This window comes from Candoia aspera, chromosome 4, assembly GCF_035149785.1.
Source record: "Candoia aspera isolate rCanAsp1 chromosome 4, rCanAsp1.hap2, whole genome shotgun sequence".
In the NCBI taxonomy this organism is placed as follows: Eukaryota; Metazoa; Chordata; class Lepidosauria; order Squamata; family Boidae; genus Candoia; species Candoia aspera.
Window position 1 is genome coordinate 76,884,132 of NC_086156.1, and position 120,392 is coordinate 77,004,523.

Genomic DNA, 120,392 nt, shown 5'->3' on the forward strand with positions numbered 1-120,392 from the left:
CAACAAGGAGAACAAGCCATAATGGCGGTGGAACGGGTCGCTAACAATATTTCAGGCTCTGGACAGACAGCGTGTATGCGCTATATCCTGAATGAGAGGAAGTGAGATCCCAATTTTCTTCTCTGCTGCCCTCACCACCCTCTGCACAGGCTTCTTATCTGAGGCACTACAGCCTCCAAACCAGATAGAAATACTGTTGGTCAATATGCTCTCTATAGCATCTCTACAGAAAGTAAGAAGGATGGGAGGTGGAAGATGTGCTTTCCTCATCTGGCACAAAAAATACAGACACTACTGTGCATCTTATTTTATTTTATTATTTTATTTTATTATTACTGTTTCATTCAGTAAAAGCTTGGAGGGGGAGGGGGAGGAGGAAAAAACCTATTCCTAGGGGCATCTGATTTCAACTGTTAAAATGCAATATTCCATTTTAAACACACTCATCACCTACAAATGCTAATTACTTCCTCAAGGGCTGGCCCTACTCTTTAGCAGATGATATGACCCACTTCCCATGCCACCATGGTGGCTAAAAGATAGATGAAAGCAGAAACTGGTACCTGAACAGCAGGTTTCAAAAGCTGTGATGCCAGCTGTAGGTTGAGAGCAACATTTGAATTCTGCTTCAGACAGCGAGATATTTTTGAAACCGTATATTGCCTTAATGCAGAGGAGGGAACAGAAGGTGACAGTATTCTCCTTAGACGCCATCACATTCTGGCACCTGCCGCACTGTTGCAAAGGTGCAAATAGAATCATACCCAGATGACATTGGTTTGGGGTCCCGCTAACCAGAGAGGCCTCCACATGACACTTGCGCTGCTGTGCTACCTGCCATTCACACATGCCATTGTAAAGAAAAGAATTTCTTGAAATACCAGGTGTAAGAAGCTAAACCAATCAGATGCTCCTTTCCGCTGGCCCAGCCAATGGGAAGAGTGATAGGCCTGACCCTTGTCACAGCACAGCAGAAGAACCCCCAAAGAGAACACTGGCACTTCTGCAGCACCCAATAGCTGACCAGCAGAGCTGTTTAAAGGCATCCTGTTGAGATGGCTCAAAGAGAGAATTGGAGCAAAAAGCCCTTTCAGCAGTATAAAGCAGGTGGAAGCTGACAGCAAAGTAGCAACAATGGGAAGGGAGACCCCCCCAGAAGATCTGACCCAGGGACCTCTCAGACCTCTTAACACCTCTGCACAGGTGGTTTTTGCCAGTGGCTTTTGCCTTCCTCTAGGGAAATAGTTTTGAGTGGGTCAACTACACCTTAACTTTTTTTCTGAACTGTCTGCTTAAAGGAAAATTTCATTCTAGGAAAGTAATCCATCTTCATCAGAAATCTGATTCATCAATTCTTAACTGCTGAACCCTGTCAATTCTTTAGAACAGCCTTTCTCAACTTTTTAACCCTGGAGGAACCCTTGGAATATTTTTCAGGCCTGCAGAACACTCTGCACATTCACACCCAGATATAGGCCAGAAGTTATAAAATTATTATATTCATTTCATGTGTAGGCCAATATACAGGTAGTCCTGCTTAACAACCATTCATTTAGTGATGGCTCAGACTTACAACAGTGCTGAAAAGCTGACTTATGACCAGCACGCACACTTACGACCATTGCAGTATCCCTGCGGTCACGTGATCATGATTTGGGTGCTTGGCAAACAGTTCACATTTACTACCATCTCAGTGTCCTGCAGTCATGTGATTGCCATTTTCAACCTTCCCAGCCAGCTTCCAGCAAGTAAAATCAATGGGCAACTGTGTGATTCACTTAACGACCACATGGTTCACTTAATGACCACAGATATTCACTTAACGGCCACTGCAAAAATATTGTAAACTTGGGTTGGATTTGCTTAATGACTGCTTCACTTAGCAACCAAAATTCCGGTCCCAATTGTGGTTATTAAGTGAGGACTACCTGAGCTGATGCTAGGGAAAGTGGAAGGCAAAAGGAAGAGGGGCCGACCAAGGGCAAGATGGACGGATTATATTCTAGAGGTGAATATCGTCCCTGGGGGAGCTGGGGGTGTTGACGACCGACAGGAAGCTCTGGCATGGGCTGGTCCATGAAGTCACGAAGAGTCGGAAGCTATAATAATGAGTAATGAATAAACAACACAAAACCTGTATATGCATTAACTGTGTTCTTAAACTAAAAATAAAATGAAACTTACTTCTTTCATGTGAAGTTGCCCAAATTTGAAATAATTCTTTAAATAAATTGTGATCTCCAAAGAACCCCAGTGACCTCCCATGGAAGCCTAGGGTTCCATGGAACCCCGGTTGAGAAACCCTGCTTTGGAAGTATCGCTTTAAGATGACTAACACTAACCTACACAAGCATTTGCTAAATGGAACTGGGGGGAGAAACCCAGATGTCAAATACTTTCACCTCTACAAATTTCATCATCCTGGCAATTCCTTCAATTTTAATTTCAGAATTTTGTTTTAAAGCATTAGGGTGTAATACTGTCTCCTGGGGGGCCACAGTACACATTGGACTCTCCCCACTGAGGTCAAAAGAGCTTCCACTTGGATTCCATGCCACATCTGAGACTGATATTGATAGCAGAAGAACCTAAGCTCTCTCCCACCCCAGTTCATCACATCTCCAGAAATGTAGATCGCACTGCAATCCATATGATAGAAATACTTACTTTTACAAACCAACCCAAGACACAAATGTTAGTAGGCCAATTGTCCATGCCAATGCTTTGAATTAATGGCATTTCTCTGCCCAGAAACGCTTGGAGCAATTCTGGATAAGAACATACTAACTGCATTCCTCTACCCTACTCAGCAATACATTTGACTTAACAAAACAATACTGGGTTCACAGACAATTCTATGCCAAACAATCCATATGATGGCTTACTGTGTTAATCTGGCTCACACAACATATTAAGGCAATTATTGGTTTCTCCCAACATACTGAATGCAAACTACCTAACCCTATTTTAGCTGGGCTAGCAAGTTGTATATCCCCAACCCCTGGGAATAGAAAAGCAACAGGGTTTAGGGTTTGTTCATTTAAGTGTTAAAGCATGAACATTTTAATATATTTTAAAGCTAGACAGACAGACAAGACCTAACCTAAAGCTTCCAATACATACCGGGCACTATATACGATGTGGTACAGCAGGAACATTCTAGCCAAATACATAGAAAAGAATAAAGACCTGCTGGGATCTGTCCAGGATGTCTGCTACTTCAGTATGATCCAGTGCTGGCTGTGGATGATTCTGTTTTATTACATTTTAATCTATCCTAGAATAAAAGTTCTCTGTGCAGCTTATAAAGTTATATGGGTATCTACTGCAGGAGAGAATGCAGGAGAGAAAACCATACCACTTAATTTCTGGCCATCTTAACTCATAGATATATATGTCCATCCAGAATCCAAAGTGGACAAGGCACATTGGATCCATCAAAACCATTTTGGTTTGAAAATACCCGTATCTAAATACAGTATACAATGCCAAAAATGCAGTCTCTAAATAGAATGTGGCCATAATGATAGCAAAAGAAACCAAGACCAATTTAAAGATTTTAAAGATTTTGTTAGATTAAAAAACGAATAGGAAGCTATTATCCTAGAAAGTGAAGGACCAGTCCCACCTCTGCTTACAAGAATGCCTCTTTGCCCAGATAGGCATTCTCAGGAAAGAAAACAGTAAGTGACAGCAATCCCTGAAAAATGTTGGAGAATGTTTATAAAATGTTTTCCCACCTCAGGACTGGAAGGTTTTTAAAACTAAGTTTTATGATACCCAGAATATCTACCTCACAGGGTGGTTGTTGTGGGGGGAAATGGAAGGAATGTCATGTACACCACCTTGAGCTCCTGATATTACTCTATTATAATAAATAAAATAAATCTATGTCTGTGTGTAGACAGATATATGTGCATGTGGGTATATATCTGGGTATTATATACATGTGTTCCTCCTAGATAGTGTATTGTCTGCTGTAGGCAATAGTAATCTCTGGAGGGTACCCAATAACAGAGAACTATCATGTTGATGGGAAGTATGCATTCCTTCAGAGGCATGGGTCCTAACATCAAAATAAAACACTCCGTATGCTCTAATGAATCTTTGCAAGCATCAATTCCATTTGCTTCTGAACGATCACTGTGAGGCTAGTATGAAGAAAAGACATGATATTAGATGCAAACGCCATATAATTTTCCCATTTTCAAACCATATTTTAATACTTTCCATTCAACCCTTTATCAGAGGGTAAACTAAGTTTGGAAAAATAATAATGATTATGTGTGAATTTGCATAGAATCATGGAGTTTGAAAGAATATTAGAGGTCTAGTCCAACCCCTTGCTCAGTGCAGGATTCACTAGAGCACCTCTGACACATGAACATCCAGACTCTGAAGATCTTCAAGGAAGAACTTCTCACTTCATGTAGCAGCCTGCTCTACTGGCTCACAGCTCATACACTCAGGAAGTTCTTCCTGCTCTCTAGCCTGAACCTAACTCCTTGTAGTTTCAATCCATGCTTCTTGTCCTGCCCTCTGGGGCAACAGAGAACAAGTTCACTCCTTCTTTTGTGTGACAGCCCTTCAGATATTTGAAAACTGCTATCATACCTCCCCACAGTCACCTCTTCTGTGGGTCGAGCATACCCAAATCCTTTAACCATTCCTGATGGGATTTAGACACCAGACCCCTCACCCCCTTGACAGCCATTCTTGGACTGGCTGAATTTGTCCCTGACCTTTTTTAAAACTGGGATGCCCAGAACAGAACACAGTATCCCAAGTGCAGTCTGAATAGGGCACAGTAGAGTGGAACCATTATTTCCCATGACATGGACTCTATGCTCCTGTTCAAGCACCCCAAGACAGCATCTGCCTTTTTAGGCAGCTGCATCACACTGGGAGCTCATGTTGAACTTGGGGTTGACAAGACACCCAGATCGTTTTCACACATACTACTGTCAAGTCTGACTCCTGTCCTACTCATGCCTTTTATTTTTTTTCTAGGCAGACAGAGAACCCCCTTTCTCTCTGTTAAATACCATCCATTTCATTTCAGCCCACTGCTCAAGCCTGACTGGATCTAGATTTTGCCATACATTGGGTAGGGCTATTAAAATTAATGAGTTTTTTGTTTGTCAAGCCCTATTCCAATAAGACTGCTGTAATTCTGGAACCAATCCATGGGTCTAGAATAAATAAATAATGGGAGTAAAGGAACATGTGAGGAAAGATGGGCCCAAGATGTAAGAAATAAAAAGCCTCTGGAAGGATGGGAAAACACATGATCTCTTAGTCATAATCTCTCTTTAAATTAAATAATGAGAGAGAGAAAAAAGAATAGCATTTTATTACTGCCTTCATTTTCCAAACAATAATAATTTATTTTCAAATTTGAAGCTTAGATTTATGACTGGAGGTTTTTTAAAAAAATGTAGTAACTCTAATAAAGTTTTAAAAGAAGATCACAGAAGAGTGTGCCAGTGTTGGAACCAGCTGTGTATTCTCTAAGGCTTCAATTAAACAGCCCCAGAATTACCTGTGAAAATGGAAGAAGGCTCCTTTTGCACCTCCCCATCACCCCGGATCAGGGACATTCAGTGGATTTTGATTTTACCGTAATTAGTGCATAAACGAAAAAATGTGAGAGTCATAGCCTAACACCACCCCCCTCAATTAGCCTCCAGTGCCCCTCCTTTCACCGTCCGGAGGAAGTTCCCGAATCGTCCTCCCTATAAATACCCCCAAAGGGTAACAGATTGATTCACAGCAACCTAGGCACCCGCTCGCCACTGGCCTCTCGCACCGCGCGGTCGTCGTTTTCTAGAAAGAGGGAGGAGAAAGTGGGCGAGACCAACAGCCGAAGCGGCCCCAAGGTTTTCCCGCAGGAGGATGAGTTCAACACAGAGTAAGTAGCGCTCGGGGCAGGTCCTCCCTCGTCGCGGCCGGGCGGGGCCCGAGGCGAGCGGGTAAGTTTCCGCGTGGTGGCGCCTGGCTCGGAAAGGGCGACTTTTCGGCGTCCTTTGGGGCAAGGGCTCCCCTGGAGGACTTGCCCGCCGCCCTTTAGGAGTCTTGCCTGCATTTGCAGTGGAGGACGAGTCCTGGCTTAGCTTCCCGGCCACTCGTCCTTGGCACTGACTAGGAATATTTAACAGGCTTCGTTTTCTAGCGCCCTGACGCCTACAGCTGTTTCTTCCAAACGAGCTGGGCGACTGAGTTTCAAAAAGCCCGCTGTAACTCTTGCAGGGACTCGCGCCAGGGGAAGCTAAAGGTGGAAATCCGTAGAGCTGCCACGTAATACAGAGACTCCCCTGACTCGGAAGGGTTGGGTAACGAAAGCGGCAGACCCGTACTCCGGATTGAGTTTCCTTGAGCTTGTTGCAGGTGTTGAAGTTATTCTGACGGACTCGGTTTCCCACCCGCTCGCGTTCAGATGCTTTATGATTTATTCTTGGCTCGCGCTATGGGGAGTTGAGCGGGACCTCTTCAGATTGAAACCACGCAGCTCCAGAGCCGCTTTCATGAATGAAAAGAGGTCAGGAATGGGGACTAGAGCTGATAAATCAATCACATGTAGGATAACTGTTCAGTGGTTTGAATCTTTTATGCACGAGTGCCAGCTTGATATTTCGGTGGTGCCCATGCGGTTCATAAGATAGTCCGTTTGGTGTTTTTTTTAACAATCAGTCTGTCCTCACCATTGTGTGTTCTCTTTTATCTTTCCAGGTGGTGGTCTTCTTCTGGTCAGTATTGCACTATGTTGGTTAACGTGCTTAGCTGCACCCGCGACGGAATTTTCTGGAGATCCTGGTTTGCAACACTTCGTTTGGAAAAATAAGCAGTTTGTCTCCAGGATAAAGAGTGATATCGTTGCACTGAATGAGCTTGTGGTAAGTAAATGCCAGGAAAAGAATGCTACATAGTTTGTGAGCCCAGTTTCTCAGATTGTTTGAAGGGATTCCTGGATAAGTTACACAGGCTTAGGAATTTGCTTTTGAGTCAGTCATGCACTGGATTGCTGTGTGCACAAGTTCTCCCCACGGGTGAATCTATGGATTCTTTAGGTAGTTTAATGAAAAAGTCTGCCAGCTACCTTGTCCAAGTCCTTCATTGCAGGGATGCAAAAAAAGTAAACATATAGCTGCAGGCTTGGTAGTTTCAGTTTGTCCTTTTCATATTAAGTTTTAACTAGATTTTCTAACCTGGAGCCTTGCATTTGGTTCTACATTTTCCAGATTTCCTAGCAGTGTGGTTATTGGCCATGGTAGCTTGGAAATTTAGGTGTTTCCTAAATTTCCTAGGTAATATAGCTAGATGAAATCCTATTTTTAAATTAATCTAAAATTCATAAAACATACCTGTTATTATATTGAAATGATACAGTGGAGTTTCAAAATAATGGAAAATGATGAATAGTGGAAGAGAACAAAGTCATCAGATTAAAACTATTGAGGTGATCAACTGAGTCTTTTGGTTTTCTTCCAGTGTTGGGTGAGCCTCCACTGAATTGTCATTTTACAGACAGAATTCCAAAAAGACTGTTTAAATCTCTACTTGCATAATTTTAAATAACGAGGGATTTGGGGAAGAATCTGGGTAACATAAGACTCTTATGAGATAAGGTAGCTCCTCAGATACTATGGCTTTAAACCAATGCTTCCCAAACTTTTTCCTTCATTACCCAAAAAAGCTTATCAGAAAGTCCTTTTAACCCAATAGAGGTAAAACTCTTTAAGGCAATTTAATGGGTTCATGTGTCTTTACCCAAAGAAAAACCACTTTTACCCAAATGTGGGTAATTTACCCAGGTTTGGGAAGCAGTGCTTTAAACAATTAGCACTTTAGATGGTGTGCTTTCAGTGTGCACTTAGATATAGTGGTATCCTGTTTAAAACATCTCCTGTAGATGTTTTTCTTAGGCTCCTGAGCAAAGGAATTAAAGTGTTGAACAGTGGCAGACCAGTTAGGATATGATTATAACCATGACTGTGCTACAGTGGAGAGTTTGCAGCTGGCATTCTATCCTTGGCTGCTAGAAGATGCTTCATGTTATAAAAGGACATGGGCCTCCAATGGAAATGTTGAATTTGGTCAACAACCTACCCATCCACCACAAACCCGTGTATTAGTAGGAGAGGGAAACCAGCAGTCCTGTGGATGTTGTTGAATTTCAACTCCCAGCAGCCTGTAATGAAGGAAACCTGGAGCTGAAGTTCAGCAATATCTGCAGAGCTACAAGTTGCCCATCCCTGTCTAGGGGGTTGCAATCATATCCAGAAAAGACTGTTTTCCTAGATAGTCAAATGATCTGCTAAAATGGCCTTTTGCAATGTGATGCCCTTCAGATGTGTTGGTGGCAGGGCTGGGAAAGCTGTGCTAATAGAATCATGGCCTTGGTGGGACTGGGATTCAGAGTATTAGTCATTTTCTTGTCTATTACTAATCACCATTAGCACATGGAGGACTAGAAGAGGCAAAACTCTGAGCCCTGTCACATAAAAACCACAGTGTTAAGCAGTAGTTACCCTGACCATTTTCTGGAATATTTTAGCCAGGTGGGAGTGGAAATACTAGCAAAAAATAGCCAGTTGAATATTCTATCCAAAAGGATGCTATTGTAGAAATCCAGAAAAATGACTCCGTGTTCAGAACATGTTTGTTTTAAAGAAAAAAATCCCATAAATTTAATCTTAAAGGATACATGTCAATCAACCAATGTCAGAGTGAAATGTAATCTGTAAATCACAGATTATCTTTTTGGGGTCATGATTATATTTGGAATGTTGGGAGCATGCTGTGAATATTCATAAGAAGGCTGTCATGGCAGATGGAGCTGGTCGTGAATATCTCGCTGTTTTTTCTAGCCTTCCAGGATGTTTCAGCTATTGTATACCATTAAGAAGGCACATTGTCAAACTTCATCCCAGGCAGCAGGCACCTACCATTTTTATTTTCTAAATGTCCATGGGGCTTAAGCTTGGTGGTGCAGAGAACTTAAAGGGCAAGAAGTTATTTGGAAGTTCCTTGATGCCTATGGGTGCCAAAATGTCTTCTGCAATAGTGACATAATTGAGAAAACAGTTACAGCCTAAAATCACTAGAACAATATACACAGACAACTTCAACATCCCATTGGGCTGAAATTTTCAGATAAACAAAATAGTTAGGACATTCCTTTTCTAATACTTCCCATAAATTATAGCTTATCTTTCCAAAGAGTCTTAATCTCATACAGCATTTCCCAGCACTGTGAACAGGGCCCAGCCCCTACTTAAACTACACGAATGCTTCTGTCTCATACTTTCCGGTTGTATGTAAGGTTGTGCCAACTTAGAATGTCAAAACTCAAAGGAGAAAATTGTCTGCAAACAAACCAGCAAAGTTCTGGCATTCTCAATGCCTTCCTCTTTGGGTGTGGGGAGGCAATAATTTGATTGGATCTGTCAAACAAATATGAAATATATTACAATTAAGGCTTATTAAACACAGAGGGAGAAAATCTAAGGAGTGGAATCTACTGCTTGACATTCCTTTGCAGCTCTTTAAATAGAATAAAAGTCTTTTAGTCTGCATTGTGTGGATAGTGGTTTATGTAAGAGTAGGGTATGCTGAGTAGGGTTATGAATTCAGTGCTAAAATTTAGCCTTGATTATAAGAAGAATCCTAAATCCTATCTTCACTGTAAATTGTGCCAACTTGCACTCAGTTTTAATGGGCAGAATCCAGATTTCATCATACTATACTTCAGGTAGTCTCAATTAAATCTATAGGGGGTTTTGAGGCCATTTCTCCATTGACTTCTGGTGTCTTTATAGCATCACCCAGATGTTGTTGAAGTGATATAAATTACTCTCATTACTGTTGTTTTGTTCTAGCAATGGTTGGATGACTCCAAAAGATGCTGCAAGTTGTTAGTGAAGAAATTACCTCAGTCACAGCTAACTTTAAGATCTATTGGTTTTAACTGTTCAGCTCTGAGTAAATATAGGTTCAACCCCATATTTTTAGTAGAGCATAATTTGTTTTGTTAATCATAAGAAGATGAAAAGATATAAAGAACAGTAAACTCCAATAACTGGGAGTGATATCCAACAGTCCTCACTGGCTTCTGAGATTTCCATAGGCATTACTCATGTACTTTAAAGCATCCCACTTAAAGGTTTAGAAACTCGGGATGTTTTGAATGGTGAGCCTCAAGATAAGCATTTGCTGTCTCAGAATGTAGCATCATTCTGCCTTTCTCAATACTTCTATTTGCAAGTCAGCTCTATCTCATTAAACCCTTTATAGTCAGATAAGTAAGTCAATGGGCATTCTTTTAATATGACATACGTTGTTCCAGTGCAGACACTAAATCTGAAGAGGGAATGGGTCCTGCAATCTTAAAATACAGAAGCTAACCTGCTTACTTCCAGGACTGGGGTTGACAAGGGACAGGTACCTTGCTTAGCTTCTCTCTGCTTCAGTGGATTTCAAAGTATTGTAAAAATAGGATTTGGGGGGAAGGATTTTGTAGAATACTGCTGGGGAACAAAGATATGAAAACACTCACATATGCTTGCTCCCTTTTGGAATTACAAACACCTCTTCAGTCTCTTTATTTTTTTTCTCTAGCGTAAAGCATTCAGCCTTGGCAATGATAGAGAACTGATGATGATGCAGAAAATCCTGGGCATTGAGCAAGTTGATGTTTCCCATTGCCCACAGGACCTCTGTGACATGGTTAGTAGCAACACCCATCTAATTATAGCATAAATTAGCTATATAGCATTCCCCTCAACCCAGGAAGTACTAGGGCAGCAGATAATTTTGTAAGGAATCATGGGAATATTTGGAATTTTGAAAGCATCTGTGGGTGTTCTCACAAATTGGCTGCCTATGTGCTGTATGTAAAATGGCTACTAAGACTGAGTATGGATACAAAATTTCCCTTCCTTATAAGCAAGCTGGTAAGGCTGCTTATCTCCTCTAGGGTCTCAGGATTGGTTTTTCCCAGACTGGCTTTACCTTTTTTCTAGTTGGTGGCGGTTCTCTCAGACAAAGCACTGGGCTCTAGCCACCAACTATTTTTAATTTCCTAAAAATGCCTTTGGGATCTCTTTGGTTAGCAGAGGCATTCTTGTAAGCAAAGATAATGCTAAAAGCTGGCACTTTGCTTTACCAGATGCCTCCTCCCCATTTTTCCTTTTTTGCTGAAGGAAAATAGACATGGTTACTGTAAAACAAAATGAGGTAAGACGGGGGGGTCTGGGCTGGTGCCTGGGGGATCTCTTCCTGTTTTAATGCGAACAATTTACAGGGTAACCCTGCCGTGGGTAAAAAGACTCTCTTGGAAGTTGTATTATCCATAATCAGATATCATAAAAGTACTGTAGACAGACCTAAGCAGAAATAAAGCAGTACCAGTTTTAAGCCAGCAACTGCACTTACCCCCACAAATCCCCACCCACCCACCCACCCACTCAGCAGCTCGTCTTTGTGAATGTGCTGCATAAGCTTTCGTTGCCTATCCTTTCAAGTTTTTTTCCGTATCCACCATAACAAGAATGTGCACCCCGTGTTGTAGGTCCATGTAATGTAGGCCATCTAAATCAGTATATTGATTTCATTGGGGATGGAATAATCGCATGTATTATCAGTGGCCTCTGTTTCCTCTACTGCTAATCAACTTAGATATAACCAACCTTCCTTTTAATGGTATTCCTGCCCACAAATGAACATATTATCAAGTGCAATATTTCACAATCTTCCTATAATTTGTTCCTCTTCCTTCAAGGAAGTACATTCAACTTCTTGATGAGTGCTTAGTTTAGATTTGGCCATTAGTAATTCTGGAGTCATGTTCAACTTTGAAATTTGTTATTCCTTAACAAGGTGAAATGGCATTGAACACTTAACCCTAACCAGTAATGAAAGAAGACAACTGTGCACATATTCTAATATTACTTTGCATCTGCCTTGTCAAATCCTAAAAGTTCTAAAATGTGTTCTGAGCTTTAGTCAGCTTTTTTAAAAAAGCCAGATCTTAGTTTCAAAATGTATATGTTTGACATATCCCTCCAATACAATAATCTTGGGATACCCAACATCTCCAGAGAAGAACGTTACAAAATAGGTAAATAAATATCACTGATAACAGTATTAAGATAAAGTTCCCCTGTCTGTTTTCTCAGCAAATATTTCATAAGAGTCTATAGACTGAAGTGTGGGTGCATGGAAATCTGGAGCACCCATATAGATAGGTTGTCTACATCTATTTTATTGTTTAATAATTAAAATGTATGTTTATTCAGAAACATATTTTTCTGCTGCCACCTTTTATGACTTTATTAATTTTTCCATCCTTAATCTATCAATTAGTATCTCCCAGGCCTGTCATTGGTTAAAATGGTAGGGAAATGGAGTTGCTCTTCATTTTTCTGTTTATTCTTCATTGCTTAATTTACATCAGCAGAAATCATTTTGTTCATATTTATCCAAATTAAGCCATTTCTAACATTTCAATCCTGGGGTAGTGTCACTGTCTCCTTACCTCTAATCATAATTGTAATGTATACAGCTATCAACTGTTGCACAGCAGAATCAGGTTTGTTTTCACAGTATGTATGCATTATACTGTGGAAATAACTTTATTAATTTCAATAATCCTGTCCACTTTCTGGAGAACGGAGTCTGACTTGTCTGTGAAAAGCTTCTGTGTTCCTCAACATAGCAGAACTTGTACAGCACCGCTGCAATCGAATTAATAATTTTACTGAAATTGGAGTAAGAAAGGAATGCATAATAACTTTCTTCCTTCCCCATTACATCTGTTTCATGCAGGAAGGATGCTTCAATCAGATACGGGCAGGCCTCCAAACCTACTCTGGCTATCTCTCATATGTTAGCCAAATCCTAACAACTTACACTGACCAAGTAGCTAATATTCAAGTGGATGTTTCCAACTTGTCCACCAACATTCAACAGCAGGTGAGAAGTTGCATAAATCCTCTTAGGTTGGGAAAGAAACAGAGCTAGATAGCGAGGAGAAACCACCCAGTTCTATGGGAGTGACAAGGTAAATGTATAGTATGGATGGGTGAATATACTATAATAATTTAGCAGGTCTCCTACCTGGAACTTAGCAATTCCCTGTTGGTGGATGTTGATGAACTAGGAAGGCAAGACTCCAAACACTGCTTTTATGAGGGCTGGGCAGTACTTTAGATTCAGTTTCCAAAGGATACTTTGGAGCATATGGAGCATGAATGTAGCACCTGTTGCAACACTTCTAAGGCTTTATCTTTTTCTGCGGTCCCACAGTAGCTGTGAAAGATAGCCACATGTTCCTGGGAAAGCCTGTGGCTCTTTCTGCTATTGGAGATAGGGGTTATTTTCATGTTCCAGAGCACTTCTTGAATACCAGATCTAAGGTGCTTTATAGCCCTGGTAGTTGCAAGATGCACACTACTCCATCCTCATAGAGAAGCCATGCCCCTGTAGCTTGGTGGGTGCTTTTGAAGGAATCTAAGAAGTGGACTACTGCTTCAGGACCTCAACTATGGCCAAAAGTGCTGTTTTTGCAGGATGGTTTTTAAATACTGGCCCCACTTCATCTTCAACAGTAATGGCCATGGAAGTTATTTTTGAACAATTGCATATCCAGTCTTGTGAAAGGAAGGGGACTTCTGCTTTGCCTTGGTCATATTGTAAGCATAAATTTCCAAGTAATAAATACTTGAAGTCATTCTTCTTTGTATTGTGCATAATCCTAGTGCCTAGTTTTTGCATACGTTTCTACTGTACTGAACTGTATCTTAGACAGTATGAGCATTTTTCCTGTTCACGTATTAATTTTAACATACACAATCGGCGGCCTGTGAGTTGTAGGCAATCTTCAGGAGTGCCATATAGAATTGTTGCTGCAGCTGTAGTAGGGCAGTGAGCATGGGTGTGTGCATGCATGAGGAAGTAAATGCATTTGTGTGCATTATTTTGCTTACATCAGCTCAAAATATATTTATGAGCATATCCCTTGACCCATTGCTGCTTGTGAAGCAAAGATGTTTCTCTCTGCTTTTCTGGAGGCACTGGGACCATGCTTTCCCATGCTGGGTTACACCCCATTTTCTCTTGCCATGGTGCACACAACCTTATTAAAATCAGGTTACATGTGGAGGGGACTTGAGGATGTGATGGTGACAACATTGGCTGCAATAGCATTGATCCAAGAGTAGCATGCAGGCCTATTTGGATACTGCCAGAATTAATATGCAAATGTCAATTAATGTGAGATTCCCCCCTTCCCCCAATCTTCTTTCCTCTTCAGATGGAAGAAAGCAGCCTGACCAGCGTTGTCTATCCACAGGCAGAAAATGAGCCTAAATTTGTGAAAATTCAAAGAGAAGTTGGAAGCTACCTGGTCCTCCGCAGTCTCCAGAAATTTATGGATAGAATTTTCCGGGCCCTGAGGCACTGTGGTTCATGAGAGGAATCTATGGAGAATTCTCCCCAAAGACTTTGAAGCTGAAATAATTCTGTCCACAAAAGGAAGCCCTAAGACTTGCTTTTACCTGACAGGACTGCTTTGACTGGTAGAATTCCAGCTTCTGTCTTTGTTTTTAATTTATTTTAAATTTTTATAAACCATTTTTTACTGAAAGTAGCGGACAATGAACTAATCCAAATAAATTCAGCTCTAAGTAAGGGAAATATTAGCTGGGTTTGTACAACATGCTAGATTAGACTAAAATGGGGTCAGGTTGCTTGAGAGTCAGCATGTTGTGAAAACCCAGCCATTGTCTTATATTGTGAACACTGCCATCCTGTTGAGTTGTAGTATGTTTTAAAACTGGCTGTTTTAAGTGTTTACAGAATAGCATTAACTTCAAATGACTATTGGTATGATATTGAGAGAAGAGCATCTTACATGTCATGGTAGTTTGGAGATGGGAAAACTTGCCTTCAGAATCTTTCACCACCTGAGAGGCTGCTACAGTTAAAACTTTAGTTGTTTACAAATGATAGCAATTAAGGTGTAAGAAAAATGGAAATATTTATTTTCAAATGTCTTAAATACTTTGTAATGTAACAGCTTTGGGCAAGATGGTTCAGAAATGTACTCTTCCTGGGATGGCAAGTTCCCAATTACCTCACGCCCCTCTTTCTCTCTCTGATGAAATATCACTGTGGTCAGTTTTTAATAGATTGTTAATGAGTTTCTTTTAATTTATTAGCTTATTTAATATTTATAGTGTCAGAGTTTTGAATCTTGAATCTGGACTTCAGTACTAGATATTTATTTAATATTTATACCAATGCTGTCAGATTAATAGAAAACAGTTGCTTAGGTTTCAGCCATTCTTACGTTTACAGTTTGCAGTGCTTATAGCCTTGTGTGGCATGTATGTTGAGGTACATACAGTGTTAAACTACTGTTTAATATTTAAACATAAGAGTACTAGTTGGTAGTAGCTAGACCAAACTACGGGACGAAACAAAAGGGAAGTTTCCAATTCCTGTCTTTATTAGTGTTCGGGGCAAATGGTACAGTCCAGGCATACAGTACATTTTTACAGATGGGAAATGTGCTACAGGCACGTGTAGCCTCCTCTTGGAAGAGGTTCAGTTCATAACTTCTACCAGCCTCTATCCTTAGCCATGCTATCAGGCATAAAGTAATAGTAGCATAAAAAGTTGAGTAGCCCCTAGGCTGCTTAGCCCTGCTTTATATACAATAATTCTGGTCCAAAATAAATTCCAGACAGAAGTACAGTAGTAAACAGCACTCCCTCTGCCAATGTCCTACACCATTTGCTAGACCAGTTTCTGCCATCACCAAGCCACCTATGTTAGGTCACCAGGCACCAGCATCTTCTCTGTAACGGCCTGGTGGTAGAGGCAGATGGACCAATTCTAACAAGGCCAAGTGGTTAAGATGATGCCGTTTCAAGCTTTAAAATTCAGAAGCCTACAGTGTTAATTTGCTGTAGAATCCTATGTGGCGGTGATTATTTAATAATCTATGGATCTTATTTTGTTACATTGGAATTAAGTTATAATTTAAATGATTTGAACACAAAGGGAAAGAGCCACTGGAGTTGCACTCCGTTCCTAACTACTTGAATTCTATTTTTCTTTATTTAAATGCAGTCATTTGCCGAACTTGATGCTGATTTCTATGGAATCCCATTGTCTTTTGTGTTCAGAATGGCTTTACATTTTGGGAGAGAGTTACAGTAGATTTCAATCCAGGCTAATTGTGCTTGTGTTCAAAGTTCACATAGAACTCTTGTTATTCAAGTTCTCCAGCTGCTGGTGTCTACTACAACAGAATGTATTTGAAATAATAATGCTTGAAAATTCTATAGTGTGAGTATCTTGAATCTTGTTCAAAGTAGCAGTTTCATCAAAGCCTTTGACAACTTTTATTTTCTGAATGCTGTTTTAATTTTGTGTTCAACTGTGGTATAGTCATTACATGCATATAGTTCCATCTGAGGTCAAATGTCAGTATTCCTATTGAATCTGTAAGTTGCTTTGAAGAGGCGAGAAATAAATTGTAAACAATTACATCTAAGCTGTAGCTATTTGTATGATGACACTAAATATGTTACATTTTGATCTATTTTTAAATAAATTTTCTATGATAGCAATCTCTTATTTTCATTTTTCTAAGCTTCTTCGAAAATGAATTTGATTTATGATGTGAGGAGTATATAAAACTAGTTGTAATTTTGAAAAAAATATAGATATTAATGTCCTCTATACTGGTCAACGTGATGTTAACGTTTATCAGTAGGTGACTAGCAAGTAGCAATTGAAGTTAGAGTACTGCTGGTTGCTTTTATGATGGGAATCTTCATGGGGAAGCATCTTTGGGTCCCTCTGACATCACCATTTTCACCCTCCTATCCCCATATACTTCAAAGCTGACCACTGCTTACCCTCATTGCCACTGATCTCAAAGTACAGAAAATATTGTGTAAGAAATGAATGGTGACTATTGTGAAGAGGAACAGAGAAAAGCTTCCAGTCACTCTCTTCTGGTCCGAGTTGTTCACACTATGTTTGGCATTTGGTGCTTTAAATTATTTTTATTTTTTTGCGGTGGGCATGTGGCTATTCCTCTGCTCTATCTAAAACAACCAAGAAATTACTTTCAGTGGCTAAATCTGTACAGGGCAGGGGGAATAGCCCAAGAGGCAGGGTAAGTCCAGGATCTCCACCAATATGGGAAGAGCCTACCCTAACACTCCTTAGAGGTCCGGTGTTTTCACTGAGATCATTTCCTATTGAATAAAGAAATAATGGAAATAAATCAGCCACCAAGCAAAGACAATGCTGTGAGGCCACATGGACCATGAACTGGTCCCGGAGTAGTACAAGTCCCAGGGATGGAGGTATTCAGTATAACTGGAATTCTTCAAAATACAAATACATGCACATGTTCCATTCTAATTAAAATAACCTTTTACTGAAATACAATGAAAAATTATATCTCAAATTACTACTGAAGACCATGAAACAAACTTCTATCATTTGCCAACCAGCAAGTAGATTGTGAGATTATAATCTATCATGTCTGGATGGCATATTGGAGAAGGCTGCCCACACGTTTTCTCCAGCCAATATAGTTTAAAAGCTATTCCAATTGTGCAGTATCTTAGCACCAAATTTATGAAAAAACTACCAATCCAGTAGGGATTAAAGGGTCTTTTATATCCAACAGAGAAGAATAAAAGCTATCAGGAAGAGAAAAGGAACTAAAAAAGTAGATGACGACAAAATAACAGATTCTAGTAAAATTGAATTGTATTAGTTTTAAAGGCACACTTGTTTAAAACTTACCAGGAGTAATACGAAACAACACATGTATAGCACGTTGATTCTTACGTGATTAGTCATGTGGCCAGAGCTTTATGTTCTTTTGGAGCTAAGGCAGGGGTGGATACAAGTGGGCATTGTATCCTGTCAGGAGGATGACTATCCCACTTGCAGGGAAGACATGACCCAACTTGTGCATTTGAGTTTACTTCCCCTCAAAAATGGGTTGACTCTTTTTGATAGAGCTTTCTAGCAATCAGTTTCCATATGCTCCTGAGCATAGTACAATTCAAAGTTGTGGTACTATTGTTTTTTTTTTCTTTTTGGGGGGAGGGGAGTTGCTTGGGAAGGTATTATATGCTATTATATAAGCTAGAAAAATCAAACCAGATAGTTGTACAGCAGCTCCCTGGTTTAAGAATGAGTTCCATTCCTAAGTCTCTCCTTAAGTCGAATTTGTATGTAAGTCGCAACAGTTATTTAGCATCAGTTAGTCAAATGTTTGTCTTAGTATATAGTATACTGTATATTTTACTTTTCTGTGCATATAAAACATTTAAGAAACATTTCCAAATACACTTAAACATCTTAAACATAATAATACACAAAATAGTATTGTCCATTTAACCCGAAACCTTGTATTTAACTCAATTTTTAGTATTGTTGTCTTTACGGCAGTCTGTTCTTAACTAGGAGTTGTTCGTAAACCAGGACATTCTTAAACCAGGGACCTGCTGTATAACAGAATAACCAATAATAATTGGCTAGATAAGGATCTTTTAGACTTGGAATTTATTAGGAAGTGGCAAAGCAACAAGGCGAAATGGAAGAGGGTCCCACTTTGTTCCAAGAGATTGATGGGCACATTGGGATTTTTTAAAAAAATCTACATGAAATGCACAGGAATGAAATGTTGACTCAAACCTTTAACAGCAGACAAAATTTTGGAGTAAACAAACAACAAAAAAATCACATTAACAGCTGAAGGATTATTAAGCACTACAAACTAATTGCCTTTCTAGTTATTGCTTCTCCCACAGATATGTAGTGCATGAATGGAAATGGTGGAATATAGGATTTACCTACACAAATTCCATGAATGGCACAACATTTACTCAGCCCGTAACCATGCTGGCAAGATTTGGACAAACATACAGTACGTACAGCAAACCAGGCCTACTTTTAAGAAGTGAGAAGGTGAAGGATGTGTCTACCCCTTTCAGATGCGGACATGTTTACAGCCCCATGCCTCTATGAAGAAAGAGGTTAAGAATAATTATTTTCCCCTGGTGGGGTGGATGATGATAGCAAGTCCTGCTAAAGCAGGACTGGGTGGGAGCCCTTTTTATAGCCTTCCCCCACAGCCCTTTCTGAGCGTAGTTGCTGCAGATTGGTCAGCTTCCCACCATTCTGAGATTAGAAATACATGAAAATGTCAAAGATTAAAAACAGACAGCAGTTTAGGGGGGACCACTCCAAAAAACCCTAAATCCAGGGGAAATAAGTAATTGTCCACAATTGATGTTGCCCCACCCAAATTGCATTATCTTCCTCTCCACTGCAGTCCTCCAAATTGTTCAGTGCAGCCTTTAGCCACTAGAGTTTGCCCACCCCGTCCTAAAGGAGGGCCAATGAAATATTGGCCAAAAATGGAGTGGAAAGTGAAACAGGAAGGGTTAAAGTATCCTTAAAGAGACCCATCTTTGGTAAGGGGTCCTTGAAGTCAAGAAACATTCAGGCTGGAATATCCAAGCCAGCAGCACAGGATCAGGGCTTTGTTGAGGCTTGTTGGTTCATATCTACAGGTTGAAGTTTCCAGGCATCTTGCCATGACATAAGGAGCCTTCACAAGAAAACTTTCCCAAATTGCTACATTTCTTTGGAAGAGCTTCCTGTTTGTTTTCTTGCAGGGTTGCAAGACTAAAGATACAAACAGAAGGAGAGGTTTCTTTCTTTAAAAGGCTGTGGCTGCAAAAAGATTAGCCTGGGAATAAGTAGAGCAAGAGAAGACTAAAATGCAAAGTAGGGATTGGAACAGATATCCTTTTTACCTGTTCCCTGGGTTTATGGGTGCTTTGAGTGTTTTTTAAAAACACAGCAGTTTGAGTAATATTGGAAAAAAACACAAGGCAAATTTCTTCATATTTCAATTTGCTGTGCTCACCAGTTAATGACTGCATATCAGTCAACCAAATATATATTTTTAAAAAACTATGTAGGCCCAGGAAGCAGCCATTTTGTATTTTCCAACTCCACCAAAGACAGCTTTCCCAGTTTTATCCCATCAAGTAATATCTGTGAGAAAGAGATATGCTAGTAAAGGAATGAATAGTGGACAGTAGTGCCTAGATCAGTATTTTTCAACTTTAAGATGTATGGACTTCAATTTCCAGAATTCCCCAGCCAGATTTACTCACATGCAAATGAGCCCTACTCTGATGTGCTATAGCACCTCCATGGCCCAGGGCTGGGCCCAGCAGTGACAGTGCAAATATATACAGTGCTAGAGCAGGTGCTTTGTTACCAGCTTCCTCTTTGATTATTTTATTTATCTAATAGGATGTGAGTAAGCAGCTGTACTGTGACACAGCACAGTACTGTCACAGCCACCATTTTGGTAATGGCACGGCTCCTACAGCAGCCATTCTCTTAGCACCTGCCACATGCTTTTAACATTCCAAAGGGAGGTCCAAATGTTGCTTTCCTTCATCTAGGCCAGTGTTTACAACCTTGGCAACTTTAAGAAGTGTGCACTTCAACTCCCAGAATTCTGCTGCTGGCTGGGGAATTCTGGGAGTTGAATCCACACATCTTAAAGTTGCCAAGGTTGAAAAACACTGATATGTCTCTCTCTCTCTCTCCCTCTCTCTCTCCACACACACACATACACACACACACACCCCTCAAGTCAAGGAGGCATCTCTCTCCTGCCTCCCTTTCTCTCCACCCACCCCCAAAAAAGAAGTTTATGGGACTGGGTTTGGCTAAAAGATAGAGACTGGCCTAAATTTGTCCAGCAAGCTTAATCACCCTGCTTTCCCTCCCTTTTTTCTCTCAATGGGAGCTCCCAATGATGTCTTTACTTTTTAAAAAAAGTTCCTTAATGTGAAGCCTTTAAAAACATTACAGGCCTTTATTACATGAGCCTCTCTGTCCACACATAACCCTCTTGGATTTTCCCACTGCATTTTTCTTCTTTTCTCTTACCAAAAAAAAAAAGTAAAAACAGACTCCTGGAAATCCTTAGCACAGTGGTTCTCAAACTGGGGTATCAGCACTCCCTAAAATATAAATGGATTTGTGCAAACCAAGTCTGGCTTTAGTCTAGTGAAATGTTTGTCAACCTTGGCCACTTTCAGACGTGTGGACTTCAACTCCCAGAATTCCCCAGCCAGCATGCCTGGCTGGGGAATTCTGGGAATTGAAGTTCACACGTCTGAAAGTGGCCAAGGCTGAGAAACACTGGTCTAAGGCCAAGTAGGCACTAGCCTTGGGGCCAAAGCTTCCAAATCCTTCTAAATATATAAATCTTTGTATCAGCAGGAGGTGGCACCATCAGTCATGTGGCCCAGGGGCGCCATATACACTCAAGCCAGCAGTGGTTCAGCCCTGCACCCCATCAATAAAGCTCATGATTTCATTGAGAATCAGTTTGGACAAGAAAGAAATTTACCCCTTAGTTTGAATCACTATATTTTTTATTTATGTCCCTTGGGGTTCTCAAACTATATGGGACTGCAGCTGCCTGTTACAAACTTGCATGGGAAAGTCCAGAACAACTTTTCACATACACAAACACATATATGAAATTAAATGCTAGGAAATAATTTCCATATTCTGTTGACTGCTGCCACATCTGGGCTGCAGTCTGAAATCCAGACTACAGCTAGATAGCAGTAAAGAGACAGAGAACTCAGAACTTGTGCTGCCATCTAATGGTCCCCCGAAGTTTTGTGGCCGATATGTGTTGGCCGTGTTCTATTGTGTCCTCAATATTCCTTATTGTAGAGCCTTTTCATTTTAAGGAGAAATTATATATGTTCTTTCAGGGCTTTTAAAGTAGTTGCATTTTTCCTTTTCTTGCATCCTAAATCATTGCTTTATCAAATATTGCTTTTTAACCTTCTTTACAAAAGAGTGAAAATAGATTTTCATTCACAATTATCTTGTTTTAAAAAGCTGGGCTTTTTAAAAAAGCCTTATTTTTTTTTAAAAAACTGTCTTTTTACACAGCTCTTTAAAATACTCCTAATTACTTTCTGAAACTTTGTTCTCTCCTGGACCAAACAAATTGCCCTACTATAATGACTCCACCCCCACTTCAATTAGGAACTTCATCAGGAGATTCCATTGCATCATTTTCATCACTTGTTAATAATTCATTGTATGTTTATGTGCTTCTGATGTAATGAAATATATAGCCATTGACTAGAAATAACAAATTGTGTTGCTTAATGGTCTTATTGTGCAAAAGGATTGCTGAGACTGTCTGTAAATGATTAACAAGGAGGAAAAGTCAAGCCAGCACATTTTCTAGTTTATTTGAATGGACTGTTTATTAATTTTGCTGTTTATACCATGACTTCCTCATGGGCCCAAAGACAGCATGTGTCATGAGTAAGGATGGCGAGCAGGGGGCTCCCATCCAGACTGTTAAGCGCATGCGTAGCACTGAGGAATTGGGCAGCCATTCAAAGAGACACAGATCGGAACCGCCTTAACCTTTGGGGTTTATATGGCTGGGGTTTTCCCACGCTTCTTCAGTTTGTTAGGATTCCTGTTATGTACAAGCAATAAAACATTAGAGACCAGTTCCTTGTCTCAGCATGTGTCCTGGCAGTTAGAACAGCATGGACGACAATTTTATCCTCTGAATAATTCTGCAATAATTTAAGCTGAAAAAGAAACGACTGACCTAAAAAATGAACAGGCAGCTTTGTGGCTAAGTTTGGTTTAAATCTGAGTCTCTGGGTTGAGTCAAGGTAGCAATACTTAGCTGACCTTGGCTAAACTAGTAAAAGCTAAGCAGGGTTAGAACTTGGATAGGAGTCCACTAGGAAATTGTAGAGCTGTGGGCTAGACTGGGAAGTCAGAAGCAAAAAATCCAGGAAGACAGCAATGACAGACCACTGCTATTTTGTTAACAGGGACAAGTACATGAATGTAGTTTCATGTAGTGGCAAGAAAAATTGGATTTCACCAGTTTTATCCACAGTATAACCATCCATATTAATTAAGCTGTCCAACATAGTGCCTGCCAATAGCACTGGGAGAAAACATTCTTCATTGTAAGCCACAGAGTCCATTTTGGCAGGGATGATGGGAGTTGTAATCTACCACAGCTGGAGAGTCCCAAGCTGGTAGTGCTAGATTAGGCACAGCAGGCAACTGAGTACTGTATAACACAACTTCTCCATCTCCATTGTTCTCATCCTGTTACTTCTTTTAGTAACATACATGTATGCTTGCCATAAAATGAACCATTGTAACAGCCATAGGCTTATTTGGATTCTTTTCACTTCCTTGCCAAGCTACAGCTTGTTGCTGACATAGTCTGCTAGGTTAATTCTTCGAAATTTTCCTCATTTCCTCCTTTTTTGCAGGTTCTGATGGTGCCTGCAGAAGCCTCACTTCCTAGCTGAACTTGCTTTCACAAGATGGGGGGGGGGGCACATGAGCCAACTCATGACAAGTTGAGACTGGAAGAGTTGCAATATGATCAGTCAGAACAACTCTTAGCAAGATAATTGTGTCACTTGAAAGCTTGCCCACAACTGCACACACGGTGTATCCATTCAGTTTGGGGTTAAGGGTGGGGGCTAAGAATGGAGAAGTCAATAGGGATGCATTGGGAGCATGCATTTCTGGAATGTTTTCTGCTCATCTGTCTCCTGCTGGTTTAAAGACCACATTTGGTTCTGTTTTGTTCAATTGTTGGAAAGTTAGGATGCAGTAAGTTCTGAGCCCCTTAATTTATTTCCAACATTCTGTTGGATTGGAAGAATCAATAACAAGCACATAACACATGACTTCTGGAACTCTTTCCAACCATTTACCAGCAGTGGCCATAGGGAGTGTTCACAGTTTCTAACAAAGTAGGGTGTTGTGTCTGTAAAGGGAAGGATCTAAGGAGAATGGATGCATGCATGTGTATTGTATGTGTGTGTGTGTGTTTCTTCTCTCTCACCTTTCTCCCATTATGTTACAGTTCATCTGTGCTTGTACGTGTACACAATATATATTTGAAATACATATGAAAAATGTATGCCCTGATGAAATACATCCTAGAATATTGGAAATGCTGGCTGAAGAGCTATCAATTATCTCTGAGGAATCCTGGAGAATTGGGGAAGTGCCAAAGGACTGGAAAAGAGTAAATGTAGTGTTGTTTTCAAGAAGGAAAAAGAGGATCCTATAATTATAATCCAGTAAGCCTAACATTCCCAGAAAGATGTCAGAGCAGGTAATAAAGCAGGCCATTTGTAAGCATGTTGAAGACAATGCTGTGATTGTTAAAAACCAACATGGCTTTGTCAAAAATAGATCACGTGAGATGAAGTTTCATCTCTCTCAATGATAGGTTAAGGGGAATGCTGTGGTTGCAATCTATCCTGATTTCAGCAAAGCATTTGACCACATGACATTGTGGTTTGGGTGGCACTGCAGTAAGATGGGTCCATAACATGCTGGCTTGGGAATTCTGGGAGTTGAAGTCCACACATCTTCCAGTGGCCAAGTTTGAGAAACACTGCCTAACATAATTGATGAACTCTCTGTTACAGTATGCAGGTAAATAACTATGGTAATTGGGACCAGAATTTCTGTCGCTAAGCGATGCAATCATAAAATGCGACATCACATGACCACATTGCTTAGCGACAGCACTCCTGGTTGCCATTGTTAAGTGAGGATTGTGGGTCGTTAAGCAGTCCCAGGTGGCTCACAAGCAAGCCGGAAGGCAGGTAAGGCATGGTGCAAGCTGTGACACAAGGGCAGCAGGGCTAGGGGTGGCTGCTGCTGGGCAGGGGAGGGTGTGAGTGACTTGCAACCTTCCCTGCCAGCTTCCCCATTCACTTTGCTTGTGGGAAGTCAGCAGGAAAGCTTGCAAATGGTGATCATGTGACTGTGGGATGCTGCAACTGTCATAAGTGCAAGCAAGTTGCCAAGTGTCCAGATTGCAATCACATGACTGCAGGTGTGCTGGGACAGCTGGAACTTCGAGAACTGGTCATAAGTACCATTTGTTCAGTGCCGTTGCAACTTCGAATTGTTGTTGAATGAGTGGTCGTTAAACGAGAATTACCTGCATAATTAATGTTCATGAAATGTCTAGGCCTCAAACGTATCCCCCCATTTTTGCAAGCCTAAGGTCCTAAGTTACAAACCAGTGGCAATTTGAAATTTGTTTGAGATGAGACCACAAGGCACAAAATGTGAAATAAAGTGTGTTGCGGAACATCAAATGAAGCAGTCTGCTGTATAAACTTCTTGTCCAACTTTCCAAAATAGCTAGGTTTTTTTTTACTGCAATGTCTTAAAACAAATAAACAAGTAGAGAAGGATTAATGGTTCCAGTTCCTAAATTACCAGTTTCTCAGCTGGTAGAAAAAAGGCATATTGGGAAATAAAAGGGCTGGTTTTGCTTCAAAGTAACCAATAACATGGAGGCCATCACTTTCTGAATAATTAATTTCACTGCGGTTTCCATTGAAGTGTTTTTCTAAAGCTGACTCAAATCTTTTCTTCCTGTAACTAAAAACTATTATTCGTATCCTGCACTCTGAAACAAGAAAAGGCTGGTCTCAATTTCTTCTACATGACTTCCTTCTAGGTATTCAAAGAGTACTATCATATCTTCCCATCATCTTTTCTCAAGACTAACCAGACTTAGCTCCTTCAATCTTAGTTTCTTAGTTGTCTGATTGACCTCATTGCCCTTCTCTGAAACTCTTCCAATTTCTCTGAATCCTTCTTAATATGTGATGCCCAGAACCGGACACAATATTTGAAGGGGGTCCAACCAAAGCAGAATGAAATGATTACTTCCCGTGATTTGAAAATCATTCTTCTGTCGAGGCAGCCAAAAATTGTATTTGCCTTTATACAGATGAAGAATTAGAAATGTCAGAGATAAATTGATTTGTTTGAAAAATGGAAAGAGATGGAAAGTATTTACGAAATAACTAAATTAAGAGTAAAGCCTTTTCACCCTTAATTCTTGCTGACCTCATGGCCCTGCCCAGGTAGCTTTCTTGGTAACAAAAAGGAAGTAGTTTGCCGCTGCCTTCTTCTAGAATATTTTTTTAAGTTCCCAGTTTAACCTGTAGCCCAGGAATTCCCCAATGAAATCCCATCCATGCTAACAGTCCTGACTTTGCTTGACTTCCAAATGTGGACAAGTTCAGCCGGGTACCTATTAAGATACAATTAGAAAACCATTTGAAAGTTCACCAGTTACTATAAAAAACAAAACAAAACAAAAAATAAAATAAAATAGCACACAGAATGGAAGAAATATATACAAAAGAAGAAAGATGAGGAATCAAATACATTCCAGAAAGGTTGAAACACAATGCATTTTCAGCTTGTTTTTTTCTTAGGAAGATAATTACTGGCCTATTCTACAAGTTTTATATATTAATTTTTGAGAATGAATGTGAAGAGCTTTGAATACTCAAAAAAGCTGTCATGATCACCGTTGCGATGCTTGTGACATCGCAACGGCTCACATAACAATACAGGGAAATGGGTACCGGGCGGATTAAGGGAAAAGGCAACTAGCTAACAAGAGAGAGCAACAGGTGCTGGCAACAAAGTATCGACTCTAGCCAGAGGTGTGGAAGACAGAGATACAATGTTGCAAAGAAGGTAATTGACAAGACCAGACCACGAGGCGCGCCCGAGCTGTCAAAAAGATTACGAACCTGATCACCCGGCAATGAACCATCACTGGCCGGGAAAACAGTCAAGGAAATGCCTGAGGCACAGGAGGGGCCCCACGACCCCTCACCTACTGGCAATGGAACCAACGGGGCTCGGGGCGCACCTGGAGTAAGAAGGGGTGGAGTGCTGACCGGCACGGGCTATTTAAATCCCGTTCTGGCGCGCTCCACTCACTCTCAGCTTTTCTAAGGGCATGCATTCTATACTCAAATAAAACCAGAACCTAAGCCTCCACTAGTGTCTGTGGTTTTACTGGGTAGCAGGCAGAGCCTGACATAAAGCTGAGAGTCACCAAACCAAAATCACCAAGCTCCACCGAACGAAAATTTTTCTGCGGGAGAGACCAACTGGCGAAAACCGGAACCGGGGACAGCGATGGAGCCAGCACTTTGCACCAGAGGCGTGAAGGATGGTGTCATGACCTCGTTGCAAGGCACAAAGAGCCTCACAACGTAGATCATGATCATTAAGAAATAGAGGAAGGAGATAATTAAACCAGGGATTAACACAAGCACCCGAAAGCACCCACGCCCACGGACCCATAGACAGCTGAAAAGAAGGACGTCGGAAGAACGGAGATAAGCCGCACCTGGTGCCCTGGAGGACACAACCAAATCCGGGGGACAAAGGGAGACACCGGGAAAACGCCCAGGCAGCCATCAAGGGTCCCATCAAGAGGGATCGGGACAATGCAGGGTGGAGGAGCCCGGGGCACTACAAGAGGGTATAAAAGGGGCACCTCCACACCACCACCCCCGTTCCCGTTTTTCGTTCTGTCAGCCATCATTCCAATAAACCAGAAATCCTTAATACCCATTAAGTGAGTCTGTGTCTTATTGCGAAGCGAGACTGACCCTGACATAAAAACGGGAACCCCAAAAAAATTTTTTACCTAGCACCCATCCAACAAGCTTGTGAGGGACCCAGCTAGGTATGGAAACCCACAAAGCAAGGCAGCGCAACCCTTCGGCACCCGGCGACGAAGCCCCGCTCCCTTTGGGCGGGATGCAGCTGAGGTCCGGGCGATGTAACGCCCCGGTAAGTATGGGACCCAGCTGGGGGGAAGCGGTGGGGGAGGGACCCACCCCGGCGCCCCGGAGCCCGCAGGCCACCAGGGGCAAGGTGAGGGGGCCCTCTCCAGGCTCGCAGGCAACCCCAGAGGAAGCGCAAGACGAACCGCCACCCAGGGCGCACGGAGGTGAGGGCGCGCCTGGCACCGCAGAGGGACCAAAGGAAGGTCCGTCCTCCACAACGGCCAACGGCGAGGGCAAGCGGAATGGCGAGCACCCCAGCGGGAGTCCGCGGACGGCAGCGAGGCTCGACGCGTTGGAGGAAGGGATTCAGGCGATGCGGGCAATGCTACAACAGCTGACGGCAGCGCAGGGACCCTGCGGCGGAAACAGCGCAGAGGCACCCCCGGATGAGCGGCGGCGGGGCGAGCGTGGCGGCGGCGACGGCAGAACCCGGCCCAAGGAGCCCACCCGACGACCGGAGGCGCACCGGGACGAGAGACGGAGCGGATACCCAGCGGACGGTGGCGACTACGGCGGAGCCCGACCCCAGGAGCCCACCCACCGATCGGAGGCGCGCCCGGATGTGAGATGGCGGGACAACCTCGGCGGCGGCGGTGGCAGCGGAGCTCGGTCCCAGGAACCCACCCGACGACTGGAGACGCACCAGGACGAGAGGCGGAGGGACGACCCGGCGTACGGCGGCGGCGACAGCGGAGCCTGGATCCAGGAGCCCAACTGAGGGAGAACGCCCTGTCCTCCCCCCCAGACGACGGGTCAACGGACTTGCAAGGAGACCCAGAGAGAGACACAAACACCGCAAGAAGACTGGAGACAATCCGACCCGCATCAGCCCCCGCAGAGCCCGCTGCATGGCACAGAGGGCACCGGGAGCCAAACCAGAACAGCTGCCAAGGACTTTGGCATAAAGTTTGACGGGGACCCCTCTAAACTCTCCTTTTTCCTGACAAATGCGAGGTACTACCTCGAGGAATGGGGTCCCTGTTTCAGAACTGAAAGGGGCAAAGTCAATGCCCTGGCCATAAAGCTGAAAGGTCGGGCCACCGATTGGTATGTCCAGTTGTGCCAATCAGGGGCCCGGGCACTGCAGGACAGCACGGAATTCCTGCAGGCGCTGGAGCGGCACTTCAGGGACCCCCTGGAGCAAGAAAAAGTGAAAAGGGCACTGAAAACACTCAGACAAAGCCAGCGCTCCGTGGCAGAGTATGTGTCATGTTCGCCGTTTCAATGTCTTTGATACATCGTAACATTTCGCATGTCATTAGCAGGATGCGTGTTTCATCTTTCTCGGGAGGATGGGAGTACTTATCTTTTGGCTTTGCTCTGGAATGTATTTGCATTATCTACTGCGCTCAAGGTTACTTTCCCAGGCTAGCAACTCTGACGATTGCTTGCACCTGTGCCGGGCGGGGCTGTTACGAGGGAGGCGGGATACGTTTGTACCAAGGGTTTAAGTTTGTATTTGGCGCGCTTTTGCTCATTCTCAGCTTTCTCTGTATTTGCCTTTAGTTCCTTAATAAATCAGATTTCATATAGCAGCCTCTTGTGAGTCTGAGTATTTGGGCTAGGGCAATCATTACATAAAGCTGAGAATCTAAGATCCTAACTCCGCTGGCCCCTGTCCAGGAAAAGACAAGTTGTCTAACCCTGTGAGGGAGAGCGCCAGCGATGACCGAACCCGACATCGTGATGATGGAAGAAGGGGAACCGGACTCGACCGTGAGGCGGCCCGACCGACCGTCCCAGGGGGGGGAGCTGTCAGCCATCCTAGAAGAGGCGAGCTCCGAGTCGGAGGGTGAAGCCGAGGGTCTGAAAACCGCCCCGGAGACTACCGTAAATTCTCCGGGCGAGCTGGTCACCTGGGATGAGACCCAAGGGGATGCCACGGTGGCGGGGGGCCCATCCTGGAGGCAGAGATACCCATTATCCCCCAACGTGGTGCAGGTGCAGCCCACGGAGGGCTCCCCCACCCCGGATCGGATCCGAGTGCTGGAGTAAAAAATGGACTCGTTAGAAGCTATACTGAAACAGCTGAGCTTAGATGTGACCTCATTGCGGGAAGTCCGGGAAGAATCAAGCCAGCGGTATTCAACCCCTTCGTCCCATGTGCAGTCCCCGGAGCAGCGACGGCCAGTGCGGAGGCGCGAAGGGGACCAGTCGGTCCAGATGGAAATCGCGGCATCGCCAGGGCGACCGCCCCGGGGCCCCACGCCGCCGCGAGCCAGGGAAGTACAAACCCCTGCAGCACCGGCGGCGGGGCGCAGCCCGGCGGGAGGCGGGATGAGAGACTTCCCGGTCAAGTTTGATGGGGACCCGACCAAACTCTCATTTTTCCTGACGAATGCTAAAGCCTACATGGAGGAATGGGGGTCGCTCTTCCAGTCGGAAAAGGCAAAGATCATCACCATTGCCACCAAACTGAAGGGGAAGGCGGCAGACTGGTATGTCCAGATGTGCCAGTCGGAAGCGCCTGAACTGGAAAAATTCGATGAGTTCCTCTGGGCATTGAAACAACACTTCGAGGATCCTTTGGCGAAAGAGAGGGCAAAGCGAGCCCTGAAGGAACTGAAGCAGGGGTTCAGATCCGTGGCGGATTATGCTTTGGAGTTTAAAGCGCTGGCTGGGAAGGTGGATGACTGGTCCCAAGCCACCATTATCGAGCTATTCAAGGATGGCCTGAATACAGAGGTGCTGCGCTGGTCCTTGGGGAGGGACGACCCATATACGCTGTACGAATGGATCCTGCTGGCAGGGAGGGCTGAACATGCCCATGAGATCTTCGCCCATCGAAAGACCGCCAAATCGGGGCGGGAGGTGAAGCCCAGCCGCCCATCGAGCACCGGGGGGAAACCAGGACAACGACCCTGGGACGAGGAGCGAGAGAAGCGGTATGCAAAAGGCCTGTGCCTAAGATGTGGTAAAGAGGGGCATCGAGTGGCGGCGTGCCCGAAGGCAAAGGGAGAGGAACGGCTCGGAAAACCACCGGCGAAGTCCCCTGCCTTGCCGAAGAAGCAGAAAGCCGCGGTGGCTGAAACCGAGGGAGACGATGCGATGTTCTACGAGGATGAGGGTGAGCCCGAAATCCTGCAGCCGGCGGGAAACGCCAGCCACCTGCTTTAAAGGGCGCCGCAGGGCAGGTGGTGGAAGAAGGGCGCGAGCCTTCATCGGTGAGTGGTAGCTACTGCATTCTCACGGTGAAATTGAAGTTGGGCTCCCAATCCAAGACTGTAGAAGTATGGGCCATGATTGATTCGGGGTGTTCCCGGTGTCTAATGCACCCCGATGTGGTAGCGGCTTTGGAGCTACCTACTTTCCCTTTACAGCGACCCATCGCCTTTACACAGCTGGATGGGTCCATAGCAGGGGGCAAACCGGTCACCCATTTCACAGGGCGGGTAGCCTTGCAGCTGGGCAGCCATCGGGAAGGTTTGTCTTTCGTCGTGGCTCCAGTAGGGGGTCCCTTGGTGGTGTTGGGGGTGCCCTGGTTGGTGCAGCAAAACCCCCAAATAAACTGGGTTTACCGGACTATCACGTTTAGGGATGGGTTCTACCAAGCGACTGAGGGGAAGGGTGCCCCAGAGGAGATGGTGGGGGTTGCGGCAGCTGCGACTCCGCATTGCCCGGCCCCTCCTCTGGAAGGCTTGCCGGCAGATTACAGGATGTTTGCTGATGTGTTCGGCGAAAAGGAAGCCGACCAGTTGCCCCCCCATAGAAAGACGGACTGTGCCATCGAACTGCTTCCCAACACCCAATTGCCCAAGCCAAAGATTTATTCCATGACACAAAAGGAGTTGACTTTGTTGAGAGACTTTGTGGACAAAAATTTGGCGCGCGGATTCATCGAGCCGGCGAATTCACCGGTGGGGGCGCCGGTTCTCTTTCGCCCAAAAAAGGATGGGACATTGAGACTTTGTACCGATTTCCGCGGATTAAATGCCGTCTCAATTTCCAACAAATATCCCTTGCCATTGATCAAGGACATGTTGTCACATCTGGCTAAGGGAAAGATCTTCTCTAAACTTGATTTAAGAGAAGCATACTATCGTGTACGAATCAAGGAGGGGGATGAGTGGAAAACTGCATTCAATTGCCCGTTGGGAGCCTTCCAGTATAAGGTGTTACCTTTTGGTTTGGCTGGGGCCCCTGGGGTATTTATGCAATTGATCAATGAAGTACTGCACGAACATCTGTTTAAAGGGGTATTGGTGTATTTGGATGATGTATTGATTTATACTGAAACCATGGAAGAGCATGTGGCTCTGGTAAAAAGAGTACTGAGTAAACTCAGATCAGCAGAATTGTATGCCAAACTGTCTAAATGTGCATTTCACCAGACCCAAATTGACTACTTGGGGTATAGAATTTCAGATAAAGGCATAGAAATGGACCCTGCCAAGGTGCAGGCTATCATGGACTGGGAAAGTCCTCGCACCCGCAGGCAACTTCAAAGTTTCCTGGGGTTCAGCAACTACTACAGATTATTCATAAGGGGGTTCGCTGAAATTGCCTTGCCACTAACCGAACTGCTTCGAACCAAGGGTGTGGGAGATACCCGGAGAGTAAAGAATCCAGGGGCGCTGTTGCGCTGGACGCCTGCTTGTCAAACGGCGTTTGAGCGGCTAAAAGCAGCTTTTGTCAAAGAGCCCATTTTACAACATCCTGATCCCTCAAAACCTTTTATGGTGCAGGCGGATGCCTCCGATTATTCCATTGGGGCATTGTTGATGCAACAAGACGGAACAGGGTGCCTCAAGCCATGTGCCTACTTGTCCCGTAAGTTCTCCAAGACTGAGAGACGTTGGCATGTATGGGAAAAGGAGGCATTTGCAGTAAAAGCCGCATTAGAAGCCTGGCGGCATCTGTTAGAGGGGGCGAATCATCCCTTTGAAGTATGGACTGATCATAAAAACTTGGAGGCTCTTAGTACCCCTCGAAAACTGAGCCCCAAACAGGTCCGGTGGGCTCAATTTTTCAATCGATTCAATTTTCAATTGAAATTTATTCCGGGGAAAAAGAATTTCTTGGCTGATGCGTTGTCCAGGCAACCTCAGGACTCCGGGGCAGCGCCAGAAGTGGTCAGCACCCTGTGGACAGCGCCCCAATTGGGTATGCAGGCTGTGACACGTAGCCAAACACGCGCGCAGCAGCCACCCCTGCGGACGCCGCCCAGCCGAGCGCTTTGTCAATTCCCTCCCAGTTGCAACAAAAGTTTCTAAAAGAACTGAAAACGGATACTTGGTTGCTTGCGAATAAAAACAATGTTACTTTTGACCGGGGCTTCGCTTGGAAATCTAATCGCCTCTATGTCCCTGAAAGCCTCAGAAAAGACGTGTTACTACGTTCACACGATGACAAACTGGCAGGTCACTTCGGGTTTGTAAAAACCTTGCACCTGGTTCGGAGACAGTTTTGGTGGCCCACATTACGTAAAGATGTCAAAGACTACATTGCCTCCTGCACTGTTTGTCCCATGTCTAAACGCAAGGTGGGCAAGCCCCAGGGACTGCTGCAGCCGGTGGCTGCCCCTTCTTGCCCCTGGGATGAAATCTCCATGGACTTTATTGTTGAATTACCACCCAGTCAACGCAAAACTGTCATTTGGGTGGTCAAAGACTATTTCTCAAAACAAGCCCACTTCATCCCTTGCGTGTCCATTCCGTCAGCACGTCAATTGGCCCGCCTGTTTCTAGTACACGTGTACAGGCTACACGGATGTCCTTCCCGCTTAATTTCGGACAGGGGCACACAATTTACCTCACAATTTTGGTGGGCGTTCCTCAAATTGTTGGGAACGAAGCAAGCCCTGTCCACGGCTTGGCACCCCCAGACGGATGGGGCCACAGAGGCTTTAAATTCTACTCTGGAGCAGTACCTTCGAGCTTTTGTGAATTGGGTAGACCTCCTCCCTTTTGCCGAAGTGGCTTACAACAATGCAGTGCATCAAAGCACCGGCCAAACCCCATTTCGGGTGGCCCAAGGCAAAGACTTTGTACCTATCCCTGATCTACCGCAGCCTTCGGGCGGATCGGCCACTCCGGGTGATTGGGCGTCGCAACTGGCAGACTCCTGGCCAATGATTCAAAAGGCACTAGCTGAGGCACAATTGGATTACAAACAGTATGCTGATCGGAAGCGTGCTCCTCAGCCGGCGTTTCAAGTAGGGGACTCGGTTTACCTTTCCACCAAGTTCATAAAGTCCTCACAACCTTCCAAGAAGCTGGCTCCTAAATTTGTGGGTCCTTTCCCAATTACCGCTCAAATTAACCCTGTGACTTTTAAACTTGACTTGCCTCATAACCTCAAACGCTTACACCCTATTTTTCATTGCAGTTTGCTCAAACCGACTATTCCTTCTGACCGCTGGCATCGCCAACCTCCACCTCCAACCCCCATCATGATTGACGGTCAGCAACACTTTGAAGTTAAAGAAATTTTGGACTCTAGACGCCTTCGCAATACTCTGCAATACCTAGTTCGTTGGAAACATTTCCCTCATCCAGAGTGGGTCGCTGCACCAGATGTGGCTTCCCCTGTCCTAGTGGCCCGCTTCCACTCGGCTTATCCCACCAAGCCGGGTCCCTAGGGGTATTTTTAGGGGGGCGGTATGTCATGTTCGCCGTTTCAATGTCTTTGATACATCGTAACGTTTCGCATGTCATTAGCAGGATGCGTGTTTCATCTTTCTCGGGAGGATGGGAGTACTTATCTTTTGGCTTTGCTCTGGAATGTATTTGCATTATCTACTGCGCTCAAGGTTACTTTCCCAGGCTAGCAACTCTGACGATTGCTTGCACCTGTGCCGGGCGGGGCTGTTACGAGGGAGGCGGGATACGTTTGTACCAAGGGTTTAAGTTTGTATTTGGCGCACTTTTGCTCATTCTCAGCTTTCTCTGTATTTGCCTTTAGTTCCTTAATAAATCAGATTTCATATAGCAGCCTCTTGTGAGTCTGAGTATTTGGGCTAGGGCAATCATTACAGTATGCCATGGAGTTTCAAGCCCTAGCCGGAAAAGTGGACACCTGGTCTCAATCGACTCTGATTGAGAAATTCAAACACGGACTCAACTTAAACGTTCTCCGGTGGGCACTCTGCCGCGACAACCCCAACTCCCTGACGGAATGGATCCGGCTGGCGGGGGAAGCAGAGGACACCCACGACACGTTCCTCCACGCCAAGAGGGAAACGCAGCAGGCGGAGGCAGCGAGACCCCCACGCACAGCTGCAAGGCAGGGGAAGGTGAGACCCCAACCATGGAAGGAGGAACGGGACCGGCGCTTCGCTAAAGGGCAGTGCTTCACGTGCAGAAAGGAAGACCACAAAGCAGCAGCATGCCCCAAATCGACACCCAGAGAGAGCCCAAGGAGGGCACAAACCACACCAACCCCAGCGCCTAGAAAGCGACCAGCAGCGAAGGGGGAGTACCGACGCAGACACTTCCCCTACAGCTCAGAGGAGGAGGGAAGCAACCCCGACGAGCCGATGGGAAACGACAGCCACCTGGCCTAAGGGGCGCCGAAGGACAGGCGGAGGACAGTGACAGGCGCAATGACAAAGGGGTGAGTGAGGAATGCCCCACCCTCTACATCCGCGTCACCCTCACCCATGGGGATAAAACCGAAAAGGTCTGGGCACTAATTGACTCAGGCTGCTCTAAAAGCCTAATGCACCCAGACCTGGCAGCCGCACTCAACCTCCGCTGCTATCCACTTCAGCACCAATTGGTGTTCACGCAGCTCGATGGATCTGCAGCAGGAGGGGACCCGGTCACCCAATACACCAGAGAAACCACGCTAAGGCTCGGCAGCCACGAGGAAAAATTGGCTTTCATCGTGGCACCGGTGGGGCAACCCCTACTCATACTGGGGATCCCATGGCTCGTGCAGCAAAACCCAGTCATTAATTGGAGAACCAGAGAGATTAAGTTTGCTGACGGGTGTTACCAAGCACCTTCAGGGAACAGGGTCCCCCGAGCGGCCATGGGGGGGGCAATGACGACTGCGGAGCACCGAGAGACGGCACTGCCAGAGGGACTGCCAACCAAATATGCGGATTTCGCCGACGTTTTCGGCGAGAAAGAGGCGGACAAACTCCCCCCCCACAGGAAAATGGACTGTACCATTGAACTGAACCCAAACCCAAAATATATGCCATGACCCAGCGGGAGCTGGCAGCATTAAGGGACTTTGTGGACAAAAACTTGGCGAGAGGTTTTATCGAGCCTGCAAACTCTCCAGTAGGAGCGCCAGTCCTCTTTCGTGAGAAAAAGGATGGGTCACTGCGGCTCTGTACAGATTACCGCGGATTAAACGCAGCAAGCATTTCAAATAAATACCCCCTACCCTTAATAAAGGACATCTTGTCCCACCTGGCAAAGGGTAGGGTATTCTCTAAACTGGACATAAGGGAAGCCTATTACCACATACTGATACGGGAGGGGGATGAGTGGAAAACTGCTTTCAACTGCCCATTGGGGGCGTTTCAATATAAGGTGCTCCCATTCAGACTGGCAGGAGCACCGGGGGTATTTATGCAGTTAATTAATGAGGTCCTGCGTGACCACCTTTTTAAGGGGGTTTTGGTTTACCTCGACGATGTATTGATCTACACGGAAACGGAACGTGAGCACAAACGCTTGGTAAAAGAAGTGCTCAAGAAACTCCGCAAGGCAGAGCTGTTTGTAAAGCTCTCCAAGTGCGAGTTTCATAAGAAACAAATTGACTATCTAGCGTACAGGATTTCAGCTAAAGGAATAGAAATGGACCCAAGCAAGGTTCAAGCCATACTGGCGTGGGAGCGCCCATGCACGAGGAGGCAACTTCAAAGCCTCCTTGGATTCACTAATTTCTACAGGGGGTTCACGCCAAGGCTGGCAGAGACTATTTTGCCCCTAACTAACCTGCTTAAGACTAAGGGCTTGGGGGACACGCGCAAATCAAGAAACCCGGGGGCGCTACTAAACTGGACAGCTGATTGTCAAACAGCATTCGAGAGACTAAAAAACCTCTTTACAGCTGAGCCAGTGCTACAACACCCCGACCCCACCAAGCCTTTTGTGGTGCAGGCAGATGCCTCCGACTTTTCCATCGGAGCCATCCTGCTCCAAAGGGACTCCGACAACCACCTAAAACCCTGCGCCTACCTTTCCCGCAAATTCTCCGAAACAGAGCGGAGATGGCATGTATGGGAAAAGGAGGCGTTTGCAGTAAAGACAGCTCTGGAAACATGGAGGCACCTGCTGGAAGGGGCCACTTGCCCCTTCGAGGTTTGAACAGACCACAAGAACCTGGAGGCACTCAGCACGCCAAAACGGCTCAGCCCGAAGCAGGTGCGCTGGGCTCAGTTCTTCAGCCGGTTCAATTTCACACTGAAATTCATACCGGGCAAGAAGAACTTCTTGGCAGATGCCCTCTCCCGACGGCCACAGGACGACACGCAAGCCTCCAACATCGTGGGGACAGTATGGACCGAGAAACAGCTGGGCTGCCCAGCTGTCACGCACAGCCAGACAAGGAATCAGCGCACGCCAGCACGAATGACAGGGAACGATCGGAACCGCCGATCAATTTCACCAAACTGGCAACAAAGACTCACACAAGCACTACAAACAGATACATGGTTGCAAAACAACCGACACCATGTATCTTTCAAGGACAGCATCGCCTGGAAAGAGAAAGCCTTGTACATGCCAGAATCACTGTGGGGGGAAATCTTACACAGATCGCACGATGACAAAACTGCGGGACATTTTGGGTTTGTAAAAACCCTGCACCTAACGAGGAGGCAATTTTGGTGGCCTAACCTCAGAAAAGACGTAAAAGACTACGTAGCCAACTGCCCCACACGTGCCACCACCAAACGGAAAGGGGGGAAACCCCAAGGACTGCTACAGGCAGTAGCCGGCCCCTCCCGCCCATGGGAAGAAATTTCCATGGATTTCATTGTGGACCTCCCACCCAGCCAAAGAAAAACAGTGATATGGGTGGTAAAAGACTATTTCTCAAAGCAGGCACACTTCATCCCGTGCGCAACTATCCCCTCCGCACAACAACTGGCACGCCTGTTCCTAACACACATATACAGGATCCACGGCGCCCCCTACAGGTTGGTGACTGACAAAGGCACACAGTTCACGTCAAAGTTTTGGCGGGAATTTTTAAAACTAATCGGAACCAAGCAAGCACTGTCCACTGCATGGCATCCACACATGGACGGATCTACAGAGATCCTAAACTCAACACTTGAACAGTTCCTGAGGGCATTCATAAATTACCAACAGGACAACTGGGTAGACCTACTACCTTTTGCAGAGGTAGCCTATAATAACGCGGTACACCAGAGCACTGGCCACACCCCATTTAAGGTGGTCTATGGAAGGGACTTTGTACCGATACCAGAATTGCCGCAACCTGAAACCCCGCCCTGCTCACCCGACGACTGGGCGGCACAGCTGGCAACAACCTGGCCAATCATCCAAACGGCCCTAGCAGACGCACAAACCACGTACAAAAAATATGCAGACAACCACAGGGCAGAGGCACCGAACTACAAAGTGGGAGATAGGGTCTACCTCTCCACTAAGTTCATAAAGATCTCACAACCCTCGAAGAAACTGGCACTGAAATTCATTGGACCCTTCAAAATCACACAGGTAATCGACCCAGTTACTTTCAAACTGGAACTGCCCTACAACTTGAGACGGGTCCACCCAGTATTTCACTGTGCACTACTGAAACCAACAAGCACATCCAAATGGCATATGGAAGAACCTCCGCCCCCACCCGTAATGATAGACAACCAACAACATTTTGAAGTAAAAGAGATACTGGATTCAAGAAAGCAAAGAGGTAAGCTGCAATACCTCGTTAAATGGAAACATTTCCCACACCCAGAGTGGGTCCAGGCACAATATGTCATGGCAAGACAACTAGCTAAATGGTTCCACGAGGCATACCCAGAGAAACCAGCACCATAAGAACATCTTTGGGGGGCAGCATGTCATGACCTCGTTGCAAGGCACAAAGAGCCTCACAACGTAGATCATGATCATTAAGAAATAGAGGAAGGAGATAATTAAACCAGGGATTAACACAAGCACCCGAAAGCACCCACACCCACAGACCCATAGACAGCTGAAAAGAAGGACGTCGGAAGAACGGAGATAAGCCGCACCTGGTGCCCTGGAGGACACAACCGAATCTGGGGGACAAAGGGAGACACCGGGAAAACGCCCAGGCAGCCATCAAGGGTCCCATCAAGAGGGATCGGGACAATGCATGGTGGAGGAGCCCGGGGCACTACAAGAGGGTATAAAAGGGGCACCTCCACACCACCACCCCCGTTCCCGTTTTTCGTTCTGTCAGCCATCATTCCAATAAACCAGAAATCCTTAATACCCATTAAGTGAGTCTGTGTCTTATTGCGAAGCGAGACTGACCCTGACAGATGGCCCGCAAGAGGCAGAGGCGACCCGACAGCGGCTGGAGACAGCGTACCTGAAAGGGGACACGGACACCCTCCCTGCCCACACCGCACCCCAGTTCCAGACCTGGAGCTCCAACCCAGACGGGAGAACCCCGACAGAAGACGAAGTCGGGGACCAGCAACTCGCTTGGGCCGGTGGAGCAGGACCCTGGACGGGAACACCCTACTCCACCTGGAGGCTCCGCTACCCCCAAATGCTCGAGCAGGATGGCGCAAGACTACGTACCGGACAGCATCTGGCAGCACTGACGTCGGACGACCAGGGCACGCCAGACAGGGTCACGGCCCTGGAAGCCAGAGTACGATACCTTGAGCACCTGCTCCTGTCCCTGACATCAGCAGACAAGGACACGACCCTGAAAGCCAAGGTACGAGACCTGGAACATATGCTCCAGTCCCTAGCAACAATCGTCAGCGAGTGCTCCAAGACTGAGGCAGCACAGGGGGTAAGAGGGGATCGGGGCAACATACCCACCCCGCCAACAACCCCGAGTGGAAGGGGCCAAGCACGAGACTCTGTTGCAGGGATTCACAGCCCCAGGCCAGTGGGAGCCATCCCTCACCACCCACAGGTAGGGGACCCGCAAATTGGGAGGTTCGCCAAAGACTTCCCCGTACAATTTGACGGGAACCCTATGAAACTGTCCTTCTTTCTAACAAATGCGAGGGACTACATGGCCCAATACGGCCATTGCTTCAACACAGAAGCCGCTAAAATCTCAGCGGTGGCCACCAAGCTCCAAGACAGGGCTGCAGACTGGTACGTGCAGATGTCCGAGTCCGGAGCCCCAGCCTTGGCCGATTTCCATGACTTCCTTGCCGAGTTGAAGCATTACTTTGAGGACCCCCTGGCGAAAGAAAGGGCCAAGTGCACACTTCAAGCGCTACGCCAGGGAAGAAAACCGGTGGCCGACTACGCCCTCGAGTTCAAGGTCCTTGCAGGCAAAATCACGGAATGGTCTGAGGCTACCCTGATCGACATGTTCAAGCGTGGCCTCAACCGGGAGGTGCTTCAATGGGCACTCTACAGGGACGACCCAGCCTCCCTTCACGGGTGGATTTGCCTAGCCGGAAAAGTGGAGCACACTCAGCGCACGTTCCTGCTTGCAACCGCAGATGACAAAATCCTGCCCAGCACAAGAGGACCAGTCCCACAGTCGGGCCCAATCTGGCACGCAGACCAACAACGGAGGCTTGCCCACAGGCAGTGTACCAGGTGCGGGAAAACGGGCCACCGAGCGGTGGACTGTTTCACGAACAGAACAACGGATCGCCCACCCAGACCCACACTGAAGATGCCGCACAAGCCATCCAACCCCCCCAGATGGCTGACAGGAGTGTTAGCAACCCCAGACGAGGACGTGGACGCCTACCTCGCAGGGGACGCGATTGACACCCAAGAACATCCGGCAGAAAACACTCCCCACCTGCTCTAAGCAGCACCGCTGGGCAGGTGGTGAAGAAGGGGCGCAACAACCCCAGGGTGAGTGATGATTGCTCCATCCTGGCAGGGACAATTAAACTCTCTTATGGCCCTAGAGCCATTATGGTCGAAGCTCTGGTGGATTCTGGGTGCTCCAGAAATCTGATCCACCTGGACATTGTCGCCACACTAAAATTGCCTTGTTTCCCCCTCCCTAAACCACTGGCGTTCCATCAACTAGACAGGTTTACAGGGGCGGGGAGACTGGCCACCCAGAGGACCGGAATGGTCACCCTGACAATGGGCACCCACAAGGAATCAATAAACTTTGTGGTGACCCAGATAGGGAAACCCATAATAGTGCTGGGGATCCCCTGGCTAGCACGCAACAACCCACACATAGACTGGAGGACACGCTCCATCAAGTTCAAAGACGGGGTCTACCAGGCACCGACACCGGACAAGCCATCTGCTCCGACGGTGGGGAGGGCAGAAGTCGTTGACCACACCCATGACCCCCACCCCCCCAGAAGGACTGCCGGAGCAATATGCAGACTTTGCAGATGTCTTCGGAGAAGAGGAGGCAGACCAATTACCCCCCCACCGCAAGACGGACTGCACAATTGAACTGCTCCCAGACGTCCCATTACCCAAGCCCAAGATCTACCCCATGACCCAGAGAGAATTAGCGGCGCTGCAGGAATTCTTGGATAAAAACCTCTCCAGGGGCTTCATAGAACCAGCAAACTTGCCGGTTGGAGCACCCATCCTATTTCGGGAAAAGAAGGACGGCACCCTGAGACTATGCACCGATTACCGTGGATTAAATTCCGCTTCCCTATCCAACAAATACCCCCTACCCCTCGTAAAGGACATGCTAGCACACCTGTCAAAGGGAAGGGTGTTTTCCAAACTCGACCTCCGCGAGGCGTATTACAGAATCTGCATCAGGGAGGGGGACGAGTGGAAAACGGCATTCAACTGCCCCTTGGGCTCCTTCCAATACAAGGTACTGCCATTTGGTCTTGCGGGGGCCCCGGGGGTCTTCATGCAACTCATCAACGAGGTACTGCATGAACACCTATTCAAGGGCATACTGGTTTACCTGGATGATGTCCTCATCTACACGAGGACGCAGAGGGAACATGAGAGGTTGGTGAGGCAAGTCCTCACTAAGCTATGGAAAGCCAAACTCTACGCTAAGCTGTCCAAGTGCGAATTCCACAAATCGCGCTTGGACTACCTAGGGTACAGAATCTCTGACAAAGGCGTAGAAATGGACCCCGTGAAGGTCCAGGCAGTTTTGAGCTGGGAACGCCCACGCACCAGGTGCCAGCTTCAAAGCTTCCTCGGGTTCGCGAATTTCTATAGGTCCTTCGCGAGGGGGTTCGCGGAAATCGCCCTACCCTTAACCAATTTGCTCAAGACCAAGGGCGTCGGGGAGACGCGCAAGGTTAAAAACCCGGGGGCCGTATTTAATTGGACTCCTGCCTGTCAAACCACGTTTGACAGGCTAAAAGTGCTGTTCACAGCGGAGCCAATCCTAGCTCACCCGGGCCCCGAACGACCATTTGTGGTGCAGGTGGACGCCTCTGACTTCTCAATAGGCGCCATCCTGCTGCAAAAGGATTCTGCGGGAATCCTGAAACCATGCGCCTACCTCTTGAAATTCTCGGAGACAGAGAGGCGCTGGCACATATGGGAAAAGGAAGTGTTTGCGGTTAAAGCAGCGCTGGAGGCTTGGCATCACCTTTTGGAAGGGACAACTTGCCCGTTTGAGGTCTGGACAGACCACCGCAACCTCGAGGCACTCCGTACGCCCCGGCGCCTCAGTCCCAAGCAAATACGATGGGCTCAGTTCTTCAGCCGGTTCAACTTCCAGCTGAAGTTCATACCAGGCAAAAAGAACTTCCTGGCAGACGCACTCTCCCGACTGCCCCAGGATGCGGAGCCTATCTCCGACATTGTAGGGATGGTGCTTTCCGATTCCCAGCTGGGTATGGCAGCGGTCACCCGGGGTCGTGCTCGGGGACAGCCTGCTCCCCCCTCACAAACAACTACAACACAACTCGCCCCTAGACGCAGGCAACCTCCAATACCAGGGGGGCTACGGGCAGATTTCATAACGGCATTGAAATCTGACCCCTGGCTCCTCGCCAACCCCAACAAGGTCACCATGGACCAGGACCTCGCATGGGTGGAGGGAAGGCTATATGTACCCGACTCACAACGTCAGGCGATCCTCAACAGATCGCATGACAGCAAACAGGCTGGTCACTTCGGGTTCCTGAAAACCCTACACCTGACTCGGAGACAGTTTTGGTGGCCCTCACTGAGGAAGGACGTCAAGACGTATGTGGCATCCTGCCCAGTGTGTGCTATGGCCAAGCGGCCGGCTGGCAAACCCCAGGGGCTGCTGCAACCCGTAGCTGAACCCTCACGCCCTTGGGATGAAATCTCAATGGACTTCATAGTCGACTTACTGCCCAGCCAAAAGAAAACGGTCATTTGGGTGGTAAAAGACTACTTTTCAAAACAAGCGCATTTCATCCCCTGCGCCTCGATCCCGTCAGCCCAACAGCTGGTGAAACTGTTCCTAGTCCACGTGTACCGCCTACAAGGATGCCCCTCCCACTTGGTGACCGATAGGGGCACACAATTTACCTCGAGGTTTTGGCGGGCTGTTTTGAAACTGATAGGTACCCAGCAAGCCCTGTCAACCTCCTGGCATCCCCAGACGGACAGATCCACAGAGATCCTTAATGCCACACTGGAGCAATTCCTCTGCTCCTACATAAACTATCACCAAGACGACTGGGTAGACCTCCTCCCGTTTGCAGAGGTCGCATACAACAACGCAATACACCAAAGCACCGGAAAAACCCCCTTTGGGGTGGTGTCGGGTCAGGAGTTCGTCCCCATCCCTGAACTACCTCAGCCTCCATCCCCAACAGTGGCCGCCTGTGATTGGGGTGAGAAAATCACAGATTCCTGGCCGGTCATCAAGGACGCGCTTAAAGAGGCACAAACAGCGTACAAATCACAAGCGGACAAACACCGGCGCCAGCAACCAACATTTCAGGTGGGGACATGGTCTATCTATCCACTAGATTCATAAAATCGCTGCAACTGTCGAAGAAGCTGGCCCCCAAGTTTATTGGACCATTCCAGGTGACACAAATAGTGAACCCAGTCACGGTGCGCTTGGACCTGCCCCATAATCTAAAGAGACTGCAGCCAGTATTTCACTGCAGCTTACTCAAGCCGGCAAGTGATCCCTCCCGGTGGCACCCCTGCCCCCCCGCCACCAGTGATGATAGACGGGCAGCAACACTTCGAAGTAAAGGAGGTGCTTGACTCCCGCAAGCGGCGGGGCTCCCTCCAATACCTCGTAAAGTGGAAACACTTTCCACACCCTGAGTGGGTCGCTGCCCGTGACGTCCAGGCTCCCGACCTGATCCGCACCTTCCACACCGCCTACCTCTCCAAACCCGCGGCTTAACCTTCCCGAAGGGGGGCAGTATGTGATGATCACCGTTGCGATGCTTATGACATCGCAACGGCTCACATAACAATACAGGGAAATGGGTACCGGGGCGGATTAAGGGAAAAGGCAACTAGCTAACAAAAGAGAGCAACAGGTGCTGGCAACAAAGTATCGACTCTAGCCGGAGGTGTGGAAGACAGAGATACAATGTTGCAAAGAAGGTAATTGACAAGACCAGACCACGAGGCCCGCCCGAGCTGTCAAAAAGATTACGAACCTGATCGCCCGGCAATGAACCATCACCGGCCGGGAAAACAGTCAAGGAAACGCCCGAGGCACAGGAGGGGCCCCACGACTCCTCACCTACCGGCAACGGAACCAACGGGGCTCGGGGCGCACCCAGAGTAAGGAGGGGTGGAGCGCTGACCGGCGCGGGCTATTTAAATCCCGTTCCAGCGCGCTCCACTCACTCTCAGCTTTTCTAAGGGCATGCATTCTATACTCAAATAAAATCAGAACCTAAGCCTACACTAGTGTCTGTGGTTTTACTGGGTAGCAGGCAGAGCCTGACAAAAGCACTATATCACTGAAGTTACTTTTTGGTGCTGTTGTCCCTAGCTGCTACCCTTTGCTTCTCCTTTTTTGCCTGTTCTTAAGATTTTGATTGTGTACTGCTGTACAATTTAAACATACTATATGAAAATATTGCCACATTTTAATTCAGTGAATAAATTAGGTCCATCGTTCATTCAACAGTTAGGAAGAACTTTATCCAATTCACCATTAAGATGCAACTTCACCCAATTACCATTCAGCCCTAGGGGTTGAATAATAAAATTGCTCTGCTTAGCAATGGAAGATGTTTTGATTTATGGTTGGGCTGATTGTTGTATATACTCAGTCCTCTCTCTCTCTTTTTGTGATTTTATGGATTTACATGCTTTGTACTTTGAATCTGGGTTATGGAGATGGGAATTGTATGTCACTCAGTCTGTTCTGATTGGAGTGGTTTATTAGCTCTGTACAATCAATCAATGCAAGCCTTCAAGGTTATTACAGGCAGCAGCCTTCACCAACTATCTGTCTGCTAAAGGTGGGGCAGAATGCTTCTATGGAGCATGCTACTATATAGGAAAGAGGGGGAGTATTTGGAAGATTGGCGTAGGTTCATACTTACCAAGCCTTAAAGAGTGGCTCTGCAAATGTGCATGTTCCACATGACAAAGACCTGAATCATATCCTAAACATCTCACCACCTTTGATTTACAACCACAATTGTCAGCCACCTATTGCCTCTTGACTTTCCTCTGGTTGCAGTGCTGTGTAATGTATAGCCCTTCCATTCAACTCCAGGAAGTTGCTATGAATTAGAGGGCCAGTCATCTAATTTTTAAGCACTTCGTTTGCAAGAAATTGGAAGGAGGAAGAAACAAGTAAGCATTTTCCAGTACAATGCAACCGCTGTCTTGAGTCAGCCTGAGAATATTCCATATGCACAGCTCCAGTCCCAAAGCCAGCAACGATGTTCTGCAGAGTGTTTCAAGCCCAACCGCTGCTTCCTCATGCAGCTGAACAGGAAGGAAACGCAACTCATGGCCCAAGAGCAATGTGTTCTCCCTAGACCCAAAACTAACCAGGTCAAAGGATATCCCTTATATCAAGTTCAAACCGCAATTCCTGTCAGCAGTGTTCTTCTTCAGGGATTGGCCAACTTTTTCATGTGAATTGGCCACTGCCTGGTTGTCGCCTGCCTGCCTGCTGCAGCAAACATGACGATGATCTCATGCACCAGTCAAGTGGTCTACAGTCTGACTGAAAACCCCACAAACTCTTATGTAATGCCTATGTAAGAAGAGTATCCCATTCACGTCTTAGGAACTGCACTGAAGAGGGGCTGTGGGCAGGAGTGAGAACCACCCACTTGTATGCCTGTTCAAGAGTTGTGATGACACCCAGAATGTTCTTGAACAGGCAGACACAGAAAATAAACTCAGACACTACTGTTACAATAATCGTGTCTCCTTTGGGGAGTCAGAATTCTGGGATATTGCTAAGATTTTTATGTTAAGAGGTGGTAGGAAAACAGAATGCATAATCCACAAGTTTATTCGGACCAACCAAAATGCCACATAAGTGTCTGTGTGCAGGCTTAGAAATGCCATAGAATTCCACATCAGACTAGATAGTAGAGACTTCTGGTGGGGACATGGCGGACTGAACAGCCATGTCCGCAGGCTCCTTGGACAGAATTGACAATGTGGCAGGTTTTGTTGCGGCTCAAGCAGGTTTTTCATGGACAAAGAAAACTCAGACTCATCCCATGTGTCCTGAACGGTGACTTGCAGCCAGAGAATCGCAAACAGCATTTGTGCTAATCTGGTAAGAGCCGCTGGGAGGCTGGGACGTCACCATTCCAAGCCGTGCTTAAAGGGACACTAAGACCAGCCACCCCATTTCTCAATCACCCAATTTCTTTCTTTTTAAGTTTATGTACCCTAAGAGAAGCTTTTTACAGCAAGGAGAAGAGAGCTTCCTTGGTACTTATCATTATTTTTGGGATTAATTAAAACAATTTTTTTTTAAGTTTTGGATTTTGCTTTCCATCCAAATATTAAGGAGGGTTGAGAATACCTTATCTCCCTGTTATTATTTTTGCATTAAATTTAAAGATTTTACTATTTTCCTACATGTTGAATCTGCTCTTCTGAATTTTTAGCTTTCTGATGCTATTTTCCCTGGGGAACTGCCTGTTATCGTACTTCTACTTACGTAAACATCTTTTGGAAATTTTCCGTTAACTCCTACTTTCGCTAGTTAAGTACCTAGGGGGCGCCATAATCTACTGCCTGAGACATGGAGGATTTCAAGCAGACTTTGACAATTTCCATTGTGAGCTTAAACAGATTCTTTTTGATTCCTGTTAAATTATTATGCAAGATATTCAGGACATTGTGGAGAACATCAGTTTTAAAATGTATCATCTGGTTGGGGGGATGTCGTGGAAGAAATTGAAGAGCTTAATGACAATAGAAATATTTCTACTAACAGCAAGACTGAGGCTTCTGTTGAAATGCCAGATGACAATTGGGTAGTCGATTTGAAGAAATTAAAGGGTCAGAATGAATTGCAAGTCATAAGTGAGATTGACTTTCTGATGGAATGTTATGGAAAAGGAGGGGTTGTTATCTATGGGAGGTTTTCTGCTGAGAAGTCAGAGTCTTTAAAGTTGGGCTGTTTGATTTCTTTATGAAAAATGCTTTGTGTCTATTGTGGAGATATGTAAATGCTCTGGTTTATTTTGAAGTGGGGTTGGGTTTAAGAATAATTATCTGGATTGCTTTTAAGGCTTGTTTGACTTCCTTTCTCTTTAATGATCTGGATTAAGTTTAACAAGATATAGTAATAAATGCTTGGTTTTAGGCTTAATATGATTATTATAATAGTTGTATTATTAACTATAATGACAATTTATATGCTTTTTAGTTTGATCTCTATTATGTTGTTGTTTATTCGTTTAGTCGCTTCCGACTCTTCGTGACTTCATGGACCAGCCCACGCCAGAGCTTCCTGTCGGTCGTTAACACCCCCAGCTCCCCCAGGGACGAGTCCATCACCTCTAGAATACCATCCATCCATCTTGCCCTTGGTCGGCCCCTCTTCCTTTTGCCTTCCACTCTCCCTAGCATCAGCATCTTCTCCAGGGTGTCCTGTCTTCTCATTATGTGGCCAAAGTATTTCAGTTTTGCCTTTAATATCATTCCCTCAAGTGAGCAGTCTGGCTTGATTTCCTGGAGGATGGACTGGTTTGATCTTCTTGCAGTCCAAGGCACTCTCAGAATTTTCCTCCAACACCACAGTTCAAAAGCATCGATCTTCCTTCGCTCAGCCTTCCTTATGGTCCAGCTCTCGCAGCCATATGTTACTACAGGGAACACCATTGCTTTAACTATGCGGGCCTTTGTTGTCAGTGTGATGTCTCTGCTCTTAACTATTTTATCGAGATTTGTCATTGCTCTTCTTCCAAGGATTAAGCGTCTTCTGATTTCCTGGCTGCAGTCAGCATCTGCAGTAATCTTTGCACCTAGGAATACAAAGTCTTTCACTGCTTCTACATTTTCTCCCTCTATTTGCCAGTTATCAATCAAGCTGGTTGCCATAATCTTGGTTTTTTTGAGGTTTAGCTGCAAACCAGCTTTTGCACTTTCTTCTTTCACCTTCATCATAAGGCTCCTCAGTTCCTCTTCACTTTCAGCCATCAAAGTGGTATCATCTGCATATCTGAGATTGTTAATGTTTCTTCCAGAGATTTTAACTCCAGCCTTGGATTCCTCAAGGCCAGCTTGTCGCATGATGTGTTCTGCATACAAGTTGAATAGGTAGGGTGAGAGTATACAGCCCTGCCGTACTCCTTTCCCAATCTTAAACCAGTCTGTTGTTCCATGGTCTGTTCTTACTGTTGCTACTTGGTCGTTATACAGATTCTTCAGGAGGCATACAAGATGACTTGGTATCCCCATACCACTAAGAACTTGCCACAATTTGTTATGGTCCACACAGTCAAAGGCTTTAGAATAGTCAATAAAACAGAAATAGATGTTTTTCTGAAACTCCCTGGCTCTTTCCATTATCCAGCGGATATTGGCAATTTGGTCTCTAGTTCCTCTGCCTTTTCTAAACCCAGCTTGTACATCTGGCAATTCTCGCTCCATGAACTGCTGAAGTCTACCTTGCAGGATCTTGAGCATTACCTTACTGGCATGTGAAATGAGTGCCACTGTTCGATAGTTTGAACATTCTTTAGTGTTTCCCTTTTTTGGTATGGGGATGTAAGTTGATTTTTTCCAGTCTGATGGCCATTCTTGTGTTTTCCAAATTTGCTGGCATATAGCATGCATTACCTTGACAGCATCATCTTGCAAGATTTTGAACAGTTCAGCTGGGATGCCGTCGTCTCCTGTTGCCTTGGTATTAGCAATGCTTCTTAAGGCCCACTCAACCTCACTCTTCAGGATGTCTGGCTCTAGCTCACCGACCACACCGTCAAAGCTATCCCCGATATTGTTATCCTTCCTATACAGGTTTTCTGTATATTCTTGCCACCTTTTCTTGATCTCTTGTTCTTCTGTTAGGTCCTTGCCATCTTTGTTTTTGATCATACCCATTTTTGCCTGGAATTTACCTCCAATGTTTCTAATTTTCTGGAAGAGGTCTCTTGTCCTTCCTATTCTATTGTCTTCTTCCACTTCCGCGCATTGCTTGTTTAAAAATAATTCCTTATCTCTTCTGGCTAACCTCTGGAATTTTGCATTTAATTGGGCATATCTCCCCCTATCACTGTTGCCTTTTGCTTTCCTTCTTTCTTGGGCTACTTCTAGTGTCTCAGCAGACAGCCATTTTGCCTTCTTGGTTTTCTCTTTCTTTGGGATGTATTTTGTTGCCGCCTCCTGAACAATGCTGCCAACTTCTGTCCAGAGTTCTTCCGGGACCCTATCTACTAAGTCCAGTCCCTTAAATCGATTCTTCACCTCCACTGCATATTCCTTAGGAATATTAGTGAGCTCATATCTAGCTGATCTGTGGGTCTTCCCTAATCTCTTTAGTCTGATCCTAAATTGTGCAAGAAGAAGTTCGTGATCTGAACTACAGTCAGCTCCAGGCCTTGTTTTTACCGACTGTACAGATGTCCGCCACCTTTGGCTGCAAAGGATGATCTCTATTATAGCAGACAGAAAAGTATAGAATGGTAGCAGGAAGGAAATAAATAAATCTGATGTGGGGGGGAGTTGATTAGGTGGTTTATATTTTTTCTTTTAATATATGGGGAGAGAGCAATTGTATCTAGTGACTTTTACAATGTGCTAATAGAATGATTTATAGAAATAATGTGATTTTGGTTTAATATAGAGTAAGGGATCGATTATGAAAAAATGTATATCCTTGCTGTTAAGTCAGAAGTCACCTCTTTATGTAACCCTTAATTTTTTTTTCTTTTTGTGTTTTCAGTTTCAGTTTTTTCTTTTTGTAGTTTTTTTTTTCTTTTTTGTAGTTTTTATCTTTGTTCTAAATCTAATAAAAACTCTTAGCCAAAAAAAAAAAAAGATTAGATGGTAGAAAAAGCCAAGAATGAAGCAGAGGAGTAAAAAAAACTAAGCTAGGTGTTACGACCATCAGATCTAAACTTTAAAGTCAACATCAAAATGGAGATTGCAACTTAATACATTCATCACTAGTAAGATTTTGGAGCTATCAGATTATACCTAGTCTTCTGCAAAAAAAGGAAAAATAACAGTTGAGTACTAGCTCACTCTGAAAGCACAAACACTGGCTGCTATCTCAGATCATCATTGGGTGAAGCAGACAGGCTCTAGGCAGTCAGCATTGGGAGTTTGAAATTTTTCTCAAGCCAGACCAGAAATCCAAAACTGGTAATTTAACACTGAAGTACCATCATTGCAAGCTTTGTACCATTTTAAATCAGAAAAGCAAATCTGTTGATATGTGTTTAAATTCTATTCAAGAAAAGAAAGTGATATGCTGCGAATTGTGTCATTTGCATATATGCTCTTATTTTGAATCAAGTATTCTGTTTGGTAAGGGACGCGGTGGCGCTGCGGGTCAAACCGCTGAGCTGTCGATCGGAAGGTCGGTGGTTCGAAACCGCGCGGCGGGGTGAGCTCCCGTTGCTCGTCCCAGCTCCTGCTCACCTAGCAGTTCGAAAACATGCAAATGTGAGTAGATCAATAGGTACCGCTTCGGCGGGAAGGTAACGGCGTTCCGAGTCGTCATGCTGGCCACATGACCCGGAAGTGTCTATGACAACGCCGGCTCTAAGGCTTAGAAACGGAGATGAGCACCGCCCCCTAGAGTCGGATTCGACTGGACTTTACGTCAAGGGAAACCTTTACCTTTTATTCTGTTTGGTAAATCTTATGAGATGGCATGTAGTTGTGCTCCTTGTTCAAGCCTTCAAAAATATTTTTTTTTCAGAGTCTATTCTTAAGCTATTATGTTGAACCAATCATCAAACCCTGTACCTATGACCACCAAGTAAGGAAAGTTAGCAGCTTTGTGTTTAACATAATTCTATTTGTCAATTTCTGGGAAAAAATGCAGAAAGAGGTTATTCTTTAGCATTATAAAACAATTCAGCTTTGAAAAGCTATCAAAACATGGAAGTTGGCATATAGAAAAGAAAGGAAAGATAGCCTACTAAATTCAGGCTTTCCTTGAAGATAATCTATATTATTGATTTTTTAAAAATAACTTTTGATAAAGATCTGTCAACTTTTTTTTTTAAATGTGCAACTGTTTTTTTGAAACCACTGGTAAATTGTCAACTTAAAAAATTACTTCAACAATATCTTGTTCCAGTCATGTTGATTGAGAATGCAGCTCCTTTCAGGCATTTGAGAATAAATAAGAGGAAAATTTGCTTGTAAAATAAGGCAAATCAAAAGAATTTTAATTTTATTTTACAAATATTGATGAACACCTTCCTTAAGACAGCTGTCACTGATGCTGTGGAGGGATGATGCTATTTGAAAGCAGAAAAAAAACCAATCCTTGGAATAGCAACCATGGCAAGTTCCTGGTTCCCGGTGAAGGATTCTGGATGTGCACTGTAAGCTAACTTGGTTATCTGCTTCATCAGCTTCTCTCATAGCTGAAGCTCCTGTTTCTGTGAAGCAGCTTTGAAAAGAGAGTTTTCTCCACTGTTTCCTGTCTCTGCGATTTTGCCTCTAGGATTGATGCTTGCCCCTTGTAGAGTGATGGGAGGATCATAAGGCAGCAATGGCTTTGGCAGCCACTCGACGGCCCAGAGGCAAGCTGAGGTCTGTGATGGCCAGTACGATTTTAGGGCTGGACATGGTTGAGGCTTTCACCAATTCTGAGACCTGTCCAGGAGTAACAAATAAATCAACTGACCAAGGGAATACAATTACAACAAGTAACACTAGCAAAAAGCCTCCTCCAAGTAGCCCACTTACCTCCTTGAAGAACCGATCTGCAAAAAACCTGAAGCACTTATCTATAAATAATGTTTACTTTCCAAGTCATGCTCTATAAATGTATGTATGTATACTGATTAATGTGTTCCCTGCATTTGTAAATATTTATCACCTTGGACCAGTATCACAGAAAAACATACTGTATTTAAGTATTAGTAGTAAAAATAAGGTGTTACTTATTGAAAGTATTAAAGCAAAAAGCAAAAAGAAATGATATTATGTAGGTGATTAAAAGAAGATGGTATGAATTCCCTGATCTGGGTTTCTTCCTTTTTCTTGCTTCCTGGATAGCCAGAGTTTTATATGCCCCATATCTCATATCATTCAGAGTTTTATGGTTGGTAAAGAAAAAGGTGGAAATTATAGATGTAAGAGGGAAGAAGTGGTAGGTGAGTTGGTTTTACCAATGAGACCTATTTCTAATCATGAAGATGACGAGAGCATCTATCCAGCAAAGCTCCTTGTCCTGGCAGTTGACAAAAGCTAGGACCAGCATTCTGCATCTGCATCTATCTATCTTTCTAAAAGACATCTGATATGAAAACTTTAACGGACCAAAGTCAAGATAGATAGCAATCATCAATTATCTATGGGCCAATTCTGGCAATGACCTTGTCATGTGGAAAATTGTGACTTGAAATGAAAATGGCAACCAGCATGACTACATTTCAGATGTATATAGCATAACTGGAGAAATGTTAAAATAGGGGTGTGGATTACTTATGGTTTGGCCGTGTAAGTCATCCAGCACAGGGGCAAAGACTGCATTTGTGCCCGACAATTGGAAAAATGCCATTATTATACAAAAGAAAAACTATGAATGTAAAAACCAAGTGTGGGATTAGTTTGTTAAGTTTGCCTGGTGAGGTGTTTGGCAGAATTCTGATTGAAAAAGTGCACAGATGACAATGAGTAAAATTTGAGAAGTGCAGTGTGGCTTTATGACAGGCAGATGTTGTGTAAACCAAATGTTTGCTTGCTGAAAAAATGTACAAATATGATAAAGAAACGTTATTGTACATTTGTTGATTTAGAGAAAGTGTATGACTAAGTGAATAGACTTGAATTTTGCACCGCTCTACACAAATGTGGCATTGAATGTTGCTTGCTAAATGTCTAAGAGTAGTGTATATTCACCCGAGCTAGATTTGATCAGCTTGATACAATGATCAGATACGGGAGATTTAACAGCATCCCTTATAATGAACACATTTGTGTATGTGGAGCGCCTGAAATAGAGGACACAGCACATATATTATTCAATTGTAATTTATACAAGAAGGAGAGAGATCTGCAACTTGGCCCATACATTAAACGAACAACCCCCTGGGAATCACATATTAGAACAACTTATTTTATGTGTGGCCAAGACCCCAAAATAACATATAATACAGCTCTGTATTTAAGCAAATCAATACGCTTGAGATCTACATATGTGGGGTTGATCGGGGTAAACTGTAGGGGTGACACGGAAATATGATGTGTATTTTCACTTTTATGTATACTTATCTGCTGTATTTTTATTTACTCTTCATTTAACTTGTCTTTTTATATTAATTTTATATAGACTTTTATTAACATTCAGTGTTTAATCTTGTATCCTGATAATGGCCTAAGGGCTAATCAATAAACTTTGATTGACTGATAATGGAAATAAATCATGTGTGAAAATAAATGGAATACTAGGGGATGGTTCAGTATTAAGCAGGGAGTAAGACAATGATGTGCGATGGCGCTCAGGTTGTTTAATATATTTATGAATAAATTTATATGGAATGCTTGTGGTGACATTAGAGGTGTGTTGGGGACATAAATGCATACATACTTTCATATACAGTTGATGCTGTGTTGTTGGCTTGGAACAGCAAATTTGTGGCAAATATCTGATAGATTGTATGATGCAACAAAGAGTATGGATTTGAAAATTTAATGTACTGAAGACCAAGGTAGTTATGTTTGACAAAGAAAATGGAGTGAAGAATTCAAGTTGTACATGAATGGGGAAAAATAAAGCAAGCAGAATATTTACTAAAGATGGAAAACTGAAGAATTTTAAGACATGTAAATACTTGCCAGAACAAGTGAATATAGCTATATATATATATAAGAGTGTGTTTCTGCCTATCTTATTATATGGAAGTAAAAGTTGGGTATGTCAAGAGAAATATAAAAGTTGGATACGCTTGAAATGGGGGTGTTAAAGACATGATGGTAAAACAAAAAAAAATGGTCAGGTCAAGAATGAATGGGGACTAAATACAAAAATGAATGACTAGTATGAAAGATCTTGAGGTGGTCTGGTCATATAATAAAAGAATAAATGAGGAACAAATTACAGAACAAATATAAGAAAGAAGAGTAAATGGACAGAGAATAAAGGGAAGACTGATAAAATTAGTTTGTATAGAGTTGATGAGATCCTCAAAACAAGAGAGAAGAAGGTTAAAGAATAAAAAGTAATATATGAAGTGGTGTAGGAATGTGGTGGAAGCTAAGATGATTTGCAAGGATAGAAAGATAATGAAAATGGTGGTGGTATACACTAGTTTTAGTTATGTTTCCTTTTCTTTTTCTCAATTCATGCTTCTAATTTGTTTGGCTTAATATATCACGCTTCTTTAGTGCACTCTGCATAACTCTGCCTATCCAAAAGAGAATAGCTGATGGGTGGTCAGAGTCCTGAGCCCCTTTTACATTCTGTTGAGTTGAAAGAATAAAAATGAATAAACTTCTATGAAGCATTTTTCTCAAAATAAAGAACTGATTGCATTGCTCTCTTAATAGCTTTCCTACAAATATGGAGATACGGAGCTTGCTTGTTTGTTTGCTTACATTTTTTAAGATTCAGGAAATATTTATAAATATTTATTTATAATATTTATATCCTGCATTTTTTAGTAATAATGAAAGTTCTCTTTTTATAATTTCTGAACCAAAAGGTAAAAAAATATTTCGGTATTGACAGTCCAACTGTAATAATAAACTCCACTGTTTAAAATATTCTTTTCATGTTGCTACTTATACATACCAAAAAATAAATTAAATTTGTAGTAATTTTACTTTACAGTCTGATTGTTTCATCAAATTGCACAGGGGATTGATTTAGGCTGAATATGTGTACTATTCAATTTCTAAGATCACCATTCTTCCATGAAAACTGAAAGTTTACATAGATAAAATATGCTACTCATTTTTTTCTTGCATCTTCAAATATCTACAAAATTAATCAATCTAGGAAAGTATACGTACACATGTAAAAACAAGATACCAACAGCATTCTTTCCATTACATTTGCTTACATCTAAAGATCATGAATTTTATGCTGCAACCCACAGCATTTTTATTCAAGAAATAATTCGTACTCTATGCAATGGGCCTAATTTCAGGTAAACACAAATGATCTCCACTTAAACCATTCTCACTGCTTTCAATACTATTATTTTTTGCCAACTGACTCCCTCTAGTGTCAGAAAAATCAAACAACACAGAAAAGAGACATCCTAGGGACAATTTGCAAGATATTACTGGAGATTTGCAAATCAGAGTTGGCTGATGCTTTTGCAGCCCACATCCTCAACAAAGACGAAATCCAGGAGGAAGCACTTTGGAAGTGACACTTTAAGCTAGGATTCAGAAACACAAAAAGTTATTGGGCAAATGTTGGAAGTGACTCCACTTGAAAAAACACTCCATCCTCACCAGGAGACTGTGATTTGGATGGCAGTAGCAGGGAATCTGAATGGTGATTACTGAAAAAGCTAATGGGAGGTGGGAGGCTATTTATTAAGGTCATGCTAGAGAGGGCAGCTCCCAGGTAACAGCGTTAAGAAGCCACACTCAAGAGGAAAGCCTGAAGAACAATGGATATCTTGCCTAACAGAAAAATGAAAATGGCTCACCATCGTGAAAGGCATAAACTGTAAGATGCTGCCACGGCTTCCCTGTTCCAAGCAATCCACACATTCTTCCATGAACCACTGCACAAACTGGGTATGTGTTCCAGCTGTCTTGGCTCCCAAGATGGAGGAGATCAACAAGAAGAGGTTGGCTGGGGAGTAGAATGCATATGGGAAAAAAATTAGTAATTGTCCTTGGGTGGCATACAAATTTGGTGAATGAATGAATGAATTATAGCCTAAGTCTGGGGAGGGACAGAAGAATAGCAAAAAAGATCTCAATTATTTCCTAGCTTTTGGCACAGCAGCAGATAATCCTAGGAGGCATCAAGGTAAGGGCAAATGTTCAGCCTCCCTTGAGTCAAGCTTGATTTTTTGTGACTACAAAGAAATATTCACATTTTTTTCTTGGCACTAATACAGGTTTGCCACTGCCTCCTTACATATTTTTAACCATTCCAGTTCTGCTCAGCTTTTTTAAGATCAGCCAAGGTTGACTAGGAGTTGCCACCTTAGTATTGGTAGTCCCATATTGGTTTCAAGAAAATTACAACTGTGTAAGGCCATGACAGTGAATTCGCTGCAGATCTGAGATTTAAAATAGCTTTCTTGGATCACAGTTCAATCTCACAGAACATAAGCTCATGCACATTGATTCAAAAATAAGTCAGTGAAATGTGTTTCTTAGCAAGTCTGCTTACAAGCACAGTCTTAGCTACTTGACATCCACTACATTGAAGAGTTTATTTTATTTACTTATTTGGCATGAGTCTTACTTTAAAGTCCTTAGATACCAACACAAGATGTTAGGCACTGGGATTTTTCCTATTAGGAGACAAGCTTTTACATTTTTTTTCTGAAGTAATAACATGCAAAAAGAACAGATCAATAGAATCCATCTCTGTTTATTGTGGGAAAATATTCATCCCTAATTTTTGTTAGTTTGAAGGATGGTAGACTCGACACTGAGGCATAATTTTTTTATTGGAAAAAGCAAGACAACAGCTATTATTTGGTTTCACTCTTTGTACTTGAGCTTTTAAAAATGCCATTCTGGTGCATCTAAAGCTAAAAATTTCATTAAATTAAAAGTTTTATAATTGTGTTGACAATACCCCCACTTCCCCACCCCATTTGAAACTTGCTCTCTCATATTCCTTCACTCACAAATGCCTCTCACTCCAAATACTGATTGGTTTGTATTACTGGTTGTTAAATATCTGGTGGTATTTAACACTGCCAAATAACACTTTCCTTTTAATATTATTCAAATGTATGATCTGTGTTAATCACTCACTCACTCATTTATTTATTAAATTAATACACCACCTATCTCACTGTGGAAGTGACTCTTGGTGGTTACTAAATTTAACCTTTGAGATATGAGCTTTCTCTAATGCTTCCAGAATTCAAATAGTATTGCATATGAATAAAATGCATACTTGCATCTCAACCCAGAAGAGACTTGGTAATACTTTGATTTGCATTTAGTTGTTGCTGTAACCAGAAAGCTGTACTAGCTCTGTATTTCCACATGTCCTATAACAAGAGTGAGTGGATGGCTGTATTAGGGTAAGTTGATAATTTTTAGTTATTAGGGTAAGTTGATAATTTTTATTAACACCCCAAGGCCCATTTGGAGGACACAGCATGCAGTATAGCAGCTCCTTGTCCTTTACTTCTAGGTGCAAAGAATTCTGCTGACCAGCAGCATGGCTTGCTATGTGATTTGGAAAACTATGTAAAGTACTGAATTCCACCTCAATAAATATGAAGAAGGTGCCACAAAATTCTTTGCTGCGCTATTGCAGGGGATCAACTAGGTTATTGTTCTGGAAACCGTTTCTTCGTTTACAATTCCAGACTGAAATGGAACCTTTCAAAACTCTGCTTCATATAACCATTTTATAGTTTCTTTAGATATCACACAGATTTCACTATTGTGCATGTAATGTTTTCACATTTCTGATCTTGGACTGAAATAAAATAGTTGACCGTCTCTCTGGCTGAGGTCCTAGTCATCCCTTTGTCTGGCAAGTCCCTGCACAATACGGGCTGCTGGCCAAGGTAGTCTTCTGGCCGCCTTGGGGAATCTTCTTCCCAGTACTTAGTAAGGGCTGAGGAGCTTACCAAGAACTCGGTTGAGGGGATCGCGCATGCTGACTGTGTGGAGCTGCGAGGCAGAGAGTGAGGTGCTCATTGTGCGGTCTGCTGAAAGAAGAGAAAATATCCCATTTCCATAACCAGCAACTCACCTATGAAGACAGACTGAACGAGGCAGACTTTTCTAACAAATCATGGCTAGTCAATGTGATGCCTATGTGCTTCCGCAGGCCTACCAGCACTCTGCCAACCTGACCTTTTCAGATGCTTTTTATGATAATAATTAAGTACACTTAATACAGTGTTTTTTTAAAGAAGTGCTAGCATCTAGCATCATCTTTATTTATAAAAAAAACTTCTAAGCCCCATTAACGCTCATAAACATTCTTAGGAGAAAAAAAATGACAGAGGGCTGCAGCCCAGGGTTTTGCTTATAAATGTGTCCACAAAAAAGATACAAGTAACTTACAGTGGTAAAGAGCATACTGAATGGAATAGCACATGGCAGGAACCCATTTCACAAATTTGCCTTCTAGTTAGTAGGTTTTTGTAACCTACAAATAAAAGGCAACCATTTTGTGGTAGGGCCTATTACATTCTTTCATGTGCCCACCAATCTAGAAGATTTGCCTAAACAGAACTTCCTGCCACTTCCCCTTTTGTGGCAACCCCTTCCCCTTTTGTGGCAATCAGTCACAGAGATTTGGGTGACCAAAACAGGGTGACAGTGGGTTTCTGCTTTGTCACTATTGAACAAATCAATTTAATTAAGTAGGATGTCATTCTGAATATCTGATATTACTATTCCACTCAGTTTTAGCAGCAGTATTAAATACTTCACAGTATTTAAATCATACTGGAACCTTCAGAAGTAAACTCTACCATCAGGAAAGCTTGTAGAGCAGGCTTCATAACAATGGAGATGACAACACTGGTAAATCTTGTGGGATTATCAGAAGAATTACAGAGAAGCTGGTACATGAAACAGTTTAAACACTTAAACACATTATATGAATCAGCCTTTGCCAAACAGTTGCCTTCTAGATATGCCAGATTACAACTCTCAGGCTCAACAGCTGACTAGGAATTATGGGAATTGTAGCCCAGCAGTTTTGGAGGGCACTAGCTTGGGAAAGACCAATATAAATGCTAAGTATTATCATTGTTATAATTGATAACAATCATACTACTACTAGTACTAATAGTAGTACAAATACTACTATTGTTATGGCTGCCATATGTTAGTAGAGTGAGTCTAGACAAGGCTACAACTGGCTTTTCTGCTACTCCCTTCTGTTTCCTCCTCTTAGAGAAAAACAATGTATACTGCTTCTGATCACAGATAATTTTGAAGTGGGTCACAATTAAGTGAAGGTGAACCATTTCCAATTAGGCTAGTTTCCTTGGAAGATTGGCTTCAGAGAGTAGGCCTAACTGGCCTTCTTCCTTTCTCATTCCAATTCTGTCATGACTGCCCCCACCCCTGCCTTTTATTTACTCTTGGTTATACAGCTGTCTCTCTTTTCTTTTCTTTTTGCCTGCTGTCTTGCTTTTTCCTATTAAACTATCTTGTCCATCTATCGCAACAGAAGAGAAAGAGGAACCTCAAACCACTTCTGTGAAAGAAAGAATTAGAGATTAAAAACTCCCAAGTTGCAACCTTAGAAAGGAAAAAGTGAAATGACAAGAAAGGATAATGAAATAAGAGGAAATCTCAAATACTATGACAACCACAAAAATTGGGTAAGAATCCAAGGTGATGAGCAATCACATTCTCCATCTTTTTGAAGTTCTGACTAATGATATCTGTGTCTTGCTGTCATAGCAATTTTTCATTTGATCATCTTCTCCCATGTCTGGGTTGATAGCTGAGATAGTAGAGGAAAGCAGCCTTTCTTCTTTCTTCTGACGGTCCAATAAATAACATATTTATGTCTTAACGCTATGAAATGTCATTAAACACTTTCCACCAGTGCAGCCTGCCAGAAAGCCATCCCGACTCTTTCTCAGAACATCAGGTACAACTGTAACGGATTTTGATACACGGTCATGGGTTCAATATGTCATGCAGCAATGATCAGAACGAAACTAGAGAGCAACAGCAGGGAAAAGGCTTTTCATTATTTATTTCTAGCTTTTAAATAATTTGTTTCAAATTGTCACCTTTCAAAAACAAAGCATGGCAGGACCATGGCGACTAGGCCTCCAAAATGCATTTTATTCATTGAGGCAATACAGGTACAGGTAGTCCTCAGTTAAAAACCATTCGTTCAGTGACTGTTCAAAGTTACGCCCAATCCTTGAAATTGCAGCCATCACAGCATCCTGCAGTTACGTGATCACCATTTGCGACCTTCCCTGCTGGCTTCCAACAAGCATAGTCAATGGGGAAGCTGGCAGGAGGTCACAAATGCCAATCACATGACTTTGTACCTAATGACTGCATGGGATTCACTTAACAACTGCAACTGGAACTGCTGTAGTAAGTTGGTGCAGTCACGTGATGTCAGGTTTTATGACTGCATCACTTAGCAGTGGAGTTCCCTGCCCCAATTACCGTTGTTAAGCAAGGACTACCTATATTCACAGTTGGATATCTAACACCCATCAATACTCAAGAACAAGCTAGCAGCTTGTGCCATTAAATGTTTCTGAGCTGTTATGTCGAATATGGTACCATGATGGAGATAGCTTCACTGTAATCCAACCTAGGTCCAGCATCTCCTCCAGAGACTAATCCTCCTATGTCCCAGTGCCTCTCAAGCAAATCCAGACCAAGGTAATCTGGATATGCAATCAGATTGAACAGACCTAAGTAATCAGCGTGGTAAGGTGGTTAAGGTGTTTGACTGACACTAGGGAGACCCAAGTTCAAAGTCATCCTCAGACACAGAAGCTCACTGGGTGACTTTCAATCAGTTCCTCTCTCTCAGTCCAACCTACCTAACAGGGTTGTTGTTGCTATGGGAAAAGTGGGAGGGGGAGCACTATATATACAGCCTTGCATTACTGAAGGAAAGGTGGAATCTAAATCTATCAATAAACAAAAGTTCATAAGCAAACCTATGCTACTATGCCTAGACCAGCAATTATTGCAAACAGTGGGATATAAATGTAGGTTTTTTTTAAACAAATGGGTTTCGTTAATAAATACTCCATCAGTGTCTTCTTCAAAACTATGTGGACTGTGTATCCCCAAAGAGGTATTAACTACCTCTGAGATTTTTATCTCCAAACCAGATATGGTAGATTTCAACATCCAGGATGTGCAAAGATCTGGGAAATACACTGCAGTGCTCTCTCTAAGCAATGGGGGGAAAAAAAAAGACAAGCACGCTGAATGAGTTTTACTCAGACAAATTCCAGGAAAGTTTCCTCACCGTGATTCTACTTACTGGGGCTGGACAGGATGCTGGTGTCATCCTCATTGGAGCTGAGTAGGCGCATGAGTTTTGATGGCTGAGTATCATCCAGGGGAAAGAGACTGATGTAATCCTGGAAGAGGAGGACCCCCAAGATCAAACTGGGGTTACTGTTAACAAAATGCAAACCAAAGCAGGCATTCTGGGTTTCATCCTCTCCTTCAAGTATGTACTTGTAGTTCAAGCTCAGAGCCCATGTTAAGCAGGCTAATTAAGGATGATTCACACACTCTATTTCAATACTTCCTTCTTTCAGAAAGGATAAAGAGAAGTGACTAGAAAGCCACTAAAAGTATAAGAAAGAAAGAAGTGCATGGCAGGTAATAAGCTGAGTTGAGGCCCACAGGCCTCTGATTCAAAGACTACTTCTGCCCTAATACTTCTTCTGCAAATCTATGAACATAATACAGACTTACTTTGTAGGACTGGGAAAAGTAAAAATTGATCTAAAGCATAATGGTAATTACAACCCCTAGTTGTTACTAAACTACAACTCATAGTAGCCCCAGCCAGCATAGTGATGTAGTTCAACATCTGACAAGCCATAGCTCATATATCAGGAGCGAGGACTCTAACAGTACAATTACAAGGGCTGTACAATACTTAGGGTTTGATTCTAAAAAGATACTTTGGAATGTGTGGGGACATAAATGAAGCACCTCTCTGTAACTCCATAAAATAAGTGCATCATTTCATGGAATCATATAGCAGCTACAGAGGGCAGCTGCATGAACCTGGAAAAAAAATCACACCTGCTTTTAAGAGCTGCAGAGAGGTGCTATGTTTATGCTCTTACACATTCCAAATCTCATTTTCCAAATTATTTCTAAAGCACTGTACAGTCCTAGAAAATACAAATATAAATACTTTCAAAATAAGTCCCACTGAAGGAGACTTACTGAAGGTAACTTTAAATTACAAACAATGCAAGATACACTTAAGGAATCATCTCATCATAGATTACAATGGCAATCTATAAGCTTTACTGCAAAGACATATCTAACTAAGAATTAAGACAGCTCAGGATCTCAAAACTAATTAAGGCCAATGTAAAGTACAGAGAAACCACATGCAAAAATGGTCTTACAGGTGGTGGTACCTTAAACCTTATCCTCAAACTTTAAAAACTAACCCCCATATTTATCAATTTATTAATTCTAATATTTAGAAATCAGAGCCATTGATATAAAAATTGTGTTACATGCTTACATTTTTTAGCCCCCATCAATAACTGGGCAGCTTAAGTTGAAGCTTCCAAGCTATCTTCAAATGCAATCCAACTTAAATCACTGTAGTAGTAAAACCTATGTGAAACTAGTACATAGCTAGTACATGAATAACTGAAGCAAGGTCTGAATGCTTAGAGACACTGCTAGCATACCAACTTAAGCATTTTCTGGTTGCCCAAGCCCACAGGCCAGACCACCTCCACCCAGATTAGGTCACATATTACTAAGCGAATCAGCCAGTTTCCCAATCTACATAATCTCCATCTTAAATTTCACCTTGTCCACTTTTATCCATTCTCATCTTTGCTCCAGACAAATCTATTCAAAATTCTACAGCCCCTCTGGATATTATAGAAGAAAACCAGGTAGAACTTTATATAACTCACATATTACAGTTCAGACCTCTGCTTAACTTTCAATAAAAGTTTTATGCAGTATGGGAGATGCAGAATCCAAAGTACATCCCCAAATACCTCATTTGAAACCAGCTCTCCAAGAACATTAACAGTTAATGTTAGCAGTGCAGCAATAGTTTTGGAAATTGCTAATATTTTAAACCCAAGTATGAAAAGAACTGACTGGAATTTGATGTATTATTTTGGCATCATGAAAGGTAGATGTCCTCAGTTTACATACATTTTTGAATGCAAATAAGAAAATACAATGTCAGAAATGGCCTTAGATGTGGCTGTGTATATTCTGTGACACTGCAAACACAACATTGTATGTGGCTTCTCAAAATGCATTGTTCTAAAAAAAAAAATGTTGGCTTTTGTTTTTTTAAAAGGCACTAAGCTTCTAGCTTATATGGCTTGAGAAGAAGAAAAAATAGACAGCATTTCTATGATCAGAATTAATAATGACCAGTCTTCCACTTAACAAAAGCAGAAATAAACCAAATTGTTTGTTTCAATCAAGATGTATACATCGGTGCAATTTCATTCTACCTTTCATCATGAACACAGGAACCGGACAAGCATTTCATACTCATACCTGGCATTATGAAGGTTTTCAAAACCATCCGCTATTTTTATGTGTTTCAGTTAAAGAGGCCTGCAACACCAAGTTACCATTCACAAGCACACTGCGCTCTTTACAAAAGATTCTTGCCCCCATTCACAGCCATTCGTTCTTATCACCTTTCCAAATTCACCAGCTTCATTCCCCCTGGCCAATCTCCAAACTGTTCGCTTTTTTCCCAACATCTCAGCGTATGTCCAGCGTACCTCTATGTCTTCTCGGTGCCTCTTTCGCTGCCAGGCAGATACTTGCCCCTTATTGTGGGAAGAGTAAGAACTGGAAGCACACCACACAGATAACCTGGTGGGGGGACAAAAAGGAAGTCAGCTTCAAGGCCGGGTTACACTAACTTCTCACATTTTTTACAAGGTCTGGGAAATCCACTGGTAACCTCAAACTGTATTAGGAGATCATAGAATCCTACATCATACTTAGAGTGTCTCCATCAGTAAATAAACAGGCTCCATTACTATCCTAGGCCCAAACCCCAATAATTCACAGTAAAGAAAACTGACAGACCCACCATGGAAAAGTGTGCACCAGGAGAGAAAGATCTACTGATGGTTCATTCACAGAAACTGAGTGTAGAGCAGCTTTGGTATCCTCCAAACGTACCAGGACTTGCAGGTTGGGAAAGAATGAGTAGGCATTAGGAGCCTGGGCAATCTGAAATGAGTTACTAAATGGCGCCCTTTTCACTACAGGTGGGTTCTCTTTTGTTAGTGTGTGTGAGAATCCAGCTCTGAAGACAAGATGGTATCCTTTGATCCCAAGGCATCTTAGCCCCATTTCTAGCAGGGTCTGGCAGCCAGGCTTAAAGACAGAGGGATTCTTGTATACTGTATGTTAATCCCAAGCTTTGCACATATAAATGTACAATTCTTAACAGGACATAAATTTACATTAAACTCTTATCATACTGCATCACTATCACGTTTTTGACTGTCGCTATTTCCCATTCCTTTACACTCAGCAGAATGCATTCACTACCTCTGTACTCTCATGATTTGGAAAAATATTGTATGAACAAACATTTTGCAAACATTGAGGGAAGAGACTATGCAGAATTTCCAGGTAGGAAGGAGGTGACCCTTCAGTACAATATTTGTTCCATTTCCAAAATAACAAAGCAAGGCACAAAACACTTTAATTGACATTAAGTTTCAGCTTGCAGGTATCTGGGTTTTTTAGTGTAGTTCATGGGGATGTGTCACTTACTTGGCAAGGGCCTTGCCTGGTGGGTCCATCAGCATATGCCACTTGGAAGAGTCTGTAAGCAAATTGGGCAAGATTTGTCCCAAGAGAGTGAGTGTCAGCTGCTGCATGTCTAAACAAAAAATAGAATAGAGCAACTCCACAGCCCGCATTGCATGCTCTTTCCGTGTCTCTTTCAGGAGCTCCTGAAAAACAAAGGCAACAAAAGCAACGATGCAAAGGGGGAAAAGGAGTAAACTTTGCCCTTATTTTCAACTGAATTACAGCACTCAAATTTGCTCAGTGTTTCCAACAGCTGAAAACCCTAATCTAGGTTACGTATTTCATGGATTCAATATGCTAATATCAACACTTCTGAAAGAAAGAACATTAAGAGCTGTGCTGATCAGACCAAAGGCCTGTATTATCCAGTATTCTGTTCCCACAATGCCATTTAAAAACCCCAGAGAAACCCGTATCTGTCAGGTTTCTCTGACTAATAGTAGAACAAGCGGCACAGGTAGGCATTGAAGAACACAGATTTATGGCAAGTTTACTGCAAGAGCTAACTAAGCTATTAGGAAAGATTTCCTATGATTGCTATGCATTAAATGCAAGCTGTATTTATAGTGAAATAAAAGTTCAAAGTCTTGCAACTAGCTCTCACAATTAGCAAGGCAGAGTGCAACAGCGGTCTCCCACCAATGTTCCCAAGCAACTGGTCCTGAGATAAGTATGGCCACTGGTACTGGAGACAATTCATTGCCATCACAAATAGTAACGACCAATAGCCTGATACTCCAATAGTTTAGTATACTTCTTTTTCAATCTTCCAAACTGTTGACCTTCACTTATATTTCTCATTTTTTTTCCATACCTTGACAAGATTGTTGCAGAACCAGTAGACACCACCCATGTGCAGTAGAGTATCGAAGATATGAATAGAATGGCTGTCTACCCAGCCTTTCTCCAGGACCTTGGAGAAAACACCCATCAGCACTTCTTTTATAGGTTTCTTGGCAGGAAGAAGATTCCAGTAGGGCATGGTGTCAACCCCTGTGGCCGGGAATTTAATCTGTGCAGCTGTCTGCTGAACAACATCAGCACACATGTGCTCAAGGATTGAACTCATGATCACCACTCTGGATGAGGAAGGATGAGGATAAATTCTCAGTTATTAAACTTGTTTTCTTTTTATGGTTTGCTTGGAAGTAGGGAAAAAAAGACTTTTAAAACACTAAGGATTGGGACAATCATATCAGATGTAGCTGAGGAATGGAATATAGATCATCCAAAGGATGTCCTGCTTAACTTTTCATAAACTGCCCTATTCCACAGTCCACAGTCTTCAAACTTCAAGCAACCCAATGTATAAACAATGGACTAACATTTGGGATGCAGAATTCACTGCTATATAAGATAGCTTATTACACTGAAATTACAAACGTATCAATAAATAGAAGATGCAGATGGGGCACAAAGCAGAACAGTACAAAATCAATCTCTTGCAGTACATATGCAGCCTTCACCCCATATTTTAAAGCAACCTTCCCCACAGTGCAGCTTCCAAATGAATTTGAATACAATGACTATAATTCCCAGCCACAGGCCATGCTGGCTGGGAATCATGAGAACTGTGCTCCAACACAATGTCGGAAAAGGTGTTTTAAATGCAGTGTACCATGCTTTCCTCTCAAAGAGACTACAGATCTGCTGCTTACCTTTCACTGTAGAACTGCAGGGTATTCTCACCATATAGGGGGTTCCCCAACTGTCGAATCATCTGCAGTGACTTCTCTCGTTCATCCAAGCCCAGCATTCGGACGTGAGCCACAAGCCAAGCCACTGCACATACTGCCATGCTGCACACCTTTCCCTTGATATTATCTGTGATTTTCTGGGATGGGAGGAAAAGGAGTCATGAAGGGAGCTGAGAATTCTAACACAGAATAGAAATTGTTCATGTTATGGAACAGGGAGGCGGAGACTTAAACTGGGACAGCAGTATTCCTTCTTGTAGAGTCATGTACATGAGATGGGCAGCTATATACATTGAACAAATAAACAAATAAAGCTTGGGTGTAGGTCTGAAATGAGGCTTTTGGTTTCTAGAGTTATTTTGTCAGAAATGTGGCAGCATACAGTCCTATAATCAGTGTCAGATTAAAGTGCTTGGGAATACACGTGTGCACATAAGGCCTTTTTTCACATCTTATACCCAGCTGTTCAAAAATACTTCTTTGTGTTTAGTATGAATATCCACAAGGGAATCATAAGCATGTTCTGATGAATATGGTTTCTTCTGTTTATTTTATTTTATTTATCGAACTTTATCACCATCCATCTCCCTCCCAAGGAGAGAGACTGGGCAGTTTACAATAAAAATGTATTTATTTATTTATAATTGGAGATTTTAATTACAATAGTAAAAGCAAATACAAACTAAACTCAGAAAGAGGAATAATAGAAAGAATAAAAAGTGCAAAGAAAGAAAAAGAAGAAAGTAAAATAAAGAAAAAGAAAAGAAATATATAAAGAAATGGCTTTCGATCTTCATCACAAGTATTAACAAACTAAATAACTGCTCACCCCCTATAAGGTTACAAATAAATATCTCTTCTTCCCATAACCCATATGGAAATCCATAAATTATCAACTTTTCAGTCCTGGTGACAGCAAAAAGTCTGTAAAGGGTTACCAGAGCTTTATAGAAACTTATCTTATTTTAACCTTGGTCAAACAAACCAACTTTCTATTCTTTCCTTTTACTTCTGACAATCTTGATCTTCAATTCATTCAGATGTTGTCATAGGATTTGGTCACCCTCAATTTTCCTTTTTCCCATGCCAAAGACTTCAAGGCTTTAGCAAACCTCTTTTGTAAATCCAGTAAAAAGTCATTATCCAGGTTATGGATAATCTCATTATCTCATTTGTATTTCCACTTTGATTTTCAAAGCTTTAACCAACTTCTTTTGTATATCCTGTAGAAAGTCCTTATCTGGGTTATTCTCTTGGCTTGTCATATGTGTTTCCACTTTAGCTGCCTTTTCTGTTTTATAATCCACACTTTTTAAAAAAAAAAATCCAGTATTTCTGGTTCTAATATTTCTGTATCAGGCAAAATTTGTTTCACATCTGTCATTCCTTCATTAACATCTTTTGGACATAGTCTATCCATAGAAGCAGACATCATTGCTGACATTACCAACACTGTAGCTACTAATTTCTGGTCCCATTCTTTGAAAATCTCCTGGAGTATTTCAAATGTTGTAACGTTTGGTGTCATTTTGTAAATCCCCGTACTAACTGAAAACCAAAGGCAAGTTTACATTTTTTTTTCCCTTTTCCTTTTCTGCCTGGAATCTTTAGTCCCCTCTAGTGTTCAACTTCTGAAATCATAAAGTCTCAAATATCAGTTATGATTTAAGATAGACAAAACAATTTGGTTCCCACGAAAAGCTGATTGTTTAATTATAATCAATATTCCAAATTCATCTGGACCCTTACTTTGTTTATAACTTTCTTAGATCAAAGTCTTATTTAGGTTTTTGCCGTTTATTTCCAATTCTTTAAATTCTGGTTCATTTTTCTTTGGTTCAAGAATGAAGGTAAATTCAACAGGGGGCTTTTCAAACTTATCATTCCAAAGGTCTCTAATACAGGCAATTTCTGAAAATGATTAGAAACTGAGGTTGGCAAACCCAGCGTCCTTTAAAAGGCTCTGCCGCAGGTGTGAGCATGATGGCTTGATCTCTTTGCCTCCCAGCACTCAAACCTACAGGAGACTGCTGTTCTGTGGTCTCCTCATGAGGAGCTGCCATCCAGCACATATGTGGGTAATCTCCCGTCTTCTCCTTGCCCAGAGAGGTTTTGAAGAACCGGTCTGCTCACCGATTCTTCGGTCTTTGCTGCAGTCATCATCTCCACTCTTTCAGAGATGTATTTAGTTCGTCATGCCTCCCCCAGAAGTCCCTGAATATGCTTTCTTCACATTCTCCAGGTCATCCAATCCTACTGATTCTATCCATTCTACCAGCATACAGAAAGAATATATCAACATACCACAAAATCAGGAAGATTATGTGATGTCACTACTGTTGGACTGTATCATTTCAGGCTCCCAGCAAGAGAATCCATGTTTGGAAATTTTCTCCATTTATATTTTTAAAACTTTCCATGTTACCCAGGTAACAAGCATATGGAGGATAATGCTAAGCTAGACAAATTTTCCCTGCCATACCAGATGCTTTTTTTCCAATGAAAGATCAGCCCAATTCTAGTAAACCCAGGGTTCTTCTGATTCAGTATTTCGCTTCAACTGTTTCTAGTTTTTAAAGGTCCTAGAGCTGCACATATGTGTACTGATGCAATCTCTGAGCAAGGCAGATACCTGGACTGATTCAAAGGTGAGAACCCCATTCTCCCAGGCATTCAGGATCTCCAAGATGGCAGCAGAGATGCTTAGACACGCTTCTTGCCATTTCATCTGCCTTCTCAGTTGTAGGGATATAGAAGGAGGCAAAAAAGTAAAAGAAAGATAAGAACTTTCCCAAGGCATTATTCTCCCTTATCCAGCACCCCACTTTGTCTCAGAATTCTTGAAGGGAAAATAGAAGTGGCTTGTTGGCAGAAACCAAGCTAAAGTGATTACATGTTTGCTGGCAACACTGGGCTAAACTGGATGCCAAGTTCAATATCCTCAACTTTCAATTTTTTAAAAACCAGTTTTCTAGCTTATTGTTATAAAAATATATTAGTAATACCTAATGAACACTGAAAACTGAACAAAGTTTCTAAGTATCACAAGAGAATTCACAGTAGACTCTTTTCATGAATTCTTTCTATATATAGTTGGAGATTTTCAGATATTCTGGGTACAATGCTTAAATCGTATTTCTTCAGCCTGTCATGTTTTCTACCTTAAGGACTAGAATTTTGCTTAAAGAAATTGCAGTTTAGGAATACAAGAACTATGGCACAAAGGGAAAACAACAAACAGCCCTTCAGTGAAAGGCCTGTCTTTTTTCTTGTATGTTATTTAATTTTCAGCCTGTCTTTTCAAAGACTAGGAGTTCCTCAGTAAAAATATCACACTGATATAAATACTTACACCAACTTCATTTCTGAAGAATTGTTCAGCAAAGCAACTAGCGATTCCACTTTGGTGGAATCGGGTCGGAAGCAAGGGTGGTCCGGGTTGAGAATTTTCCCTTCTTCTGGCATGCAGGTCTGCATCCAGGTCTCAAAGAAAGGCACTTCTCCCGGAGGGCCAGCTTCTGACAGGATCACCTGAAAGCAGCCAGCCAAGAAATAATGTAGCAGGAAATCTTAGGCAAGGACAATAGCACCCTCTAGCGAGTAGCTGGACAACCACAGGATAATCCTGGAAATATGTTTGTGGTGTGCTACTGCACTGTACAAATAGCACACTGGAGGGAAAGGAAAATTTTTCTCACCCCAGAAATGAAGAGGCTTTAAGACACACACACACAAAAGAAGTCTATTCCTCAAATTAACATAATTTGTGGGAGCAATTTAGAGCTAAACACACGCAGTAATTAAACTATCTGTCAATATGTAAGTCTGTATCATTTCATTGCTGCAGACTCTATTGCTTTTTAATGGCTTTTATGTTTACAATTGCTATTATTAGTATACACAGCAAATTTCCTTCAGCAGTCTGTTTGGAGATGTGACTCACTAACAGCAAACAAAAAAATATACAATTTCTAGTGCACGAAGTACAAGACGTGCTTGGTGAAAAGAACGGTCCGCAGTTACTAACGATGGAACTTTTTATCATTGCCTGGTATTGTATACCATTACATATAAAGAACTTGGGGAAAACAATAGTTTGGGAGAGAGAGGGAGAGAAGGCATTACTATCTGATTTACAAAAGCTTTCCTGTTTTGTTTGCTTCAAGGCCACTCTCAATCATCAGAGGTAAGTGACCACTGCAAACTTCTGTTTTATTATCTCCTTCACAATTTTACAGACATAAGTAGAGATAATTTCATTTCCGATCTCCAGAGGGCAGCAGAGAGGAGAAGCAAATGTCAGAAGGAAGATTTCAAGCTAGTACTACAGTACTTTGATTACACTGTTTCCCATGTTCAAGGACATGCAGGTGAAACTTCTTGGCAATGCTTCATTTTGCAGCTTTAAATGAAAGTTCTCTTCCAATCCTCCAGCCCAACGGCTCATCAGCATCACAGACCTCCATAGTTTGTAAAAATGTCCTTTTTAAAATGGTCAGATGCAGGGAAAGAAAACAGCTCAGTTTCAGTGCTAACAGTTTGTGTTCATGTGATCCCCATTAAACTAAGCGGCTGGTATAGAACAGTGGGTAAGAGGACCAGCCACGAATCTTGCCTCTTGTTTGGATCTCACCTCCGTCTTAAATGCAATCAGCAGGGCATAAGCTAGTCCCATTCTTTTCTCCCAGTCTCAGCCTTCCAAATTACAACACTGATTTTATAGCTGTTTTAAAAAAAAATTGCTCCCTTTTGGATTTTCTGCCTGAAATATCTTTACCCCTGAATATTATCAGAGCTTCATGTGGGTCCTACTGACATCTATCACCCCTACTGAGTGAATACATAACACCAAACTCTGGTGCTTATTTCATTTTTTTGATATACTAAGTCAGCCAACATGTGACATATCAATATGAAAAAGTAACCACCTCCTTAGATTCAGTAACAGGGTATACCACCTGAAATAACTGTAACCTAGTTTCTTGGTGATCAGTCTTTCACCCCACTGTGTAGGAATTTTGCCCCTTATTCATGAAGGAATATCTGCTTCAACTGATAAGTCTTTGAGGTTTTCCTGGCATCAGCTACTGGTTTCAAGTCCCGCCACAACATTTCTATGAAGTTCAGGACTGAATTCTGACTTGACCATTCCAAAACACTGAATTTATTATTTTTCACCCATTCTCTTGGCTTGCATGGTTGCATGATTGCCATCGCTGTCTTGCTGCATGACTCCCTTGCACTTCAGCATCAGAGAGATGGCTTGATATTCTCCTATAGGATTCCAATACAAGGAAGAATTCATGCTTTGTTTAATGATGGCAAGTTATCCAAGTCCTGAAGCAGCAGAGCATCCCCAAGTCATGACATTACCATCTCCATGTCTGATAGGTGGTATGAGATTTTTACGGTGGAAGGCAACATTTGGACATGCAACCCAAGAAGTTCCACTTTCAGTTCATCTGCCCACTGAACATTCCTTTAGAAATCTGGAGGGTTACCCATCCAAGCTTTATAGCGAATTTGAGACAAATATCTGGGTTCTTCTTAGTGAGCAATGGCTTCTACCTTGCTACTCTTTCATGAACCCCACTTTTACCTAGATGACAGAATCATGAATACTGACTGTATCCAAGGTGCTGGAGGTCTGGATGTGGTTCTTTGTGATTTCCTGAACATAATTTTGACAACATGGCCACTCTGGAGAAGATTCACTATTGTCCCAAGTCTTCTTCAATTCAAGGCTGTCTGACTGTGGATTGGTTGAACTCCAGAACTTTAGAAATGGTTGTATAACTTTTTCTAGACTGATAGGCATCAACGCTACACTCTAGGTATTACTGAGTTCTTAAAAAAAAAAAAATTGTAATCCAGCCTTCTGGTATTCTGGTATTCTCCAGATGTTTTGGGAATACAAACTCAAAAAACCCAGCCAGCATACGTAATATTAAAGTGAAAAGTGTAGGAAAGAAAGAGTGGCAAAGAAAAGGCACTCTGTACATGTCCAGAGATGAACGTCCGAGCATGAGCTGAGTTCTTTTCTCTCACCACTTTCTCTCCTCTCTTATGTAATACAAAAGCCAGAGGGTGCCTACCTCAGAGCCATAGGTCTGGGCAACGTGACAAAGCATAAGGAATGAGATGTCGAAGAGAAGTGCTCGGACTGAGGCCGCCTTAGCTAGATTTCAGATGGGGAGGGAAGGGATAAAATTCAAAGCAATTAGCTTGTCATATATAAAGCAAAATCTTGCTGTATGATGTGCTAGAAGTGCTTTGTAGCTCTCATCACACTCATTTACTAGCACCGTTAATGGGGTAAGCCAACTCACTTGTTTTCATTCATTTGAATACATCACATCTCACCAACATGGTCCTCCAGATAAATGGGAATTCAATTTCCAAAAATTTTAGTCACTACAGCTAATACTCTGTGCATTACTTCATTTATTCATTCATCTATAGCAAAACACTGGCATTTTGTACCCAATTCTCCCCAAACGAAAAGGATGCTGAAACACAGGGCACCAAACGTTTTGGAAAACAAACAGTTCAATACTTCCTTCTCTCCCTTCCTCCAGGCTTAACATTTTTTTTCATGAAAGACACACATAAGTAATAAAGAAAACTGGAGTCTTTTGCTCTAATTTCTGCACGGAGATAACCCCAAAGCCAGCATTAACTTATATCAGTTATAATTTTCTACAGCATGATGCTGAGTGACAAAGAGGTGCTATTAAAAGACCGGTGGAAAGCCTGCTCAGTTCCCTTTTTCTGGGTTCTGAAATTTTATCAGCATCTCCAGAATGGTTTATGATTAAAGCACATCCAACTTCTAAAACAGCCTTCCCCAAGCTGTGTTGGATTTCCATTCCCATAATCCTTGGCTGGAGGATTATAGGAACTGAAATTCAATTCATCTGAAGGGCCCTAGTCTGAAGAAAGCTGCAGTATTCAAACAAATGGAGAACAAAAAAAATCTTTCAACAACCAAGAACTCCTCTCCTCATTTGTCCAGTGGAAGGTCAGAAAGCTTTTGCGTGTGTAATCACATGCAAACATATTCAGACTCCTTATCTTGGGCTGAGTGGGATTCAAACATCACTCCATCCAAAGGACTTGAGCCACTTGGGTGCACAAAGCTAAGATACCCCCCAGGGGGAGGGGTGGAGGAGGAGGGAAGGAAGCAGACACACAGCTGCAAGTTAACCCTTTTTCTCTAGAGTTGAGCGCCCCACCCAATGTGCACAAAGTCACTATTCTTGGGATTGGAGGAATGGCTGGTGCACGCGGTAGCCAAAAAGACAAAGAGACCCCAGTCATAACTTGAATGTCCCCCTTGTTGCATCAGGAATGCTGTGCTGGGCCAGCCTACGCTGCCAGGCACCATGCTCACTTTCAACTCTTCCCTGACCGAGGCCCCATCTGTGGAAGCCCATTCTGGTTAACCCATTAAAGTCTGGACTTTCAGGGATAGCCTCAGCAGATGCTTGATGGCAAAAAAAAAAAAAAGCCAAAAGCCAAAAGGAAAGAGGAACTTACAGCTTTCTCCACTGATATGTTTGGTAAATTCATTGAGCCTGAAATGTGTAAAGAATGAAAATATGAGATAAATTACTATTTTTAAAACTGTTTTTTGACATATTAAAAAAGCTAATCCCTTTAATGTGCAAAATAATTTTAAAAAATCAAGTAAATCACAATTATTTCCATTTCCCAAATGAGGCAAAAGCAGAGTCAAAATACAGGAATTCTGAATCCACAGCCTTAGGTAGGCCATGACTGTAGGCGTTATTTTGCTGTAGTTCTGGCTTGGAGAAAAGGTCCTATATGAGAAGATCACCCCTTGGCCTCTTCCTGGAACCAGTCTTCACCAATACTGGAGGTGACCAAAGAGGCAGGTGGTGCAAGACTACAGCTCTGCTCAATCCAGTAACTCTCCAGACCTTTCATGTGCCCTACACCGGATAAGAAATGTCTACTAGCCCTAGAGCTTACATAAACAATACTTATTTCCAAAAAGGAAAGGAAGAGAAAATAGGCTGCTTTTCATCCCAACAAGGATTTAAGCATTTTGGAGGCTCGGATGTCAGATTCCCACCACAGCTTCCAAGCTGAAAGATTGGTTTATTTACTCTCTTTTCTTTAATCTTCGTTTTTCTCACGTAGCCTTTTTCTACCCAAGTGTGATTCACTCATTGCTTCCAGCTGCTGCCATAACAGGAGAAACATAGCTATTACAAGCAAAATATTCAACATTCAGTGCCACAGTATTCCCATATCTTTCATTTGCAAATTTGATTCCGGAAATGAAATCCAAACATATTCATACCATACTAGAGCAGCTGACAGCATCACTTTAGCGGATTGCAGCATTAGCCTCATGGCATCCCTGCATAGTCAGTGTATAGGCAGGTTATCGTGCAAATCGCCAGGCCTTGCTCACAAACTTTCAACTACACATGGATGTCGAGTTGTGCACTCAATAGCCTATTCAACAACTGCATGTTAACATTTTTTTGTGGAACTCATGGCCTCCTTGAAAGAGTGCTTATAAGAAGAGCAGAAGGAATCTACTGAACACTATGGAACAGAGCATTAAATAAATTGGATTGAGCTAGTTTTATATTAACACTTGATGGATATATCTTTAGTTTCTTCAAACGTCACTCATTTATTTACTGTTCAGTAAATTCTTTTCTGATTATATTAGCACTGTTGTATTTTTGGTTGTAATTTATCCTATCTTCTGGTTGTTTTAATTCACCAAATAAACAAACAAACATACATACATACACACACATCTCTAAGGCAAAAAGGAAGCAGATAACCTAGTAATAAAAGTTTACTCAAGAGTTGATTGCTGTTGCAGTGATTTAAGTACAGCTAAGTAGCACAAGCTGTGCTTGAGCAGAGGCCTGGTGCTTATTGGACAGAAGCTTCTACTAAGGGACTAATAGGCACTGAAACAATACCTAAATTCACCTTTGCCTTGTTGGCACTGGTGCACAGATCCTGCCATTCTTAAATTGATTAGAGGTGTTACAACTTGGAGTTCTAGGGTTATATACAGAAAACCCTCAGAACCCTTCCAAACATTGCCATAATTTTTAATCAGAAAGGAGAGGAAAAATATAAAACATACAGACAGTAAATTATTAACTGCATTTCACTGATTGAATGTTAATACTTTTAAATAAAAAGAAATCACATTTGCTTTAATAACCCTGCTTGTTTTTTAATGTGTGGTTCCTGGCACGCCACTCAAAAGCTGAATGCGCCCCTTACCCTGGAAGTAAGTTGGATACCCCTGGCTCAGAAACTGTTCCTGCTTCGGGCCAACACCCTTAACAGACCCTGTGAACTTTGACCTCCAGAGACTATTCCCCCAGTTTGACTTCTGGACTGTGTTAAATTATCCCACTTGTTTTCTGCTTGTGCCATGAATGAAAAACTGGTATCTGGGTCTTGAGCCGTTAGCTGACTATAATTAGCTCTTAAACTACTCTGAGACAGAACAGCAGAATACACGCTGTTACAGCTAGCTTTCAGCATAATGTCTAATACACCTAAATCCTGTAGAAAGAACAGAGTAGATTTATTCATAACAGGCTTGTGTGACAGAAACAGACCACTGCATGGCTTCCTCTGCTCCATATCCTAGCTGCAATATCAAAAACAAATCTATCATCTATAGTAGAAATGCTTGCTTTTAATAGAAGAAGCAAAGATCCAGGTGTATTCCTAAACAGCCACTTGGAGGAAGCTTAACAGCCCTGTAAGTGGCAACAGAAGAGCCCCTTCACTGAGGCAAAGACACAAATTGGCTTACAAAAAAAGACAGAAACCTCAGCTTGAACAAGAGGAAAGGAGAGGAAAAGGAGACATAACAGTTGCTCTATCTTCTCTGGCAAGAATGGGGGAAGCAAATAAATTCTACATTTATTTAGTGCCTTCTGCATTATTCACATGGTGAGAGAAAGTTTAAGAACTCTTTAGAAGCATCTGGAATCCTGCAATAGTATGACCTACAATGTTATCTGAGCTTCATCTATGACCTATTAGTAGATAAGAGAGACTTGGTTATACAGACAACACACCAAAGAGTATGCTGTGTCATGTCTTTATGGAATACATTGAGCCAATATTCACTGACTTCTTGGAAAATATATGTGAAGTTTTAGATTTATTAACTGGTGGCACCTCCACTAATAGCAATCACTTTAAGCAAGCATTTCCTGTACCTTTTGATCATATCAGGTTGGAAGTATTTTGGCCCATTCCTCTTTACAGAACTGCTTCAACTCCTTGGTATGTTTGGCTGGCTTGCATGACATGGTCTTTGCAGATCATGCCAAACATTTCAAATCAGTAAAATTCAGGGCTTTGATCTGGCCATTCCAAAATGTGAAATTGCTTCTGCTTCAGCCATTCGGTTATAGATTTCCTTGTGTGTAGGATCACTGCTGGGCTGCATGACCTACATTCATTTAAGCTTCAGCTCACAGATGGATTGGATACTCTGGTAGAATTTGCTGATACAATCTAGAATCCATTGTTCCCTCAATAATTGAGTGTATACCCCCCTCTGAGACTGCAAACCAGCCCCAAACCATGATATTCCTATGCTTCACAGCTGAGATGAGGTTCTTTTGTTGAAATGCAGCATTTGGGTTTCTCCCAACATAACATTGTTCATGTTATGTCCAAATGTTCAACCTAATGTCCAAAAGTTCAACTTTCACCTCATCTGACATCAATCAGGTGATCTTTAGCAAACTTGAGGCAGGCAGCAATGTGCTTTCTGGAGAACAGTGATTCCCTTTTTGGTATCCTCGTATATATACCACTCTCATTCAGTGTTTTCCTAATTGTGGATTCAAGAAGGGCCTGCAGATCCTTTGCTATTACCCTGGGGCTGTTCACAATCTCCCACAGTATTGTACACTTTGCTCTTGGGGTTTTATAGTACAGTATGACCATTCATAGGAAGAGTAACAATGATGCTGCATTTTTTTTATCTGTATGATGGTGGACTGATGAAGGCTGAAGACTCTGGCAATAGTTCTGAAGCTCTATCCAGCCTCTTGAGCACTGACAACCTTTTTCCAAAGATCCATAGAGATCTCTTCGGCATGGCTGACTTCCACAAACCTGTGTCATGAAGAGCAGACTGTGATGGTATTAATTCTGTTTTTTAATAAGAGAGGGCTCCTCAAGCTCACATTTGATTGTCATCTCACTGATTGGAAATCTAATTCAACTTACTTCCTTAAGAAAGCTGATTATTTAAGGATTTCACATACTTTGCCCAACAAAGACAGGACACAGTAAACTGTTTTAGGTGTTGTTTAACCAGAATACGTTTATCTATTAATAGGTCTTAGATGGAGCTCTGATCATATTGTAGGTCACAGTGTAATCTTCAAGGATTACAGATAGTCCTATAGTTCTTTTGCTCACCACTTCAAGGTAGGGAACTAAGCAGGAGTGGGCAAGAAGCAATCCCATTTTTGCAGCCCCAAAATATCCTGTACCACTGAATAACAGCAGCCCTTTTTTACTCTGTGATTTGTGGGGGGGAAAAACACCCTTAGGTGAAATACAACCTTAACTTTCTAATCAATGAATTAAGCCAATTAAGCCCCACTTTAAAAGGGGGGAGGGAAGTAAACAGAAAATTCTGTCCCTTTCCCCTTCAGTAATGTTGCTGTTCTACCACTATGACCCTTAGCTGCTCTCACAAATTATTTTTGAAAGTGCAGTCCCGAGTCACAAAAAGGTTACCACCTGCTCCCTGGATCAACTTACTCAAGCAAAATGATGTAGTCATGTTGCAATTTCCATAGCCAACTCCACTTCATAGATTACCATTGCCTGGAGCAAAGAACCTCACCAAATTATGGTATTACACCACACTTTTCAGTTTATCAGAGGATGGGAATATAACAAACAACTCTGGCTTTCAATAACTAATCTAGTGCACTCACTTGATAAATTTCCGAGCAAAGGATTTCAGCTTTCCTGTAGCTGCTGCAGCTGCCAACAGTAGGTCCAAGCTCTTCCCTGAAAGCATATGGCCCAAGACCCCCAGCAGCCCTTCTGGGGATTTTGAGTGATCTGAATCCATTGTCTGGTGTAAACAGAAATAAAATAAGGATGATGGATCTGAGGAAGGCTCCTTATTAGAAGCACAAAACATAGCGATTTGACTAAAAGAAAGATCAGCTCCCAGCTCCTTAACGAGATGACCCTAGATATGTGTAACCACACAGGAAGCAAGCACTAGAAGCTGATATCCAGCCCAGAGTCTTTTTCTTCTCTAGAAAAATTTCCTCTGGTGCTGGGAAGTCTGGGGGCCAATTTTACCTTACCTTTGCCTACCCTTGTAGTGAATCAGCTTTAGTATCTGGTTTTGCCTTTACTTCCTTCATATTTAAAATCTGATAGCCACATTTAGAGGCATTTGGCTAAAAGGGCATTTAGGTCTGCAGTTTATGTGGTTTAATCTTATATTTCACTTGTATATTATATCACAAACAGTTCCTATACTTAGTTCTGAACTGAGTAAAGAGATATTAAGTGGTGAATTTATTTATTTATATTTTGAATTTAGTCACCGCCCATCTCACTCAAAGAGTGTATGCTGGCTAGACAGAATTACTAAAGTTTTCTCAACAGTGGAAACAGCATTAGGATAGAATTTGATTCTGGCTTCATTTATACCATCACATTGGGGAATTTTATTTCATTTGCCTGAACTGCTCACAATACTAAGCCATAATGTGCTTGGTGGGAGAACCAGGCCACTCTGGCTTTTCCAACAACCACCAATCCCAGCTTGGTATTAACACACCAGAATTATAAACTACAACTTCAAATTGGCTTATAAACTGCAGGTAATCTGTGCCAACTATGCTTTGGCATGTTTGTTGAATAGATAAAATGAAGTTAAATCTACTGCTTCACTTCCAGAGACGGCTCAGAAGTTTATGTGTTTAGAGCTAGCCTTACGATAAATACAGAACAAAGAAGAGCCCTTTACTATCAGTTTCGACAACAATCATAAGCTAAGCAAGCACGGATTCCTCACATTAATTGAAATACGCAAACCTTGAATGTAAATTTACATATTTTTGTAAACAACCTTTGTGGATTGTTGAGTCATAATTAATCAGTTTGTGGCAATATGTATTAAACACCAACAAAATCCTATTACACCAACAAACAGATGCTGATATCTTAAGAGAAAAACAATGTCCCGCGGTAAGTGAAGCAATTCCTTTAGTTGAGGAAACACTGGTTCAGACTTCCTTTAAGCTATTAGGCCTACTGTTAATCACAGACAAGTCACATAACAATCTGAAAATAACCCTATAATTTTTTTAAAAAAATTGTCCTAAACTTCTTGAAATACAGTCAAAGAATTGCACATCCTAGCTATGTTTACTCAGAAACACATCTGTGTTTAAAAGACTTTACCCCTTAGCAAACATGCATAGGATCAGCACCAAAACAGCACCTACTTTTAAGATATTGGTAACAGTGGGCTCCGCTCGCAAGATGAGGCCTGGGTTGGGCTGAATGTTAGCATTTTCAGTAGATTTTAAACGTGGTGCATGCTCTCGATCAGCAGTCCTGGTTGGGAAAGGAAGAAAGACATCCAAGGTTGCAGTTAAAAATATTAAGACCTCCTCAGTGAAAATAGATTATAATGTCAACCCTTGCTTCCCTCTGCTCATACCACACATGCATTTTTGTGGTGAACACTCATGACAGCAAATTTTTAATTTCCTTAAAACTTGACTATTGTGGTTAGGTTAGACAGTTTATCTTTCTCAAAAACTATAGTCTCAAAAACAAAACAAAAAAAGATTTCTTGTCCTCATGGGATCAATTTCTTATGACAAATGGGAAGATTTTCCACTTCAGTTTGGCTTCATTGTTTTTACTAATGAAAACACAAAATGATTCTGGAGAGCTAACAGTAGTGCTTCCCATTATATGAGAGTGCAGCGCTTTCGAGCTATAGACCACAAACAGGGTACAAACTCGTGCCTTCTAGATATTTTGGATTTCAGCTCCCTTAGTTCTAATGAACATAGTCAATGCCAAGAGATTCTGAGAGTCATAGTCCAAAACAGCTGGAGGGTAGCAGGCCAAAAAATTGTTGCTCTAGATTCTGAAAAATACAGGGTTTTGTTTTTTTTAAGGAACAGCTTGTTTTCCCTGCAATAGCTGTATGGTTTTCAAGTATTACAGAAGTGGGCTATTTTTTATTGCTTATAATTTTAATACATGTAAATGTTACTGGCTTTATAAGTATGATGCATTTGACATCTTTCAAAACTCAACTCACTTACTAATCCATAGTAATACTATTCTAAATTTAATACCTTTGTGGTTAGCCTCAATAGTGTTTCTACATATTTATAAAATGAAACACGAATCATATGACAGATTTAGGATGAGATGTTGGGCAGAAAGGTGTTTTGTTTCAACTTAAGGTGTGCAGTTTCATATAATAAACGCCTTCACAGTCTCAAAAGCATGAAGGAAAATGTTGCTGGATTAAAACAATGCAATCTGCTTTCAAGATATTTTTTCCCCCCGAAGGAGAAATATTCAAAGGGATTTCTTTGAAATACTAATATTGGTGTGATGATCGAGGACATGACAATACGCAAACATTCTTTTACACTTATGCACCTACATGAGCAAAATTTCTCACATCTTCTTAAATGGTTGAAAGTATTTCCCCTTGGGAGTTAAGAAATTCAGGGGAAATATATGATTCCTGGGAGGCTGAAGGATAACCTTGGGCTATGGTAAGGCAGACAAGAACTTACTCTCCACTTCTGCTCCAATTCATGACTGAAACCTAACAAAGGGTTAGAGCGAGGGCTGAGGAAGGGCAGCCTCTATGCTGCTAATGGCTATCACTGTTGATCTTTTTGCTCGCACTTGGCTCTTGCTCTTTTCATGCAAAGTAGACAAGCATACCGTTTTGTTATGAGATTGTCCATGTTGGCTTCAGAGAGCAGACCCTGCTTGCTGCATTCCTGGAGGAGGAAGCTTATGCAGTCACAGCTGGAACAACAGAAGAAACTCATGTACAAATCTCTGAAGGAACATGGCAACAGGCAAAGGTGAATGTTATCCGGCTGGATCTTAAGAGGACAGAGAGAAAATGCTTAATGGCAAGTAGCATAAGGAAGAGATGATGTTAGGATTTCTTGGACAAAAGACTCAGGAATTTACAGGTGTAAAAAGAATCCTTATTTAAAATGTCAACTTTGTGTGTGTGCCTTTGAGTCACCAAATTATTTCTGCGGTTTCTCATCATTTTAAATCACTTTTACTTTTGCAGGAAGTCACCTTGAAGAACAGGAACATCATTGTTTTAAAGAAACTAATGAGGAAGCTTCTTGTCTTCATGGTTATAGGAAGAAGTACAAAACCAGCAGGTAAACAATCACTTTTAAAAGTTCCAACACCTGGGAAGGATCTTGGTCATTTATGCTATTGACATCTGCATGATATACATTCTATTATGTATTCTAGAAATGTGCAAAACTCAGTGTTTCAAAACCACACTGAACCACTTCCTGGGGACTGCTGTGGGGGGTTCAGGGGGGGAGAGGGAGTTCCCAAAAGTAAATTCTTCAAACTAGAAATGATTTTGAAATATTCCAGATATTTATTTCTAGAAATTGCTTAACTGCCTCCTGAATTGGTGAGTTTTGCTCATCCTTATGAATTTTCTTAAGGAAGTAGCTCAATGTGCTCTAGACAAGGTTACAAGAAGGGCGACTTGCACCCTTCAATCAAGGTTTAAAAGCCATTTGCAAGCATTCTTGGTAAGAATTAACTATCCTCTTTCCAATAGCTTGCCTTGTGAGGAAGAAGAAAACAAAGGTGCTGGAAGAGAGTTGAGAGAATAATGTCCCCACCTACTTTCAGTTCTAGCTTCACCACTGCTTGCTTTAGGCCTCCCTATCAGTGATTTACAACAGTTTATTTCTTTGGGAATGCAGTTCTCAGCAGAAAGTACGCTGCCCACCCATGTCTAAAGAAGCAGGTTCACAGATAAGGAATCCAGTTTTATCTCTGAAGGCTTGAATAAGGCACAGATCTCTTTTTATCAGGAGAGGCTAATGCCTCTGCTGAAATTGTAATCCATCCAGGATGGTGACAGTCTGGCCACAGTTATCTATTTGCTACCAACAGCGAGGAATACTTCTTTAACTGAGGGAAGATGCCAGCAGCCTTGAAAAAGGCAGTGGTGCACCTTCTCAAGTGGCCTTCTCCCAACCCAGTCATGCCAGACAATTATCATCCTGTCTCCAACCTCCCCTTCTGCTGGGAGGTTGTTCATAAAATGATGGAGTGGCAGTTAGAGGTGAAATGAATTATTTGGATCCCTTCCAGTCAGGATTCAGACTTCGGCATGAGACAGAAACTACGTTGGTTGCTCTTGTGGATAACTTGTAGCAGGTCTTGGATAGGGGAGCACAACCCTCTTAGTTATACTAGATCTGTCAGAGGTTTCTGATACCATAAATTCTGGTATCCTTCCGGGTGAGGTGCAAAGTTTGGGAGTAGGAGGCATTGTTCTGCAGTGTTCCACTCCTTCCTGAGCAAGTGGTTCCAGTTGGTAGACTGCCCAATCTCCTCACCCCATCTACATGAAATCACTGGGGAAAGTTATCTGGTGGCATCAGGTGAGGTATCATCAATATGCTAATAATATCTTGTATATTTCCACCCTGGCCCAAGTAGGTGATGCAGCAGAAGTGCCTGGAGGCTGTTAAGGTCTGGATGGGGCTCAGGCTCAAACCTAGCAAGATGGAAGGGCTGCTGACTCAGAAGCCATCCAGTTCCATGGCAATTCCATCTCTGACTCTAGATGGTGTTGTTCTCCCCTGACAGAATAGGACTGCAATCTGAGTTTGCTCTTGGACTCACGAGTCCTCCTAAGAGTCCAGGTGAAAGCTGCAGCCAGAAGGGCCTTTATCTAGCTTCAACCTTTCTTGGAATGGGAGGCACTAGCAACAGTCACTAGATTACTGCAACTTGCTCCACATGGGGCCACCCATAAAGACCATTTAGAAGCTACAATTGGTACAATATGCAGTGGCCCACCTAGTAACTGTACAGAGCTGTTATAGTCATGTAATACCTCTGCTGTAAAATCTGCATTAATCCAGGAAAATCTCTAGTGGATCTATTGTTTTTTTAGTTCACCACAAAACCCTTTCTGGTTTGGAAATTCTTTCATTTTTCTTCCCTGTTCCCTTATGTATGTCTGAGGCAATGACCTGGAAGAATGTGCAGAAGATATACACCAGCACAGCCACTTTATTAGAACTCAAACAAGAATTTGAATTAGCTTTTATTAAGTAACTTAAAATGGGTAGAGTGACTTCTTTAATATATCTATAGACTGTGAATCTTTGCCTTTCCTGGCATTAAATATATATTCATAAACACTCTCTCTGACATATGGAGATTTTCATGAGGTTAGGAGTCCCTCAGATCTGTCCTTTCACCTACAACACCCAAATCCCTCTCTCCTTAGTTACTCCTCCCTTCAGAATATCAACTGAGGGGAGATGCCGTGTGTTAACATGTTGTGACTGACACTTCTAATAGCCAATCACATACCATTAGGCATAGCTTGATGCTATAGCACACTACTCTATGCATCACTCTGAGAGAGTCCAAATTGCAACGCATTGTAAAGTTGCAGTGGTATTTGCCTGTTCAGGTAAACGCAGCCACTTCACAATGTATCACTCTAAAGACTGTCTGAAAGTGACATTTCTAGACAGCAGCTGGCCAGAGAGTGAGTGTGCAGGCACTTCTGCTGCTGGGGAAGAAGTGTATAGCAGGGAACATCTGGGTGCGTAGCAGATCCTCCTCTGATCTCAGGCATTTGCCATCATTAACTGAATCCCACCGGTCGTTAGCCAAGGACCCTCCCCAATCCAAGCCATTACAGACTTGGTCCCTCCCAACCCCAAGCCTCAGTTCTTCCAAGGTAACAGACTGCCTCCCCTTCAACTCCCCTCAACTGCCTATTTTCCCCCACCCCATCTCTGCCCTTTTGGCTGCCCTGTACCCTGCCTTGTGGGGGGCAAACAGCCCCAGAACTGTGCGGCTGTGGGGCTGCTTGCCACGCAGCAGCTCAGGGGCTTCTTGGTGCTCAAGCCGCAGTGCAAAGCTGCAGCCACCCCAGGAAGCCCCAGCTGCCCCACTCAGTCCCAGCCATGGCCACCTCGCCACCCTGCACACCGAGAGCCCTGCTGCCTTGCGCTCCACCACCCCAGGCGGCCTTCGCCATCTTCTTGCTCCTGCTGCTGATGAGGCATGCCCAGCCTGGCCTTTTGCGTGGCAGCTGCTGGTCACGAGGCCATCTCCCCCAGGTCTCGCAAGGAAACCACCATGCGTGATCTGGGGAAGAAAGCCTTGTGCAGTCAGCAGCTGCCTCACAAAGGGGGAGGCTGGGCATGCTTGGTCAGCTGCAAGAATAAGACGACGGCGAAGGTCAGCTAGGGTGGCAGGGGCCACAGAGTTCAGGGGGCCAAAAGGGCATAGATTGGGGGGGAGATAGGTGGGGGGGGAGTTGAAGAGCCCCTGCAGTTTTAAGTGTGGGTGTGCTGCCAAGTGCCCAAATTTTGAACACGTGAATGCGGGGGTGCTGCAACGGCCATAACTTCGGGGACTGGTCGTAAGTCCCTTCGTTTAGCGCCACCGTAACTTCAAACAGTTGTGAGGACTACTTATATATTAGCCTCTTTCCAGCCCTCTGGCATCTTTCCCCTCTGTAAAACAGAATTCATTGTATTTTGGAAAGGTTGTAAAAATTCATCCTCAAAGCATCCTCAAAGCATTTAGATGAGTAGCTCATCTGGTCCAGGCATCTTTCCTGTTTTAGTCTTTTTTATAGCTTCACAAGCTTATTCCCTTATTGTTATAGATCCATTCATAATCTGCTCCTCTCACATGAACCTGCCCTCACAAAGGCTCTTCACAGGGTGCCCCAACTACCTGAAAAGAAGTGGCAAATGACTACAGGGCCTTCTCTGTGGTAATGCCTTCTTTAAGAGCCAAGGAGAGAAATTTGCCACTAATGTGTTTTAGTGACAAGACCTACCTTATTTTCTATAGCCTCTCAACTATGATAATATTGGTTTCATGCAGTAAATATTGCTGTGCTGTTCTGTTTGTTGCTTTACATCTTTGTCTGTATTTTGATCTACTCCTGGAACGAAGGACCAGATATAAAATTGGCTCTTTCTAGCCCTGGCTGACTAATGCTAAGTGTGGGAGCAGACTAGCTAGGAAAAATTTTAAGAGCAACGTTATCAAGGAAAAGTACACGAAAGCACACAATCCTGATCAGGCTTAAACAAGTTATGTGAACTCCGAAAACCACACTCTTCCACATATTCCATTCTGATCCTCTTAGGAGTGACCAAAAGTGTCATGTTGCACCAGGCGGTCACATGTAATCAGCAAATATAGAAAACCCTGTACATTCATTGTTGACTAACAATAAACCCATAGAGGACTTCACAGATAACACCCAGCATGGTAGATGGAGTCTAAAACAGTTTACCTTTGCTTTATCATGTTCAATTGCTTTCTGTTCTCCCAGGTGGCTTACACAGAGCTAATGTCAAGCTAACTTCACAAAGCCTCCTGTGCATAGTTAGGCTGAGATATGATGATACAACCAAGCCAACTCAGTCAGCTTCCTGGCCAAGAAGGACACACAACTCTTGTCAGCTCAGTCTTCCAAACACTATGCTTATGTCCAACTTTCATCAACCTAATGCCTTCCAAATGCATATACTGCAAAATCTGTCACTGCATACCAAATTACCAGTTTGTGACTGTTACATTATATAAACAAGGCACATTTGTATTGTGTACTTGCTTTAGATACAGTACAGGTAGCCCTCATGTACCGACTGCCTTGTTTAGTGACCATTCAAAGTTATGATGGTGTAAAAAAAAAGACAGCTTTGCAACCAATCCTCGCATTTATGATCATCACAGTGTCCCACGGTCACATGATCACCATTCAGGCACTTCGCAACTAGCACGCATTTACAACCATCGCAGCGTCCCACAGTCACATGATCGCCATTTGCGTGCTTCTCAACCAGCTTGCAACAAGCAGAGTTAACAGAGAATGTGGAAGTAAAATTGTAAGTCGCAGTCACACAATATTTTGGTTAGCGACTGCAGTGACTTGCTTAATGACCGAATGGGAAGTGACATCTTAAGTCTGTGGCAATCGTGTGATTTTCCACTTAGCAACCACGGTGCTTAGCAATGGAGTTGCCAGTCCCAAGTGTGGTCACTAAGCGAGGACTACCTGTATTCTGCTTTAGCCAATGAGTCAGAAAGCAGTTCCTTAACAAATTGAAATCCTGTTTGGACATCTTTGAGTTCCTGCCCAGCCACTGACCTTGTTCACACGTTTATAATAAACAATGGTTCATGATTTTTCAAAATGCAAAGTATTATCCAAATGTTTTAATGAAGTAAAACAAATGGTTCCCTAAACCATTGCAACTTATTGCAGCTACCTAATTTCATTTAAATGTAAGGAAAAACTTTATGATAAAAGATATACAACAGTAGAACCTATGGATGCTGTGGGTTTTCTGTTTCTTGATGTTTTTAAATAGAGGTTGGATGATGGCTTGTCATGGATGCTTTAATCAGTTTTACTGAATATTGCAGAGGGTTGAGCTAGATGATCCTTATGATCCAACTTTACAATCCTATGATTCTCTGATTAATCATAGTTCGCTACATAAGGCAAATTAGTTGGACTCACAAAGCATTCTCAGGCCTAAACTACTGTTTACAAACCAAAATGCTTGGTTTCACACAAGAAACCAAGAGAAAACCAATCAAGCCATACAACAGCTACTATCAACATTAATTCTGGCACCTGCTTAAAATAAAATTTTAAAAAGTGACAGTCACTAGTTTTAGGATGTTGCATAGAACACAATAACAGAGAATCCTATAGTCCAGAAGTTGCCCATTTCACTTCAGAACATCTTGGAAGCCATCTTATCCAATACAGTAAACAAGTAACTTTATTACGGTCCCAAACCACAAATTTCAATGCATATATGATGAGCATGTAGGGACGTGGTGGCGCTGCGGGTTAAACCGCTGAGCTGCCAATCGGAAGGTCGGCGGTTCGAAACCGTGCGGCGGGGTGAGCTCCCGTTGCTAGTCCCAGCTCCTGCTCACCTAGCAGTTCGAAAACATGCAAATGTGAGTAGATCAATAGGTACCGCTTCGGCGGGAAGGTAACGGCGTTCCGTGTCGTCATGCCGGCCACATGACCCGGAAAGTGTCTACGGACGCCGTCTCTAAGGCTTAGAAACGGAGATGAGCACCACCCCCTAGAGTCGGACACGACTGGACTTTACGTCAAGGGAAACCTTTACCTTTACTATGATGAGCATAGGATATATAACCTACCTCCAAATTATAAGCAAATCTGCAATATACTTTTGGTGGGATTCTGTGTAAGCGCACTTACAGATGCTACACAGAATCCAGCTATCTCAGGAACAATAAAAGACTGCTTATCTGACAAAAGGCAAGAAACAAAAAAAACGTATCATCAAATATTTAGAACAGATTGGGCAGTGCTGAGTAAAGGATCAAGGATAAGGGGAAAAAAACTTCCTGGGCCTATGCTTATACCTTCAGGACTGAACAAAGCGTTCAGAGCTTGGTACAAGAAAATTAGATCCAATTGATTTGAAATGCTATTTTATGCAGGAGCAATACTAACTGTTCGACACATTGGGGAGTTTGGGTCCTAATCTATTTTACAGAACAAACAGTTCTAGCTGTGATGTCAACAACAAACCTGCGCACAAACGACTGTTGACAGATCTGTTCCATTTTGTCTGGCCCTTCACCAGTTTCAAAAATCTGTGATACCTCTCCTACCAAGCAGTAGTGGGAAGCATTAGTGATTTGCCTTGAAAGATCCTCCTTTGAAAACAAATACTGCCACCTTGTATTTTAAAATTGTCAATGTGAACTACTTGTCATGAAGGATTTGCTCTGAGATCCCAACATTCATAGTTCCATTCAGCTACAAAAGTCAGCAGGTGGCTGTCGGCAAGTAAGCTTAAGAAAACATGACGCTATATGAGTCACTTCTTCAAAAATCAGTTAGAGGCCCTAAAGACACATAAATCTAGACTGTATCAAAGCCTTCTCTGGGTGGCTCCAGTGTTCTGGAATGCTCTAATTAGGAGTCCCTCTTTTGATTGATTGATTGATTGTCTTAAATACTTGGACAAACTGGCATTTTAGAATATAGAACATAGAAAGTTACTGTCTTATACAAACTCAGACCAACGATTAATCTAGCACAGACTTTTTTACATTGACTGGCAGCAGCTCTAAAATTCCAGACAGAGGACATCTCTAGCCCTACCCAATGTGAGGGAATGAATCTAGGATCTTTTACACACAAAGCAGATGCTTCTAACACTGAACAACATCCCTTTTCAAAGAAATCAGTCGTACAATTCATGTATTCAGAATGTACATTTGTTAAATGCTTGCATGGTTTTATCTGACCAATAGCTGAACAGAAAAGTAATTACAGTATCAAAAACAAAAAAAAATAGAATCTAGTAACAATTAATTTCTCATTAGGCATTTTGCTATTAGCTTTTTTAAAATAAGGGGCATAAAGTTTAACGTAAAATGTTAATTTAATGTAGAAAAACAAACTTTTGTTCAAAGTCCCCACCTCTTGCTAACTACGTGTCAGTTAAAGGGTAAAAGAGCATGTATTCTTAATCTGTGATCTCTTTCAACGGAGTGCTCAGCAGCTACTCCTACATTTCTTTTAGAGAACTTCCAGTTGTGTTCTCTGTTTCTCTCTCAATTTGCATATAATGCAGAAACCAGCCCAGCAGAAGGCCTAACAGACATCATGTCTTCCTTAAGCTGGCTAGACTCCAGAATTTGAGGAATGGACCAATTCAACTCAGTTACAGTAGGATACTTCTCTTCCTCTATAAATATAAACAGCATACACGTTGGTGAAGGTAAGCAAACATACATCAGTGGTTGATCAACCTCAGAGTTTGATCTGAAACTTTCCCTGATTTTCAATTATTCAGCCCCTGTCATGTAACAACAATACCATCTATAGCACCCAGACTAATTCTTTGGATTGACTCCATATGTCAATCACATTGGCTGTTTTCCCCACTATTAGCCCTCCTCTGGTCTACTATGCCTCATAGCGTTCCCATCTTAATCTTGCATTTTCGCCTATCTGGCTGCCTCTCTTCTCACTAATGGGGATTTGCTTGCTCTTAAAAACTGAAGCCAGTTGAGCCTGTGGCCAAATGTAACTTTTATTTTGCAAGTCAGACTTGCCATGTTCCTGGCAGCACTGGAGATTCGTGAGGCATGTAGACAAAAGCTCTCATTCTAAGTAGAAAGTTCTACCTCTTCAATCTGTGATGCTACAATGAAAGGGAACGTACTTGCACCGTTGATCAGCTTTATCCAGGAGCGGTGTCAGCTTCAGTAGGAATTCAAAGGCACAATTCACATCTTCTGTGAAATCCTGCAATAGCACAACAGTACAGTATCTTCTCCCTTAGATCTTTAAGAATCTAGGAATTGAGCACTGGTAACTCTACATCCAATTCTTTATAAATTTAAGCTGAGACAGTGCATCTCAGTAAGATATACTGCTGAATAATTCACAGTAATTGGAATAAACCCTTTTTACATTTAATGGGGCTAAAAGAGAGGCAGTTTGGTCTAGTGGTTAAGGCAACAGGCTAGAAACCAGGAGACCGAGAGTTCTAGTCCCGCCTTAGGCATGAAGGCCGGCTGGGTGACCTTGGGCCAATCACTCTCTCTCAGCCCAACTCAGCTCACAGGGTTGTTCTTGTGGGGAAAATAGGAGGAGGAAGGAGTATTAGCAATGTAGGCCACCTTGAGTTATTTATAAAAATAATAAAGGCGGGATATAAAATAAATAATAAATAAATAAATATTCCCCATTTGATAACCTGGTAATTTTTTCTGTTTCTTTCTGTGGTGTGCACAGAGAAACTCTGCAAGTGGTAAAGCACTGCTTCTTTTCCCCTACCTTTGTATGTGGTATATTGTTATCTACATTTTATGTGATTACCTTGGATAAAAAGATGATTGGTGCTTTGGACAAAGGCTCTTTAGTCATTTCCAGTTTCCAGTGGAATTTAAATATGGAGGTGGATGGGTTTGTGTGGGTGTATGCGTCTATGTGTGTTTTGAAGGAGGAGAAGCAGAAGTAGCAGCAGCAGATTATGATGATGTCTAATTTTAAAAGGGAGAATCTTAAGAACAGGTTAAAACTTAAATAAAAGCTGTTGGTGAGCATGGTCTATCCCCATTTAATTTTCTTAAAAGATCACTATATGGCCTCCTAAAATAAATTGGGGAGATCTAGATTCAAATCCCAAGTCAGCCATAAATTCACTGTTAGTTTCCTCTTTGCTCTAAGAACTCATAATCAAACCAATAATCAAAACTACGTTACTCCTCAATATGGGGACCTCATTCTTAGCAGTCACTGACATGGACACTCTTGAAGTTTACATGATATTAAAATCACCACTAGCTTAGCAATGTTCATTATAAATTGGGAGGTCGTGATGGATTTGTTTCTGTTTTGTTTCCCATATTAAAAAATCAAATATGGGAAACAAAACAAAACAGAAACAGCCTTAAAAATATGTATGCGTATGTGCATGTATATAGTTACGTATATGTAACTGGTATATTTTTACCTTTTCTCCTTGAGGATACTTTTTCAGTTTTACCAAGACTTGTGGAATCTAAAAAAAAGGAACAAAATTAGCCTCTTAGCAATCGTTGTTCCTAGTCTTTTTCCCCACATCCTTTTCTCCTGTCCTTGTATTGTCTTTGTAACAATACAAAGATTTTATGTCCTCAGATCCCATCTGACGTTGTTTTTCCCATACAAACCTATTTCCATTTCCCCCATAAACTGGATCATTTTCAAGATTCTGTTAGCCCTTCTTTCATTCTTCTTCTTCATTAAATGTATACGCTGCCTGACTCCCAGCAACTCTAGGCCGTTTACAAATTGTAAAAACATTCAAAACAAGAAAACAACAACAACAAATAAAGAGTAAAGATGGCAAAATGACAAAACCAGATAGGAATGAAGAAAACAATGCACACAATCTAAAGGGGGCTTCGGTCACCTCACCAAAGGCCTGGGCAAAATTACAATATTTGTAAACATTTTGTGATATGAAACTAGCTCAACTAATACCTCAGGAGAGGGTCAACAAGAGCATGGCTGTTACATCCATTTCTCTATTATATGCTATGCACTTGTAAATGTCTATATTCTTGGGACAAATCTGAAGATCTTCTGATATGATGAAGGTAGAAAAGCCAGATTTAAAAACTCTGCTTAGCTATGACATTGGCTGAATGGCATTAAACTTTTATTTTGTTTTTGAAGACACAACAACACAACCATTGTGGAAAAGGTACAAAAATATAAAGGAAAGTTCTGATGTCTTTAATCTGATTTTCATGCAGTGTTAAGTTTCAGAAGTTTACTTTCTATCTTTACTTTATTCCAGAATATTCCAATTTGTTCACAGGCTGTTTGTCTCTTTCATGCTTCTTAATGTATTCATCTCTGCATGGACAATTGGTTACGTGATGTCCCTGAGCTGTAGTAGTGATTTATTGAACAAGCAGGGAATGTTAAGTTGCAATTTGTTGAGTGTCTTTTGGGGAAGCTAGTAGCGTCATGGTGTGTTTACCAAGAAAGCCAGGGAGAAGACAGACACAGCCATCTGGCTTATGTTTATATTACAAAAAATATTATGCAGCTAAATGCAGACTCCTCCACGCTCTAACAAAAGACAACAGCCCAGGAGGAAGAACAAAGAACAACTTGGGCTTCAGGTCACTAGTATGGCAATGAATGTCATCAGATACACAGAGAAAGAATAGATCTGAAAACTTGTATTTATGTGGAATTGAAGCCACTCACAAAGTCAAGGATTAACATGGCCGCAGTATTTATGCCACAGTGTGTGAAGAAAGTCTTTTTACACAGATCAGGTAGGTCTGTAGATATCCTTCTATTTTAAAAGGAAACTTCTAATCTTTAGTGTACTGCCTCCAGGAACAGTTGTACCTGATCAAGGTCCTCAGCACAGTCTGACCTGGAGTCGCCAAGGGCAGTTGCAAAAACGAGATACTGAAGTGCAGCAAGCAGAAGATTCTGCTCAGCAGAACTAGGCAAAGGCAGAAAGCCAGGGTCTTAGTGGGCCATATCAAAGATTGCTAGATCAGAGACTTCCTACTAGCTGCTTACTGCAAGGTCTGATAATGCATCCCTTCCATGTCTGAAAACACACAGAGGCAGATTGCTTGACTAAGCCCCACTTAGGCAAATTAGTTCTAGCTTATAGGCAGTCTCTAATAAAACTTCTGAACTCAGTGTCTGTGTGTGTGTGTGTGTGTGTGTTCATTCATTCAATCAATCAAGAGCAAATTTTGGGGGGGAATTCATGCCATCAATGAATAGGGCCACAGCCAAAATGAGTAAGGTCACTCCATGTTTCTCTCTCTCTCTCTCTCTCCCCCCCTCCCTCCCTCCCTTCCTCTCTCTTTATCTCATCCCTTTTTTTCTCTCAACTTTCTGGTCCCACATGCTACTCCTCACAGGGGAAAAAAAAGATTTCTCTTGCCAGAAGTTTGAGCAGACTACTTGTACTGGATTTTTAAATTCTCACTGAGGGCCACATGAAATCAAAATAAGGACCCTCTTGGTTTAGAAGCTAGCATTGAATGGTCAGGTTCTTGAGACATTCTCCATCTTCATTCCCATTCTTCTTAAAGTAACTTTTTGCAATTGCAGAAAAAGCAAAAACAACCTTACAAAAGCAGCCATAGTTCATACAGAAAGCTAAAGAGCCACCTGACTCTGCCAAAATTTTTCACTTTTTTCCCTTGCTATAATGAAGAAGAAAAACCCCACAGAAGTAAAAGGTAAAGGTAAAGGTTCCCTTGACGTAAAGTCCAGTCGAGTCCGACTCTAGGGGGCGGTGCTCATCTCCGTTTCTAAGCCTTGGAGCCGGCGTTGTCATAGACACTTCCGGGTCATGTGGCCAGCATGACGACTCGGAACGCCGTTACCTTCCCGCCGAAGCGGTACCTATTGATCTACTCACATTTGCATGTTTTCGAACTGCTAGGTGAGCAGGAGCTGGGACGAACAACGGGAGCTCACCCCGCCGCGCGGTTTCGAACCGCCGACCTTCCGATCGGCATGAATGGGTTGAAATCCAAGAAAGATAAACTAGATATTTAATCAGGTTTGTGCAATGTCAGAGAATGTGAGAAAGCTGGCAGAAGATGGAAAGAAAGCAAACAGCTACGGAACCATACTTGCAAAGGAGTAACAGAGATTTTGAAAAGAGTTCGTATTAAATTCCTTTCTCTCACTTAAGTCATACTATTGGAACAAACAGAGACAAGTAGCTAAAACAATTATCTCTGTTAGGTGAGAAAGAAACCGCTTTATACCAAGTCAGACTATTGGTCCATCTAGTTCGGTTTTGTCCGCAATAAGTTCAAGGTTTCAGACGTAAGTCTTTCGCAGTTCTCTGTGTGGAAAGGTCAGGAATTGAACCAGGGACTCCTTGCACGCAAAGAGTCTCCTGTTCAGATACTGTCTTCTCTCACCTCTTTTGGAAGCCAAATGTTTACCATGAACACACCCAGCCTCCCAGTCAGAATCCTACTGAAGGGCTAAGCCCAGCTGTCTCTCCCTGACAATCAGGCCTAGGAGTGCCTTACCTTGAGGAAAGTGAAGGCTGTCCATTTCAACTCATCTGTCCCTTCAGGAGACTCAATCAACCCCACAAAACAGGCTTTCCAGATTTCCAGAATGAAGAGTGGGGATGGGATATGCTAGCCGAGAACAGAGAAAATAACAACAAAAAATATACAAATGTATAGCGTATTCATAGCTTTTCTAGAAATTCCATTTCACCCAACCTCACACAGTTAGTACAGATTCCTGCTCTCTCAAAATGCTTCCTGCTGCCCAGAATCCAAAAATGACTTGGTAGCTAATGATATGCAACAGAGTTTCTGAAAAGAGCAGTATCTTCCTTTTTTCACTAAGCTAATTAAGCATCTTTCACATCATGGCAAATGAAAAGGGAGAAGTTTCCCTCAGGTCTCCAACCTTTGGGGATTGATGGGCATATTTGAAACTTTAGGAGAATGTCATCAATGCTATGCTTGCCAAAAAGGTAGGGGGAAAACTTTACCACTTAGAAAATAGTGGTGATATGGCCAGTTCCAACTCCCACTCCCAAAAAACGGAAGAGCGGGGAACCCCAAGAGTACATAGTAGCCCAAAGGCTTTATACAAAGGACCTTAAGTTGCTGGATGGAAGGTAGCCTCAGAAAATGAGGACCAAGGTAGAGAATCTAATGTCTCCCCATTTCTGGAAAGGAGACTGTGTGTCTGAAATATCAGTTATGGAGCATGTAAAGAGATACATGATTGTGTCATGGCCTCACTCACCAGCCTACCCACTATGAAATTCCCTGAACAGTTCCTTATCGGTCACTGCAGCCCCAGTCCAAAAAGGTGGTTCAGTCTACGTAATTATTATATGGTAAACTAATCCTGGGCTGTACCAACTCAGAATGAATATGGGGGAAATGGCCTAACTCAACACTCCACCATATACATTTGTTCTGCATATAGAACACAATGGCTAGGTCAATTCAGTTTTAGTCACTGTATGTTGTTGAATAAAACAGAACAATAGGCTCACACATAATGCTAAGCCATTTGGTTGGGTTCAACACATTATACTCTATCAACCAACCAAACCATACTATGGTTATGCATGTATAAACCTAGTCTTTTTTGTGAGAGAGAAAGATTCTAGCCAATCCTGCCCAACATGCTAGACAACAGATGCTTTCCTTTATTGGAGAGAACCTTTCACTGATAGCTGAAAATGGAAGCATTCTACCATGCTTTATCTAAAGGCCAAACAGAAAGACAAGTACAGTGACCCTGAGAATCCCTCTATGATCCATCCATACCTGCATCCTTTTCACCATCATCAGTTGTTCGACTAAAGGCTGCGGCTCCCCAGTCAGATTCATGGTTCCCTCTAGCAACACCACAGCATGTATGGTGGGGAAGCCCGTTTTGTTTAGCTGTTCTGAATGAACGGAGAGCATGGTAGGGATACTGTGTAGAGAATTGTGACACAAAGAAAGAAGAGATTTGTCTAGCTTTACTTGCATATGGAGGGGAAGACCATTTATTCCTTACCCTGTAGCTGTCGTTTGCTCACCTTTTGACAAGGTTAATGCACTCTTCTACTTGACTCCGCAACTGACTGTTGTTAATATGTCCCAAACTGTCTCCCAGTTTGGCAAGGGACTGTTCAGTTGCACTCCAGGAAGCTACACAAAACACCATAAGGTCACATTTCAATCAGATATTTTGCCCAATTCAACAATTTAATTAAAACAGATAAATAACAACCCCAAATATAACTCATTTATTTTTCTTCCAGACCATTCTTTTTTATACATGCATACTCACTCTCTCACTCTGACTCTCAAACACAAGCATTTAGAAAACGACGTTTGAAATTTGGCAGACTGCAACCTGGGTAGAAAAAAAGGCCCAGTAATATACAACATGAATCTTTTATTAAATGTGTGTATTGCTCACACCCATAAATAGTGATGGACAGGATCAGAACCAAGGATGAGACTTCCAGTCTTCCTGGTTTTACTAACAGCCTCAGGTACATGTAGTTTTGCTGGATTTAAGAGATATATAAGGATCTGTATCAGTTCAGTCTACTGATCTACAGCTGTGATCCAAAGTCCTAACCTCACCTTAATCTAACTAAGCACATGAACTTAAGTGAGTTATTGCTTCCCTGAAATTTCAGGGAAGGCACTGGAATAATTGTTAAGTTTATGAATTTTCATGGATACACAAAGAAAAAAATATCAGGATCACTAAGAGAGCTGTTGCGCTGCTTCAAGCCTTATAAAGAGCCCCAACAAAATATTTCTGTCATAAATCCTACTTCAAGGCACACAAGTGAGTTCGAAGCCTAAACGTTTGTATTAAAATCTGCACTATGTAATTCTTTTTATAATAAAAAAAAAACTCCCATATGAGCACTGGCCACATACATGTCTCTTCCAGCTTGGCAATATGAATCAGGGCCCGATTTTTGGTGCTCCCCAGGATTTTCACCAGACGCTCCAAGCACATTTTGAGCTGGTTCTCTGCAGCCCCCTGCTCCAGCAGTTCTTTCAGTTTTTCTGTATAAAAGGCAGCACACCGCAGCATCCAAATGAGAACACTCATCAGGGCACGACAGAGGCCAATACATTCTTCTGCCTTACCATGGCAGCTGCAAGCAGAGTAAGGAAGGGACAAAACAAATCATCTCTAGCAACAAGACTGTCTTCCTTGGCACACAGACACTTACTGCAGAATCTCCATGATCTTCAGAAACATAAATGTAATCCTGGCTTCTTTGGAGGTGGGGGGAGAAATGCCAGATCTGACAAAAATATATCAGAGAAAGGCTTCGCTACTTGAATATGGGCTATTAGGCAGAGCAAGACAAAAGATATGAGATGATAGGAAGAAGAGCATGAAAGAAAGCTCCAGTTTCCATCGTCACTCAATTGTCATGGTGGCCACATAAATCTCAACTGTGAAGGAGAAAAGACAGGATGGTCTATTTTCAACCTCAGTGAACTCTGTTGACCTCCTTTCTACTTGTCTGCCTACTGCTGGCTTTCCAGTTTGGTAGCCACTGCCCATTCTTAAAAGACCATGCTGCTGCAAGGTCATCTGACTACTGACTCCTATCAAGTGTGTCTGATTATATGGCTTCTGTACAGTACAGAAGGTGGGCAAATGGAAAGGAAGTCATGGACATCCATGGTAAACAGCATGGAGTTATTCGGTACTTAGCTGCAGTTTAGCAGGAGGAGGTCAACTGCCTTTATGGAAGTGATGAACCCAGCAGTGAAAGCAATAGAGCAAAATGGTGCAAGAGGGAGTACAAGCAGCAAAACTGTGTTCAACATCGTGGCTTAAACCACAAAAGACTTGTGAGTACCCTACTATGAGAATAACTTGCCAATCAGAAAACACCCATTTCAAATCTTACTTCTGTGGTGAACTCGCATGGGTGCTTAGTTTCAGCCTTCCATCTGCAATGTTGGTATAGGATTACTACAACATAGGAGTAATCTGAATATCCCAAAATACAATAAAATGCAAAGCATTATTACTTTGATTCTTCTAACCAACTTCCAGCCCACTCCTTTCTTTTGGGGTTTTCACAGAATCCCCAGGAAGAAGTAAAATACTGGGGGATTTATATTATCAACCAGGGGTACCAAAGTCATGAAATCAAACATCTTGCACACCATAGCACTATAGTGCAGGCTGCCACTTTCATTACAGTTCGTGTCTTTATTCAAACAAATTAAAAAGGGAAATTATTCAACCCTATGCTTAACATAGCCGGGCCCAAAAAGCAGATGAGGATTGAGAGAAAAATCTTGTTGATGGGACAAGCACTTTTGCAACAAGCAGCAATAATCTCAGAGCTGAAGGGTTCTGATCAAATTAAAAAGCAGAACATTGAATTAAGCAGAAAGAGGATTAAGTAGTGGGCTTTGTATCTGGCTGGAACAGGTGTTTATCAGTGTTCTGGTAGCAATTTAATATTCATTGTTTCTATTTTCTTATAGGAAGAGAAAGTTTCTGTTTCCTCACATTTCAATCCACTCCAGCACCCTCACCTGTTAGCTCTAATAACACATTTAATCTGATTTTAGAAAGGTAAGATCTTTAAGGGGTTTTATTCTTTGAAATCAAAGATAAAACCAGGGAAAAAAACCTTACCTAACAATTGTGGCTCTCCCAGGAGTATTGAAAAGGAGGTAGGAAGAAATCAGGGTACATGATAATTCCTTTATTATATTCAGTTTATTTTATGTCATTTTTTTAAAAAAGCACTTTTCAAATCCTCATGATTATGAAGATAAAGTTTCCAATACTAATCACTTGACACTACATATTACGTTTAATTGCTAATTGCCTGGCTTTTTAAAATCCAGATGCTTCTCCTCACACAAACAGCACAGCAAAGTATTTTTTTCTCCTTCCTGTTCTTTTTTGCATCTATGTTTTTTTAATCTAGCTCATTAAAGCCACCAGCTTAGGCAATTGTTGAGTAAGTCTGAAACCACAGCCAGTTATCACAGGTTAGTGGCTCCCTATTGCTTAAAGACTTGGACCTGCCTAGCTAAGAAGCTTCCTCCAATTCAGGTATGCTATCACAATCTCCAGGACTGATCAAGAATGTGCTTGAGGCAAGTTATGGGTAAAGTGGGCCTCACTGTATGCTCTCAGCTAAATATACTGTATATATTTAATACAGATTACTTATGCCTTAATAGTTAATAGATATTGTTTTTAGTTGATACATGTTAGGAGTGGACCAATTTCAGAGTTACAAATTCCATTTATTTGTATTGGAATTTCTATGGTCTATCAATGAATTTTTTAAAAGTTACAAGAATATATGAGTGCATATAATTAAATTTAGTGCATTACTAATAGGCATCAAGTAACCTGAGGTATGTTGCCTTATTTCAAAACGTAAGAATCTCTTGCTCAGATTATGGCAACTAAACCAGAAATTGCACTGTCTACTTACATGCAGTTCATCTATCAGGATCAGTGTATCATTTAGTTTATCTCAGTGCACTTGTATCAATATGATCCATTCGTGTTTTAACAGTTTTCCCATTGTTTTAATCTTCTGCTCTTTTGGGGGTCTCATTTTCTTCAATTTTTTTTTAAAAAAGAACTTTGGTTCTTTTTGCTAACAATGGTTCTTCCTCTAAGAATGACTTGGCTTCAAAGATTAAAAAAGGGAATTTGCTTCTGAGACAGGGAGCTTTATCAAGAGTACACACTGAATAGAGAGGACCAAAGAGATGACACCAAAAGGAGAGGAGTGGGAACTGAGCTCACTCTAAACACTCATACATAAATACATTTTCTGACTGTAACATCACAGTTAAAAGAATGATCCTAGCAACCAGCAGGTGTTTGGTGAGCCTCCGCCTGACAAAGCCAGTTTCTTGTCTATTCAGAATTACATTCACCACATTCACACCTAAAGATATAGTTCATTCCCTACCTGAGACGGTCACAGAACATATCCATAATTTCTAGTAATGACTGGACACAGAGATCTCGGGAGAAGTCATCAAACTAAAACAGGGACCACAAAAACAAAATAACTGGTCTTAAGTAATACAAAAATTAAGGTAGAACATGGATTTAAGTCTTGTAAGTTAATGTTTCCTACCAGACAAATTTATTCTAAAGCAATTTGATCTTTCAAGAGGCCAGTGCCTTACCAAATATTATAAATAGACAATTATGCTCCCAGTATGTTTTATCAAAATGGTCTCATACTGTGTATCTTACAATTAAGTCTCCAATGGAGGTATGTTTTCTGATTTATTAAGTTATGACCAAGTATTCTATTCCTGAAATGGAAATGCAGTCCAGTCTGAAATTGGAAGACTACCACCACCTATTGAATCTTTACCTTTTATATTTTTTATTCACTCTACCTGGATTAGATTTTCAAATGGTTTTTTGGCCACATCTGATTTTGAATCTTCCTGCAAAATGGAAGGGAACCAGGCAAGTGGGGAGGAGAAGACAAGTCCATTTTAGACAAGCCTTGCATCCAGTCTTCAATGGAACATGTTTTGAATTAGGTTCCACTAGCAAATTAGAAATTCTGAAACTAAATGCTGGAGGAAACATACTAAATTCTTCACATTTTGATTCTGACTGCAACTGCTAGTCAATTACATTTAAGATAAGTTCTATTGTTTTGTTATATTACTATATGCTTAATGTTACTGTGCTTTACTAAGTCACAATTAACTGGGTTCATACTACATACTATCCATATACTATACTGTGATTTGAAAACTACAATGGCTGAGTCTACACAATAAGCCAAACTGCATAAGCTATATTAGGGCTTGCCAGAGTGTATGAACTCAGCCTAAAAACATAGGATTGGAGCACAGCAATTAAATAGATGCTTCTAGATTTAAAATTCCAAACTTAATCTTGGGAATTGGTGTAAGGGATTGTAAGCTGCCCAGAATCATAGGGAGTTGGATATCCTATGCATTGTATAAATACATCTGAGAAAGGGGAGGGGAAAAACTACAGTGATTGTGGCATTTGAGGGCTGGCTTCACACCTACATACATACAGTCCTCGACTTATTATGACAACTGGGACCAAAATTTATGTCGCTAAGTGATGCGGTAATAAAGCGCAACTGCATTGCTTAGCAATGGCAATCCCTGCAGTCCCGGTTGCTGCCGTTAACTGAATACCACGGTCGTTAGGAGAGGCAACTTCCTGCCAGCTTCCCACAGCCAAAGTCAGTGGGGAAGCCAGCAGGAAATTGCAAGTCCCAGGCCAGCAGGCAGGTAAGTGGCTGCTGCTGGGTGGGGGAGGGAGTGAGGGGGTGCACAGGGATGTGCAAGAGGCGCCGCACGAGTTGGGGAGGGTGCGGCACAGGTCAGGAAGGGTGCGCATGGGTGCGTGAGAGGTGCTGCATGGATCAGGAAGGGCATGTTGTGTGGGCTGGGGAGGACGTGGGTGTGTGGTGTGGGTTGGGTGCGTGAGTGGCCAGTGCGGCACGAGTGCAGAGGGGCTGGGGAAGGTGTGTGGGTGGGGGATACTTACCCCAGCGACTTGTGACCTTCCCTGTTGGTTTCCCCATTGACTTTCTGGGAAAGCTGGCAGGGAAGGTTGCAAATGGCTATCACGTGATTGCGGGTGCTTGGCAACTGGTCGTAAGTGCAAACAGGTTGCCAAGCACCCAGATCACAATCACGTGACCACAGAGGTGCTGCAACTGCCATAACTTTGGGGACCAGTCGTAAGGCTCTTCATTCAACACCGCTGTAACTTTGTAAGTCAAGGACTACTTGTATATAAGATCTCTGGAGGTCTGTACTTCCACATACCCAGTTCAGAACAGAACCCAAGACTCTGAAATGAAAACTGATTAGGCTAATGGAATATATCTGCACCTCATATTTTTCACGCTTTTTTTTTAGTGAATTACATATATTTGTTTCTTTGTTGAATGACTGAGGAAAGAGAAAGATTGTGGAACACAGGTCTATAAAAGCAAGTAGATGACAACTAGGTCATGCTGCCAAGTGAATAACACCTTATTTATTTGTCAAATTTTATCACCACCCATCTCCCCCCAAATGAGGGACTCTGGGCAGTTTACAATAAAAGTATGCCTTATACCTTTAAATCTTCCTCTTTTTCTTGTTTTGCAAAACTTGCCGAGGTACACATAGAGGTCCAGTATTCATGGTACTGTATCTTCAAGCATGAACAATACAAGCAATGGTAAAATGTTGCACTTAGCCACAAGGGCTAGAATTTGCTGTAAGGCTCTAACACTTCTCCCTGGTCCACAAAACCTGCTAAGCTGTACATCTGATGTCACGTTTGAACAGGTTTCTGGGGGCTCTGAATATACACTCTATATGGTCCATACCAGGAAAGAACAGAATGACAAAATTCAGAGGAGGATAGAGAAATGTTTGAATACTACCTTGCTGATGGCCATCAGAACAGTAGAATATGACACCATCTGTAAACAATATGAGAGAGAGAAAGGGGGAGATGGTTACAAGCTAAAGCTAATATTTAAACAAACAAACCTACAAATAAAGTCTGCCATTTCAACTGCTGTGGGAAGTGGGTGAGGGGCAACAAGGTCACTTAACAGCAATACAGCTTTGCTGAAGCACTGGTCTGGCACAAATATAAACAGACATTTTTAGGCAACAAGGTATTGTTTCACATCAACATTATAGTGAGCAGCACAAGAAAAAAGCAGTTTAAAATGAAACCAAAAAGCTTCTCTAGGGGCAAATTTGCCAAGAATCTCACAGCAATGGGGCAATTCACAGCAATGGAAAAACACTCACCTGTTTCATTTTGGGAATACACAGCAGGAAAACACATCACCATGATCTTCGTCACAAAACCTGTACAGGCTATCTAACATTCTGTTTCAGAATCACAGATGCTTCCATTGTAGGAAAAGAGCCAGGTTAGTCCAAAATCAGAAAGTCTGATAGCACCTTTAAGAGGAACCAATTTCTATTTTAAGGCATAAGCTTTCACAACTCTTTTTATTTTTTTGGCTGTCAAAGATTTTTTTTTAATTTTTTGGCTACACAAGCATGAATTAAACATTCAAGTTTAATTCATCCAAATGTTTGAACCCTCTCCTCACACTAAAGCCAAATATCTGCTACAGTTCTGCAGATCTGCATGAAAGCAACTTACTGAGATTCACTAATTTCACTTAAAAAAAAAGTTACTCTCAAAAGTTAAAGTGGGCACATGAATAAAATCAGGGGCGGATTTCACTGCCATTCACAAACCCTTCTTGCAATTTAGCGAAGTGAGAATAATTTATACAAATTAAGAAGGAACAAGAAAATTGCCCAACTGTTTTAAAACAGAAAGTAGCAGGAAAATTGTGCCATGAGCTACTTAAAACTAGATTAGCACAGATTTTTTTTTCTTTTTTTTCAAAGACACTTCAGTTCCATAGATAAAAATAATATTTAATCCATTAACATTAATTTACAGCCTCTAGAGATTAAAGGATTTATGATGGGATCATTACCTGAGAACTGATGGCATACTTCAGGTAGGACAGGAGTAATGGGTTTGGCGACGGGCCAATCATGGCTTGTTCAAGAAGTGCTTCTGTAATTTAAAAAAGAAAAGAAATTCATTCTAGAAAAGCACAATCATTTTCATAAGGAACAACAATGGCCATAGTTTGGTCTACTAAAATCTCTCATGAAATTTGGATCACTTTCAGGAATCACCAAACTTCTATAATCTCGCAGTATTTTGCAGGATAACAGAAGCAAATAATTCAGGTGTGGAAAAGAAATTATTCTTTGTTCAACAAAGACTCCTGGGTAGGAAATGGACAGGGCGCCACCACTCTCTCGTGTGCTAAATACACTACAGTCAAAGGACGTGACCGTACATAAATTCTGCAGCCTCAGATGGAACAGAATCTTTGTCAGGCATCACCTCTATGCTCTGAAGTCTCCTAGGAATGAGACAGGAAGATGTTGAAGGACTGACACAAAGTATACCTCAAAACAATGCTGCTGGCACATACTTCCCCATGGCAGCTTACCAGCACACTGGATTTGTTAAGAAGAAAGAATCATGCACTGAACCATATGATATGGTCATGTGATCATTTGATGTCTTTTGGGGATGGTGTATTAATGTATTTAAGTAGATTTATGGGAAAATCCTTAAATATTACAGATGTTAATATGATGCCGAACTATATATCAAAGCTTTGGAATCTGACTGTTTATCGGGAATTATGGTTGTACCAAGCATGGGAGTGGTTAAAAGAATCATACTAGAAAATTCAAAATGTGATATTATTCCAGAGGCTAAGGAATGGTTGTTGAAAATTTATGATTTGTTTTTTGGAAAAGGCAACATTTTCTACGAATCAAAAGATGCAGCAATATGTTTTACTATGGTAGAGATTTTGTGATATTTTACAGTACTGTTTTGTTCTAATTATATTATAGTACTATAATCCAGTGACTACTAATAAATATAAAATGTAAGAGATTTTTTATTTTTGTGTTTTTCTTTTCTTTCATAGTTCGTATTCTTTGTTTTGGATTGTTTCTTTTCTAATATTTTTTCTCTCTGTTTTGGTTTCTATTTTTTTCTTTCAGTTTAAAGACTGTTTTGTTAATTGTGCATGTTAAGAATGTTAAATAAAAATAAAAAATAAGAAGAACCATATACATTTTACCTGTTCAGTCAAACTTTTAGTTTTTTTAATTTTTATTAAAAGTTTTTACATAGCTAAAAGACAAATACAGCAGTACATAAAGAAAGAAAAAACAAAAAGTGCAGGAAAGAATACAGTTAAAGAAAGGGAAAAAAGAGATAAAGAAGCAACTTCAGCCCTTCTTTATAGCAGTTTATCCCTCCTCCCTTCTTGACATTACAATAATCCCTTCAGTCCCTTATTCAATCTTTTTTCAATCATCGGATCCAGAAATCACCATTTTACTTTTTTCCGTTTTCAGCAAAAAGTCCATAAAAGGTTTCCAGTCTTTTATAAAAGTACTTATTGTTTTGTCCCTGACCAAACAGGTCAGTTTTGCCATTTCTGCTAGTTCTGCCATCTTCACAATCCATTCCTCCATTGTGGGTATTTCTCCATCTTTGTGCATATAATAAACTCGCTGCAGTTACCATATATAAAAGCAGTCTTTTCTAATTGGCTATCCATAAGTCCCAATAAAAAGAGTTCTAGTTTCATCTCAATATTAATCTTCAAAATTCTTTGTAATCATATATGTTTCTCATTTTTTAAAAAGATTTTTATCCTGCTTTTTTTTTTCATATACAACCCAAGGCAGGAAATGTACCTAATACTCCTTCATGTTTTTCACATTTCCAACATTGGCTAGAAGTAACTTTATACAACTTAGATAATTTTTCTGGGGTCATATACCAGTGGTACATCATTTTGTAAAAAACTGTCTCTTAAATTATAACACAATGTGAATTTCAGTCCATTTATCCATATTCTCTCCCATTGATCCAACTGTATACTGCAACCAAATTCTTAGCCCATTTTATCATGCAAACTTTAACTTGTTCCTCTTCTGTTTCAAATTTCAACAAAAGTTTATACATTTTTGCAATCATGTGTTCATCATTTGTACACAATTCATTTTCAAATTCTGTTTTATGTTCAATCCCTATTAGCTTTTTATCTATATTAAATCCTTCTGTTAATTGTGCATATGAAAACCATTGAAAACTAAATCCATGTGCAGTTAATTGCTCTCTGGACTTCATCTTAAGCTGTCCATCTTCCTGTATTAACAAGTCTTGATATGTTAACCATTTCTCTTTGCCTGCTGTTTCTTTCTATAAAATGCTTCCTGTGCTGAGAAAAATTTTAATTAGTTATTTGAATGACTACAAATGAATATAGAAGGGGACAGGGAGATTCTTCAACACAAGCTATTCTGTAGTCTTCCTTGAATAGTTTTTTTCTTATCCTCAAAATTCCATTAATTCTCCCATTTATAATAATAATGCCACAATTCCCTGTTGTCAGATAGTCTCATTTATCCACATATGTATTTCCCATGAACATTAATCAGTCTCATAGATCACCTGTGTTAAATTATTTGCAAAGCACCTAAAAATTAAAGAGATTTTGAAAAGTTAACAATTAAAGCCTATCACAAACTCACATGCTCTAGAACAGTGTTTCTTAAAGTGTGGTCCTAGGACCGCTGGGTGTCCCCAAGACCCTCTCGGGGGTCCTCAAAAATCAAAATTATTTGCCAGCCTATGTTGAAAAATAATACAATATTAAAATCCTATCAAACAATTGTGAGAAGCAGTAGTGGCAGCAAATGCTTCAATTTTAATTTTTTAAAATGGTAAATATTGATAAATATAACTCATACAAACAAAAGCTTTATTTTTAAAAGTGGGAAGGGGTCCTGAGAGAAAGAAGTTTAAGAAACACTGCTCTAGAACACTGATAGGCAGAAGAAAGGTAAGCTTTCTGTCTCCCAGTTGCTTAAATATGGCACTAACCAATTTATCTGCATACCTCCCAGCAAAATAATTGCAATTTCTGGAATTAAGAAAGCTGGAGTGAAGAATAAAGTTAAACCAGGCATGATTTTTTTAGTGAGAGGAGCATAAACGCTGCTCAGTTACAGCACTCATACAAATTTCTAGGCTCCTTAAGAATTCTTAATTCTACAGTAAGTGTATAAAATTCTCAATTCTAAATTTAGCCTGTTTATTTATATACTGCACACACCCAATCTACTGGCCATCCCACAACAGTTAACAATGAGACCAATAAATAAAACGAGAACCAGAAAATAAAAATAACATAGAATAAAATGCAAACACAATAAAATTATCTAAATTCATACATCAGAAGAATAAATCCAAAGAAAAATAAAAAATACAGTAAAGATAACATATGACATCAGCAATTGGAGGGAAAAAACAGCAACAGAAATGCATGACTGCTATGAGGGGATAGCTAAAGAATAAAAATTAAAGATTTTTCTTAAGAAGAGACTGGCTGGACTGAGAGGGAGAGAGAATTCCACAGCGTTAGCAGTGCTACCAAAAACCATCTAGCCCTGGATGATTTCAAGCAGGCTTCTTTCTGGGACAGCACCCATAAACAGTTTCTGTTTATGCTTCTGGGTAGCAATATAGGGAGAAAGTCGTTCCTTCAGGTAGGAGGGCTCTGAGCTTCGTAAGGATTTACAGGCAGTAACAAGCATTTGGGATTTGGCACAGAAAGTGACAAGAAGCCAATGCACCTTTAGCCAAAGCAGGTGTTAGATGCTTTCTTCAGGAAACCTCCACCAGGAGCCTAGCTGCCAAATTTGGGGCCAATTAAAATTTCCATAACTTCTTAAAGGCATCCTCATGTAAGACCCCATTGCAATAGTTTAATCAGGAAGTAACCACTAAATGGGTAACTCATTGACAACAAAAAAGGTGTCCAGCTGATAAGTCAACTGCAGATGGCAATAAGTTATATTAGCCACTGCGTTAACCTAAGCATGCAAGGACATCATGTCTCAGATCACCCCCAAACTGTGGACCTGACCTTTAAGAGGGAAAATGCCCTCCTTTGGGACAGAAAATATTCCCTCAAATTGGTTAAGAACCCTCCCTCCAACCACCAAACCTGTTACAATTTATGCACACTGTAGCACAGTCCTGGCAGGAACCAATCGGGAGCCCAGCAAACCTCACAAAGATGGAAAAGTGAAGGAGACCGGTGTGTCATTTGCATAAAAGTGGCACTGAGCCCTACAACCTTTCACTCCCAGCAGTCTCATAAAGATGGTAACTATCATGGAGAATAGAACTGGACTTCTGAGGAAGCAACGGCAGACTGAAGATGGCCCTGTGAGAACAGAGCCAATGACCACAGCAGAAAGAAGAGCTGGTGAATGGATCAGCTTCTTGGAATTCCTCTCTGGAACAAGAAGAGGACCAGGAACACTCACAAGCTCTCCATGCAGTGGCTCCCTGCGAGGAGACCATAAGACAGTGGTCCCTGGTGGGTTTTAGAGCTCTGGGAACCGGGGGAAGGTCATCTCGCTGAAGCTGTGGTTTGGCGCCTTCATAAGGACACTCGGTTAGCATACTTCCTTTCTTAACCACTTTAGGAAATTGTTTGTTAATGACTTTTTAAAAGTTAAGACCCTTCAGAAGGGCAAGTTTCAATATACCGGGTGAGTTTCCTTCTATCCTTGATGAAAGAACTTTCATGCCAGTTTAAAGACTTTAAAAAAAAATTTTTTTTTAAATACACAGCAAAAGGGTGACTAGAACATTATTTTAGAAAGCTATAAATGGATTAAGGGGCCAGATGGACTTGAAATAGGTTTTTGAAATTAATTACAAGAATACTTCCTGTAGGTTGTTTAAGATTTTATAAAAAAAAATATATGAAGATTTTGAAAGTAACTGTAAGAAACCTTCCCATGAGAAAGTGTTGTTGATTAGGAAAAAAACATGGTAAGAGGAGACTTTGAAGGTTGACTAGAGGGAACCAGAGAGAACTAAAGATTATAATTAAAGGAGAAGAGACCCATTAGTACAGAATGGAGCAATATTATTTGACTGTGGAAGAATTCAAGTATATTTGGAAATAGTGCCCTCAGAAATTACTCTTAAGAATGTCTGCTATAATAAAAATGGATTCAAAAGACGTTGTGGAAGAGGAGCAGATTTTACCGGATAAAACAGAGACTGAGGGTGAGGGTGATTTCAATGTGGATCTGAAAATGAATTTAAAAATTTCAGGCCATTAGAATGATATAGAAAACAATGTTACACTGGATTTACAAATGAAACCAGATGATGTCTTAGTTAAAGGGGACATACAAATAATAAATTAGAAGAATGACTTGGCTTTCTTACCTTGGATTTACCAAAGAGACATGTTAAACTTGTGAAGGAGTTTCTAAGAGGACACAAAGAGAAAATTATAAGAAATCAACTTGTGGGACACTATTTGAAGGGATTAAAGATCAAGATTCTTAAGAGTAAATGGAAGGAATAAAAAGTGGGTTTATTTGATAAAGGTTAAAATATATATGTTGTTGTTTCCGGTAGTTCTTAATGGACTCTTTTTTTTTACTAGGATTAAATGATGAGGGTTTAAAATTTGTTTATATATAAGAGATAAGACATGGGAAGAAGAGATTTTTGGCTGTATTTTTAGAGAAAGTGAGGTTACTATGTTAAAAGGAAAGGAATATAAAACTGATTTATTTGATTAAGGTTAAAATATATATGTTATTATTTCTGGTAACTCTTAATGGACTTTTGCTGATTAGAGCTGAATGACGAGGCTTTATAATTTATTGATAAGAGATGAGATATGGGGAGAAGAGATCTTTTGTTGAAATATCAGAGAAGGTGATAAGTTATTGAAGTAGTTTATGCTTGTCTTGATGGAGGAGGAAGTCATTTCTTTATACATCTTTTTTATTTTTTCCTTTTTCTCTGAACTTATTTTTTACTTTTTATAGTCTTCTTAGTTTGCATTAATTTTTTATCTTTGTATTTATAAACTTCAATAAAAATTATAATATAAAAAAAGAATAGAATCAAGTCCTGTCACGGTCCATACCTTAATGATGCAGAGTGGAGTAGAAGTCTCCTGGGATCACTATGTAAAACCATAGCAGAAACAGCCAGTTTGGTCTAGTAGTTAAGGTGCTGGGCTAGAAACCAGGAGATTGAGAGTTTTAGTCCCACCTTAGGCGAGAAAGCCGGCTGGGTGACTTTGGTCCAGTCCCTCTCTCTCAGCCCAACTCACCTCACAGTGTTGCTGTCGTGGGGCAAATAGGAGGAGGAAGGAGTATTAGGTATGTTCGCTGCCTTGAGTTATTTATAAAAATAATAAAGGCGGGATAAAAATAAAATAATAAAATAATAAAACCTACTCTTGAGGTAGGAGCAGAACCATAAGAAAGCCATTCCTCAATGGTGGTTCAGAAGAATACCATAGTTAATGATGTCAGAAGCTACCAAGACATTCACAAGAAGGGACAGGTTGCCCCTGTCAGGCTCCGTTAACAGATAATCCATCAGGGCAACCCAAACCATCTCCATGTCTGGCCTGAAACAGATTTAGATAATTAGTTTCATTCAAGAGCACCTGAAGTTGTTCCACTGTCATCCTCTCAATCAGCTTGGCTAGAAATGGAAGATTCAAAAATGGTCTGAAATTATTAAAAAACAAGGAATCTATTATTGGTTTTATAAGAGGGGGCATACCACTGCCTCCTTTAAGGCTGGTGGTATCTCCACGCTGCTGAGATATTCATGATCATAGACAATATTTCCCTCAGCTGATCTCTCAAGGACACGTGGTTGCCCAAACTCATCAAAGCACCATGTTCACAGACTGAAACTGATCCAACAATACAGGACAAATCAATGCATCATCATAAAATGATGTTGTGAATATGACCATGAATATAAGCAACTTTGTCTGCAACAAAGTCTATAAAGACATCACAATTTGCTACCAAATGTTCAAGGAGGAGTTCCACGCTACTAAAAGGACATGTCAGCCCCAAAATCCCTTGAAAAATTAACCTACCCACTCCGATCATATGAATACCATAATTTAGGAGTAACTGAATTCTATAAAACCTCTCTCGATATCTTATAAATTAATAATTTATAGGTAATAATACAGTAACTGCTATATTGTTATATATTCATATATCTGAATCTTGGAGTAACTAACTGTAACTATATTTAGTCTCCCCCATAAACTCATGGGGATTTTTAACCATATGTTTTACCAGTATTAATCTGAATAAAGAATATTAGCTTCCAGCAACAAAGACATTTTCTAGGTATAAACATTTCAAGATATTTAAATTAATCCATGGAAACTTTAAAACCAGTAGCAAGTATATTAGGCTTATTCCAAATAACCGAATAACCCGAAAGTTCACCAAAGTGTTGTACAGTGTCCATAATCAATCTGTCTCACTTACTCAATTTCAGGTAAATATATTTTGAGTTCTTAGCTTCTTGCACCTTAGGCCTTGCAAAGTGGATAGAATCTTTAGCAATGATATGGCCACACCTTCTCCCCATCCTACTTCCTGTTTCTACTTCTGAATCCAGACATCTGGTGAACAGCTGCACCCAGATGACATCATCCAGCTTCTCCAACTGGGTTTCTGACATACAAATAAGATCAGCCTCATCATCCAGGATCAGATCACCCAGATGGTGATCTTATTTACAACTGACTTGGAATTCAACAGGACAAATGAAAAAAGGGGTTACTGATGTGCCTTCCCACTTAGCTGGAAATCAGGCCAGACTAAGGTACAGGGAGAATCTGCTTGATCATCTATTTCCTGAAAGAACTACTTCTAGTCCCATTATAGAACTACCTTCTCTCCAGAAGTTGTTAATGAACCATCCCTTCTCCTAACGCAAATCCCACTTGACAAAATGAAGCACCTATACAAAAACCCACCCAAACATAAAAGCACTGATTCAACAACTTAAATACCAATTCAAATTCAACTTATAAAAACAATGAATAAAATAATTACTTCTAAATCTACTTTACCCAAAAGAGCAAAAAAAAAAAGCAAAAGATAGCATGGGAATAACCTTGGTGACAACTCTTTTTTCTTCACAGAAAGTTGTACCATATTGTTCTCTAGTCATGGCAGTAACAAAGACAACATAAATTCCTCTTCATTAAAATCCCACAAAATTAATAGTTTGTAAACACAAATGGTAAATATATTTTGTAAATAATTTGTCAACAGCTCCAAAGAAATCTTTTAACTACCTCCATAAAATTGCTATTTACATTAGTAATTCCTAGTTTCTTTAAAACAAAACAACTCATAGACCCAAACCCAATCAACCCAACATACTTCCCTATCCATTCCACAAATCAAAAAATGAACCCATTCAACAAATGCAACTAAAAGTCTATCCACAATTCATATATTTCACAACTCTGCTACATTCCTTCTTATGTACACTCTTATACTTCTTTCTCTACTACACAATGAAAGTCCACAAGCATAATCTTTATGATAGCCTATGCCATTCTTCTACTTCTTTCACACACAAGGTTCTCTGTCTTCCATATTGCATGACTTCTCTAGCTGCCTACTTCTATCTTCTTATAAATACAGGACCTTGCCTCCTCTTCTGCTGATACATTTATCAGCCTTTTTTCACCACATATGCCACCACTGGTATTGTACATTTACAATGTGGTTTTAATCTCTACTCTGTTGTTCTTTCCACCACTCACACACACACCAAGAATTTGTATGTCTTCCCCACCAATCTTTTAGGAGAATGCCAACAGATGTTAAAATTCTTTAGGACAGAGCCTCATTAAAAAAAAGTCACCAGGCTCCCAAACAACCCCGTCATCTAGATACCTTTTCTTTTTCTTTTACATGTACATCTTGTGCATTAGAGTTTTAGTTACTGGATCTTAGGGTTCTAACAAAGAAAAAAATAGCTGTCAGAAACCTTCCTCTGGTCTAGAAGTAACAAACACTGTTAGAAAGAACCTCTGCCTAAGGGAACTAATACGTGATATTTTAGGGTTAGTGACCCTCCTAGCAATTGTTTTGATGGACTGCCCCATACACCCACTGTCATTATTCCAATTCCAACTGTTAAGCACTTCCAATTTTCAGCAATCAATAGGCCTTGCCAGGGGTGCTACTCTTCGCCATTCAGCTAACATAATCCCACTACTTACACCTCTTCATAGGTATCTGTATTCTGGGGTTGCCGCTAAAGCAGTTATAGAGTGGCTGTACTTGCTGCAAATTCTGGAAGTTGTAGTCCCAATAAAGTTTCCACTGCTTTATGTTCCACCTTACATCATTGATTATGCACATTCTTGTATGCAAGTTAGATATATTTCCACAAAGTAATTTGCATCAGGAAAATCTATGGTGCAAACTGAAGATTAGTACGAGCTAATAGGATAGCCTGATTTTATAGGCAACTTTTCAGAAAATTCACATAATTGATCCTAATGCTTTTGGAGTTCAATCAGTTGAGAGAAAGGAAACTGATTTTGACAACCTCAGTATTGCCTTCTGGTCACCAGAAATCATGAGAACCAGTTTGGTCTAGTGGCTAAAGTTCTGGGCTAGAAACCAGGAGTCTGTGAGTTCTAGTCTTGCCTTAGGCATGAAAGCCAGCTGGTGACCTTGGGCTAGTCACTTTCTCTCAGCCCAACTCGGTGCAATGTAGACTAGTCTCCTCATGGTGCACCCTGGGCAACGTGACTTGTCACGGCTAAATAGTCTACACATCTGGCTGCTGGACCTCACAAGGATTTCCCAGCAAGAAAAAGCAGCATGAACACTGAACTGCTATGCCATTTGATAAAAAAAAACAAAAAACAGAAAGCATGCTTGTGATATCCATTCCCTGTAGTTCTTAAAAAGTTTCCACACTAACTCCATGCTTAATCTCCCATTTCTACAAATTCACACTTTTGATAATTACCCATGGCTTTTACAGGGTGGATTGTTTGTACAATTATGCAGGAAAAAAGGTGTTCTGTCTAAACAAAGAGCCAAAACTCTTTTTCTGAAGCTCAGTTGGAAAACTACAGCTGTCACACAGAAGCATTAATAATGATCATGGCTGTTTAGATTTCATTATTAAGCCAGATGGTATGTTACAAAATTAAACAGAACAGAACCCAGCCTTAAAAGCTGTATAGCCTTAAAAAATGTTGAGCAGACTTCAAATTCCAGAGCTTGTACCATACAAGAAATGATATACTAGGATTTTTACTAAAAAGACCATCTTTAAAATAAATTAAAAGAGAAATAGAAAAGGAATGCAAATATTGGTCAATAGGCAGAAAAACTCAGAAATCTACAGTGATAACACAAAATTTAATTAATTTATGCAGAGTTCCTGGTGGATATTTTACCTTCTCCTACAGAACTAATTTCTAGTAATTTTATGAAGACATGTGAAGAATAATATCATGAGGCTTTGAATGTGAAGCTAGCTTAATTTTCACTGAAATAGCATTTATCATTGCATGAATGGTGAGCCTTGGTCTTATATATTTTCCTTTTCCTAACTGTCTACAAGATTTTAAGTTTGTACTTCCATTTTTAAATAAGCACTGTTAGTTATATTTCTCAAAGTGGATAAACTATAATTGGTCTTAACTATGATTTATTGTAGGGATGCGGTGGCGCTGCGGGTTAAACCGCTGAGCTGTCGATCGGAAGGTCGGCAGTTCGAAACCGCGCGGCGGGGTGAGCTCCCGTTGCTCGTCCCAGCTCCTGCTCACCTAGCAGTTCGAAAACATGCAAATGTGAGTAGATCAATAGGTACCGCTTCGGCGGGAAGGTAACGGCGTTCCGAGTCGTCATGCTGGCCACATGACCCGGAAGTGTCTATGACAACGCCGGCTCCAAGGCTTAGAAACGGAGATGAGCACCGCCCCCTAGAGTCGGATTCGACTGGACTTTACGTCAAGGGAAACCTTTACCTTTACCTATGATTTATTGATAGAAGTCTACTTCAACCCATGAATTATCATTATTATGGGTTGTTTCACTAAACCAGCTTTGAGGCAGTCGTATGTTCAGTAAGTCATAAACAGAAGCAGAAGCTTTTAATATATTTCCAGTACTGGAAACTAAGAAAGAAATTGGAAGCTATCTTCTAAAAGCCTGAAGAGTTATAATTTTATGAGAAAGTTAAATTCTGTTTAACTACTTCTTTATTCCAGGATCTCTTCATCTTTTAATGCTAAAGCTGGAGGAACCTTAAGAAAAAAAGGAATGAGTGGAGTTCCAAAAGCAAAGCAGAACAGATTGAGGATTTGTAAGGGGCAAAAAAAAAAGCAAGGCATATTGAGAACCTATCTATGCTACAAAAATGAACTCGTTCCAAATCAATTCGGTAGTCAAGACTCCCAGGTAGGGAAGAGATCAGAAGCTTTCCATTACAGTGTGCAGCAAGCCATCCTGGCTATTTTCTCTGAATGAGAGAACAAAGGCTTGCACAAACCATAATTTGTCCACAGACTAGGCTGCTTTGGTGCTAAATCTGAATTAAAAAGTGAGACACAGCCAGAAAATGTTTATAGCTGGGCAGCCAGGCCACAAGCCAGATTTTACACACACGTTCGGCAAAACAGTCGGAAATTTCTTTCTCTTTGGGCATCTCAGATTCGCAGCCGAGCAGTTTTCAATTACAAAGATACACGTTCTTATGTGTTTCCTGGCAAACTGTCCCCATGCTTCTTCAAACCTGAGTAGGCAACTGCAGTATCAGTAGCAGCTCATACTGAGTCTGAGTACAAATGAAGACGCTATAATAATTCCAAAGTAAGGAAGTGAAGTTTCATCAGATGTAGGTGGGATACTGATCAAGACATTTCCAGCCCACCTTTCACAAAAGAAACCCAAAGCCAGGGAAGTGCCTAGTTTCAGCAAAAGCTGATTGACAACATCCAAGCAAGAATAAAAATTAATCTATTTCCTATACTCACTGTTATTTTTTTTAGAAATATATTTTTGTTCATTTTAACAGTTGCTGCAATGGCAAAAATAAATAGAAATTACACATTCTGCTGCCATAAGGTATTTAATTTTGGATTATTGTGATGTGTGAATGTGGGGAGTCAAAGAAAAAAAACACATGGTTTTAGTGCAGTAAACTACAGTTGGTTAAAGGAGCACAGGGATAGTCTCAAAGAAGGAATGCAAGAACAGTTGTTACATAAACGATGGCTTAGACCAGAAAGAGGGGAGGGGATGAGAAAGAAACTCAAGGATGCCCCACCTTGATTTTCTTCGGTACAAGAGGCGGAAGAGAGAATCTGTTATATACTGTAGATTGTTATTATACCTAACATAGTTTTCCAGTAGTTCTTATGATATTTGCTTCCTGACCTGCCCTACCTTGAAGGACTGACAATTTCAAATCACTAACTGAAGCTATACCTTAGCCTGATATGTAAACATATCATTATGCATTGTTAACTGATGATTTCCGAGCTTCTTCTTGATCAGTTTTTTTTTTTTACTCCTGCTACTAAAATGTAAAAGAAGCTTAAAAAGGAGGGAAAACAATCTAGGAATTAGCAAAAAAGCCGTAATTACTTTGCTTTCCAAAACTGGCTGTCTTGTTCAAGAAATCATTTAAAAATAAGCCTTGGCTTAATGCAGGAATGAAAAACCTCCAGCCCATCAGCCCCTTCAATCCACAGAACTCTGTCTCAACAGCCTCATATGGTTCCCAAAGGGGAAAGCATGATCAGAGCTGTATTTGTAAATATAACGGAGGCTCCCACAAACATATCTCTGATTCAGCTGCCCCGTGTGTGATGGTCTGCTCCAACTCCTTTGATTCAGAGGCCAAGGGTTGTCAGCCTTCGGATCCAATAAGCAATCAACTACCTGAGACTGATTCAGCAGGAGCAGGTGGAATCAGCTGATGAGGGTCCTAATCCTAGCCAAGCACCCAGCCCAGGGATGCATCAGGAACTCGAGAGAGATAAGCAGAGATGCTCTGCTCAGTTCCTTGAGAAGGGCACAATTGCAGCCACAGCTGCAATGATCTATATCAGAGCAGCCACCAGCCTCTTTTTGAAAACCACCACACCAACCCTGGATCTGTGCCCCTGTGTGCTTGATTCCTCCTTGTAATCCGGGCCCTGGCTCTTTGATCTGGGCTGGCTAACAACCTGGACTCTGTGGACTATGCTTCACTGGACTTGTGCTTCATTGGCTCTGGACTAAAGTCTCTAACCACCCAGTTCTCAGGCAAGACCTGGACCTGGAGAATATATGCATTTGCACATGCTAGCTCTCTGCCTTGTGTGTGACTACTTGCTGCTCTATTTGTAAATCAAGTTGGTGTATGTACACTCAGCCTGAAATAGGATACCATACTTTCTTCAGAGAATGCAGATACTGAGCAGACAGAATTTAACAGAACTGCCCTTGAAGACGTTTTACTTTGAGCATCTACAAAGATCAATACAAATTAACTGGTTCATGCATTTCCCAACGTGAGAGGGTGAGCAGGGCTGAAGCCAAACTATGGAAGGTGAGGTATGCACTAGCTTGCTGCTTCACCCAGCATGGACTGCCTTTGTTCACACAGTATGAAGATGAAAACCAGTGTTTCCTATTTTGCCCTGCATAGATCAAATTCCTTAGTGTGATGCCTTAATGTTAGGCATGGACAAAAGCCTTAGTGAGGCCTTTAAGTCTCCAAATGTAAAATATTAAAATCATCAGTGAATTCAGTGTGTTCATTTGCATGACACATTGTTGCAAGTTCAACAATGTTTATATTTAATCACACCAAAGGCATAGTTCCACAGTGATTCAGATTTCTTATTAGCATGAATCTTAAACAACAAAAAGTATCTTGATTTCTTCACACACCATGAGGGAAGAGACAGGCATTTAAAAAGGCTACAACCCCATTTTTTAATTGATCTGTTTCATAATTCATAGCTACCTACTTACCAAAGCACTCCAGGTAGTTGATATAAGTAGATTATAGGACAATTATTTCTTTTCTGAAGGAAAATAATAGCTACTTTGAATCCCTGGCACCACCTGCATAATTTCTAACATGACATCACTGATGGACTGTCTTGTAGTAACTAAACTTGATTTAGCACTGCACTTACCAGGCTCTGGAAACCACTGTATGACTGGGGCTGTCTGAATGACCAGAGTGGTCAAATACTAATGTATATGCTGCTAAAACAAGAAACAATTTGTCATTCACAGCAACTTGTCGTTCACTGGAGATCACACCATTTAGGAACAACCACAGTTTAACATTTATGATGTACACAAGGTATGAACCAGACCTGCTAAGTTCAGGATGTCCCATGTAGTCCCCTTGGGGAAAAATTTCTTCATATTTATAGCCCACTGATAATCACTCCACCTTTCCTTCCAAGCCTGGAGGATGGCCTGTTTGAGGTTGACTACTTTCATCATCTTCCTCTCCTGAAAGAAATAAAGAAAATGTTCACAGGAACTCTATCACATGTCATTCTCAAGCTTCAGGTTTCCAGGCCATTAAACAAACGTATAACATTGCATGCTGGACAAGGCTTTCACAACTCCTATGGCTTTGGTCCAGACTGGCCTACCTGTGGCCTTCTAGATGTCAACAGGCATTGAACTACAACTCTTGTTGTATATACTGGCTAGACTGATAGGAGCTGGAATTCACCAGCATCTGGAAGACCACAACTCTTCTTTAGCCTAAAGGAGCACTTTCTCAGCCCCACTAATGCGTTCCAGGGTTGTACTATGATTGGAATCCATAGCACATTCCTTACAATTTGCTGTATACTAACCCTAGCTTGACTGAACATGTGATTTCAGCAAGATGTTCCTCTCAGGAAGCTATACTCAACATTTACACAAGACATAGAAAAATTGAGATGTCATTCAACAACCAACCAATCTGAGGAAGGAAAGTCACACTTCTGAAAATGTTTGAAAAAAAAAAACAGTGAAAAAACCTAGTTATACAGAATTATCATTCACAGTCTCAATCACACACCTAATTACATTTTAGATATATATTTATGCAGGTAGTACTCACTTAATGACTACAATTGGGACTGGCATTTCAGTTGCTAAGTGAAGCGGTCATTAAGCAAATCCAATCCGATTTGACAACCTTTTTGTGGCTGCCATTAAGCGAATCACTGTGGGCATTAAGTAAGTAATACTGTACCAACATGTATGTTTGTTAATACCCTTCAACTTAGAACATTGTGAGAACACTACCAATAGGTCTTACATTGCTTAAGTATTATAGGAATGCAACCTTTACCTATATTTAAAAGGAAAAATACGTGATATGTATGAAATCATACCAAAATTAACCCAAATTAACTGAAATCAGAGAAAGTATCTTCTGCTCATTTCCGAATAACCACTGTCAACTACCATTTATGTTTTCATGATCAAGCAACTGGGAACCCATTACAAAACCTATGATTACAAGCAAGTTAGGATCCTTACACTTTTATTTAATTACAAATATTTGTAAAATATTTAGGATCTTTACACTTCTTGTATTTAAACATTACCTCTAATAAGATCCTATAAGCTAAAAAATCCTATGAGAAAATATATCCTATTCCTCCTGGTGGCAATCTCCATTGCAGATTATTATGTACTGGAATTCTCAAAACACAAGAGAACTTAATTTAAATTATGGTAGTACTGTGATTAGATAATGTACTTATATTATTATATTATTGTACTGTTTATAGTGTTTTGTGTTTTTTGTTGTTATGCTTGAATTACACTTAGATATAAGCACATACCACATAACTAAGACCTTGGTCTGAATCAGAAAGGCATCGTTAGGTTCTTAAGCACACTCACTTCACACACCACTGATAACTGATCTGTGAGATCTTAAATTGTAATTTTAAATATGTTCGTTTGAAGTAAGTTTCAGAGAATTCAGTGGACTTACTGACAAGCAGTCATATATAACATTGTGATGTTAAATTTCAAGCAGATGGGTGGACTCAGGAAACAAATTAATTAACAAATTATAGAACTCTAAAGATAAAGTAGCTTACCCCAGAACTAAAATAAATTACTATTCCTTAGTTTCTACTACTGGATCTGGGACACGAAATCTGATGCACTAAAGCGGGAAAAATTAATAGCAAGAATCACTCTAGGATTCATTTAAGATACCTAAAAGAGAGGGATGCACATCCCCATATTAGACTTACCAGCTCTCCTTCCCGTATAAAAGAAACACACTGCCTCTACCTTCTTTGATCCGCCATTTTCGCACCTTCGAAAGAGCCTCACCCGGATTGGCTAGAACTAACTTCTGCACTGCAAAGGCTGTTGGGAGTTGTAGTTCTAATTTAGGTAACAATTCTTAAAACACGTGTTAAGGATAAATGGTCAGTGAAAAAAAGGGGATTTATTTCTGAATATACATACACTATTCTAAAAGAAGACGATTAGAACACTAATTTAAAAGCTTGAGATTACACCCTTTCTTTCAGAAACCGGGAAAGCGCGCTTGTGGGTGTGCTTAATTATGCTTAATCTCATCTCTCGGAATTTTATTTCATCCTTTAGTGCCTCATTTTTACTACTGTACTTAAAATCCAGGAGCCAAAATATAGATGTTC

At 41.7% G+C, this 120,392-nt stretch overlaps 2 protein-coding genes across 8 annotated transcripts; one reads left to right on the forward strand and one right to left on the reverse strand.

The window, feature by feature from the left end:
• Nucleotides 1-6,528: 6,528 nt before the first annotated feature.
• On the forward strand, nt 6,529-15,563 carry LOC134496324 (myelomonocytic growth factor-like). The gene is made up of 5 exons (XM_063302057.1): nt 6,529-6,538; nt 6,730-6,893; nt 10,618-10,725; nt 12,826-12,972; nt 14,312-15,563. The coding sequence occupies exons 1-5, from the start codon at nt 6,529-6,531 to the stop codon at nt 14,468-14,470; spliced, it is 588 nt and encodes a 195-aa protein (XP_063158127.1). The 3' UTR covers nt 14,471-15,563.
• Nucleotides 15,564-51,615: 36,052 nt separating this feature from the next.
• Nucleotides 51,616-120,058, reverse strand: MED24 (mediator complex subunit 24). Of its 7 annotated transcripts, none has more exons than XM_063300669.1 (26): nt 119,979-120,058; nt 118,074-118,215; nt 103,731-103,813; nt 102,642-102,680; nt 100,164-100,237; nt 97,120-97,343; nt 96,258-96,369; nt 96,001-96,151; nt 94,729-94,842; nt 91,665-91,712; nt 90,369-90,451; nt 81,808-81,894; nt 80,331-80,442; nt 78,795-78,937; nt 74,347-74,384; nt 72,903-72,985; nt 70,160-70,338; nt 69,440-69,539; nt 66,769-66,944; nt 65,925-66,189; nt 65,072-65,253; nt 64,060-64,153; nt 61,578-61,677; nt 58,210-58,287; nt 56,083-56,231; nt 51,616-52,069 (listed from the first exon to the last, which is right to left on the reverse strand). In XM_063300669.1, exons 2-26 carry the CDS (start codon nt 118,204-118,206, stop codon nt 51,953-51,955), a joined length of 2,964 nt encoding a protein of 987 aa, XP_063156739.1. In that variant the 5' UTR covers nt 118,207-118,215; nt 119,979-120,058; the 3' UTR covers nt 51,616-51,952. The 7 variants fall into 7 exon arrangements, 5 of the variants coding, with proteins under 5 accessions (XP_063156739.1, XP_063156738.1, XP_063156742.1 ...); XM_063300668.1 differs by having other exon boundaries at nt 58,210-58,290; XR_010067800.1 differs by lacking the exon at nt 51,616-52,069 and having other exon boundaries at nt 56,200-56,231; nt 61,563-61,677.
• Between the last annotated feature and the right edge of the window lie 334 nt (nt 120,059-120,392).

Coding starts and splice junctions, on each gene's coding strand:
- LOC134496324 (XM_063302057.1), top strand. Junction 10,726..12,825: donor CACAGGACCTCTGTGACATG/GTTAGTAGCAAC, acceptor TGTTTCATGCAG/GAAGGATGCTTCAATCAGAT. Junction 12,973..14,311: donor CCACCAACATTCAACAGCAG/GTGAGAAGTTGC, acceptor TTTCCTCTTCAG/ATGGAAGAAAGCAGCCTGAC.
- MED24 (XM_063300668.1), bottom strand. CDS start 118,206: ATGATGAAAGTAGTCAACCTCAAACAGGCCATCCTCCAGGCTTGGAAG. Junction 78,938..80,330: donor CTGTTACCAATATCTTAAAA/GTAGGTGCTGTT, acceptor TGTTTACACCAG/ACAATGGATTCAGATCACTC. Junction 74,385..78,794: donor TTTGCTCGGAAATTTATCAA/GTGAGTGCACTA, acceptor TACACATTTCAG/GCTCAATGAATTTACCAAAC.